The 133,176-nt window shown below is 46.5% G+C and overlaps 5 protein-coding genes across 10 annotated transcripts; all 5 read right to left on the bottom strand.

Annotated features, from left to right (window-relative positions):
* Window positions 1-13,094: 13,094 nt before the first annotated feature.
* Window positions 13,095-32,750, bottom strand: LOC144095215 (putative glutamate receptor). Its single transcript, XM_077629002.1, has 11 exons — window positions 32,738-32,750; window positions 32,635-32,648; window positions 31,089-31,244; window positions 29,530-29,639; window positions 26,733-26,820; window positions 24,035-24,193; window positions 23,127-23,262; window positions 21,264-21,493; window positions 19,265-19,524; window positions 16,364-16,554; window positions 13,095-13,492 (listed from the first exon to the last, which is right to left on the bottom strand). The coding sequence occupies exons 1-11, from the start codon at window positions 32,748-32,750 to the stop codon at window positions 13,095-13,097; spliced, it is 1,755 nt and encodes a 584-aa protein (XP_077485128.1).
* Window positions 32,751-44,933: 12,183 nt separating this feature from the next.
* Window positions 44,934-58,440, bottom strand: LOC144095214 (endothelin-converting enzyme 1-like). Its single transcript, XM_077629001.1, has 8 exons — window positions 58,339-58,440; window positions 57,048-57,279; window positions 55,596-55,656; window positions 53,837-54,311; window positions 51,629-51,902; window positions 50,361-50,565; window positions 46,646-46,855; window positions 44,934-45,990 (listed from the first exon to the last, which is right to left on the bottom strand). Exons 1-8 carry the CDS (start codon window positions 58,394-58,396, stop codon window positions 45,013-45,015), a joined length of 2,493 nt encoding a protein of 830 aa, XP_077485127.1. The 5' UTR covers window positions 58,397-58,440; the 3' UTR covers window positions 44,934-45,012.
* Window positions 58,441-64,891: 6,451 nt separating this feature from the next.
* On the bottom strand, window positions 64,892-76,697 carry LOC144136634 (dermonecrotic toxin LarSicTox-alphaIII1-like). Of its 5 annotated transcripts, none has more exons than XM_077669135.1 (8): window positions 74,711-74,790; window positions 74,556-74,593; window positions 71,937-72,077; window positions 69,757-69,997; window positions 68,639-68,770; window positions 67,264-67,386; window positions 66,450-66,681; window positions 64,892-65,148 (listed from the first exon to the last, which is right to left on the bottom strand). In XM_077669135.1, the coding sequence occupies exons 3-8, from the start codon at window positions 72,051-72,053 to the stop codon at window positions 64,932-64,934; spliced, it is 1,062 nt and encodes a 353-aa protein (XP_077525261.1). In that variant the 5' UTR covers window positions 72,054-72,077; window positions 74,556-74,593; window positions 74,711-74,790; the 3' UTR covers window positions 64,892-64,931. The 5 variants fall into 5 exon arrangements, with proteins under 5 accessions (XP_077525261.1, XP_077525262.1, XP_077525265.1 ...); XM_077669136.1 differs by having other exon boundaries at window positions 74,725-74,743; XM_077669139.1 differs by lacking the exons at window positions 74,556-74,593; window positions 74,711-74,790 and adding an exon at window positions 76,585-76,697.
* A 3,153-nt stretch (window positions 76,698-79,850) lies between these two features.
* On the bottom strand, window positions 79,851-83,498 carry LOC144095213 (dermonecrotic toxin LarSicTox-alphaI-1-like). The gene is made up of 2 exons (XM_077629000.1): window positions 83,296-83,498; window positions 79,851-80,103 (listed from the first exon to the last, which is right to left on the bottom strand). Exons 1-2 carry the CDS (start codon window positions 83,496-83,498, stop codon window positions 79,851-79,853), a joined length of 456 nt encoding a protein of 151 aa, XP_077485126.1.
* Window positions 83,499-87,338: 3,840 nt separating this feature from the next.
* LOC144136633 (dermonecrotic toxin SPH-like) lies at window positions 87,339-131,535 on the bottom strand. 2 transcript variants are annotated; one of them, XM_077669133.1, is made up of 7 exons: window positions 131,267-131,535; window positions 98,975-99,049; window positions 96,794-97,061; window positions 95,909-96,040; window positions 92,812-92,934; window positions 90,856-91,093; window positions 87,339-89,878 (listed from the first exon to the last, which is right to left on the bottom strand). In XM_077669133.1, the coding sequence occupies exons 2-7, from the start codon at window positions 99,032-99,034 to the stop codon at window positions 89,524-89,526; spliced, it is 1,176 nt and encodes a 391-aa protein (XP_077525259.1). In that variant the 5' UTR covers window positions 99,035-99,049; window positions 131,267-131,535; the 3' UTR covers window positions 87,339-89,523. The 2 variants fall into 2 exon arrangements, with proteins under 2 accessions (XP_077525259.1, XP_077525260.1); XM_077669134.1 differs by lacking the exon at window positions 131,267-131,535 and adding an exon at window positions 116,434-116,591.
* Window positions 131,536-133,176: the final 1,641 nt, after the last annotated feature.

The raw sequence follows: 133,176 nt of genomic DNA, 5'->3' as shown, positions 1-133,176 counted from the left end.
ATTGAGAAATTGCGCATAAACTTTCTTATGCATGTTTTGTTCCGCCTAAAGCTAGGTGGCATTTCGAAATAAACGCGCTAAAAACGTTATACTTCCGCTTTTTTTTTAAAGCCAAATTAACTTAGATCATGGAGTCTAGGGGGTTCACATATACAACTTACGCTGAACTTGGTTTACGCCTGCCGAAGCGGGCATTGAGAATAATGAATTGTATAGTCCCAAATACGTCCTCTCATACTTTCTGAGTAATCAAATAATGGCGGTACTGCAGCTTCGAGATTTCTGCGTTACGCTAACTCGTGCAAAGAATTCCGTCTTGCGTCTCTCCTTTACCTTCGCACACATTTCATACGGCCACAACTATAATGATCGCTAAGCCTCACAGGGATGATTGGTTGTCCTCACATCTGGCAATGACAATTTCAGTACGCAGGGGTAAAAATTTGAATTAAGATCCCCGACGTTTTTTCAATCAATACTTTTTTCCTGTAGGAAATAACTGAAGTAAAATGCCTATTGCTTGGAGCCTTTTTATTTTTATTCCCATCCTATATATTATCCATATTGAGTTTTGTTGCTAAAACTTATGAGTGACCGCTTCAGAGACATGTGCTTTTTTGTATAATGGATGCTGCTGTTGCTATAAGATCTTTGTTTAGTTTTGTTATTCGCCGTTTTGTGCTTATGTAATTGGTATTAATATGCTATTACTTCTATTTATGGATTTTTAATATAATTTTTATATTTGTATGGTTAATTGGAGAGAGATGGGAGAGGCCTTTGCCCTGCAGTGGGCGTAGTCAGGCTGATTATGATGATTAAGATTTTTAAGTTACTGTTCGGTAGGAAGCGCTTGCCCTGTGTTTCATCGATATTATTGCATGGATCTACGGCTGTCATTTGACTAAGGATTCAGACAGTGATATTCATGTAGTGTACCAAAGAGACTCACGTAATAAAGAGACTCTGAAAAAATTATTCTTACTGGTTTCCCAGAATTAAGTGCGAGAGTTTTTTTTTCACCCACGAGAAAACTGCTTAAAAAAACAGCGAAAGGTGCAGTTTTTACTTGTATTCGGGAGGTGATCGCTCATTGCATGCGAATGCTTCCTTCTCTTTCATGCTGGAGTGGGCTGTATATTTGTAGCGTGCGCAAGTGATTTCCGGTGGTCGCGGCTGGGGCACTTCGATGAACAAGAACGCGCTTGTGCACCGACAGCTGCACGTGGTCGCGCCGATCACGTTAGACCATTTCCCCCCGAGGCATTCTGTGTACGCGTCGGCGTTGCTTCGGGTTGTAAAAACCCCCCTAATTCAATTCATTCGTGTGCAAGGGGACGACATTTCCCCTGTTTTCCCATATAGGTCATACCGTTGCGGAACAGTTTGCATTGCGCAACGAATGCGAGAGGAGGGTCCGCGTTGCCGTCAGCCCAATCGCGCAGAATAAGCGTGGCAGCGTGCGGGACCGGGTGCAGTGCATACAGGGCTGGCGTATGTACGAAACGGACCTGATATGAGTTAACCTTGATTGAGGCGAGGCGATCGACAGCGCGTTCCGCTCGACGCTGGCGTCCACACTAATGCTTGCGCTGGACGCTGCTATCTTCCCCATTTTTTTTTCTGCCTGGTCAGTTAGAAGAGATCCGCCAAGTGTTAGAGACACGTCCTGATTCGTCCGCCCGATCACGCCGCTGCTGTGCTTCGGCATTAACATGGCCGGCGCACCGCCGCGAGCGACGTGCTCGGTTTAATATGTCGCTATCGGATTTTACGCTCGGCGTCCGTGGCGTACGCGTATGTCGGTCGTCTTCCTCGTTCGCCGCTATCCTGTGCGGCAATTAGTGAGCGCGTGTAGGCTGAACGAAGTGTGAAGCCATCAAGATACCGTCGGACGAGTGCTGATACCGCAACGAGATAGCGGTCGGCCGCCTCCGCCCACGCGGGTATGTGCGCGAGTTGTAGCAGTGGCTTTGCTAAAAAGTGAACCTAGGGGTGCGCACTGACTGTAAACTGACGGTTTTTCTCCTCCTAGATAATAAATTCACCTGTTAGCTCAACAAGAAGGCATCAACAACTTGGAATGCTATCACTCTGCCAACACTTAAAAGAATTATCCGCCGCGGTGGCTCAGTGCTTATGGCGCTCGGCTGCTGGCCCGAGAGACGCGGGTTCGATCCCGGCCGCGGCGGTCCGATTTCGATGGGGGCGAAATTCTAGAGGCCCGTGTGCTGTGCGATGTCAGTGCACGTTAGAGATCCCCAGGTGGTCGAAATTTCCGGAGCCCTTCACTACGGTGTCTCTCATAGCCTGAGTAGCTTTGGGACGTTAAACCCCCATAAACCAAACCAAACTTAATAGAATTAAGTAACTGTGTTTTTCTCATATTTTTTTGTAAATTCAGACATGCACCCAAAGTATCGCACGCCACATTTTGGCCCACTTTTGCGCACGCAATGCGCAGAGGTCCAAAATGACCTCGATAACTGTGAAGAAGACGCATGTTATTTCATGAGCGTACTCTGCGTACATTGTCGCCCATCCAGAAAGATGGGTTATCAGTGTTGTCCAGGCGGAGCTTAAAACAAGAGTAGGATGAAGAAGAAGTTACAGCCGACAAAGAAGGTTTGATTTAGTCTATGAGGGTTCAACGTCCCAAAGCGACTCAGGCTATGAGGGACGCCGTAGTGAAGGGCTCCGGAAATTTCGACCACTTGGGGTTCTTTAACGTACACTGACATCGTAAAGCATACGGGCCTCTAGAATTTCGCCTCTATCGAAATTCGACCGCCGCGGCCGGGATCGACCCGACGAAAGAGAGGATAGGATAACCTTTTAAATTACTCGGAAATTTCACCCAAGGCACAATCATTAGCTTGACACCAGTTTACCCTATTTTATGTGGTCTCCCCACTGAACCCTGGCCGATCCCCCTTCGTGGGTATGTGCCATGTGATCAAGACAACAATAATTTATGAGCAATTACAGAAAATGCATTTTCTGAGTCTCCCCGAGTGTATCTGAATTTTTTGTCATGTTGACGTCCTTGGGCAATTTTAAATTAATTGGCTGTAAGTAATGACGAGGATAATAACGCGCAAAATGTGTGGCGAGACTTATTACTAGTGCGGTGAAAAGTAATCTCAGATGGTCTGGCGAGGAAACACTTTACGGTAGGTACCGAAGTATTGTATGCAGAGAGGGTGTCCATCTCTGTAGTCCGAGCAGTGGCGACAGAGCCAGGCTATGAGAAATGAATAAAAGATATCAGCAGTAATATGACATGAGCTGGGGTGTGTCTGTAAGCATTTTAAAGAGATGAGCAAAAGTTTACTATTGCTCGTCAGAACATAAATGACATGACTGATGCATCCCATTGGTACTCACCTGTGCAGCGGAGAGTTGCAAGCTAAAGATTTTAAATCTCCGCGAGGAAAGCGTCGCAAGTGGTAGAAAAGAAACTTGGGGAAAAAAAGGAAGGCAGCTCGTACTAAGGAACGAACGCGAGTAGGTGATTCAGGTGAAATCTAAACGAAGAAATGGGCTTCGTAAAGGCATGCAATGTGTGCATCTAATCACCGGCGGTGCATTGAATAACCGGATGGATACGTTGGCGGTGACAGAGAAAAAGGAAGCTGGTGGAGCTGAATTCAATTGCGCGTAGTGCATGCCATGCATGCAAGAGCTTTATTTTTGTATGTGTGGCCCTTCGTACATTAGAGAAATATGCCAACCAGACTAATGTAGCATGCAAATGATTTAGCAAGTATTGAAATAGTCTTGCAAAGAACGAAAAGCAACATTTAGTGTGCGGAATAATTACACAAATTTCCGTCATGTTTCTCATCATGACCTATCAGAGGTCCATTCATGAGACTGCGTTTGTTCCACCCGACGCCTGGGAATAATTAAGCTCATACTGCGTCTCCTAAAACTTTTGTTAATAGTTCAGGCCACGAAACCGGGTTATTTCTTGGGCAATAAGGGCGAACCCAGTGTATGCATTTTCTTACGACTGTATGCGGCTTGTGAACTGAAGTATACTTTGAGATGAGAAGGTGTAACCCAAGGTTCGGCAGAATCACGTCTGGTGAGGGAAATTCATAACGATTTGACAAAAAACATGCACTCACCAAGAGTTGTAAGAAAAGAAAGACGATTGCCGTTTCGGCACCCGTACCCGTGTCTTGATCACGATGAAACGCAGGACGGGACAGTACATTATTTTTCTTACAACTTCTGGAGAGTGTACATGTTCCTTGTCAGATCGCTACCAACCGAGACGAGCAGATATAGCAACGTAATATCTCGGTTAAGAATTGCGGTCAAGCCATTCTACAATACGAACTGCGAGTATACTGTACGACGGCTGGAACTTGTCGCAGTTATAGCAGTTTTTTGTCGTACGACTGCGCGATGAAGCAAGCATTGTAGGTACTTCTGTCATGGCGATATGATCTCTGCCATGTTTCCCGGCGAGGGGTGACTGGACTCCGACTACGTCTATGCAGCAGCTTTGGCCGTTATATCTAATAGCCGGGTTAAATAGCTAATAGCCGGGTTAAATATTAATGTGTGCAACGATATGTGAGTAAATCAAGACACGATCTAACATGGTTGGTGGGCCGCCCTGAGTGGAGTGGAAAGTACCCATGGTTTATTTATCAGGGAGATAGAAACTTTTGACCTCTATTTAATGGTATCGAACATGGAAAAAAAAAAGTCAACTGCGCTGTAGTAAAGGATTAAAAAAAAATTCTGGAAAAGCGATTGACTCTCTGATAGCTGTTATATCTTGCATCTTTCAAACACTCATTGCCTTCAACAGCCGAGAAAACATCTCGTTTTCCCGATTTTACAGCACATTTACCGGAAGTGACGCAGACATTCCTGTTGTGATTAAGCCTTTTGCTCTCCGGATGAAAAACCAGTTAAGGCAAAGAATATCGAACATTTCTCAACACTATTTGTACTAAACAAGAAACAAAGCTCTCAGGCCAGTCTTATACCTAAGTTTATTTTCGGAATAAAAATACGCGTAAGGTATACTGAATTGACGCGGTCGGTAATACCTTCTTCAGCAGTAAGCTAACAGGGTATTGCACCCCAATTGGTACTACGATGAAGGCACACATTTATTTGTTTTTTTAATATAGTCTCAAGGCCGAGAGGCCTGAAAGAGGGGAGCGGTTACAAAAAATACACAGGGGGATAACACAATCATTATAGTGTGACAAATTATTTTCTATCCATAACGTGTTAGCTAATGCATGCCTGGACAAAAACTGTGCTCACTGATGAAGACTAGTTATGCACGAAGGCAATTCAACTGTTGAGCGATCCGGTTTATAAAGGACTGGAAGATGGTTTTTGTTCTGCAAAATATTTTTCCAACCTTGTGAGCGTATAGTCCATCCGAGGCGACACTTGCGGGATGTGGGATAAAGCATTTTGTAAAGTATGCAAGGAAGAAGTGTTCCGCGAGTAGGCGCGGGGGGGGTGGGGGGGGGGGGGTGAGTAGAGAGTGGGGGGGGGGGGGTAGATGAAGAGTAGCTTTGTCAATTATGCAATGCGTAAGCGCGCTCTTGACAGAAACGGTCAATTTAAAGATTAACTGAACGAAACTGAACTTAACTTGTGCACTTCCCTGAGAGTTGTCGTCCAGAATAGAAAACGCGCACGTAGATCCGGAGGGCTGTTATGCGTGAGGCCTTATTTCATTCGTTTTTCAGTAGCGTAGCCTTCGCCGTTCTTGAGCAAGCCGCCACGCACACACCTGAAATGGTTCTCTTCTCTCCCAAGGCGCAAGCGATTGCTTAAACGCCGGAAAAGGTGACGCCGCTTCTACTCTACTGGTTTTACGCCCGTAGAAGGTTTAAGAAAAAAAAATCGCAATCCCCAAGAGTTATACGCACAAACGACTTCTTGTCTCTTGTGTTCGTGCTGCACCGTTAAAAACACAAGTGCAACTGAGGCAGAAGACATTGCCATTGTTCTAGCAATAATACAAAACGGTACAAGGGTGATAGTGAGTGACTCTAAGGCAGGCATCAAGAATTATGATATGGGCAGAATCTCTGCTGCAGAGGCCAAAACTCTGAGAGAAGGGCAAGTACCATCAGAGCTAATCTCACTGATCTGGTCCCCGGCTCATCAGGGCCTGTGGGGGGAACGAGAAGGCGCACGTGACCTCCCCAGGGCTCACTTTTCGGTCGATCGCCGCTGACGCGCCGCCTCCACGCGAGGGACACCTCCCATCGGGTGACGAACTCACAACATTCCATGAAATAATTTCTCATTATAAGCTCGCTCGTAAGGCCTATCCAGCAGCTTATAAACAGCTCAGTAGGAAAGAGGAAATCATGTGGAGAAAATTGCAAACCGGGGTGTTTCCAAACCCTCAAGTGTATACAGTAAATGGCATCCAGAAGTCTTTAATCCTAGATGTACGCACTGCAATAGCGTTGCAGATCTAGTCCGCATAGTCTGGGCCTGCCCTTTCTATAACGACCCGAATGGAAATGTACAATCCTGGGAGACCTTATTGCTCAACCACGAAGCAGAAGAACAGCGCAAAGTCATCGGTCTCGCCCTGACCGCCACCGAGTCCCAAGGGATTCCGGACGACGGTTAGGGGTTTAGGCTATAGCCTTCTCCCCGTCATTTTTGACGGGTGCAAATTAAAGTTATTTCTTTCTCTCTCTCTTGTCTCTCCTCCGCCTGACTTTTGTTTCGAAACCGCGGTATGAGGGTAGAGGACACAAAAGCCAGCGCTTTATGGCTGCTACAACACGCGGTTTTGCAATTTGTTCTTTTTCGCACAGTTCTCCGAATCTCCGAACAGGCATTTCTCCCATTTCTGAAAACTGCTCCCCCCCCTTCCCCTTGCTGTCCTTCCTAAATTGAAGACTAATTTGCAGCCACTCTTAGAGTCTAAAGAGAGAGGATTTCACCCGCTATGAGGCGTGCTTGGTGTAAATCACCCCGAATTTATGCTGTCAGGAAGCTAGACACCCAGCAGCAGCCTGCCGCAACCGTACAGGAAGAAATGAGCGCGAACTCACTCCCCCTTTCTCTTTTTATCCGCGAGCATTATTTTTTTTTGTTCTTGATATTATGCTTCGCCGCTGATCTCGCCACTCAGCGGGGAGCCTGTGGTTGCGTCGTCGGGTCAGCGTGTGGCCGCATTGGCGACCACACGCAAGCAACTGTGACACCGCCATTAATTTGAGCGAACGCTTGAAAGCGCCCTTCCTCCTCGCTCTGTTTCTGCCTGCGCAAACATAGGACGCGCTACCTTGCGCACGATAGATGTACTACGTATGCACACGATGATCGCGCACGTGTGTGAGGTTGAAGATGCGTGAGGGCGGACACGCGCGCACGGACATGAGCATGGACATTCGCACATGCGCATGCACATGCATGCACATGCATGCACATGCACACCCGCGCTTGCTTGATAGCACAGACCTTGAGCAGCTTACGACGCTGCTTTAGTTATTGCTTGTACTGTACGCGTTTGTGGACTATAGTCCATGCGCAACGGGAAAAAAAAGCTAAAATAATAGCTGTGCTTAAATTTGTGCGGATAGTGCAGGGTGCATCCTATAACCTGCCTTTGCTGAATAGAGAGAGATAGAGAAACCCTTTAATGAACAAACAGAGAATACCTGAAACATTTTGGTGGCTCAAAACAGGCCTGCAAGGGCAGGACAGAATTACTGCTGCTCAATTAATACAGAACAGAACGCGATTCGGGGTAGTTGCGGGTTCGGTTCTATAGCACGTGGCATGCTGCTGCTTCTCTGTGTGTTTATTTATAGATCTGAAAAAAAAATTCAAATTTTGCTTATGAAGGTCTAATTCGCCAATGCTGTTTTTTGTTTAGGCGGCCGTTGCTCTCTTTCGCGTGCCTTAACTTGTCCCGAGCTTAGGATTTTCTTTTTCGCTCATTGCAAATGCACAGAGTGGGTACGCCAGTCTGCCGTTCTGCTGCCCACTTTCCAACAGTGACGTGAAGCCAGAGGCTATATTCTATCAATTTCAGAGCATCTATTTCCGTTTAGCAATGTGCAGCTCAGTTTTAGTGAGGGCGCCTTTGAGAACTTGTTGTATCGCTCTTCTCCTGAATGCGTTCGCTGTGGGAATACATCGAGAAAATTCGTACGTGATGCGGTAATTGACTGTGTCGATTTTTCTCTGCCAACAGAACATTTCGCCAGGAAAGGCTGGGATTCACATTACCCTTTGTCCGGATTGCACTTTCGGCACCCTTCTGGCAGAAGTTGAAGGTGGGACAGGCTGTGTTTGCTCCGCGTTAAGGATACTCTTGCTCTGGGTGATAGAAGATGTTTTTGCCTTGCTTTAAAAAAAAAAAAACGAAGCTCCGTCGGCTAGAGCTCCCACACGGGCCGAGGCACTTTTTTTCCCTAATTATTTTTCTTAGTTCCACCATAGTATTAGCCAAAAGGAAACGAAGATGAAGTTACGAACTTTCTGCGTCAGTTACACTAACAGTCACGTTGGTTAAAGTGCGAAAGAAAGTTGCGGAGTACCGCTGCTCCGCTGGAGGAAGCAGTATATTGTAGCAATGTGGTGCTGATAAAAGCAATGTTCTGAGTAGCTGAGAAAGGGGCAGGTTATTTCGGTGCCCCTTCAGGATGTACGCGTGGTACCATTCGCATTTCGCCTATCATTCATCCTTCTCAATGTCTCTTCTTCCTCCTCAATGTTGTCGATTTGTCCCTTTACGGAGACAGCAAGCATGTGTACAGTGTGACCACAGAAGTACGGTGCATGTGAAATATTGGCACAGAACTGAGCGCGCATTTCGACACAGCCACGTGCAGCATGAGTCAGGCCAACCTGGAAAGCAACGATTGTGCAGGAAAAAAAAAAAACTGTCGAGACGTTTGCGTGGACCCACACATAAGCCACACGCCCACATGTCGTCCGCATCCGGGGGAAATTGGTGCACCAAATTTCTGTGTGTCTGCTCGTATAGTTTTTTTTTTTCGAAAGCGATATCGTTGAAGGCCTCATTCCCCAGAAAATCTGGTGTCGGTGTTGTCTGCGTTGTGAGCGAAAATTCACGAGCAGGTGGTCCTCAGAGAGCAACCTAGGAGGCAGGTGGGAGGCACGTGATCTTGTGGCTTCGTCACGACCTGCCCACCGGATTGTGAGCAAACTGCCCACCGTGGCAGATGACAGTAAAAATAATGATTGGTCACTCGGGAGGAGCAACCTGGGTCGCACAAGGCCCACCACATGGAGCACCTGCCCATCGCAGGGCGGTGGCGCATCGCTTAACCGCTGCACCACAACGCCAGGAGGGGTATGAGGATTACCATGAATATATACGAATGTAGAGACTGACCTTCTGCATATATGGGAATTAATTACGCTGCTGTGTTATAGCTTTAAGGTGGAGCTTAGGTGTCCCCTTCATTTTTTTTTAAACGAAGCACTACTACTACATTCGGGAGCCACCAGGACCACGTGACTCCTTAAGATACATTCTCTAGGGCTTCACGACTTCTTCGACGTGCCCACCCGTCCACTCCCTCAGAGCACCCAGGGCGGAAAAAAAAAATCAGTGCAAAAAATTTTACTGACAAAAACCTGCGCATGGAATTTCGCGGGCCAAAATTTAGTGCGCAAGATTCTGTGGACGAGAACTTGCGTACAGAATTTTGTCGACAAAAACACAAAATCAGTGCACAAAAATTGCGCAAACAAGTCCAAACAACTGTTCCAAATAACTTGTAAAACCATTGGCGGCATATTTTGCTACAAAAAGGTGGAACTTTATAATCGTTACGAACAAAAAAAAAAAGAAAAAAAAGCACAGAAGACAGCTTTTCTGGCTACAGATAATTGATGGCGCGACATAGAGCAATAGAAGGAAAATTTGTCGTTATACTGTTCATCTTTCTCTCCGAGTTCAAATTACACAGTCTGGAGTGGAGATTATTTGCAACTTTCCTACGTTAAAAAGCCTTCATCTTTGCGCCCTGTTAAGCCGTGAACGATTAGACAGCTTCTGGAAATGCCGCTGTTGGTAAAGCATTTGAGCAACCACATTTGGAAGAAAAAAAATTATTCTAGTGCATGGTAGTTGCCGTCTAGGTGCGACTATTTTGCGGACTGTTCTTGCTTCACAAGTTTCAAAGAACCAACGCGGATCCAAAAGCAGACTTGCTTTGGCGATTCTGCAAACCTGCTCAGTTGAGCTTCCATTGTATGGGAGAGAGAGAGAGAGAGAGAGAGAGAGAGAGAGAGAGAGAGAGAGAGAGAGAGAGAAGGGTGGCTTTTAGGACTGTGCGTACTTTGGGACGTTATTTTTACACCGGGTTTTAGTTTATTGCAAAAAAATAACAGTAGTATTAAGCGAACAGTTTAATATGCAGCTATGTCTCCGATTTGTGGCAAAAACACCTTCAGCAACAAGGGCATCGCGTTGTTTTAGCCCAAGCAGAGAATCCGTTGCTCAGTCGATGCAAATTCGAGCGAGCTTAATATCGCCGATCATTCACTGCAGCGCAGTCTAATAGCCTACGTGACACTCCTTGCGAAGCCTTACTGCGTCGCTGCTTTCCCAACGCCTTTCTAGGTATACGGGGTGAGGGCGTCCAACCGTCGCGCGCGAACCCCAGGGAAAGAAAACATTTTCGCCGTCAAAACAAGCTCGTGCAGTCGCATCGTTTGAGCAGGGAAGCGCGGCGGGGCGACCTTCTCTGTGTTCCCAGTCATTGTGTTATAATGGATGGCCGCAGAGACTGACCAAGCGGCCCGTACACACGCCACGCGAGCGCACACATAGGTGCACGCGCGCGGGTGGCGACCTTGCAGGCGGATCTGCGCTGTACAGTGCAGTGGAGGTTGTTGCACGGCGCGGTGTGGCCGCTGAAAACAACTTTGAAATCGCCGGCAGAAGCAGTCTGGGAGGACCCATAACGTATCGCTGTGACACGGGCAGGTTGCGGCGTTGAGGAGCAACTTCTAAGGGAGGTTTACACGGCTCTTCCTGCAGCTGGTCGAGGTAGAAGTGAATCTTGGTGGCGGTATGGGTGCAGTTCAGTGGATGCACGAAAAGGAAAACAAGCATTTTTTTTGCCATAGTTACGTGAATACAATATGACCGGGGTTGTAAAAAGTTATGTTCCTATTGTGTTCTTTCTCGGCTTTCGTCACTGGCCGAAGTGCCCCGTTGTCGCCGCAATCTATCCCCTTGGATGGTAACATTGTAATATAGTCGAACGGAAAGAATTATGTTATGGCGATCTAATACCGCATAACACGTCCTATAAGCCGCATGACGTGCTCGGAAAGAATATGTTAAACGAGGAAGTCGATTTCTGAGTTGATTTATGCGAACCGTCGCAATAGCAGTCGGTGTAATTTTGCTTCCGATTCACAAAAGTAGAGTTGGAAGGTTGGCTACGCCAGTTTTAGATATGGATAACATTTCATTCGAATTTGTTCCCTTTTTTATTAAGTGAGGAACGTAAGAACCTCTTTGCAACATTCTTTTACGCGCCTTCATCCATGCCTTGATGCTGTACACTTCCCACTGCGGTACTCTGCCGTCGCGTTCATGTAAACGCGGGTTCCAATTTCCAGTCAGCGCAACGTGGGATGGTATTCGGCAGAATCAAGAGGTCATTAGTGGTTATGTGGACGGGGTTTCGAGAATTATTCCTCAGAGACTTATTGAGCTTAAGATCCAGTTTTCAAGGGCGAAATGACTTTTAATTTGGGAATCTTCCGAGACTCACGATGACGGAAAGGCAAGGGCATATGAGGACGGGTATTTCGGCATCTTTAACTGGTCGAAATAATGAGGCAGGAGGTAAACAACACAACGTTTATTTTTTATTTAATGCTACACTAATTACTGACTCAACACATGCAAAGGGCATTTGCTTAGGAAAATCAGGAGCTTGTACAATTATACGACAAGAAGCTCACAAATCTGGTGACACAGCGCTAAACAATAAACAGCTCCTTGAATCGATATGGATCGAATACTGCACATTGCTTCTTCCCATGCGAATTCAGTACCGATATTAAGGGCGTTTTCAGTACATTGAAAGTGAAGCAAAGCACGAGGTACACCCCGCCGTTGACTGCAAGCACTTTTACCGGAATCAGTCAATCAATCAATCAATCAGTCAGTCAATCAATCAATCAATCAATCAATCCATCGATCCATCAATTAATCAATCAATCAATCGATCCATCAATCAATCAATCAATCAATCGATCGATCAATCGATCAATTGATCAATTGATCAATCAATCAATCAATCCACTGTGGCTTCTTTTTCGTGCTGTTTTGGGCGCAATGAGTCATCAGCTCACCTGTCTATAAAAGAACACTATTTTTCGCGAAATTTCAGTCAGCGTCATGCCGCATGGGTGCAAGGAATATTAAGTACGTGAAATAAACGCGATTTTTGTACCACGTTAGCGTTAAAGGCCCCGTTACGCAGAAAATCCGGCGCTGGCGCTGTGAGCGATAAATATATATAGGGTAGCGTGGGGTGGCCCAGGCAGCCACCACCGGAGAAGCGACCCAGGTCACGTGACCTTGTGGGGCCATCACAACCTACCCACCGGATTGTGAGAAAACTAACCACACTGGCAGCTGGCAGTTAAATTAATGGTTGGTCGCGAGAGCTTGCTCGGGAAAATCTACTTGGATCGCACAAGCCCCACCGGTGGCGGTACCTGTCATCGCAGGGCAGTGGCGCGTCCCTTAACCGCTGCACCATTGCGCCAGGAGCGATATGAGGGCTCCCAGGGACATACGAATGTATAGTTGAGAGTGACCAATTCCGCATGCATGCGTATATGGGCATTAACTAATTAACTCTATCGCGTCATATGAGCTTTGGTGTCCCCTTCGATTTTTTTTTTTGATGACCGTGCGTTTTTCGCCCTTCAATATTGAATACAGTTGGGCGGACTCTGTAGTACCACTCATCGTTAATCACACCGTGCACAACATCCAGCGAGACAGCATCACGAATCAGCGAAGCCCCCCCCCCTTCCCCCCCCCCCCCCCCCCTCCCCAGTGCCTCCCCGCTCTAGGTGCTCACGGGTGCCAAGCGCGGTAGCACACGGCGCTCGTGTCTAGTTGCCACAGCGGCCGCCACCGGCTGCCCTCCGGAAGTGGTGCTCGGCACTCCTCTCTTGGGAAACGCGTGCGGGCCGAGATTTATGGAGACGCGCTTGAAACCCGACTGACCCACGACCCGCGTCTCCCACCGCCGAGGCCAGCTCACGGGAGGCAGCGAGGGCTGCGCGGGCGCCGACCGTTTGCTGCCTCGCCGCCGACGCTGCTGCTGCTGATGCTGCTGCGTCTGCGGCGGCTTCTTACTACGTCGCGGCCGCTCCACGGAGTAGTTTGTCGCTTTCAGAGTGTGGTCGACGAGACGGTGTTGGCCCTGGAGGTTTCCGTGCTTTGCGACAGCCCTTGCGACGTCTTTTGTCAGAAAAGGAAAGGGGGAGAGGTGTGGAGGGAAGGGAGAGAGGTAAGCGAAACAATTGAGTCACGATTCGGCGACGTCATATTTGACTTCTGTTCTTTGCGAATGCGACAAATCATGAAGGGCTGTAAATTTTCTCCTTCGCGGCGCGAAAATGAAGCGTCCGCAGCAATCCTTATGCACTAAGGCGTCTTTATGGCAGTCTAAGTCTAGGCAGGGTACAACTTTTAAGGTATCATGTAGTTAGGGCAGAGTACAGCTAACAAGGTGTCATAGAGTTGTGGTCAGGTACAACTGCTTAAGTACCATGGAGTTGTGGTAAGGTAGAACTTTGAGGTACCATAGAGTTTGCATGAGGTACAGCTGCTGATATTAAAGAAGAAAGTCGGGCTAGTTGGTGCTTTTGATTAACTGGCTGCGACATGGTAACTAGTGCTACCATGCAGTGCTACCAGGCACTGTTGAATCGGGGCAAGGTGCTGCTATCGAGGTACCATGGAGTTGGGGCGAAGTATATTTTCTGAGGTGCCGTGTAGTACGGGCAGGGTACAATTTACGAGGAAGTATGGAGTTGGGACGGGCGAGGTACAGCTTCCGAGGTAGTGGGGAGCTAAGGCGGGGTACAACGAGGTAGGCTTCTTTGCTTACGTGGAGAGTGAGAACACTAGATTTTTAATGAGATAGCATTAAGCTGTCGTCATGCAGTTTCCGGTTTCTCCGTAAGGAAATTTCGTGATTGGTCTGTTGGGGTCACATGACATGGGGTTACCATTGTCAAATTCAATACAGTTGCCACCTGTCCACCGTGGCTCTGCGCATGAAACTTACGGAAGCTCGAGAATAGCAACCTGGTTCTCACAAGCCACAGTGGTGGCGTTTGAAACAGCCTCCTGCTGGGTCAGTGGCGCGTCGCTTAACCTCTGAACCACTGCACCACTAGGGATATAAGGGCTGCCGCGATCTATGAGTGCGGTTGAGAGGGTCGTGACGCCATCAACACCCCGCGACTATCGGTGAACCAATCATTGTGCACGGTCAAAATTTAAAATGTGAAGACCTCCAAAGTTTGAAAGTTGGCTCGCCGCATAAAATGGATTAATATGGATTATTTAGTCAGATTAGTATAATCCCATATGATAACCCAATGAAAGGCACTCGAATGTTCTAGAGGGTGATGATTCATGCATACCATATATGGGCAGTGGAACCGATTCTAACCGGAGTTCTGGCGGGAAACGCAAGCACACGATTAGACGCTCATTGTAGACGCCACTGCAGGTAACCTAAATTCTATCGCATTTTCTTCTTCAAGAATGTGGTTAAGGAGACACCCAAAGTTTTTTTTTTTGTACCTCATGACAGAGAGAAAAAGTGATTCAGGATAGTAATGAACTAATACGCCTTGCATAGTATCCAAGGCGGTTGTAAGTGCTAGGTGTACTCAAGGCGCCGAATGAAAATAAAGAGAAGAAACAAGTCAATTATTCGGTCAGTTCCCTTGTGAGTCACGCAAAACACGACTGTGTAAAAGAGACCGCAGACACGGTTTGCAGTAAGCGTTTCGGAAACGCGTTTTCCTGTTAGTCATGAAGCTATCTTCAAGCGTCGGAACACTAATGCCCCCTCCATAAGTTATAGTAGACTTCATGGTCCTTCCGCAAGGGAAGGTGAATCAACAGTGGCTCATTGGCCGCGGCTGTCTCGACACCAGAGTGAACAGTCAGCGTCTTTTGTGCACACTTCAGCAGCGCAAAGCCCGCCTATTTTCATAGGGGGTTGTGGTGAGCCACTTGGCGCGATGACATTGTATACGTGTAACTGCGCTGCAACACTATGATGCGACGTCAAGAAAGAGTGGCGCGGGGCGTATCTGAAACAAGAATTATTTTTCTTTCAGCGACCGTCGCGCAGTTTCCTGTCCCGGTTGCCTATATCTCTCTCTCTCACATCGTCCCATCACAGCGTAGTCAAGCGGCGGATTTAAAGGACTTTAGGTACCGAATTTTTGCTTTTGTGGTTTCTTCTTTGAAGTGATGCTTTAGATATTTGTATGGATGTATCGCCCCGCGGTACTCCACCCAAGATCGCTAAAAAATAATTTAGAATGTAAGTTTGTCTTGACGCTGTTTCGGTTTGGGTTTCAATGACTGAACGATGGGCGTGACGTCAAAGGTGGCTTTAGGTCGCGTGAGGCATAAAAAAAAACTGCAATAAAACCGCTAATACATCGTTTGTTCTCAGTCCTGTTCTTGAAGCAGGCTGGCTTAAAGTTTGTAGTGAACCAAAATTAGGTATCGTCAATTATGTTGCAGTTTTTTTCTTGCATCACATGACCTAAAGCCACCTTTGACGTCATCGCCATCGTTCGGTTGATGAAACCGAAACCAAAACAGGATTAGAGAATAAATTAAGTTATAAGCTATTTAACGGCTGTAGGCGAATACCAAAGGGCGAACTGTGCATTATATTGTTTTATGCATCACTACAGAGAAGAAAACATGTAACTAAAATTAGGCCTGCACTCCGGGGAGGAGATGCGCAAATTACCATTTTTTTTTTCTCATAAAAAACGTTAGATAAATGCATGGTCTACACAAAAATTGGAAATCGCAATACATAGGCGTTTTCGCTTAGAAGGACTCAGAAGAAGATTGCCGCAGCCCTCGATCCGGCTCAGCAAGGATTTCGCCTCCGTGCTTCGTGTGCAAGCGCAACATAGGGAGTAGTAGCCGGCGCAGCCTCTACCGATGTTAGACATTCACGACTGAACCTTCTTTCTGTTGCAAACAGTAAGTACCGAAAAATACTCGGGTATAGAGGACACACAGGGATCCTGTCGTGCATTATGTCTCCGAAGTGTTACTCACATCGGGAATGCGCATATTCGCCAGCCAGGGCGAGGAGCGCCAGGCAGAAGCCCGCGATCAGAATTGTGCCATGGCTGTACACGTCCGACAGTTCAATGTCCTTGAAGTGGCTCTGCTTCAGCTTGGGTCGCACGGGCTGGTCTTCGCGCTCCCACTTGAGGAAGTGGCCAGACTCGACAAGCCGCTTGGATCTACAGTTGGAGACGAAACAGGTGACAGCAGTTTGGTACAGCAGCTTGAGATTACATTAGAACTAATTACGCTGTAGTTTGGAAAGACAGTGGCGCTCCTCATTTGTACTGAGAGTTGAGTTATACCATAACTCTTTGCTTCAACACTGTTAGCAGTTTATGGGCCAGTCTATACACCCTTTGCAAACACCCTTAAAGTCCCCATTCAAACACGCTACGTCATCCACACAGCAGATGGTGCAGAGTACGACTTCTGCGTACTGTCTCGTGCTGACGGATGTGATGTCGATGGAAGCAATGATATAATTAATACAGATTGAGAATGAAACATGGCCAGCCAAGGACGCTTTTTGGCAGCCCCTGGGCAGAGCCTCAGATGAGAAAAAGTGTTTTCTGTTAGAAAGATCAGCATGAACCTATTTTACGATCGTTAGTGGAACACTTCTGCATTAGAGTTTTAATATTAATTTGCTTGGGGAAACGCAGCCGAAAGCTTTACTGACGTCAAGGAATGTCATGTGTTTCTGCTCTTCCATAGCAAGTGAAAGCGCCACTTCATAAACGGGCAAGCTCATATGCAGTGATGGTCGAAAGTCTTTTCCGGTTCTCGTGCTGAAATGGGGCAATTTTTTTTTTCGAAAATGCGGCTGCGCACGTAGTTTCAAATTATATGTTCCGTAAGCTTACATGGAGTAGAATTTAATGAAATGGGTTGGCAGTGACCAACAATAAAGAGGTCACCTTTATTAAACACCGGCATTGTTCGAGCTATGTGCTACTCGTAATTCTCAATGATAGCCACATTTCGTTTTCCCTAGAATTCACTCCGTTGCTCTGAGAGACGATCCCTCGTCTGTTATTCACATTACACGCCCTGCGCAAGCCCTTTTCGACCTGATTTCAGTTAGAATACCATTGACACTAATTTGTCATCTCATCCACGCCGCCCTCTTCCTGTCTGTTAATGATACCCCTATTTTCTTTGTGTTTGTAATGTAACGTAATTTGAGGCGGTAAGCCCCGGTGTATCTACCTGAAGGCAGAAGGTACTACATTTATACGGTCCTTCGTTTCCAGGCTTACGTCTTTCGAGATTCAGATGGCGAAAATTGCTGGTTATATTTCGTGCTCAAATTCGGGTACAAACAGCGGTTTTCAGTTTTCAAGGAAGGATTCGTGACTCGAGTTTTTTTCGGTGGAGATAATTCACTACTAGCGCTCATTTTTTGTACGCTGCATCGAATGCTTTTTTTCTCATAATTTTTTTACACAATTTGGGAATGACAGGATGCATAACGAAACTTTTTGCGAAATCAAATGTTGCTTCTTATTAGCTTGTTGCGAACTGGTTACTAGCAGCTATTTAACAAACACCTGCTAGAACCACTTTCGTATTTAGCTATGCTTTCTTTTGTTAGCCCTCTGGGAGAAAAACTCATTCAAAATAATAGCGGCCGTTTTAAACTCACAGCGGCCTTGGAGAAGCTTCCTGTCTTTCCTCCTCTATTTCTCGGAACTTTGGAGCAAGACGTCGTTAGCATGTGTAACGGTCATGTATGGTGCACGCTAGTATGACGGCGGTATAGTATACTTCCGCTGACGTCCAGCGTACTTTTCGAACTCTTCCTCTGATTAAGCCAAGCCGTGGATAATAAGCGCTAAATAAACATTTAAAAAGAATGCCGCTCTAGGATAACTACGAGACCCACGCTGGCTCTAAAGTGGTGCCTTCAGCTTTGCGCTGTCGTAAATTGCATTTTCTTGAGGACAGATTTGCAGCTAGAAATTGGGCTTAACCCGATTTTTCAAAAATCTATTCGGAACGTGGGCATCGGGAGAAGCCGGATTTTTACCGAGAACGAGAGGCTCTGTTAGCACGGCGTCCTCATTAAACGGACGCCGAGGGCAACTTCCAACTTTCGTTTCTAGTAAAAATCGATTTCATAGTTTTTTATGGGTGTGCTCATGTTCGTCCGGTGGTAAATAAAGGCGCTTTAAATTCTAAGAAAATTTCATTTAAAGATATTTCCCGTCACTCGGTTCAAGCTCGTGACCTCGCGACATCTAAAAACGACTCTGTGATCACCAAATTCAAGTGAACGGCTGAGTAGCCTAGCCTCTGGGATCCGCTACTTATGTGTCGACACATGCAATTCACTTGTAAAACTGGCCGGTGATGGCGGCACCTGTCATTCATTTTTTTGCCTTTTCCATCTTGTAAAAGTTTCGTTTTCAGTGAAAGCGTGTTTGTCCTTAGAAGGGTAGGTATTTATACAAGACAACGTCAATTTCTCCTTAGTGTCTCTAAGATAATTCTCATGCCAACTGTTCATAAAACCGGTGAAAACGCAACCGTGAGGCATTGTTGGGTGCGCTATTTCTTATATGCGCTGTAATCTGGCCGTTAAAGGCGCAGGGGGTGGCTTTGCGGTCTATGTATTAGAAGTGGCGCCATACTGCATGCCCCTGGTTTTCAGGTGCTAATAGATTTAGTACAGCGCTTCACTGTGAACGTCAGCTCCAGCAATGTGTATGCATCCATAGCGACGACGAGCCGGCTTCAGGTCATCTACGTGCGAACCTGACGCCTCGTGGCCGTCAGCGCGTGCCTATTGGCGGGAGGCAGCCGCGATAAGCGGTCACGGAGGACGGCATACTCTATGTTAAAACTCACTAATAACTGTGTATAGACGCTCACTGTGGCACTTACACTGTGGAGAAGGCGTTCCTGTAGAAGCAGGTCTTGTGCGTAGCGAGAGACATGATGGTGGTGCCCACGTGGCCCGAAGAGACCTCGATGCTCTTGGCGTGCAGGTCGTGCAAGGCGGCGCGCAGTCCTCGCTTGGTGTCGATGTAGGCGTAATTCTCGCGCATAGCCATGGCCAGCCCCCTCTGCTTGTTCGGAACCAACAGGTCCGGACGGCCAAGCATGGAAGCGCGAACTGTTGCCGTCGGCCCCTCGCGAGCTTCCTGCAGTCCGGTCGTTGCCATTCAGTGCACTTTCTTGGCATCGCTAGAAAATCGTATATTTTACAGCGAGAGCTGTAATATGGCGCCATCCGCGCTGCTGGCCACCGCGGAGGAGAGGCGGCGGGCGGGACAGGAGGCGGAGCCAGGCACAAGGTGGCCAGGAGAATGGGTGCGCGCGGCGCCAGGGAGAAGAGCGCAGTTGGCGGAGATAAGCCACCGTTACTGCGCATGCGTTGGCCGCGCAGCTCGTCGCAGCGTCGGATTGAAGAGAGAGGCGCGTTGCAGTAGCCACGTTCGCTCAAGCGATTTCTGCAGCAACAGGCACCCCGGATACGGACGGATACCCCCAAATTCGGACTAAGGACCTGTTTGGATTGCACGTTCCTTGTTAAGGCCGCATCACCGTGTCCCTATAGGCGCTTAAGTGAAGCTACTTTGCTGCACTATACATTTTTCATGGTAAAATTGATGTGCCTGGTCTTGTAAAAAGCATGTAACTACGTGTTCCTTGCACGTTTGCGCGTCATTGTGACGTATTTAATCCGGAAAAGTGCCTTAAGGACTCGCCGATGCACAGAATTAAAGTACTAGGAGAAAAAGGAGCTAAAGGCCTAATGCCCGGAAATGTAGAGCAATCACCCCAAGAGCAAGGAAGATGACCCCTTTTCGGCTTCATCGGTCTTTCATGTGTACCAGAAAGGGGAACTTAATTCTAATCGTATGGAGGTATGATACCTCGTTTATTTATTTTTTGCTCGCCATGATGACCTCGTGTACATATGCCAAGAACAAGATATAATCAACCAATAAACATAATTATACAGACTTCTTTTAACCCGCTCGTAGCGTCGTTGACTTTTATTCATTAAATCAGGATCAATAATAAGTGGATTTAGATACATCTGAGGTCAGTGTGTTTGTTTAAAGAATAGCACAGTCTATCTGAATACAAAACACCAGGGCTTGTGCGTCAGATTTTCTGATTTCGGTTCTTTATAATTTTACAGCGCAGGACTCTACTGTGAGCCATGATCGCTCAGGGGATGTCTTCGGCCTCCTGGTGTCCTTTGCAAGCATCGAATTCCCAGTGTACCGCTGTTATCACAATACGGGGCAGTCGTAATTACCGCTGCTATCTCGGGCTTGGAAGCACAAAGCTGAGCCATTGCTGCTGGGCGTTCGACGATTTCAGATTTCCCTTGTGATTATAGTGCTCAGAATACGCCACATGTAGCGGCCACCGCGCACTTCATTTCTGTATGACCTTCTCAACCAAGTCTCTATAACCTCCTGCGAAACAATTTCCAACTACATTACCTCAATAGGGTTTCCTAATTTGTGTTTATTTTTTAGTGTTTGGATGCTTTTTAGTGCTACAGGATAAAAAGTATCATCGGAAAAAAAAATGTGTCGGTCATTAATTTCGCCCATTGGCTGGAGGCAAGTGACGTCACGATACCGGAGAATTCTCATTGGCTGGAATGAAGTGACGTCGCCAAACCGGATAATTCTCATTGGGTTGAGAGAAGTGACGTCACCAGATGGCGAGTGACGTCGGTGCTGGTAAACTTTCAACCTATGCAGCCTTTAGCCTGTGGCACATTGTGATCATATATGTGATCGGAAGGAAGCGCTTTGAATTTTCAGCTTTTCAAGTATCCAACCCGAAAGCGTTGACGAAAAACAGGAGAGGGCCGTGGAGGTCAGCAAAACAGTACTGCTCCGTTCGTCGCCTTTACCATGATGAGGGTGAACTGGGCGGTGCCGTTGGATGTGCCGGCAGTGTACCGCCCTTCCAGGATGGCCTCCTGCAGCTTCTCCGGCGTGTCGACGTGCGGCGAGAAAGCAGGCACGCTCATGAAGGACAGCAGCAGGCAGCTGTACGAGTTGGAGGCCACCAGGGCCAACAGCAGCCACGCAGTCAGCAGGCAGCGGAAGCTCAGAGTGCGGTACTCGCTGCTCCAGTCACCTTGGATGCCGTTGCAACGAGTAAAAAAAAAATTGCCTGTTGCTCAACTCGGCTGAGCCATCTTATACAGAGTGAAAGTTCCATTAAGCATGGTTAGACATGGTTTAGCTTTGGCGCAGGGCTGCGCGGCGCAGCAGCGGAACGAGCGGTAACAGCTGCGACAGATCCCGTGGCATGACGTCATAGCCACGCCTGCGGCGAGCCTACAGTTAGAGGTCAAATCCGAGCGTTATTTGACCTTGAGCCTTGCATGCGAGAAGTGGAGCTTTTCGCTCCAGAAATCAGTGTTATTGAAAGCGTTTTTCAGTGCTGCACTACGACGTGCGAGGTTCGATCCTCAGTGCCGCCGGGTACCCAGCTGTGATACTACAGTTACAAGCTTCCCCTGGCATAGTGCTCGGCTTATTCAGGGTGAAGTGCCTGGGAAATGGGTCTTTGACCTTACCTTGAGCAAAATAAAATACCTTGTGCCATGGCGCTCTTTGGCGCCAGATTCCCTTGAGCCAAAAAAATCACTACCATCATCAGCACTACTGGCGCAGTGGTGCAGCGGTTAAGCGATGCGTTCTGGCCCTCCGGCTAATAGGCGTTTGCCACCTGCCGTGATGGACAGGTTGTGATGACGTCACAAGGTTACGTCACCTGGTTGACAGGTGGGCCACCTACTTTTCCGCTAACAACAACGGCAACGCCGACGTCGTCGGATTTTCTGCACAACTGGAGCCGTTACTGATATGCACACACAGAATGAATGTAATTAACAGTGTGTCGCCTATCTACTGTCCTTCAGCCACGCCATGCAAACGCACACAACACACAGAATGCACTTGGTATCCCACTTTAACCACATAAAAATATCGGGATAATGAGTGCAAAATCAAGATAACAATGCAAAACAATGACCGCACAGTGCTAGCGCAGCTAATTCGCATTTGGCCCAACTACGCAAATCGACGGTCACTTTTTTCGCGACGCGGGCGGACGACGGCTTTTCCCTAGAACGGGGCCTCTAATGCTACCGCGTTCAAATACAATTAGGAAGGAAACGCAATGCGGGGGTAGTTATGGCGCTCGGCTGCTGACCCGAAAGATGCGGCTTCGATCTCGGCAGCGGTGGTCGAATTTCGGTAGAGTCGAAATTCTAGAAGCCCGTCTACTGCGCGATGTTAGTGCCCGTTAAAGAACCCCAGGTGGTCGAAATTATAGGGAGCGCTCCACTACGGCGCCCCTCATAGCCTGAGTCGCTTTGGGACGTTAAACCCCCATACACCAAACCATACCAAACCAAACCAGCAATCCAGGGGAAGATAACGGGCAGTCTATTCGGGTGATGATATTAGGAGATTTGCTGGGGCTGTCTAAATGAGGCTAGCGTAGGACAGGGCTGATTAGTGGGAAAAACCTTTGTCCATCATGTATTTAACCTGCCTGATGACTATGAAGCCTTCTTTTAACTTTCAATCCCGTGCATTACTCCCCCGCCCCCCTTCCTTTTTCAACTTATGCCTCATGGCACACTTCTCGAATAAAAATAAAAAAGAATGTGTGTTATGGCATCGTATACGTGTCTTAAATGACTGAATGTCCGAACAGAAGTTGGAAGCAGTGAGGCAACAAGAGAAAGGCGACCCACTCTGCCGAACGAGCGTTGCGAACAGCAGCCAGACGTCCGGCTCAGAGCCGACCAGTCTGTCCCGCGGTGTCCAGCGGCGCAGCAGGACCAGAGCAGACCACGCCACCAGAAGTGAGGCGAAGAGCGCCGTCCACACCTGCGCCATGGAGCGCGCTGCATCCCGGCATGGCAAACACGAGCGCTTTATAACACGAAAAAGCTTGTTTTCAAGCTAGAGGAGAGTTGTGCCCACGTCGCTCATTATGTTCTTTTTTACACAGGTCGCCCGTAGAGGTTTAGATTAACCGCGACTATGTACACCCGCTGTCACGAGTTTATAGAACGAAGCTTTAGCGTAGCAATTTAATTTATTTACATCTAGGGCGCGTTGTTCGACGTTTAGTGATGCAGTGTGTTTCGTTCAGTCACAATTCAACTGCGTGTATCCAATTCCCCCGCCACGGTGCTCAGTGGTTAGGGTGCTCGGCTACTGACCCGGAGTTCCCGGGTTCGAACCCGACCGCGGCGGCTGCGTTTCGATGGGGGCGAAACGCTAAGGCGCCCGTGTGCTGTGCGATGTCAGTGCGCGTTAAAGATCCTCAAGTGGTCGAAATTATTCCGCAGCCCTCCACTACGGCACCTCTTTCTTCCTTTCTTCTCTCAGTCCTTACTTTATCCCTTCCGTAACGGCGCGGTTCAGGTGTCCAACTATATATGGGGCAGATGCTGCGCCATTTCCTTTCCCCAAAAAACAAATTATTATTAATATGTATCCAATTCCTGTCTGCACGCAAAGACAAAGGTGTAATTAGGTTTCGCTTGTAGTGCATTTTATAAAATTTTGACTTCGTGCGTACGTCCGTTTAAGTTGATAAAAATTAAGAAAAAAGTTCTTCGGCAAAGAGGAGGCATTACGAACTCACTCTTACCTGCTTCTGAAAAGGGTACACGATAGCCTGTGTGAGAGGGATCCGAGTGGGTGCCTTGGAAACGAAGGCGAACACATCCGTTATGTACGGATAGACGAAGTCGATGAACAGGAATCGGAAGTAGAACACGCTCAGGCCGCCCAAGGCGAAGTCCACTTCCTGAGTGATCAAATTCAATGTTCAATAGTGATTATGACTGCGGCACCGGCATCGTGACTGAACTGATGCTGCACGAATAAATTCATTATTTGCAGCTCAGTCACACTGTCACAGTGTCAACCACGATATCAAAGGTATCGTGCGGAATGAAGGCGCATTTGGACTGCACTTTGATTACGTTTTGTTATTTTTGCCAGCGTTGTACACTTGTTCCCACTTGCAATTTCGTTAATGAAGCAACTTCATGCCTTCAGAAAAAACACTTTCGGCCAGATAAAATGTTAAACTAACTGTTCTGTTTTGTAACCATTGCTACTACGCCTTTACATGCGGTGTTATATTTACGGTTTTTAAGGCATTGCTTTTTTTGTTATGTCCACATAATGAACTTTAAGATTGCGTTCACATTTTTCTTGCCGCTGTTTCTAGCCTGTGGTGACCGCGCATTGTGCGAAGTGCTTTGAAATGAGAAACTAAGATAAAAGAGTGGAGGTAAAAGCGTGGTTTACTATTCCGTGTACATCATCATCATCACCATCATCAGCCTGACTACACCCACTGCATGGCAAAGGCCTCTCGCATGTATCCCCAATTAAACCTGTCCTTTGCCGGCTGCGGCCACTGTATCCCATCAAAGGTCTTGATTTCATCCGCCCACCTAACATTCTGCAGCCTCTTGCTACGCTTGCCTTCTCTTGGAATCCACTCCGTTACCCTTAAGGACCAGCGGTTATCTTGCCTTCGCATTACATGCCCTGCCCAAGCCCATTTCTTCCTCTTGATTTCGACTAGGATCTGATTAACCCGCGTTTGTTTCCTCACCCACTCCGCCCGCTTCCGGTCTCTTAAATATCCATAGCTCGCTGTGCTGCTCTTAGCTTGAGCTGAACCCTTTTCATTAGCCTTCGCGTTTCTGCCCATAGATGAGTAGGTACAAGTGTTGTATACTTTTATCTTGAGGGATGTTCGTAATATGCCATTCATTATCTGAAAGAACCTGCCAGATGCGTCCCACTCCATTCTTATTCCGTGTTCTCGCCTGAGCAAAAAAAAAAAGACGCTGCGTGCACGTTCACCAAATGTGGAGTCTTCTGGGTGACACTAGTTGTGAGTAATGATCGTTGCCGCCCTCTTTCTCATTTTATTTTTGTCCGATTCGGTTGTGCACTGTGCGTAAAGATGAACTACTGGCTGGCCAAAATTTTCACGCTTCAACAGGCTATTCATTATGTGCCCTTCCCTTTCAACTGGTCTGCTTTCTATGCAAGGCTCATCTATGCAATGCCTCTTTCTAGGTCGACCTGTAGAACGACGAACCAACAAAATCGCAAGGGTCTTTTCTTCCTATCGACAGACTGCTGGCAGCTTTTTGTGCTGATAGCACCTTGGGAGACGGGGCACAACGGCACAGCGTCCAGTTCCTGACCTTGACACGGTGGATGCAAGTTCCACAGTCCCACTGGCGCATATATTCGTTCGCGGCTCTGCAGTATTACATTAGAGTGGCCAGCGCGACTGCTTAATTGAGCCGTCGTACGAGCGAGACAAGCTCGGGCCTGAGGCTCAGCGGGAGGCTCGAACGGTCGTTTCTCATGCTGCCTGGGTGGCGCGCGTGCGCCTGAAAGCCAAGTAGCGGACTGAATGGGCGGTTAACTCTCATGGCGCGCATTAATAACCGCGCCTGGTGGTACCCGACAAGCGCTGCCAAGTTTACTTTTGTTGACGCGTATATTTTTTTGTTCCTTCGTTCCCAGTGCCCTGAAGGCTCGTTGAACCAGTCCTCAAATTTCAACACAGCTCTCCTGCGAGGTGAACGGGACCACGCAGTCGACGAGCGCCATTTGGCGAAGTTCCTTCTCGTAGTTCATTTTGTATTACCAATTGTGTCAGAACTCTACTTCTTTCCCGCCGCGGTGGCTCAGTGGCTTTGGTGTTCGGCTGCTGGTACCAAGGTCGCGGGTTCGATCGCGGCCGCAGCGGATGTATTTTGATCGAGGCGAAATATAAAAATGCCCGTGAGCTGTTCGATGTCAGGGCACCTTAAAAAAAAAAGAAACCTGCTCTTACAAAAATTTCTTTAGACAGTCTTCAGACTGTCCATAAACTTCTGTCTATAATGTCTCTAGACTCTCTGTAGACAAACCCCAAAGAACAGTCAATAGGCAATGCAAATCCTATAGACAGTCTATAGACAATCTATAGAGTTACGGCCATACTCTTTTAGTGGACTTTTGTCTATAGGCAGTCTATAGATTATGAACAGACAAAATAAATATCTATAGGAAGGCAATAGAGTCTATAAGAAGTCTATAGACTGTCTATAGACCATTTTAATGAGGGTGGTGTTCTAAATTAATCCGGAGAACTCCACTGCAGTGTCCCTAATAACCTGAGTCGCTTCGGGGCGTTAAAATCCCACAGTCCACAATAAAAGCAAAGAACTGCTTCGGGAACTCGACGAAAGGCTGGCCAGACAGAAGGCGATGTGTGGTATATAGCCATTATAGTTGACATGCGCTTGCAAAGAGTGCTGGCACACCTTACGGTGCACTTGGCCAATCATGCCGCTCCACTTATCTCCGTCCAGTCCACCGAACTTGCTCTCAGAGTCCGGAACTACGTCATACCTGCAAGAATACAGCCAATGTTATTTTTGCACAGCATCAGCATCGAGAGAGGCAGTGTTGATATTTTCATTCATTCATTCATTCATTCATTCATTCATTCATTCATTCATTCATTCATTCATTCATTCATTCATTCATTCATTCATTCATTCATTCATTTTATTTGAGACGACATCACATGGTATCCACAGGTAGTTGTTAAAAGACTTGGATGTCTACTGACGAGGTCTAACCACCGCGTTGCGCATCGGAACAGAGGGCACATATCAACGAGAACAGTGACACAGCAAACAAAGTGGGGCAGTAACCCAGCAACACTGATACACTAAGCAAGGCCTAAGCACCTGGCAGGCGGAAAAATACCAAATAAATAAAACAATAATCGCCAGCAACAGTAAGCAACAGTGGTGCAGAAAACAAGACCCCACTATCAGTAAGGCGGCAGAAGGAAACAACAAAAACAAAGAATACATGCAAAAAAACAAAAGGTTGTAGCACTTTTAACTCTTTGCAAGAACAATGCCGTCATAACAATGCCGTAAACACCGAACTTTCATGTAACAATTACATCCAGCAAGTTCCCTTTTCGTTGATGCTGTAAACAAAATAAAAAATGGCAACAGGAAGATAGGAGGACCGAATCGCGTCATTAATCATTGAAAAACACACAGCTCTGAAAAAGATCACCACCCTTATGAGGCTAATGAGGCGGAACAGCAACACTGTCAACCGGGAGATTCAGCTGCCCAGGCGGTGGCGTGCCGTTTCGTGTTGAGGGATACTTTTCGTCCTCACCGCATATTTTATGCACCGAGCTACCCATTATTTAAAGATGCATAGCGCAGAGCGGATTCGTTAAAAACCACTCCGGCGCGTCTGCACCGGGTGAAGTTACAAATGAGCAACAAGCAAGAGAATGAAAAACGCGCATATGTTCATACCAGCATGCGCATGAAATTACACCTCGGGAGTTCTGCGCCATTTATTTCCCTGAAGGCAAAGCTTCGCAGTCTCAGTGCGCAGCTTTATGCAACCTGAGACCACTTTGTCAAGAATCAAGAATTTATTCATCTCAGTCGAACTTGGGTGTGACGTAACCGCTGCGAGAAGCCCACTACGGCAGGTCACACACCACACGTCCAGGGAAATTGCATCATCTATGTACATTATTTCTTTGGTGACTCTAAAGGTTTCGAAAACTTCTTCGGTACCCACACCGGCTGGCCCTTTAAATAAATCATCGAGCCTTCCTTGACAAATGAAAGGAACTGCCCCTGCCTTGAGGCTGCTAACCCTCTAAATCCCTCATTCACGTCGCAGTGTTAATCTCCTGTGTGCACTCCTTGCAGACTGCATTTCATCGGGGTCAAGAAGCGCTCATTTTGTTTCTCTGCGTAACATACAGCTTTGCAGACTTTTTACTAAACGTTATGCAAAACTGCTCTTTCTAAGCTGGCGCCTGAACTAATGCCTATTTGCGCGCTCATGCAGATGGCTTCTTTAAATTCACGCTACTTTTGCGATTCGAGGCCTTATCGCTGATGTATCTTACACACCACAGAGACGTTTACAATCAACTACGGACACTTTTTCGGATATAGGTTTCTTTCACTGCAGAGAACTCTTTAACGGTTTCACGAAATGACGGTCAGACGGTCCTGAAATGCTTTCCTTCGTGGATCCGACATCTTGAGCTTGCACATTTACAGTCGCATCCAACTACTCAGCGCGCATTCAAAAGTGACGAATGGAGAGGAATTTCTCGCGTCAAGCAGCTGGAGTGATTCTTGATAAATGTGCACCACCACCACCACCACCACCACCACCACCACCACCACCACCACCACCATCATCATCATCATCATCATAGATTGCTCCGCACAGATAACCGATCAATTCGTTGGTAGACCGTCCGATTTGGAGATCGGCGTATCGATGTCGTGCAGCTGTTCTTTCTTATTTCGGCAGAAGCTGCAATAACTCGCGGAAGTGATGTAATGGCTGAAACTGAGACATAAAATTCCACCGCTGACTCCGCTGGTGAGTCCTACTGCAGGCACAAGCATTGCGTGTGTCACATATATTTCTTCCTGCGTGCCTTCCCAATTGCTGACATCAAATGATGAAGGACAATATGAACACTGTTTTCAATTCAATTCAATTCAATTTATTTCAACACTGCAATGTTGAGGACCGCGAAACAAAAAGCCTTTTGTGGCTTGACAAGGTCCGCAGCCCCTTTTAACAAGCAGTGACAGAGCATAGGGTTAGGTATTACATATTAAGCTAGAATTACCTAAGTCCCAATAACACGAGTGTCAGACATAATGTATATATATAATATATACGTACATATATGTGTAAACCTTGTACCTACTAACCTTGTACATGAGATCTTGCGCGTGAACAGTAGCCTGACTCCTCTATCTAATGTCTTATTGTCGTATCACTCAGTTCCTGGTCAGAGGGTCTTTTAACCATGGTATTCACAGTATTGTATTAAGTGTTCGTGTGTGGGCTGTGCTGGAAAATGTTTGCACGAGGTGTGTGCTCACATGTGTGCGTGTGGTTGAGAGAGAGAGAGAGAGAGGCGCAGATTTCCATAGCCGAAAAGTGGGCAAAAAAAAAAATGGAAAGATGGCTGGAGCAGGAAATACGTCCTCCTCTTTTCAACTCTGTTCAGGCGCACCCGCTTGCGCTCATACATACGTGAAGTTGAAGTAGCGAGATAGCATGATGACATAGGCCTGTTCTATTCCACCACGAGAGTCGATGCCGTAATGGTTGGGGATATCTCGGAGTCTCCAATGCGGAGTGTTCTGTTTTTATGAGAGGAACGAAAATCAATTAGCAAGTATTAAAGGCACATATCGATGTACACACACTGCTTGAGTGTAGGTGTTATTTTGGCTATTTTTAGATTACACAGACCGACATCATTGTGTGCTGCTTCAAGTATGATGGCCGTAATTGTATTTCTGCATTTGTAAAGAGATAACTGACTTACTGCTTATGTGCACATACGCACTGAACGCCCGAAAAAGCAATACATATTGAGAGCAAGCCAGCATTAAACGAGATACCCAGATTATGGATCTTCTTATGGTTGTGTGCAGTCAGGCGTGCAGGGGTCCGCAAACGCCACCTTGCACGAATGACATAAAACTCAACGCAAAGGCATCAACTGTCTTTAATTCTTGCGCATTGCCAACACATATTGTAGTTAGGGGTCCCTGTGGATATCTAAGTTCGCTGTGCTGGTTACTCTTTTTAATAAGTTATTAAACAATCCAATGGCTACGCCATGCGAAAAAAAAAAAGCCATCTCCTTCACAAAGACTATTTGCTTTTCTGCATGCCAGTCATGCATTGAGGCAAAGAAGCAATTAAAGTGCCACAGCAGAGAGGAGGAATCAGATGGCGTTGAAATTCACTTCCTCTCTACTTTGCTCGCTGGAGTCGCAGAGGGGTGGAAGTGCTAAGTTTTTGCTCCAACTAGTTATCACTGACGTATACGTATAAGTTTCGCACCGGTCGTCTCTTGGTATCCTGGAGAGGGTTTGACCAGCGCAACCTAACGGCATGGCGCGGAATTAATTTCGGTCGTACAGATCATAGCAGTTTCCGTGCCGTATAAGACTCTGAGAAAGCGCATGCCTTGAAAAAAAATTGTGCAACCAAACAGCATCGATCAACCTTGCTTAGAGGATGGACTTCGTTTTCCGGTAAAGCCACCATCTAACGTACTTTTCTCTACACTTTCAAGCTGCCAATGCCCAGTGATGTAAAACATTGTGTTTTAAAAAGAGACGACGAACAAGCTAAAATTTGAGCCCAAAAACTTAGTTTGAAAACTGCTAGTTTGTGCCTATGACCTGAAACGAGGACTATGCCCTTTGTTGCCACCTGCCGGTTACCTGTCGCAGACGCAGATGGGCTGCTAAAGGCCTACTACACTTTTCGGTAATTGTGGACTGGCATGGACACTTTCTGGCAATAACTTTATCCAGAAAAGGGCTGTAGCGCCGAAAAAAGACAACGCATAGCAAGCGATGTGTTGTCTTTTTTCAGCTCTACAACCCTTTTCTGGAAACATGCACCAACTAGCCCCCCAACAAGTATTGCTCAGTTAACTTGTAACATTAATTAGAACTCAAAGCTGGCGCTTGCGCATAGGTATAAGAGAAAGAAAAATTGGTGGCAACACTTTTGGCGGGAATACGCAGCACGCTCAAAGGGAGGACAGTGACGATAGTACTGGGACTCACGTGGACGGCTCCGACGTTCAGGTTCAGTCCACTCAGTCCTGTGTACCACTTGAGTCCACGGTTGTTCTGAATAATGCCACATTGGCCGCAGATGGACGGGTGGTTACCGAGCGCCCACAGTCGGAAGACGTAGTCGCTCGAATGGTGTTCCACAGCCTGTGCAAAAAAGAAACGAATGTTTCGTCTTGCTGCCGCTTCTTAGAGCCTCCGTCGCCATTATTATCATATTACCGATAGAGTATGTCGCAGATAAGAACCTGTCTACGCAGATAAGAACCTGTTGCGCACCGATAATTTAATTAACAGTCAACCGTCTAAATGGCAGAAGAGGATGCACGACAGCCGAAAACGGAACCCATGCTGAAGTCATATGCCGCATTTTAAAAGCGCAACTCCCCTACTTTTTGAGAATTCCGCGATATTCTAGGACTCAAATCTATAGAGGCTGTAGTTAAAGGATGCCAAATGTTTTTGCGTTAGCGTTAAAAATAGAAACGTAGCCGACGATTGAATACAGGCTTTTTCTCAGAGCACCGCAGAAATGCGGAGAAGCTCATTGTGACGTCACGAAAGGTAAGTTTCAAATTACATCTGCCGTCAACCAAACCCTGCCATACCTCTTTGGATAGTGCCAAACAGAACTCGGCGGACTTTGGCTTTGTTGGTGTTGTTTTTTTTTGGTTCAAAGCGAGCTTTTATGCGTTGGAAATTAACCGGTGCCTTCGATGACTTCATTTTGCCCCCCCCCCCCCCCCCCCCCCTCTCCCACTTGGCCCCATTCGCTGCGGAGAAGCTTGAAGACCGTCCCGACTTTACTTGGTGATTACGTCACCATTTCAAATGCTAGCCCAAAAGAACTTCGCTTGCTTTACCTGCAAGTTTCACACATTCGACTTCTTTAAGCTCGCCGATTTCTAAAGCCTGTGCAGTTGCTCTTTAAGAATTACGACGCACAGGGTAAATGAGGTTACTGTAGGAACGCACGTGCCTATCCACTCCTGGTAATGCCCTCCCCCTCGCATGGTCAAGCGCAACCAAACGGCGAGAGGTAGATGGCTTCTCTGGACAGCTGCGCCCCTTTCCTGAGGTGCTTTTTCTACTTATTCAAGGGAGCTTCCACAGAAGCATGGCACTGTCCTGTCAGAGCCACCGGTTAAGCAGCGCCACTTGGTGGCGAATAGATGGAATTTTATGAGGACGAAAAAAAGAAACACAATTAAGAGTCCTCATTCCCATCTTTCGATGGTGCAGATACCACGTGAGAGAAAAAAAAGTTATGGGGCGCAGTGGATTATTGCTAGCTTTTTGGACGCGTAAGACGGCAGTTCAAATCCCCTTGTTAAAAATAATTGTCTATTTTTTTTAACACCAATAATTGATAATGCGCATGTCACTTAGCGTGTCCTTTGAGTGCGTGTTACCTTTAGAATTGCATTTTCAGTCACTTCTGAGCCAAAAATTGCTGTTTAAAACCGCTTTCAGACAAGTCAGGAGGCGATACTGTAAGTTGGGGCACCTGTAGTGTAAACAGAACAGAACTGCGTACCAGGCCGCCCAGCTCTGCGCAGGCCCCGAGAGCCTGACATGACTCGTAAAGAGGGTCGTCGTAGCAGCTTCGACCAATAGAATCCTGAAATTGGGACTCCTACCTCGGGCGTACATATTGAATTTGGTCAATAAGCATTTTCAAAGACAATACTTAGAACTTCATATATTCCGTCGAGGTTGTTGTTATTGTTATCTTGGTGACGTATCATCATCAGCAGTTTATACTTCATTGTCTTCTTCCAGGCCCACCTAGATGAATTACCAGGTTTTTGTGTTCAGACAAAAAACCGCGGTCGTGACAGACGCCGAGGTGCGCTAATGTAAAGGTTAAGCGCTCTCCTGCGTTAAAAAAATGTTGGAAACAAATTATGTTATTTTATAGTTATTTTATAGGCTAGCGATATTAAAATCCTTCTTTAATGACTGCGCGAACCGTGTTTTCTCTGCGCCCATGTGTGGAAGTTTTCGTTTCCTTATGTCTTTGTTTGGTGATGCAAGTTTTATCTATACTTCTAACCTCCTTTGCTATTAGAGTCTGTTTTCTTTAGGAGCGTTCAGATGAACCAATTTTTGGCACAAGCAAGTAGATCCGTCTGAGTAAACAAAGCATGGACTAGTCACAGACGTGTGTGTGCTTAAGTTCAATCAAATCACGATTGTTGACAGCTGCCCTTTATACTTCACAGTATTTTTGCTCTCTAATTAACTAGGAAAATATTAAGGATTTGTACTTTTGCCTTTTAACCTTTCAAAATACGTTAAATGCTTAAGTCAGAAATACCTAAGCAGCCGTGAGCAAATCCCAGTGGCGTCATTTTTTTAACAGCAGTGTTCCTTAACACTTTCCTGCCCGCGGGAAAAGTGGTGCTGTTTGGGTGGTGTCATTAATATATTTTTCTATTTAACAAAACTTGCTTCATACAGGAGTGCATAGTATCAAATTATAGAGGATGAAATTGTCTTCGCAATGGTATAAGTTTCAATCAACCGGCTTATTAAGTATGTGATCAAAAAAAAATTATTATGAAAAAAATTTGCATTCACAAAGAGAAAACGCACAAAAACATCAAAGTTTCTTCACGCAAACAAAACATAAAAAAATTTCAGGATATAAGTTTTTTACAACAGGGACTGATGTAACACTGCAGCAAATTTCAGCTTTCCATGTACAGTATTCGCTGAGGTAGGCAAGGACACAGTAGCCCACCGACTATCGTGCCACCGCGCGATACAGTTCCTCGTTGCCGTGAAAGAGAGGTTTGCCACGCATGTCTCGCAAAGAACATTTTTCTTTTGTTCGACCTTTATTTCTTTGTAGCACAATTTGCAGTTTCGGTATTTTTCCATTTTTGGGGCTTGTGCTGCAGCACTTGAGGTTTGTCATCTCTTCTGGAGTGACCTCTCGCCAAGATCCATCTTCTTCGCTGTAGGACGATTTCTACAAGATATGCATCCACGCATACTTGTTCGTGTTCCTGCATATCTCACTGATGATTTTGTGGGGAAAAATAGGAGGAAGAAATCGACGGCTCTGAAGAAGCGCTGTGCAGCACTCCGGCGCGCAACGCCGAGGTCGACGCCTGGCTGTCTTCTAGCCGAAAACACGACTCTCTGCGCTGCCGGCGAAGAGCAATCCCGCCTGAAACACGGTGACACCCTGCAGATAAGAGTTGTGACCTTCAAAACAACCTGATCTCTTCCGACCAGCGCGCAGCAAAAGCGGAACTTACCAGGCATGGCTGTTGACGTTCCGGGTCGGTTTGACGGAATTTCACTGTCCGTGCTAAAGTCTTATGAACCAAAGTCGCCTTCTTAGTCATCACTGCTGCTGTTCCCGTGGCAAAAACGAGCTCACAGATGTATCACTTCCCGTGGAAACGCGCAGTTTCCGTGCAGCTGCGGCGCACGGCGTCGCCGCCATGATGTAAACAAGGAGCGCCAGTCACGTGACTCCGAAGGGGCTTTAAAAATAGTCGCGTGACGGAAAAAACAAAATGCAAAGCAAAACTGAACGGAAGGTTCTCTTTTTACCCACTGGATGGCGCTAGCTGTCCAAGAACACTTCCAAAGCGGGAAAATACGAATTTGAAACCATCGATAGCGGGCTGTCGATGGGAATAGGCGCGGGCAGGAAAGTGTTAAAGCACCGAAACACCCTAGTAGGCGTCGCATTCGACGATATCAGTGCTAGCGTGTGATCGAGATATCGGGTAATTCTCTGTCTACAGCACTTGGCTTGTGGCATGAAAACATAATTTAGTGTAGAACTGCAATCTTTTGTTTTGAAAATAGAACTAATTGATAATATTTTCCTTGACTCTCTACGAGTTTCTACTCCGTGGCACTGACGTCAGTCACTTTTAAAAGTCTATCTCTTTTCCTGCAATTTACGTCATTAATCGCTCCACGTATCTTAAGCGGCTTAAATTTAGTCAACCAGTGCTAAACTCGTGTACAACTTTTGGTAGCTATGCAGCAGCAGGAGCTGGAATAGCGAGGGGGCGCTCTCACAACCTTGTGGTTGGCTGGTAAGCGATTTAGTGAAAACCATAGCCTTGCGCTCGTTGCATCTATTGCACAGTCAAAGAAACTTACCTCCGAGGTTATTACTATAGAAGAATACGTTTCAATGAAGAATACGTGAGGGATATCATTCTCAAGAGTGGACAAGCCTTTGCTTAAACTGATTCGTGTTAGATGAAACACATTTTCAGAAACGCCATGGCCTTCACGGCTGGAAAATTTGGTGGCAATACTGACTCAGAGTCTTTTCGACCTTTAAAGCTCTTCACGTGTGTCAACTTTCTTAGTGTGCCCGTGTGTCAACTTTCTTAGTGTGCCCGTGTGTCAACTTTCACCGCATGCACGATAGCTTTACTGCACAGCTGTAAAGCGTGCGGTGAAGCGCTAAGTCAGTAGTCTTCGGGACACCATAGTCTACCGGGTGACTCTTTTTAACTTTACAGATTTTTATTTTAAAAGCCGCGAGACATACGTCGGTTTGTTTTGTGCAGAGGATTTCACAGCAATTCGGACATTATGCACGCGATAGAGTTAATTTGATAGACAAATAATTAACTAAAATAAAGTAATCAATGTTTTACTTTTGGTTTTGGAATGAAAACTTGTATTGTGAAGTTGATGGCTGTCAACATTGAAGGTGAGCCAAGTTTAAAATGTTTTTAATCTGCATTGTGGCTTGAAATTTCGTGCGCCAAAAATTGACTTGAGTTGGCTTTCTTGCGTAGCACGTCTTTATAGTGGTCTCGCTGAACATATTCTCGTCATCGAAACGACGTCATCTTCTACTACATCACAAAAGGTACAAACTGCGTCTGTACACGCTTAATAAGAAATGATAGCGACGACTTTTTGAGACATGCAAGGCGAGAAAGCCAACTCAACGAGCTTTCATAGGCGTACTTTTGACACTCGATATTTGGTACCACAATGCCGATTCAGAAAATTTAGAAACAGTGCTCGCCTTAATTTTTTACCGTCTTCAATTTCACAAATATAACCTTATTCCCTAAAGCTAAAAATCATAATCTCGATTCGTCAGTTTCGCAGTCATCTGTTAATTGATCTCATCACATATATTATGGCTGACTTGCTGTGCAATCCACCGCAAAGACTGCACCGACTTATCTCTCAGCATTTTAGAATAAAAATTTATATAGATTAAAAATTATCACCAGGTGTATGTACTATCGCTATCAAAAGTTGGCTTTTCAAAGCTCGTTGAGTTGGCTTTCTCGAGTGGGTAATGCTCGAATCCTTGATTTCAGGCTGTTTTTTTATGTAACACTACAGTCGTTAACATGCTAATAAATTAAGCAGAAACGTATGTTAGTGTAATACTGACCAAAATTACCTATTGATGTAAGTAAAAAGAAAATAGGTGAAAATTTACATTATATTCGCAGGCTGCACACTATACGTAAAGCGTGAATGTTGCACAGGAACGAATAAACGTAAAAGAAAAATGCGGTTTGGGAATAATCCGAACACCTTCACCACAACGTTCCTGAAACATCTTGTCCATGACTGATTTCTTTTAGTTCTACCATGTCTGAATACCCCCCCATTTCGAGGTGATTTTGCCCGTCCATTGCTATGGAAAAGAAAATGATAGGTGTGACGTTAAGAGACCGGAAGCGGTCAGAGTGGGTCTGGGAACAAACACGGGTTGATGACGTCCTAGTCGAAATAAAGAGGAAGAAATAGGCAAGCATAACAGGGCGCGATAGGAAGTCATGGGGGAGGACGATATTTGTAAGTTTGCAGGGATAAGGTGCCGCAGCTGGAACAGGTCAGAAATAATTAGAAGGATATGAGACAGGCCTTTTTCCTGCTGTGGACGTAGTTAGGCTGCTGATGATGCTCATGATTCAGCACGAGGTTCAGAAACATGCTGTTCATAACTGGTATCGTTAAGTACTTCCATATGTGAATACACACCATTTCGTGGCGATCTCGGACGACGTCCTGGTCGTCCAGTGCTAGCACGTTGCATCGGCTGAATTCCACCGGAGAATTAACTGGAACGTCGGTGAACTTCGTTGTTTTGAAACTCAGCTGGCAGACCATACTGATCTGCGAACTCAGCAGGCTCTGTGTTTGAACAAAACGAATCAAACAAATGCATAGTCAATATTTGTGTCTGGGGAGAGAAAAATATAAAAAGGAAAAGCTAAAGGTTGTTTACGTAATGTGGAATGGCTTTCAGCGTCAGCTGTCATGGGAATCGTGTTCCTTAAGCGGGTCATCATAATATATAAGGAGTGTAATGAGTTAATGGCCCATTATGTGACCAATGGGTCTCCCCACGATGGTTATGTAATCGATGACAATGGCTCATGTGAGGCTGCTATTTGATGACATCATTTCTTAAGGACGATGATCTTGAGATGTCAGTGGATTGTGGCTGTAGTACAGCTGATGATGTAAGAATGAATATTTTTTTAATGAACAAAAGAGAGTCTGTTGATTGGTAGCAGCGCCAGCGACTCTTTTTCACGTATTGGAAAAAACTTATAGTCCTGATGGCAGGCAACGTACAATACACACAACATAAGAAACTCAACGCATACGTAAAAAAAAGATATTAATTAAATGCCAAATAATCAATAAACACTATAAAAGAGCAATACGTAATAGGCAAGGACGTAGGAGCGAAAAAATAAGCAGGCATTGCAGTAAGCAAGGACTTAAGAACATAAAAATATGTAAGCACGTGCAGATGTAACAATAATGTCGTTATTTTGAAGAACGCGTCGTTCATCAAACCAAAGGAAGAAATATAAAATAAACTATATTAAGAAGAGCATGGATACTATATAGTTGAAAGCTTAAACTTAGGCTTATATTTACGCAAGATTTGAGGGGAGAAGTAGGTAAAGAACTTCTGGAGGATCCTTCATGGACGTTCTTGTCAAAACGGGCGAGCTGACACGACGAGGAACCGTGCCGCGGTACTTACGCTGATACAAAGTGATCGCTTTGAGGCTCAATAAGGAGTTGCGTGTTTGTCGTAGTTGCCATTATGCTATCTGTACGCAGTTCGTTGACATCGTCGATGCGTTTTAATGCGAAAGCATTATATGGCTAATCGGTAACGAAAACCGATGATGTGGTCGTTGGCCGCAAAAGTGGTTACCAAAAATCCCAGATGAAAAGTCCTGGCAAAGCACGACATTTCTCAAAAATGACAAACAGTACATAGCAACGAGGAAAAACGAAAAGAGCATGCAGAACACGATGTATTATCTTCCGCCGCGCTGGCTCAGCGGTTATGGCGCTCGGCTGCTGACCCGAAAGACGCGGGTTCGATCCCGGCCGCGGTGGTCGAATTTCGATGAAGGCGAAATTCTAGAGGCCCGCGTACTGTGCGATGTCAGTGCACGTTAAAGAACCCCAGGTGGTCGAAATTTTCGGAGCCCTCCACTACGGCGTCCCTCATAGCCCGAGTCGCTTTGGGACTCTGAATCCCCATAAACCGTAAACCGTAAGCAACGTATACGCGCTGCGGTGGCTCAGTGGTTAGGGCGCTCGACTACTGATCCGGAGTTCCAGGGTTCGAACCCGACCGCGGCGGCTGCGTTTTTATGCAGGAAAAACGCCAAGACGCCCGGGTGCTGTGCGATGTCAGTGCACGTTAAAGATCCCCAGGTGGTCGAAATTATTCCGGAGCCCTCCACTACGGCACCTCTTCTTCCTTTATACTTTCACTCCCTCCTTTATCCTTCCCCTTACGGCGCGGTTCAGGTGTCCAACGATATATGAGACAGATAATGCGCCATTTCCTTTCCCCAAAAACCAATTCTAATTCTAAGCCATGTATAATCTTTCGCCTTTCACCCATAGGTCACAGAACGGCGTTTCTTCTTGGCGAACAAAGGTATACCTAATATATGCGTTGCCTTACGACTGTGTGTTAATGAGTAGGTGCGTCATTAGAAAGGAAGAGAAAAATTTAAGATAAATAAAAATAAGAAAGAAATAAAAATAAAAAAGCAATGCTTCTGCATTCAAAGCATGCAAGTAGCCTCAAGTTCTCTTCGTAATTTCTTAATTACGACGTCACCACGCTCTGTGATTTTCTGAAAGCCGTTTCGGACGCTCAAAATGCAAATTAAAGCAATAAAAAACGCTTACCGTTTGCCCCAGCACATCCTTAAGTTTTTCAGTGCTTTCCCAGAGCAGGAGCAGTTTGTACCTCTTAACGGGATCGGGAAACAGGACCAGGTTCCAAGGCGGCCCTTCATGCCTCTCTCTCAGTTTGTCGATGCACGCGGATGCCATCAAACAGTCGGCAGATTGCAACATTTCGCCGAAGGTTGCTGAAAAAAAAATTAGACGAAGCTTACTGCAATTTAAGCGCGGGAAACACTGCGTAAAAAGATTACACGTGTCCTGCTGTTACGATACACTGGCTCACCTTGTGTTTTCGCGGCTAGCACGCTTATTAGTAAGTTACATTTAGCAGGCGATAGCTAGCTGTATTCGGTTGTCATCCGAAGCGTGGCACGGACGCAAGCGCCGAACACAGACACTGCCTGGTGCACAGAGATAATAAAAGCGCCACGTAAAATAGGCAAAAAAGCCGAACTTTTCAGTTTACTGACTCCGAACCAAGAATTACTGTGTTTATTCGTTTTTCATTACTAAGTCTGTCAGAGAAAAGCACTTATGCACTTCTGGCCTGAACAGAATATTCAGCGGGCCGCTGACCGGGACGTGCAAAATTTTAGTGCCGCCACTATTTAGGCATCTTTTTTTTTTTGTAAGCGAGATCAGTTCGGTGTCGTCTTGGCTTACCACTCGTCTCCTGCGAGGTGATAGGGCCTGGTATCACAGTTACTTCGTGATTCCGGCAAAAATCGTGTATGATTTCTCCCAGGTTCTCGTAAGTGGTTGGCTGCGTGGCCACCGGCATCTTTTGGCATGAGACAACTGCGGCAAAAATATACAAATAACCTCTCCGCTAAGCGGGACAAAACGCTGGAAAGGTATGAGAGATTGCGTTTTTGTCACAGAGACTGGAGACCTAACGAGAAGTCGACAGGTCGCGTCACTTACCGTTGTGTAGATTGCACGTGTTAAGCAATATGCGTACAAGGAGTAAGTGATGTTCACCGTACATTTAAGGAAACCTCTAGTCTCAGCTACGACGAATACAAAATAGAATACACCCGTGCGCCCTCTTTTTTATCGCTTGTTTCAATTGCGCCAACAGGCCCCGAAAGCATCATGCACCGGCCATCCCAGGGCACGCCCTCTTATGCACCGCGCATTTAAATGATGTTGAAGCAGCTGTCCACCTCCAGTGCTGTTTTAATCTGAGAAGCGATGAAATCTGGTGCAATTACCAAGCCTGTGATCGCAATAAAGTCCATCTCACATAATTTGTCGTGTACTGTGACAATTTCTTAATCTTAGCTCCTGTGTTTCGGTTTGACAGTTTCTAACGAATGGGGCTTTCGCCCATGATGGGGCATGCCGCTGTTGGTATAAACGAAATAAAACGAAGGTCACTTACAAAGCAAGGGGGCTACATTCCACATCAAAATTAGCAGCAACATGCGCTTAGAGTCTGAAAAGCAGCGCAGCGGGTGAGCGAACCGCGAGCGGTTTTCTCGTTGTCTTTGTCCTACTCGAAGGTAGAGCAACTTCTCAGGTACTCGACAGCTGGCGCAAGTACGCCAGACTGATGCTTCTAGATGAGGCAACAACAACAACGAAAAAAGAAAACAAGGGAGAGGTCAGAAAATTGCCGACCAGCTTACATCCAAGATGCGAGTTCAACTTTCGTTCCGAGCTTGAAAATAGCCGAGTCGCTCATTGGTAATCGATTGCGCCAGCATCTCCAGCACCACCAATCGGAAACGGCCGTGCTTCGGAAACGAAGCTTTCCTCGCCAGGTTCACTGAGTGATTGCACCAAATGAGCGGGTTTGCTCACGACTAGTGCCGAGTAATGGCGAAATGCACGCTCCGCAACGGAATTTTCGGGTCCTGTATGGCACCATGCAAAGAGTGCCGACCTGCTTGAAGTGCACAGAGGTGAAGCCCTATGCTTCGGGCGTACTTATCGCTCAGAGGAAACATGTTGCTATTCTGTTCGATGGTTGGCGCGGGCAACTGCTTTTAGCACGCCAGCCCGCGTGCACTGTGAGTTAGAGAAGAGGTGAAATTCTAGCGCCGCGTTGCTGATCGAAACAAAATTGCTCGTGCCTGCTTTGAAAAAGCCACTGAGAGTGCGTGAAATGGCGATGACCTTGGCTAGTAAGGAGGCGGCGACACATTGAGAACCAATTTTGGAGTGCATACAAAAGAAGAAATGATAAACTCATTCTGAACATAATCTGCCAACCCTCTGCAACGCTGCAGGTTTAAAGAACATTCTATTGTGTAGAGGTGCCTTAAATTTTAATGGCTGCCGATTTCAAGGTACAAAAGTAAAAGCGTTTCAGCAGAAAGGAGGCGATGCGTGGAGGTGCTCGTGTTTTGCGATATTACTGATTGTGGGAAGACAAAGCGATAGCACTCTGGTATTCTGACTTCCTTCCCCCAAACATTGACCCGCTTAACTGGTGTGATTTGGTTCCTTGATTTACCTCCGGGAGAGCTCTTTTGAGAGACTATTTTAATGGCCAGGCTAATAGGTGACGGCTAAAGCTTAAAAAGAAAGCACATGGCCCATAACATAGAAAAGCTGGGCCGTGCCACCACCGCTCTTTCAAGCCACATTGTGGCCATACTTGTACAAGATCACATCGAGCACAACGTCGGTTTAACACCGTAGAGTTTCTTAATTTAACTGGAAGGAAAGCTGGCGGCGAAAAAATTTCGGCAAGATGAGGCTTCTTACTTGGCTTGGATATTGTAGATAAAACGTGGATTCAGCCGTAACAACACGACTATTTGAGAGGCAAACCTCGAAGAAACGCTGTGAAAGTTTTCATAGCGGCCTAACACCAAACTTGCACTTGCGTTAAATCTATTGAGGAAGTGAAAGACACGGAATTGAGATAATTGAATCTACGCACAGAGGGGAGCCTCGCGGCGCAACTGCCAATTTCGAGGTAGAATCCACGTTTTCGGCCTAACAATAGCCAAGCCAAACACGAAACCTCCTCTCCCCGGCATTCCAGCGGCGGATGAAGCGTTCTTTAAGAAACTCGCATAGACGGTGGCGCTAGATTTTCCTCTACGTATATTAAGAAACTCAATATTCAGCGCCAACAACGCCATAAAAGATGGCCATCGGAAAGGCGCTGCAACCCCCCCCCCCCCCCCCCCCCCCCCCCCCCGAGCTGTGGCCCCGATACAACACAGCCGAGCCGTGTGATGCATAGCACTAAATCTTCCCAATTATGTCGATTTATTTCTTGCGGCATGGTCTGATACGTCATATTTGTTCTCCGGTTCCCGCAGCTCCCTTTGTCTTTTCTCTCGTCGTTGCCTCAATTAGTTTTCATTTCGTAATGGACTCCGCTTTTTTTTTTTAAATGTAATCTGAAGTGTTTTCGCTGTCAGGAAAGTTTACGCCCGATACGTATGTATACCGGTAAGATGCACAGGAACTTTGTTTCGGAGGTATATCGGCAACCTGCTGTTCTTAACTTGAGAGGGCCTGCCGCGTGCATTTTGACCAATTCTTATTCCCTATTACATGTATATTTTTAATGCCTCAGAGTTACCTCTACGCCTCGGCATAGACAGAGGCGGAATTTTATTGCTTGCAGTAGCTCCCTCCATCTTAAGATTGTTCCTAGCTTCACCATACTGCTCGAGGTAACTGGTGTTCTTCAAAAAACCTTTAAGCGCACGTTGTTTTGGTTAAGGTCGAAATCAGTGCAGAATTTTAGTACCGGTCAATATTGCTAATTGCATGTTAAGTTAAAAAAAAATTACCTTACTGTTACCTCAAGTCGCTGATCTACATAGCGCTTCATATGCAGGGTGTTTCAAATTATTCAATACAGATTTTTCTTTGAAAAGCCCGAAAGATATGTGCGTGCAGTCTGTGCTGCAGGTTTATTATACGGCATGGCGGGCATTATTTGCGTAATAAAGTGCAACGAAAATACAAGTGATTAACTAAAATGGAATGATCAACTTTTTATATATTGGATTTAGGTACAAAGTTATATTGTGAAATTAAAGGCTTTGGACATAGAAGACGAACCCAGTTTTAAAAATTTCAGAATCAGCATCGTGCACCGAGATATGTGGCGTAGAAAACACGCGTTTGGGAGCTCGTTAAGTTGCCTTTTTCTTGTTACATTTTCATAGTATGGCGTTGCTTCACGTGGTATCGCAACGGGAACCACGTCAACATTACCCGCTTCCTAAAATACGTAAACTGCATCTGCATTGCATTCAAAGAACGCCTATTTTATCAATATGAAATGTGGAAAAGCCCACTTGAGATCTCAACAGGGGTTTTTTCACGTTCCATATCTCGAAACGTGATGCCGATCCTGCAATTTCAAAATCTGTGCTCGCCTTTGATTTTGACGACTTTTAATTTCGCAATATAACCTTGCGCCCTAAAACAAAGTATTCAGTTAATATTAGTTAATTATTAGTCTTTTCATTGCACTCTATCACATAAATAATGTCCGCCTTCGCATGAAATCATACTGCACACACCAGACGGGAGTATCTTTGACGGCTTTTTAAAAGAAAAATCTGTATTGAATAACTTGAACCATACTGTATATACGAGGCGTTTCACCTAAGACCTTCCTCACGTTTTATAAATAGGTTTTTTTTGTTAGTTTGAAGAGCGTTTTTTTTTCTTTTCTGGCATAGTATCGTCAGCTGTGTAGCGAATTAGAATAGAGCTAAGACGTGCTAACAGTAGGTTGTTTAACAAATGTTGAATAGTTCACGTTTTAACTGCTACTGTTAGTCTTCTTCATATCAGCTTTTAGAACTTCGAAAACGCAGTAACGCTTGGCGCTATGGCCCAACGAATTTGGCTATTTCGACGACATACGCGCACAGGAGGGGTTGCTTTGACTGCAAGCTTTTCGAAAGCGCACGCATTTTGGCGCGACGTAAGCAAAATTTGTTGAGCAACAGCACCTAGGTTAACTGCGTTTTCGAAATTCTCGTAACTGACGTGAATATTGTTTTCCGTGGGCTGCATGCCTCTCGATAAATAAGGAGACTGACGCTAATATTTGAAAAGATAACTATTGGATATTAGTTAACCGTCCTTCTAGTTAACACAGCTGCTTTGTGATGCTCCACACCGCCGACTATGCTGTGTCGAAAAAAGCGCTCTTCTAATAAGGATTGCCTGGGTGTCGCCATAGTTCTCGCGGGGCTGTTGTGTGCACCTGTTGTAAGCACAGTGAAAGCGGCAGCAGAACGGGCTTGCAACAGCCCAGAGAAGAGGCGTACCGCCATCCTCCTGGCCCGGTGGATAGGTCTATATAACACGGTCATCACTCGACAGCCGGCGATATTACGTTTATCACTGCCACTGACCTTTTTTTTTGCGACCAGAAGTGAGTTTCCAAGTCTTAAATGCGCATTTTAGTTTGGTGCGGTAGATAGACCTCGGCTATGCTCCGCAAGGTACGTGGTAAGATACGTGAAGAGCAGCTTTGATAATTTATCACTCCAATGGGCCACTTGAAGAGAGTCTTCATGCGGCCAGCGCAACGTAGAAGCAGTGAACCTCAAAGGAAAAAAAAAATGAAGCAGTGTTAAGCCCGGCGAGAGTAAAGCATGGCGCCAAGGAAGTATGCACTGAACTCGTTTTATTGCATCTGCGACGGTTTGCTGGTTCTCAACAAAACTAAAATGTTCTATTTCACATTAAATCTGACAGAAGGCACGATCGATATGCACTGAGGTCACCAAAACGTGCACTTTCTGTCCGGGTTCATTCGCGAGGAAGGTTTGCACTTAAACGCGTCGGCGAAGGCCTTCAGGTGTCTCAGGGGGGCATTGCATCGCTCGGACGAGGGAACGGGCATTCGAGACGCGGCAGTCTGTTGGTCACTGTTCGGCTCAGATCCGTCTATGGTCGCTGGTTTCACGCAGAACTTGAAGCAAGACAGGGCGAAGAAGACCTGCGTCTCTGTCATGTTGCTGGTGGGCAGCGTCCGGCGTTGCTTCCGCGTAGCGAAAGTCTCGTAGGCGACGTGGAGGCCCACAAGGTCGGCAATGTCACCGAATCTTACCGTCCAATCTTCTCCGGCGTCGGCTTCGGAGCCAGCCGGAAAAGATGAACCGGAGCTGCTGTTTGACGACGCTTGCAAGCACTCGATGTGCGTCCTATACTGTGCCAGTAGTGAACTGCTTCTGCTGCCTGCCGCGAAGAGTCCGTAATGAAGCTTGTGGAGCATGGCGTGGGCTAGCATGTGCCCGAGACCAGCGTAGTTAGCCGACGTTAGGCCATCTATCGACAACAGCGGAAGCTGCAGAGTGGATGCTGGAAGCAAGATCTTGTTCGATGGTGTGAGGGACAGGGCGTTAGGCGGTATCAGGGCTTTGATGTGGAGCCCGATGGTTTTCCTCTGCGCTTCGGCTGCCAGGTCGCACGTTTTGAGCCAGTATCTGAGGAAGTTAGAATGTTCTCGCTCATACGGGTAAGCTGCGTAAAAGGCTTCCAGTTGTTGTGATGACTGGACGTCTGCGGTGAAGAAAAGGGGCCTCGCCTGGAGCTCTTGGAACTCGGACACCACGGACTTGTTCAAGGCACTCCAAAAGAAGGTCGGGTTGTTGAACAGTTTGTTATAAGTGTTGCGCAGCAGTGCTGTCATGCTGGAGGCCACCTCCGTCGTCTTTGGAACGAGGCTGTCTTGTAGGTAAGCAGCCACAGCAGTTGCCTTGAAATAGAATTATGAGTAGAATAGTCAGTGCAGAGCTTCCTGCTTCTGGACCTTCTTATGTGGTGCGGAACAGAACTGAATTTTTTTTTGCTGTCTCAGGACATGCTAGAGTTACTTCATTACGTTCATTTTTGTCTACTGCATCCACACAGGCGTCTTTCACGTCTTACTTGAAAAAAAAAAACTGATGATCAAGCAATGTTTGCTGCACTTCAGGATTGCTCACCACCTAAATATCAAAGAACTTTAGCTGCACAATAGCTGATCTTAGGTTTTCAGTGTCGCCAAGTTCACAGAATGCTACAAGATTGTGTTAGCGACGTCAGTAAATCCGTTAGTAGGGATTTCGTAAAATGACAAGGGTTTGTTGCCTTAAGCCAGATAAGATGGGGTATCCAATCTCGGAAACTGTGTAGGAGAGCAAGATATTAGTTAGGCGAATTCTCTGCCGTATCCCACTGGGGTCAAATGAAACTGCTTAGCATGTCGAATCCTACCCGGAGATTGTTGAATACGACTCATTATGGAGCCAAGGATTGAACTGCGAAGAATGACGTTATGACGTACACACGTAGAACGCAGCGTACTCGGACCTAAATCAAAGCGATGCTCATTCTACAAAAAACCGGAATTGTGAATTTTTGCCTCTGACCTTGATGCTGTGTTCGATGGCCCTCCAGCACCGGGTGTACGGGGTGCCCCCCTCCCCGGGCACCGTGGCGACGGAAATGAGAGGCGCCATGGTGCGCACCACGTCCCACGACACCAGCAGGTGCAGCTCTTCTGCCTTGAGCGTGGTTTTCAAGCTGGACACGAGGCTCTTCACAGACGCGTTTCCGTAGTAACGGAGGTCCTTGTCTTCCTGTTAAAAGACAGCAGAAACTATACGAGTCGGAGGTGACGTAAAGCAAGCGCTGTTTTGTTTCTCGGAAGCCATAAAGTCGACAGAAAACTGGTAACAGTACCCGGTGCGAAGACGTGGAGCTAAATTCATAAAGCTAAGCGCACTCATTTTTGTGTGCCGAGATCGGTTGCTACTTGGCTAGAGTCGCAGCGGCCATGTCGATAGCAACCGTGACGTCTCAACGCCACGGCCAATCACGATACCTTGTTCAGCTATTGTCTAGTTGGCTGTCGTGATTGGACGGCGCATAGATATATCAACCAGCCCATAAATAGTCTCAGGTCGTACGCGCAGGAGCGCCAACTCTACAAAAAGCACTCAGGCGAGGATTGAACGAGGCGCATTAGGAAAGTAACGACACGGCTGTGGAAAACATTTACTCCGCAAAACACAGAAGTAATCATTTTGCATTGCTCACTATGGAGTTCGCTGACCTCTCCGCGAACTCGTTGGTCTTGTGTTCGCAAGGAAGGCCGCTCCAGGGGGGTCGGAAGTCGCCAACAAAGGGACCCGTCCCCGTCTCGGCCTCCCCTGCTTGCGGCGGACGTCCTCGTTTACACCGCGCCGTCACGGGCATAGCCCGCCTTAAGAAGCCTAACTATGTACAGCTATCGACGTGTGTTCGTTGTTAAGGGGTTGACGAGGTTTCCGGGGCGCACGAGATACGGCTGAGTATTAGCCGAGTGACCGGAAGCCCACTATTCCCGTAACGACTGTATTCATCTCTTGCGGTATGTTCTGTAAACACTTCAGGGATCGTTTCGTCGGCATATGTTTGTCGCGTGTGCGACAGAGAGAGGAAAGTGGTAACGGCTGGGCCGTGGGCGAGGGCGGTCGCGTTTGTGCTGTTTGCGTATTTGATTTCGACCTCTCCTTTCCCAAATGTTTAATCAGTACTCTTTCCCCTATCTGTGATTAATTGGCGAAACCTTATTTTCCTTTCCCTGACCACTGATTGGTGAGTCGAGTCGCTTGTAATCTTATAGGTTGTTGTCCCCGTTAAGGGCGGAGACAGAGGGTTTAAAACAAGCGCTCTGGGTTGAACGGGGGCTGAATTCGTCTGATCAACGGTTTAGTCATGTTGTAAATAGTTTTCTCCTTGCTTTGTTTCTTCTTGTTTTATTTAGGCTGTTAATAAATAGTTAACCTTCTCATTTCTTCGAGTTACGTGAATTTTTGCGAGTTAGAACCACCGGGTCATCAAGAAACCCCGATTTCATCATCAACAAGGTGTTTCATCTCATTGCCACCTGAAGGAGGAACTCAACTCTCATGTTTGCTCATATTTTTCGCCATTACGCAAACAATTGTTTCGCTTGGGAATCACCTTCTGGATTCCGTGGTCGTAAAAATCTAAAAGCCTGCCTTGTAATCTACGCCACGACACTTCTTGTAAACTATAGTTGTCGGGGAATATTTTTCCAACGAGATGTTTGTTTCGATGAAGAAACGAGTGAGCGTACCACTCGGCGCCAAGTTCGGGCTATGCGGGGCATCCTACAAAATCTTCCACTTGAATCTTGCCAGAAGCGAGGCGGTGGCGTGCGTGATATAGATCCGGGCGCTCTCATGGAAGCAGGCGTATACGCCACTTGTCACCAGACCCTGTCGTTTGCTTAAATTAATTGCCGTAACTGTTTCAACGTTTCTTAATATGCAGCCGAAGCAAGTATTGCGCCTGTAGGCATCACGTTCCAGTTCATGAGATATGCATTGTCGTTACCCGCGTATTCGAACGAATTCCGTCTTCGAGTTTGCAAAGGTCGTCAGTGACATCGATTCTTAACATTATAATAGCAGCGCAGGTCAGAGTCTGAATAGCCGCTGGCGGTAAAAAAGCTCATCACGGGTTATATCCTGTAATAAGAGGGAGTTTGAATCAGCGCAGGTATTTATTAAAGTGTGCCATTCGGTCAAACAAACAAGAACAAAGAGGTAAAATTAGGGTTCAGAGTATATGACAGTGTTACCACCTCTCGACTAGCTTTTAACGCACTGGATGGCACGCAGTGTATTCTTACTTCCCGGACACGCATCGTATATGGTATCACTAATAATGACCGGTCAGGAGCTACCTTGATAAGTTCATCCTCCCCTAGTAGATAAGCAAGCAGTCTGCGTGACACCGCAAACGTCGTAGTAGTGCGCGACTCGTTACTAACAGGCTGCTATTTGAGACGGGTGGATGGCACAGCCGCGCGGGTTTCCAGTACTGAGTTGAGCACGCTTGTATATATAGAGCGCTCGAGCATTGCTCTGATAACGAGAGGAAGCGAAAATTTATAGTAAGTACTGAGTTTGACAGAGAATATTTGTGCTCAAATACAACCGGATAGACGCGCAAATAGTGCGCGCAGAGGCACCTTGCTCCGAGCAAAGCAGCTGCATTAAGATTTCACTTCATTTTCTGCGCAGCACACCACTCGAGTGCTCTAGACAAGTGTGCTCACCTCGGTACTTGGAGGTGACCTAGATCGTGGATGAGGTGATATAGCTGAGACGTGTAGTTAACCTAACAGACACTTTCTCGCAGCGTGCTCATAGGATAACATTCTTAGCAGTGGCTGCATTTATTGGAAACATTTCCTTTGCTTTTCTTACGCAAAGGCTGCAGAATGTAAGAAGGGAGCTTTTTAAAATTTTCCTGGGCATATGCTTTGGACGTAAATTAGTTTTTAAAATTAATTTTGCTTTTGGTATAGGCGCTAGCAGTTTGAAGAAAATTTACAGCCAACGAAGCACTGCTACACGCATGGCGATTGGGCAGTTCTGGTATCACGTTTTTCTTTCTTCTACAGAAAACTGTACGCAGCCAGTTCTTGCTGTACGACACTTTGTTTGGACATGTCATATAAGTGCACTCGATAGCAGAAGACTGGGCAGCCGTCGCCATAGCTCAGTTGGTGGAGCACCGTACGCGACATCGGAGGTCGTGGGTTTTGATCCTACTGGTGGCAAGTGGCTGTTTCTTGCTATAGTTTCTGATCAACTATCTTTCAGGTAAATTCTTCATAGATCAACATCATAAATACCTGATCATAAAACATCATAAATAGCTCCATCATAGAAACATAAGCCAACCTCACCTAGTGCTCAGTGTTCCTTAAAAAAGGAATTCATTTATTTCAATATACCATCGGTGTCCGAGGGCGTTACAAAGCAGAGTGGAATGCATATAAAGTGGTTAAGAGCAAACAACATGCATAGAAATGAAACTCCCGAAAATTCCACTAAGTCACGCCAACAATTTAATACCTACAAAGAGTGAAAAAAAAAGCCCAAAACGTAAACAAATACCACAGACAAGCCAAATGTACCAAGTAACGGCAAGCCAAATATACCAGGTAACAGTCTAAGGTGCAAAAATGACAACGTGGAAAGAAATAAAACTATCCCGCGAATTTACCGACGATTATTTCCACTAAGGGCGCCACGCCTCATGCATACAAACGCGAGGTCGTACCGCAATGAGCTGCGCATTCGAAAGACCCGGGGCATTCATGCTCTTGACCAGAGCGAGGACAGCACTCTCAGTGCGGCGCACACGCTGGACGATGTCCTCGTCGTACTTCACGTCGCCATAGACGCCCAGCAAAACCCGGTAGCCAAAGTCCACGTTGCCGGGTAGATTAGTCAGCCAGCTGACGTAGCGCTCGTTCACGGTGGCCCTGAGGGTAAGTGCATATATAAGGGTTGCATTTTATTCTTCCACGAAAGTAGTGCAGAAGCAGGGATACCAAACTCAAGAGCGAAACTGAAGAGGTAGCAAAAAAGCAAGGTGACAGATATGCGTAGATCTGCCCAGAGAGATGCTTCCTGGTAGCATTGCATTCTGTACTCCCATAAGTTTCATCATACAACACGAGTATGAGCACTGTTCAGAAGTGTGAGTGATATCTAAGTTCTTTTATGGTTTTCATCACAACTGTATTGCCAGACATAATTTCACCAGCGAGAGTAAGAGACACCAGGAGAAGAAGAACACAGGACAACGCCGGACTAACAGCTGAGGTTTAATCGAGAAACAGCCAACCTAGGTCACCAGAACACGCATGCGTATCATACTCACTAAAAAACAACACATATGTGACGATTCACCAAGGAGTGGATACAAGCTCAATATCTGGCCAGGACAGGTTCATCGCAAAAAATTTGGGCCATAATTTTGCCTTCATCTTATGTGCGGTAGACAAGATTGTTGCGACTGTCTCTCGACGTCATTACTAAATAGCATTCCAATATGATGTTCTGTTACGAGATATCATACTATAACTTCAACGAAATTCACATTTTCTCTGGTTTCGTGCAGATCGCGTAAGGTAAAAATTTACAGTTGTGACTGCATACAGGCTATATATCTTCTAATAGACCTGTCGAACAGAAAAATTCTCGAGTAGAAGGTCGTCAGTAAGAGAATATGGGCTCGGAAGAGTGGCGATATTTTCTCGAAAATTTTTGACATAATTTACCACATTATTCTGATTTATATACGCACTAAGCGACTGACGCCTATATTGCTTAGAGCAACGTTAGTCACTGCAGGTTTCATTAGGACCTACCATCGCAGATCACACAGCGCACTCAGCAAGCAGTCAGACCTCACGACTGGTGATATATCACATGCAGTAACTTTATAATAATACCGATAGGAGCAAGATCAGGCAATATTCAGTGCTAAGTCCATAAGTCAGCTATGATAGAAATTAAGACGTGTGTTTTGGCTCACCGTACCTAAATAGCAGCACCTTCTGCGGCTGCGAGTTCGCGACGAGGAAGCTTGCGCTGAGCACCGACTGTACGTCATAAAGGTACGAAAGCCGCAACATGATCACCACAGCGTCAGTGGACGTTGCACTTCCAGGAAACCCCAGACCGTGGCTGTCAAGGAAAGTCTTCAGAGTGGTCTTGGAGTCACTGACTGGAGGCCGGAGGCAGGCCACGTACAGTGCTTGGAACTTTTGCAGGACGGAGGGTTTGGAGGGCGGTACGACAGCTGTCTGGGGGGCTGGAACGCGTGCGCATTACAACTTCCCATTAGTCGCGGGCCATATTAAGGAGCTACTGCGGACAACTCGATCTAATTTCTGTTCTTAGTAAAAGTAATTTCTATGGCTCTTTCATTTTAAAACGCATTTATTGCAGAGAAAGTTGTATTTAAGATTTCTCCGTGACTTGCTTCGCACTCTTGACGTCAGTACCAAAAGGGAGTGCATGATCACAGTTTTGAACTGAACAGGTGTGCAGCCTGGCCTCAGAGATCCGCGCTGTAAAATTTCTCACGCTGCGAAAACGTCCGATAGTGGAAACGCCTGGCATCTTGCTGGTTTATAAAAGCTCCGTTCTTGGTGAGACCATTTTCTAATCAGAACACCAAAATCTAGCGATAGAGGCGAACTTCAATTTTTCTTTGCGTCTCCTTGTTATTTTCAGCACGCCAGGTACCGATATTACCGTTGTAGTTAGGAATAAATGCTTACTCATTTGTGTTCATACTACTAGAGTGTTTGCGTTGGAGCCGTGTAGTCTGACACTTAAGCTCCCCCCCTCCCCCATCACCACACACATAGTGGCGAGGCATCAGTGAAAGACTGTACTGGCTCGGGTGAGAATATTGCAGCTGTCGAAGCGTTAACAAGAAAAAATAGTCGAGTGTCTATGGTTCAGTAGCCACAACTCTGGACTAGGGTCATTAATCAGCATAATACATTAAGAATGATGTGCTCCAGTTTCCGAAAATGTCAGCGAGGTAATTACCATGGCAGCTGACAACCGAGCTTGCCGCCCGGTTTGAGATAACTGAAGAAGGTTGACTGGTTGCACTTTCAACGAAAGCAACACTGCTCCCAAAAAAACTCGCGCACTTTAAAGGTGTTAGAGGACTTGCTTTCAGTTTGTGAAGGTTGCGAAGAAAGATGATGCAGATGAGCTTCTAATTGACTCAATAAATTATTTTCTAATGCATTTTTATAGGTATCCATTTGACTGATTCCAGTATGTTGTCGGTCGGTAGACATATGCCATGACGTTACAACCATTTCAGTATCGGCAGGAAGTAAGAGGAACAGTGTGAAAATCGCAATGGTTGCATGGAATTTTTGTTACTGCAGGCTCACAAATTCTCGCTGTCACGGATACGCGGCTGAGTAGTACGCATAAGCCTTGCTGTATTGCCTCAAACTGATCTATTGCGGCTATATGCAAGTCGGTAGAATTTATACTATTCACTAGCTTCAATCGCTGCATGTTTGTAGTCGTGCCGAGTAGGATTGGCGGTGGTGAAGTTAGGAAGCGATTATTAAGTTGTTTTTTTTCTTATCTATAGTCTTGATGAAGCTACACTAGTTAAACAGAGAGCAGGAAAATATGGACGACACAAGGTACACAAAAGAGGTGACTTTCTTGCCTGTTCTACCCTCGTTTGTTTTATACGCTATGTTTTACAAGCAATATATCGACTCGCTGTGCTTTCAGTTGTTCCAAGCTATACTAGCTGACCTTGTTTTTTTTAGTCGCATGTTTTTGGCTGTTCATACTTGCCGCAATGACAACCTCTAATGAACTTGAGAGACACTCTTAATACAACGTGTCTTCACCTACTCAGGCTAGGGCTCTTGCTAGTTTAGGTTTGCGAAACCAGAACAGAAAGAGGTTAGAGTACAGCATCCAGTTTAAGCCTGCCGTAGAGCACCGATGGCACCCTCAAACCATGCAGTATACTGCGATGTTCATGTAACATTCTTGACTAAATTAACCAGACGGCAGCATTTGTTTCTTAGCTGCATGGTGGAGCACTTACGGCAAGGTAAGAAGAACCACTGTCCTCACCAGTCGAGAGCTTTTGGTCTTTCGGGAGTGCCGTAAAGGCCCCACTGTACGGCTGAGCAGCAAGCCCCGCTTACTGGTCACTTTTGGAAAATACAGTACATGCACGGTCAGTACCTGTGGCGATCACGTCTTTGACTCTTCTCCAGAGCTCGACCTGCATATCGCCGAAGACGGTTCCAGTTGACTGCACGCCCGTGTATTGTCCACAGACAAACGCGTAGAAGTCATCGCAAGGATCGGACGTGGGGTCTAGGCTGGAGACCAGCGCCCCAGCCAGTTGGTCGCAGGTCTCGCTGGTGCACAAGGTCTCGCGGTCGCTGTCCAGGCTGGTCAGCTTGCGATGCTTGAGAGCAACCACGAGGACGACAAAGAACAGAGCTGCGGCAACGGCTATGGCCAAGAACTCAACGACAGCTGCTCTGAAGGTTTTCTCTTTGACAACCGGCTCTATCCCCGACGTCGGGGCAGTAGCAGCCAGGGGCTCAGACTTGGACACAGCCTGGGGTACAGCCTGGACCGTAGCCTGGACGAGGGGCTCTGCCACGGGCACAGTCTGAGACTCAGCCTGGGGCTCAGCCTGGGCAGGGCTCTAGGAAGCAGTGGTTCAATTCAACGTGAAAATTTGACGATGTCGAGGCGAAGACTTCGTGTGCACTCTTCTGTGCTCAAAATGGCCCATCAACAAGGTTGAATTTGTAATTCAGTCTATTTTTTAAAGCCCTAGTTAAACTAATCTCACTTTGGGGTCAGGTTATTTTATGGATATGGTTCTATAGTTATGAAGCAGGCCTACTGATACTTGACTGAATGCTAACAGCGCTAGTAGAACGAGACACAGGAACTAAAGGCTGAAAAGAGAGGCGATGACCAACAACTGATACTATGATTATGCAGTGACTGCTCAGAATAAGCTAACAGGATCAGGCATGCGAAACCATAAATCGACCTGGGGGGCAGCGCCTGCAAGATGGTAAGAAAGGAACAGTCGTACACAGTGGGAAAAACACACGAGAAATGGAGTTTCTTGTTTATTTACAGCGTGTGTTTGTGGGTCGCCAAAGATATAAGGCATATTGCAACGAGGTTTTACGGCTGTTTTATGCCTGTTTCTTTTACGATAGCTGTAGCGCGATATTTTTACGGCATTTGTGGCTTTGCTGACATAGCCCGCCGAATTGTCTGTGACGTCATATCCTGATTAGTGTCACTTCCCGATTAGTGACAGTGAGTTTCCCTCCCGCCGGTCAGCGCCTCGATTTGCGCCAACCCAACTGGAATTGTTTTGGGGACCTCGATTTTAATACACGCACGAAGATATAAACACAGGTAGGGACCCGTCTTCACTACGTCCTTTGGAATTCTGGCTACCACTTTTAGGTATCGAACCTGTAGCTTTGTGCTCAGGAGTGCCTTCGCACTGTCGTTGAGCCGGCACCGCGGGAAGCATTACATGCTCAATAACTTCAGAACACTAGTGTCGTTTAAATCAAGACTGCATATAGTTTGCCCAAGAAATAATTTTTTGCCGTCAAACGACAAGCCGACTTTTTTTTCACATCGACACCCGATTCCTGCGCGCGACTTGTACGCGACATTGCCCCAACTTGACAAACTTGGGCAGTCTTCTTTGCGTTCTTGCTATAGCTGACGTCGGAATCAGAGAAATTTCTCTCATGTTGTGCTGTGCTAAAAATGAAAAAAAAGGGGGGAGGGGGTAGGAGGCTGTAAAGGAAGCAAACCGAGGCATCCCAGCAATTAAAAGCCTTGAGACGGGAGGATTGACATCCCGTCTGCCACTTCGTTACGGACGTGGGTACTGCTTAAATTCACTGCGCGTTCAGCCCTCGTGAGCTATCAAGAGCTCGCTACTCACACTTGACTCGGCCATAACTGACAAATCGTGGTGCAGAGCGGCGTAGGGTTGGTTGGTTGGCCTCAAATAAAAATGGCACAGGACCTGTAAGACAGACAGCTCTTTTTCTTCCTTTAGGGCATGAACTCGGTGCCCCGTGCGCGGGGCGAGCATGTGCGCTGGATGCGGTTGAAAATACCTACGAGGGCTGATTAGCAAGAGTTTGATTCAATCTATAACGAAAAATAATCTTTTCTGTGCCGCCTACAAACGCGGCATGCTGCTGTTATCGACGTATTGTGTTATGTTTTCATATTTACTTAATACACTTCGCAGCTTGTCCTGTGATCTGGTAATGGCGTTGCGAGGCGAGAAGGAAGAGAAAACGCAGAAAAGAGAAAAAAAATAAAGTTTAACGAGAGCAACGTCGTGCTGGATTTACGCTTTGGTGGGTGGACTGGCATAAAGAAAAACATCAAGTAAAGACACAAATAAACGCGAACACAACAATGTCGGAAAACCGCCGAGGTGGTTCACTGGTTGCGGTGCTCGGTCGCTGAACCGAAAGACGCGGGTTCGATTCCGGCCGCAGGAGTTGCAATTATATGGAGGCGAAATGCAAGAGACCAGTGTACTTTGCGACGTCAGTGCACGTTAAATAACCGCAGTTTCCGGCATCGAACCCGACCGCGGCGGCTGCGTTTTTATGGAGGAAAAACGCTAAGGCGCCCGTGCGCTGTGCGATGTCAGTGCACGTTAAAGATCCCCAGGTGGTCGAAATTATTCCGGAGCCCTCCACTACGGCACCTCTTTCTTCCTTTCTTCTTTCACTCCCTCCTTTATTCTTTCCCTTACGGCGTGGTTCAGGTGTCCGCCGATATATGAGACAGATACTGCGCCATTTCCTTCCCCCAAAACCTATTAATATTATTATTATTATTATTATTATTATTATTATTATTATTATTATTATTATTATTATTATTATTATTATTATTATTATTATTATTATTATTATTTGAGGAAAGGTACGGCGCTGCGCAGCGGTGGAACACCTGTGGCTCGGTGCTACTAGTGGCGCATGCGCAGTTGTGACTAGGGAGCCAGAGAGAGAGAAATGCGCCGTGTGTCGTCACTGCTCCTCGCGCATGCGCAGCACGGCTCTCCAGGAATCGCGCGAAACTGCTCAACCTGCGGCCAGTAAAGCTTCCGCTTTAAAAAAAAAATGGAAACATTCTCTTATGAAGCATATTTGAAGCGTTTCATTGACTGTTGGCTTCCTTCATGTGTGCCATAACGGACCTCTAATTTCTCTTCCCCTATTATGCTTATCCAAAAGTGACGCACATGCAAGGATAAGAGTAGACTTTTTCCGTTGGCATTACTTAATCACTGCCTGGTATCGGGGCGGGAAAAAGTGTCACCACGTGGCTGGGTGTTGTATCGCATACTGTTACAACGAGTTTGGCTGACCTTATGCTCTTCGCTATTGCAAGCGGCAGATCGATGGTCCAGTGGTACACCTTGTTCATGTAGCCGGTCTTGGTGTCACGCATCTTAATGGCCGCAATCAACCTGTCGACGGGCACCAAGAATCGCACGCAGTTGGAGAGGCCATCACCCTGCCACCGATGGCGAATGATTCCCCATGTTTTGTACATGTGACCGATCAGCTCCAGCGGGTCATTCATACCCACGTCGAAACCTGCGTCGGAGGGGGAAGAGTAAGGGAGGGGGGAGGCATTTCTAAATTTAGGGATGCCACAGTTCCGGCAGCAGCTTCGATGGATCAGTCGTTAAAGTTTCTGACTCGTTTCTCACAGGCTCACAGATTTCTCTCCGCGTTGCCTTTTTCTGGTAACGTCAGAATTACGTCCTTGGCACGATGCTCACCAAGATAACGAGCAAAGAGCCCAAGTAAGAATGTAGGCAGAGCTTGTCGCGATTCACTACGTGGAAACCTTTTCAATGAAATCAGCACACTTTTTGCGAAAGCCTAATGAAATTGGCACTGTGACTTATATTAACTGGAACTTTATATCCAGAACATACTTGAATAAAATACAAATAAAACAAAAGTAAAATGTATTTTAACATCACCCGAAAACGTTCTAAATGTTTAGCAATTACATGGCTGTCGAGAGGTGCGCCTGTAAAGGAAGCAGCATATTGTGGGCATTAAGTTATAGTGATGCTATTAGCATCGGTCGTACCGCGTATACTCCGGTTTTAATATTTTAATTTTCTCGCAAAACAAATACATGGCGCTGACGGTGTTTCCATACAGTGGTGGTTTTTAGCAGTGGATACGGCATCACAGGACGGGAGCTTCATGATTGGACAAACAGGAAATATACTGCAAATTGTGTTAATACATACAGATATGTTTTTCATGTTTTGTGTCTTATATTACATCAACAAAGCCAACTTTTTTGGCTTTGATAAAAGCGCTGTAAAGCAAGAAAAACAAAAATACACCACCAGAGAGTCTGGCTACATTTTACATCGAAGGACTTCCTACGACCTAACAGACAACACTTATGGCTATATTCTCTCTATGTATCTGAGAACGGCTTTGCGGAATCGATCTAATCGAGCCATTGCACTCTACAAGCGTTCGTTTCGTTTCCAAGGAAGGATGAAAAGAAAAAAAAAGCGATTTGTTTCACATTTAGCAGTGCGCATCGTCAGTTTGTGGAGTATCACCGGGCGGCGGCGCCAGATGGCGCCACGTTCCCGTCAACAGCGCGTTCACCTTGCTCACCGTGATCAGTCAGCGCGCTCTTAGCGACGGTCCATGGTAGGCGGTAGGTAGTAGCCATGGAGGAAAGAAAAAAAGACTGAGGAGGGAGCGTCCGGCGAGAGGCTCGAAGCCTAGTCGTAAAAAGTAAAAATGCATTAAAAAGAAGAGAGTATGAAGACCTTTGTGCCACATTATATGGCGAATGACCCATCGATGTACTGTGTCTGTATGAACAGAAGTGCGCCGTTTGTGAGCTGTATAGTGATCTTGCACTGTGCAAATAGATTGAGTACACTATTACACAACATCCATTCAGAACACGATATCATCTTCGAAACTTCCGTCGACATCGCACTATACTCCGTCTCACAAGATGTTTGCAGCACTACGAAAGGTACAGCTCTCTCGTCCAATCAGGATGGCGCGCACTACATTAGTGTGTTCCTACGCGCCTGTGGCTCGATCCACCTGATGTCCAGGTGGCTTCTTTCTACCTCTATTTATAGTAGCACCGAGCCACAGGCGTTCCACCGCGCAGCGCCGCGCCTTTCCTCAAAATCCAACTATCAATTTTCAGTTTTCTCTCGCTTCTTTCCCTCCTTTATCTCTTCCTTTACGATGCGGTTCGGGTGTCCACCGAGATATTGTCTTTCTTCTTTCCCTCCCTCCTTTATCCCTTCCTTTACTGCGCGGTTCGGGTGTCCACCGATATATGTGAGACAACCAGGGTACTGTTCTCATCAGTTCCTCTGTTGTCGCGTCGCAGTAAATTTCAGTAATCGTGTCATGTGCATATAAATTTATTTACTCCAGCGTGCCGAGGCAGCCGAGTGTCGATGGTGGCGAAATGCAAAACAAGCCCATGTGCTGCGCGAGAGGCAACGCACGTTAAACGGGTTCGATCATCTCATCGTCCCCATAACAACTGAATTCAGCACTGCTGGTTGTGTCGTCCTCCAGGTTGACAACAATGGCCGGTCCCTGGTCAACAACATCGTCGATGATGTGGTCCAGTTTTCTCATCACATCTTCCTAACTTATAATATGCTGCACGTAATTCTTCCATTTCTCAACAGTCACTTGCGTGATGCCTTGCCAAACCAGAGGCTCGACGTCTTGGAGCTTAAACATCTTGTTTTGGCTGGCCACGAAACCCTTGACGTCGCTCCAGACAAGCTCTATCGGGTTCAGTTGGCAGTGGTACGGTAGCAGGCGCACAACGAGATGGCCAGCAGCTTTAGCAATGCAGTCGACACGGTATTGCTCCCCACCTGTGTTCACATTGCTGACAAGCTGCATGAGCTCGGCCTTCACCATGCCGCTGCTCCACGCGACACCTTTTCCGGACAGCCAAGCCTGTATGTCCTTTTTGAGGCTACTCATCCGCGGCACTTTATCCTGCTTCACAGAATGATATGGCGCGTTGTCCATCACTATAACGCTGCCGGGTGGTAGTAGTGGGAGACGTCTCCTGGAGAACCAGTTTTCGTAGTGTTCCCCGTTCATTTCCTCGTGGTAATCGCCCGAGTTTTTCTTCGCTCGGAAAACTTCCGCGGCGCCTTCGACAAAACCTTGCTCACTACCGCAATGCGTCACAATAAGCCTGCCACCTTTGCCACTGGGGTTTTGTAGACCAGTCGACAGTCCGGATCGATGCGCTTGGTGTGCAGATTGGATGGTGCAGTCAGTCCACACTCGACTTCGCGTGTGGCCGGCGTTAACCCACGTTTCGTCGGTGAAGAAAATAGGCCTACCCTGGCGTCGCAGCTCCGCTATCTGGCGCAGGTACCGGCGGCGACACTGCACAATGTGCGTCGCTTCGATTAACATCGCATTCCGAGAGCGCTTCTTAAATCGGAAGCCAAGTTTCTTCAACATCCTCTGCATTGTCGCTGCGGACACGGTCGGTAGCGTTTCGTCCTCTTCGAAATGCGCAACCACCTTCGCGATAGTTGGAATTTCCCCTCTCTGGAAAAAGGTGTGTACCACCCTTCGCAACACGCTCAGGTCAAAATCGTCCAGCTTCTTCGTCTGCTCGCGGCCTCTTCCGCCAGCACGCTTCTTCGGTGACAACACTCGGCCCGCGTTCAACGTCTCCGTTGTCCACTTGTAAAGCGTTCGCTCGCTCACCTGCGTGAGTTTTGCCGTCCTCTTGATGAGCGCATTTGTACTCCAACTGCCCCCGCACTCGACGCGAAGCGCTTCAAGAACATTTAAAGCCACCTGCTTCGCCTGCTTGGGGAAACAGCGCACTGTCGGTGTAGAGCACACAGGAGACACAACAGACTCGTCCGACGCCATGTTGGAAAGTGGCGACGCATCACTACCTCGCAGCAGGCCTCCGCAGAGCTGTGTCCGTACGGGCTTTGTCTGGTAATTTCACCAGTGATTGAAGCGCTCCCTACCATTTAAATATACCTGTCCAAATCATGTTTTTAGTTGCAATGCTTATTGTTTTGATTAATAGTCATACACTCCTCAAATATTCGAGGGACTATTTTCTGCGTTTCTGCAGCCCTGATTGGACGAGAGAGCTCTACCTTCCGTAGTGCTGCAAACATCTTGTGAGACGAAGTATAGTTCTCGTACTTCAAAAAACTTTTTTTTCGTAAAGGAATTTTCCTCGCTTTTTTTCCTTATGACAAGTTGTGCATGTACTTTTAGAGTCGTTACAAGCGTGAGGACTGTTTTCCATAATGGTATCGTGTAGTGTCATGCCCAGCAGATGCGCATTCATGTCACTTTTTCGTTGATAACATTCTCAACGCAGTCTCCAATGAACCAACAAAACAGGAAAAAGAGCAGTGTATAGTATCACTCACCATAACCTGTGTGAGTTATCGAATAAGACAGATCTACTTTCTCGTTTCTATGAAATAAACAAAAAAATGTCGTCGAGTTACTGTAACAAAAGAGAAACATATCACTTACCTCAAGCAGGGTTACCTGTCGAGCACGCAGATAGTTGTTTTGCTTGCACCATTCTTTGTCTGGCGAGCCAGGTTTACTCCAGCACCGTCGACATGACTGCAGACCTGACAGCTTCAAATTTTTTTCTTTGTTCTTCCTGCGTAGTTGTTTTCTGCAAGCTTTTCTGCAACTTGCCTGCGGGGCCCATGTGCGAGCAGAAAGGCGAGAGCTCTTCTTTGCACAGAGAGAACAAAGCCGAGTCTCTTCTAAGTTCGTGCAGCCAGTGACAGCATTGTTTCAAAGACAGCAAGGCTGTTGTGTTCTTCTGGAGTAACGCGCATTAGTATTTATAGAGGCACGAGCCGAATACTCTGTAGCCCTCACCTGTTGAAAGATTTGGACTATTCAGTCGATCTCCTGTGATCTCTATACGAGTAAAGTTGAATAGCTGGTCAAAGGACCACATTATGGCTTAATACGGGTGCGACAGGCAAGTTTAGTGACACTTCCAGCGGATGATCTTCATCTTGTGAGGTGTCGCTTTGGCGGTATGATGCTGCCCATGGGAAGAAAAGTGTCATTTAGAATGGACCCTTTCCGGCAACATGCTGCACATGTACAGTCTTTGTGAAAAGTATATAGCCCAAAGGATCTGCTTCTGAGCCCTGCAGCGCGGCTCCTCCTGCATACTCAGGGTCCTTAACTACACGAAGGCGGGAAGAACTTAAGTCCTCAACCCTCCCAAGTTTAGGGTTGTCAGATGTGCTAGAGAGCCTCGCTACAGGGCTTGGAAGCAAACCACTTGGGCTATATATTTTTGACAAAGACTGTACTTTCCTTCCTCGCCGCCGTTCTTTCAAGGTGAATTCGCCGCACCTGCTCGTCCTCAACATTCATTTCCTCAGAGAATGAAACGAAGAACTGCGGGGTGGTTTATTAGGTTCATTGCTATAGGCCGACAGAAATCGATAACGCAGGGGCAAATGCCTCTTAAACACGGCCCTCCCGCCACTGGCGTCGCATTTAATCTATTTGTACCTGTCGGCCCTCCGCGCTGTCACCCTGACAGGTGCAGACGGATTAATCGTGACGTCATGACAGTCTTTCGACAGACAGCGTTAAGTACTGTCAGCAATAAACGAAACTAGAAGACAATTGAAACACGAACAGCAAATTGGGGAGATCGTAACGGGGGGGGGGGGGGGGTGCTCAATACTAGCGCAGGTAAATTTCACTTCGAAGGCTCCAAGGCTGCTGTTTAGAGGCGTTAATGAACCTCGCTGGTATTCCAAAAATATTTTGTGTTTTAGCGCGCTAATACTTAAGGTGGCCATTCACCGCATTTGGGGATTGTGTGTTTGTCGGTTTGTCTGTATGTTTCTGACTGTTTGTCTGAAGCCGGCTGTGTGGCAGGCGCTCACCTGCCCACCGTGTAGTGGGCTACCTGCTCACCATGACAGACAGCAGCCCATTTAATCGTGAGAGGCTGCTCGCGAAGAGCAACCCAAGCTCCACCGATTGCAACACCTGCCATAGCAACTGCCTTGTGCCACTGCGCTACTGCTAACCTGCCCACCGGGTGGCCTAATTGCCAAGGTGTTGCCGGAGGGGAGGTTAGCAGTGGCGCAAGGCAGGTGCTATGGCAGGTGTTGCCATGTCCTTCTCTCACTTTTGCATGAAAGAACACACACGACAACAGCCACATTTACCTAAGACAGCAGCGCAGCACCGAAGCACATCATGCTAGCGCACGTATCCGCATTTGGCCTAATTACCCAAATCGACTGACATTGTTTTTGTGTCGGCATTTCAATTCTCTTGTTCGCGTTTGAGTTTTTGGTGATAGTACGTTTAAGTTGAGCGTAGCGAGTTCGGCACGAGTGCGTTTTTCAACGAATGTCACTTAAGTTCATTGTGTGCTACTGCGCGAATGACCCTAAAGGAGAGTGTCATTCACTGAAAGTGACACGAAACTTGCCTGTGTGACAGGGATAAGAAGGTATCTAAAAGTAAAATGTCTTTAAAAGCATGTAAAAGAAAATAACGGGAACATCATAAAATATGTAAATGGCTGCCTGAGCACGTAATGGAGTGTCATTAAGCAAGCGCATTGACGAGCTTTCTGGTGATAGATACGCAGTTGTTTAATACGGGGCTGCATTGTTGTGTATGCCTAAAATGTTGATAGTGTCATTTGTCGGTTTAAAATATCGAAAAGCGCACTAATACGCATATTGCCATGCTGTTCATTTTGGAAGACTGTGGTACATTGAAGTCTTACAGCTTTATTTGAATGACAAAGCAATTTAACTGTCCCTTAAAAACCGAAAAAGCATTATGCGACAGTGAATCGTGTGAAGTGCAGTCACTTCGAGATCACATATGCGGGCTGCTTTCTTTGTTTTGATGTCGCGTTCGCTTAGGTTGGAAAAAGCCAGCAGCTCATGGAATGACAGGGTCGTTAACGAAAAATATAAGTGGTTGCAAGCAGCGGCAGGGATATAACTGACGTCGCAGCTATCTTAAGCTTTCCTTAAATGCACCTTCGTCTTTTCACTTATTTGCATTTCCGGTCTGAAAGAAGACGGTTATTGCAGAATACGGCGAGCACTACCACCAAAAACCCTAAAGAAAGCGCTACTGCCGGACAAGTCTATGGGAGACAAACTTGGGTGAAAGGGCTGCAGAAATTGCCGTCATTTATCTAGAGCGTTCCCATGAACATGATTGAGCCTTCCGGTGTTGCTCCATTGAAAGCGTCGTGGTTGGCAAGGGTTACTGCGGTTAATACTTAAAACCTTCTAGTTTGCATTTTCCTAGAAGTCATGATGGAATTTTCGCTGGTTAAAGGAGACATATCACCCACCGCTTGGCTGTGGAATGCGCCAAGAGTACTGCTGACGAACATAGGTGTACGAATACATCACGAAAAAAATGTCGTTCAAACATTTAATACAAATATGTAGTCTGGTCGTCAGATGAGGTGCACACTGCTGCTCTCCTGCCAGACGGCGTGTGGGATAGCGAGTAGCAGATGACAGCGAGTGGCACTTGTGCCGTGCTCTGTGCGTTCTGTCGCCGCTGTGTAATCGTGAACCTCGGCATAAAGTTTACGAGAAGCAATAAATTACGACGCTAACGCTGCGAATTCTTCGTTGGAGAAAAAGTAAAAAAAATGAAGTGCGAGATTAGTGTCCCAATACGACCGTCGTAGAGACGATAGCGTATAACACTGCCTATTTTGTGTTCTTCACGCGAATTGTGCAGATTATTTTGTGCTGTGTTAAAGAACCGCACTTTCACACGGCTAAGCGCTCTAACTTATGAATAGGCACATTCTGAACATCCCTCTATGAAGCGCTCTCATTTACGAATACACTTTTTGGCCGGGGGCCGCGCACAAAATGACACAGTGGCACCGCCCCGCCCAGCCCTAGCCGCAGCGCATGCGCACTAAGTTCGCAGCCGACGCGATTCGTTGTCAACGTGTCAGCTGAAGCAAAACATGGGGCCCGGACTTGCTATCCCCTCCATCTTGTGAGGCCTGCCTGATGCTGTACGTAGTATTCGTGCCTGCATGGTATTCTACACTGCGTTTTAAATGCCGAAAGAGTGTCCATTGCATCTTAACCAGATAACCAAAGTGATGTCACCGCTAAACCTGAGCGTCACAGTTAGCTTTAGTGTTAACCCTGTAAAAGTTGCTAGGAATTAGCAGAAGGCAGCAGTTTTTCCTCTCCTCCACCCAGGACTTCCGATTCTCTGTCTCTGTCCATCCTCCTTTCCTGTGGGTATAGGCTGAACCGCGTCCAGGGGCTGTCGGTTATGTCAGCGACCTTCAGTTTCTTCCGGTAGGGTGCACTGGTCACCACTCGAAGTACGTTGTCTGGCCGGTTCGTGATGATGCCGTCCACGCCGTGGCTGCGTAAGCGTGCGAAAAAGAAAGTTCCATGAACTGCCCTTCGGACTGAGAATCTGACCGCGGCGGCAGCATTTCAATGGAGGCGAAACGCTAAGGCGCCCGTGTGCTGTGCGATGTCAGTGCACGTTAAAGATCCCCACGTGGTCGACATTCCCGGAGCCCTCCAGTACGGCACCTCTTTCTTCCTTTCTTCTCTCAGTCCTTCCTTTATCCCTTCCCTAACGGCGGGGTTCAGGTGTCCAACGATATATGAGACAGATTCTGCGCCATTTCCTTTCCTTAAAAACCAATTTTTTACTGAGGTTCTTGTAGATGGCGTCAACAAGGAGCCGCTTTCTATAGTTAATTAATTAATTGGTTTTGGGGGAAAGGAAATGGCGCAGTATCTGTCTCATATATCGTTGGACACCTGAACCGCGCCGTAAGGGAAGGGATAAGGGAGGGAGTGAAAGAAGAAAAGAAGCAAGGTGCCGTAGTGGAGGGCTCCGGAATAATTTCGACCACCTGGGGATCTTTAACGTGCACTGACATCGCACAGCACACGGGCGCCTTAGCGTTTTTCCTCCATAAAAACGCAGCCGCCGCGGTCGGGTTCGAACCCGGGAACTCCGGATCGGTAGTCGAGCGCCCTAACCACTGAGCCACCGCGGCGGGGCCGCTTTCTATCGTGATTCATTTTCCGGTTCATCTTCTTAATCCTGTTGTTTTTTTTTTTGTTCCACATTTAAAGCTCCCGCCGTAAAAAGAAAAAGAAAAACGAAACCACCGCTGCCCGTTGCGGCCAGTGTGTTGCTCTTAGCTGCTTGTCCGCATCCTGTAGTCATTTTTACGATATACTGCTTCTGGCAACTTCAGGCATTAATTCATTACCGTCATGTCTGAAGCAGTACGAAGGTGGGCTATAATTCATTACTAAATCCTCGTTTTTAAGACCTTGCACAGTTCGCCGACATTTTGATTAAGGCAAGCGCAGACTGATCGTTTATCACCATCACGATTTCTATAATCCGCGACACCTTCTTAATATTCGATAAGCGACCATGGGTAAACAATTCATGATAGCGATAGCCTCAGCATGTATTATTCTTACTTCTATGTGTTACATTTTCTTCGTTTCGCCCGCTCTGTCTTTCTCCCTTTGTATTCGTTTCATCCTGCTGTGCAGCCTCCTTGTAACCATCTTTCCTTCATCGCCTTATCTTCCCCTCCTTTTTCTTTGTCCTCTGTCTCTTGCCAGCTGTTCGAGTGGTGGCCACTACCTTTTACGTCTTTCAACGAAGTTCCAGCCAGGGTGACTTACTTAATGCTCTTCTTTATGAAGAGCGGCAGGTCGACAGTCCAGTGGTAAACCTTGTCCATGAAGCCTTTTTTGTTGTCGCGGGCCTTGACGGCCGCCACCAGCCTGTCGATTGGCACCAGGAAGCGTACGCAGTTGGATAGGCCGTCGCCCTGCCAGCGATGGCGTCTGATACCCAGCTGCTTGTACATTAGCCCAATCCGTTTCAGTGGGTCGTTCATGCCCACGTCGAAACCTGAAAGAGCGATAGTATTGCACATGCATGCTTCATTAGCAAGGTGCAGGCGCGGTCTCCAAGACGGGCTAGCGATTAATAACAGGTGCGCATGAAATATATATTATTTACTCGCCATGAAGCTACAAGCGAGCTCATTAGGAGTGAAACTCCTTTGTGCGGAATTTTTCTAACTGACCGCAGACGGTTACCGCGCGAGGGAAAGTACTTAGGAATCCTTTTTTTTTTTTCAGGGACTTTTTGCCAGATGCATTGATATAGTAGTGTTTTACGAAAAAAAAAGACAGACAAAAATAGTTCCTACCGTCAGGACACACATATATACAAGTAGGTCTGTTTTTTTTTTATTCAGTCCCAAAACAATCTACGCCGATGCTCAAACTTAAGAAATTGCGCCCACTATCATTTTCCATCACCTTGGGGGATAATTCAGTAAGCTCAGCCAGTTGGCTTAACTGGTTGCATTATTACTGAACGCTAGATTAGTTTAGATACTTCGAGAAAGCAATGTTATATTCGAATAGATAATTGTTTTTGCGTTATCGGTTGGCTGATAAGTTTTATAGCAAAATCTTGACTCACCAATATTGTCCAAAATGTGCTCCTTTTCTTTATGCTTGAAGTATGCCAAAGCACCTCTGATAACGTCCTTATCTTTGACGTAGCCGATGGAAAGCACAACGTTCACCCTGTATTTAGGAGGCACTGGGCCGCAGTGGATGGACACGATAAAAAGTAATTAGAACCAAGGGCGTTTTCATAACACTTCTTACATTAGTTCTAGTCATTGATAACTGATGCTTGATGAACAATTTAGATGCTAAAAATTTCCCGAGAACTCGAGTAATACAAGTGGACCTACAGCATGAGCTCCTCGCTCCCTGACATATAGAGGAGGCAACGGCTGTACTAATCGGAACATAAATGGAATAAAATAAATGTACCGAAGGGCTGAACCAAAGCGACATTTACAAAGAGCAACAATAAAATACAAGTACGAACTTAAACACAACGAAGCACAGCCAGTGAGCGCGTGAAATAATACCATAGACAAAAGAGGAGGCAAGGAAAGCTGCGTTTACTAATCATTGCTGAAGAAATCAGAACAAGGAAGCGTTGCTCGTTGCTCCTTTTAGAGCACAGTTGCTAAAGATGTCTTATAACTTATTAACTGACAGTTTCAGAATGTGGGTAAAGTATTTACATCCTGAATTCACTGCAGATTAAACTCACGGGGCATTGAAAGTTCAATCTGTTTTCCGCATCTATACACAGCAGGGTATGGGGGCATTGCTTTGGCTTCTGATATGAGCGCAGCCCCAAAACATAAATTTTGCGATCGTTCCTTTTCATTTAATGATGATGTTGCGTTATTTGCCTCACTGTGAAGGCATAGGCAAAGTAGTTTCCAGTGAAATTCTCTTAGAAGCGGTAATGTGGCGTTGTTCCTTAGCTCTGTCATTTTATTTGTTTTCTGCCACTACATGATATTCTGTTGGGAATTTCTGTTTGGTGATGATTTGCTATTGATGATATTTTTTTCCTTGCTGCTGCTGCTGTCGATGTACGTTTGTTCTATGGTACGTGGGGTCTGTCAAGCCACAAAACCGTGGCTTTTTTTCTCGCCTTCCTTATCACAGTTTGCTGTACAGCGTTTTTCTCGTATGTTTTTATCATGTTAAATTTTGGCTCTTGCAGTATAAAGAAACTCAAACTCAAAGTTTCACCGATTATGCTTATGGTCTTCTAATACAAGTTTGCAGCAGTTTTTTTTTTTTGCACCACATCAGATTAGGTAGTTACGACGGTGACGACTGCGCGGGATTTTGTACACAACGGGAGCCTTAACGCTGTCGCGTGAAATGTGTGACTGGATAGAATGGAGTTAAGGCTTTTGTGCGGACGGCTGTTGCGTTGACAGTCTAGAAATGTGTACCCCAGATCAAGCATTACCTACCACCTTCCCAGAGGTACTTCCAAAGGTTTTTTGCTAGGGTGACTCCGGCTTTCGCTTTGGCAGATTGCGGAAGCTTGGCTGTTTTCAAGTCCAGCAGAAGCAGGCTCACTTTTCCTCTGAACTTTGAATCAGCTGAAAGAAGGAACAAGTGCCACACATGTCTCTCATAAGTTGCTTTACGTTGTACAGTGGTGTAAGAAAAACACGGAAACAGAATCTCGTGACCATACCATAGTAGATGCATAGAAGATTTGTGTATATTTTAAAGCACTGAACGGGTTACAAGTCTTTATTTTTCAGCAGTTCTGCTTCTGCAAACTGTCTTTACACGTTTCAGAATGCAGGTGAAATGCAAGGTGTCTTAAGATTAGGGTTTGTTTTGGACGTCCCGCGCTAGGCTACGCCTAATATCTATATTGCGTTGGGTGCGTCAATGGCGGCCTCCTTCGCTCAGGGTGAGGACACATGCGCCATCTTGTGTCATGGATCAACGCTGCGCCACCACAATATTATTCCGTAAGGCAACATGTTCGGCCTTTTGTACCAAGAAACTTTCAAGTATTGCTTTCAGGTATCGAAGGTTTATTTCATGTAGGTATTTAGAAAACTTCTTGGGCATACTGGAGGTTTACACAGTCTTTGGGCTCAAATATGGCACCTCTCGACCACACTTTACAGTGGCGCAGGTACCCAGGCATCAAGAGATGGCGCTGCTGACTGAATCTCAGCGCGCGTGCTGACGGTTTACTGCACCACATGGATTTCTTGCGCTCCGTTCAAGGTCCGTAAAAAGAAAGAAAAACATAAACAGAGAAATTTATTTCTTTTTCAAAATGCTCGATTTTCCACATTGCAGATTGTACATTTTTGGTCCCTTCAGAGACGGTAAGGTTCAATTTAATATAGTGAGCTGTTAGATAATGAAGAAATAGGCACTGTAGTGCTTGCGATAGGAGACCGCGATCCACAAAGCTTTGGCCACGCCTTTCCTAATTTTCACATATTCCACTTTTTTTAATCTTTGACGGAGTTGCGTGGGACAGTATGCCGATAGACAGTGACAGTAACAACAAAGTTTAGCTGAACTGCGAACTCTGTGCATTGTGAATCAAACTCACGGCTGCTGGTGACATCCCTAACGTGCTCCAGGAAGTCCAGAATCGTCTCTCGCTTGAAACAGCCGCGGAAGCAGTCGCACGGAGTTCCGTGAAACGTGCCCAGCACGGTGCCGTCATCTGCAAACTCGATGTCTGCCTCGAGAGCATTGGATCCCTTCTCCAGGAAGTCGTCCACCTCTTCGAGCGAGTTAACCATGTGGCCTATGATGTAGAAAGGCCGCCTGTGCCGGCCCTTGCTGGCCTGTGCAGATGCACGAAGGAAGAAAGAGTAAGAGTTACGACATTCATGGTTTGACAAAATTCCCTGTTGAACATACTTTTCCGTTATGTTTAATTCGTTTAAGACTGGCAAAGCACTGTTGGTCGAAAATTCCCCTCAACTTTGTTTCACAGAGAGATCTGCTAATGCCTCGTTTCCATTATCGGTACGTGGTGGTGGTTGTTGCTATGAAAGGGGGGGGGGGGGGGGATACTGGTCCCGACGTATGCTGGCCCTTTAGGCATCACTCTTGGGGACCAGGGGAGGGGGGTAGGGGATGTAGGGAGGGGACCGTAGTCTTTCGTCTACAGAGAAAGGGACTGAGAGTAGGAGAGGGAAAAGGAAGGCGCGCGATGGTTGAGGTAGGGAGAGGGAGAGAGAGGTGGGGGAGTGGCGAGGAAGTGGTGGCGAAAATGGCGCCTCCCATTGGTCGCCGACAGGCGACTTCATAGCCGAGGGCTGAAGCAGGCGTCATTAAAAGCCTGATCTTGATGGAGGAAGTGAAGTAGCGAGGGCTGAATAGAGCGTACGCCGTGGCGTGATGTGTGGCGTGGATTGTCCATCTACACTAGAATTACTGTATAAATAGCTAGAGTTGCGCGCAGGTCCATCACATTGCTCCCCCAAGCATTTAAGTCATGAGGGAAAGCCGCAACTCTTGCATGCAGGGGCGGTCTTGGTGCAGTGGTTAGAGCGAGTGCAGGCTCAAGCCGCTTGAGTCTGGCTGCTAAACTTGCTTTATTCTAGGCAAATTATTGTTGCATTCAATGGCACAGCTTCCTAGAAATGCGTCAGCTGCATCAAGGCCTATTTGAATGAGTTACGAACAAAATACTCGCCATGCGGCGGACGGGTGGCGCCATCTGTTGTAAACGCCCCAAATCGAAAACGTTTTCTCTGTAGCAGTCTGCGAACACTTGTGAGGATATTGCGTGTCATTGATAAGAAAACATCGTTTTCAGTGAACACATGCACTCGGGCAAAATGCCGCAAAGCACGAGAACGGTAGGTGTACGAATGGACGACATGTCAGCAGCGGTCTGGCGCTAAACGACGGAAAGGAGTTGGCTTCTGCGCAGTGCATGAATGCTTATCAACCGCTGTTCTGATCGCGTTCAGCCAATACAGGCATGAGCGGCGCAAGGAAAAGAAACGCGCAACTCTAGGTACTTTCACAGTAACTCTAATCTACACCAGTGTGCTTTGCGCAGTACATGTACCCGTGATTGGGACGTAGCAGCTAAGCGAGACGCGCAGTTTCTGAAACAGGCTGCGCATCAAGCTTAAGAGTTTTATTGGACAACATTATCGTTTAACCGCATTTTGGACAAAAAGCTTGCACTGACGTTCGCAGCAACATTTGGATGAGGGTTTGGATGAACTAATGTCTGATCTAGGCGGCCATGGATGCGGCCTATAGGAAACGTGCGGCTCGAAATCTTGCACGTAAGTGATAATAAGCTTGAGCACGCAAACGTGTGACGGGTGAATAAAGGAAAAACGCGCTCGGAACATGGCCGCAAAATGTGCTCTATTAGAAGATACCGCAGTTTCCAAAAACCAAGCGTACGTGTCGCCTCCGAGATCGTCGAAAAACGGCGTGGCGCGAAGGTCCAGCACTGCGTCCCGCCGAAGCTGTCGCGGGTATTGGCGCTATAGCTAGTAACCTTCCTGTGACTTTTTTTCTTCGTATTATTCACTAAGAAGACTATTCCGCGGGTTTTGCAGTAAATGGTTGCTCTGTGAGTGCGCACCGGATTTCTGCATATTTTGCTTAGATAGCCGGAGAGGTGAGAGGTACACAGTGAAGAAGTTTAATAAGTGACATAGCGGCAAGAATAGGCGGCACCTCACACAACAGATAAAATTTCCAAGGGGTGCTTTCGCTGATATAAAGCGCATTTCCCTTTTCGTCACTTACCGATTTCGAGCTGATGTGTGCGATGTTGGGGTGCATTGGTTCCTTTGTGAAGTCGCTTAGCACCGCATAAAACATATTTGTTAAGAGGAAATAAGCGGCAAGTAGATATCCGGACATCGTGGCGTCTTGACGGCTGAAAAACTACGAATATAAAGAAACAGGCTGTTCGGCATGGCTGAAACCATTCTTGTCACTTAAGCTTTTGAGCACTATTTCGTGACTACAATGTAACATTTCTTCAAGAGCACAAGAACTTAACGCACCATTCTGGATTCTATGACGTGGCACAACCGTTTACCATCAAAAGAGCAGTATGGTCTAGGCTTCGACAAAAATTTGTCTGGTCAGGCAGGATATTGAACAAGTTGAAGGTCACTGACCATGTGAAGTTACAATTAGAAGTTTCGGAACCCGTAACGTCGCAATTCACCAGCGTAACAGTGGATCTGGCTGTTCCATCGTGCGAACAAGTCCTGCAGAAAGATAACTTTCTAAACCGCACATCTTTTCACGCCTCACAACAGTGTGACCCACTTCGGTTTTGTCTCCGCAACACATACTTTTCAAGCCGCCGCGGTGGCTGAGTGGTTATGGCGCTCGGCTGCTGGCCCGAAAGACACGGGTTCGATCCCGGCCGCGGCGGTCGAAATTCGATGGAGGTGAAATTCTAGAGGCCCGTGTACTGTGCGATGTCAGTGCACGTTAAAGAACCCCAGGTGGTCGAAATTTCCGGAGCCCTTCACTACGGCGTCCCTCATAGCCTGAGTCGCTTTGGGACGTTAAACCCTCATAAACTAAACTAACTAAACATACTTCGCAACACATATTTCTCGTGTAGCGGCAACTTCTACAAGCAGACGCATGGTACAGCCCCAGGGGCTTCAATCTCTTTCACAACAGCCAACTTTGTGTTGGAATCCCTGGAAGCTAAACTACTTCGAACATTCCAACCGGAACCAAAAGTCTTTTACCGGTATGTAGATGATTGCTTTTGCGTCATCAAAAAGCACAACGTGCAGCGATTCTTGAATAGCATCAATTCCGAAATCCGGCACATACAGTTCACAGTTGAAATGGAGAAGGATGGTTGTTTGCCTTTCTTGGACGTACTGGCTCGTCGACCTACGAACTGTCTCAGCTTCATAGTCTACCGGAATCCTACTCACACCGGCCGTTATCTGGATTTTAATTCTAACCATCCCATAGCCCACAAGTTGTTGGTTGCGTCGTGCCTGATGACACGTGCCACGCGTGTATGCACTGATGGACATGGTGCAGAGAACGAGCCAAGAACGGCTTGTCGTGAGCTTGCCGGCAATGGCTATACAGAGCGTTTTCTGGCACGAGTCGAGAAGTGTGTTCGAGCCCCAAAAGTACAGAAGCGTGAATTCAAAACCGGAGCAACAATTCCATACGTTCCCAGAGTGAGCGAAGCCCTAGTGCGCGTTTTCTCAAAGTATGTTCCACCTGTCGCGCATATCCTTCAAGCACGCTTCGGAGCAAGTTGATAAAAATGAAGGATCGCGTGCCGGACGACATGCATCCTGGAGTGATATGAAGAATTCCATGCGCTGATTGCAACGATGTTTACATCGGCGAAGTCAGCAAGTTTCCAAGACGGCTACAAGAACACAAATGGGACGTGGCGAATGGCAATCAAACATCGAACGCGGTCGCTGAACACGCTCAAACACATCATCGACTGGGACAACACCACCGTTTTAGGTAAAGAGAAAAGCGTGTCATCAAGGCTGCTGCTGGAATCATTAATCATTCACGCAACAGCTAACACTAGGAATAGGAAAAATAGAAACCTGCCGGCGAGCTACTTACGCTGATTGCGTCACGTGCAACATACTTAAAGGACGACAGAACCTTGGCCACCTCACCGAACAAGGAACCCGTGCGGGTTCCGAAACGTCGAATTGTAACTTGACATGGTTAGTGACCTTGGTAAAATGTTTTATGGAAATGTTTTTAGGGGAAGTTACCTTCAACTTACTGAGAGGAGTGTAAACGCGGCTTAGGTTACGGACGTAACGCGGGGTAATTTAGGGCTGCTATAATTTCTTTTTTTTTTAGAAAACCATTTTGAAAATCCGAAAATTACGTAAGAAGCAGAGGAAATTTGTAAGCAACAGAACAGTACTTGAGAGTATACGCGATCATAAAGGGAGCACACGCCAAATGCGCGATGAGCATTGCAGAAGCTTTGTCAATTTTTTGTTACTTTTTGCAAATGTAGGCTAATAATAACGTAATGACTAAATCTTACCAGCAGAACGTAAACTGCCAAATTCGAGTGGTTTGTCTGTCTGTCCGTGCAGTTATATTCTATCTTCACGGCTAAAACGGTTAAATTCATCACTACGAATAGACTCGCACTTCACGGATTTGGATTCTCGAGAAAGCCCATTTTAAAGGTAATTATCTAGTCTTCTACTAAAAAGGGAAAATAAGGAAGCCGATAGCCGTTGCTGTAATAAGTGTATGCCATATCAGTTCTGTTGCTATGTTGTTTAGATATTTGTTGTTGTTGTTGTTGTTGTTGTTGTTGTTGTTGTTGTTGTTAGTGGCTATTTATTAACAAAAAACAATGGAAGGAAAAGATGCTGCTACCTGCGATATCTGCCATCAAAACCTGAAGCACCTGAGCACTGTCGGCGAAAAAAAAGCAGAAGGAAAATTCATTCATGTCAGTGTTTCAGAACGCAGAGGTGAAAAATTTTCGTGCGCCGCTCTAACACCCGCGTAAGTGACAGGATAGAACATACGAATACGGTCGTACTCTACTTGCTTGCGATGATATTCAGCAGACGGGTGTTCGCGGTTCACCTTCCATATCCCAACAGTGTCCACGTGAAATACGTAGTTCTGTACAGGGGACCTAATGCGCAGGTTTCCGTTCTTTTTCTTTTTTACGGGTCTCTTTGTTCTACGCCTTATACTCTTGTTGAAGAGAAATGATGAACTAGTTTTCGAAAAAAGAACAACAGAGGGTCGACACTTTTTCGCAAGCAATCTGATGTATAGCTGCGCTGGCGATCAAAGCAAGGACATTGTTTGCGTCGTTCCCGAAGCTGCTTTCGTGCGGTGACGACAACCTGTACTTGAAAAAACGACGTTTGGGAGTAACTGCGACCTATGTGTAAGCGTAGTGTGTAGACCCCACCTCGACGGATTGGAAGGGTCGGCCACACAATTTATGGTACACGTGACGATACACGCTCCACGCTCACGCTTGCTCTAGACGACGAGACAGGCTTCAAATTTTTACGCTCAGTTGTCTATAGATCAATATATTTTTTGCTGAATGGCGAAGGTAGACACTGCTTGACTAAATTTTCGTATACAGGCACTAATCGAAAGGGTCCTCAGTGGCACCAAGTTGAACACGGGAATGGTGGCAAGCCTCAGTTCTCTGACCAAGATTTCGACATGAGGACTCGTCTTTGTCAAGAACCTTACGAAGACAAGTTCTTTTATCGAAACTTCGGTCAAATGAGAGAGGCTACCCTCCCTTGGTGCGTTCAACTTTGTGCTTCACGAGAACTATTCTCGCTAAACATGAAAAACTGCCGGGTAAATCTTGAATGTTTGGTACACTCGAGTAGTTTTTTTTTTCTATGGCCATCGTGACTAGTCGGTTCCAGCGTGGAAACCATATGCAACTCAGATTTTGCAGCTCAGAGGAGGAGCAGGCCATCACTGTCAACATGGCCGCGCTGTATCTCATCGCACATTACAGTTTTCTCTAAATTACAAGCGAAAATAACCAAATGACGCAAGTCGGTGATGTCTACAAGGTTAATGACCCACAACAAAGGCGCAGACAAATTATCATTATCATCGTCACCAGAAAAGCTGGGATTGTCCAGTTACTGTGTTGGAATGAGAAGAAATATTGCGCTTGTCTCTTTCCCGCTTTGAATCTTTCAGTTCTTGTTCGCACATCCATGAGCTGACATTAAATAATATTGGTATACACAGAATCGTCATTGTCGCCACCAGCCTAACTACGTCCACTGCAAGACAAAGGTCTCTAAACTCATATCTCTCCTGTTTACCCTCTCCTGTTCCAGCTGTCCCCACCTTATCATCCCAAACTTTTTCATCTAATCCGACCACCTAAGTTTCTGTCGACCCCAGATGCGCTTGCCTTCTCTTGAAATCTACTACGCTACCCTTAAAGACCATTGGTCATTTACCTCCCCACTTCATTCCCTGTCCATGCACATGCCCATTTCTTTTTCTTGTTTTGATGAAATCGTGTTTGCTCTCTGACCAACTCTGCTATTTTCGCTTCTCTTAATGTTACTCCTATTATTTTTGCTTTCCATAGCTCGCTGCGCTGTCCTAAATATAAGTTCAACACTATTTGTTAGTCTCATCGCTCTTACTCCACAGGTTACTACAGGTAAAATGCAGCTGTGATACGACTTCGTATTAAAGCTTTGATATACTTTGTTTCTTATTATGAAACCACCTATATACCGCAAAATTACGGCACACAGATTGTAGATAGCGTCTTCCGATATGAGTTAACGTACGATTCCTTCAATCAAAAATACGGCTCGGAGAAGGAACGGACATTTTCAGAGCAGGCATATTCAGATAAACCGGGAGAGCCTGTCTCGAGCAACCTTACCTTGTTCATGTCATCAGTGCTTGTGGAGTCTGACAGTTGTGCCTTCACAACAGCTCTTCCTATTGTGATCCATACAAGGTTAAACTTAGAGCTGGCATTGTCTTCACTGTCTTGCGTGGAACACAGGCAAATGTCCGCAGACGCAGACGAGTGCGGAATGCAGATTTGCAGAAACGGGGGGAAGACGGAGGGCACAGGTCCGGACGCGCGCATTTTCAAAGTGGAATTCTATGTGCATGCTCAACTGTACTGTTATGTAGTACATAAACGCAACACAACTTTTATTTCTGTGAAATTGCCTGCGAACATGTGTGTTGCGGTATCATGATGACGATGATGATTGTGCAATGATGCATTTCGTTTTCATTTCATTTGGTGGTGACACCATTCGCATCTAGTCCGGCCGAGTCTCAGTGATTGTGATCCGTCAATTCTTCACACAGCGACTGCGCAGTTTTTATTCCGAGGCAGGATAAGCGCCGATAAAGCTCGTCAGGCGTGTCAGACGTGGCGTGGTGCTCCTTAATTGGCGGTCCACCAGTAGGGCATGGGAGTGGGACGCATTTATTCTGGTAAGTGACATCATGGGTGTGTCTCTGTTCTCTCTCGAAGCCACCCGTCTTTGTTCACTGGCCTCCTTAATGTTCTTCGTGGCTCCCTCTTTTCTTTCCAGCGGTTTGCCACTTTCACCTGTTTTATTTTCGTGCAGATGAGCTGTTTCAATAAAAAAAAATTAGTTAGGGAGGCTGCATTACTTCTGTCGCCTTTGATCTCGAATCAGTCGTTCGGCGCTCAAGACGTCGCTCTTAACCCTACTTATCTCCCATATTACAGCGCGCTTAAAGTGGGAAGCGTGGATTTTGTCGAAGTTTCATAACCTACCATGGCGTTACCAAGGTAATACACTTTACAGGCTGAGAAAGCATTCCCATATACAACAGTGCACTGGAAAGTGTGCTTACGAGGAGCTGAAAGCTGATGGAGGCTTTCATTATATTTTCTTGGTCGCTGGTCGATTAGTTAGTCGGTTCTATTGGCCATATTGTCGAATTTGATACAAACAAAAATTGGAGGGGACACCTAAGCTCTGCCTTAAGAGTATGAGGCGATAGTGTAATGGATTAATTCCTACATATGCAAAAGGTCATTCTCAACTTTACTTTCATAGATCCCTGGTAGTGCACCCTTCTATAGCAGTAGTGCAGCAGTTAAGCGATGCGCCGCTGCCCTACGATGGCAGGTGCTCCCAGCGGTGGGCCTTGTGCGGCGCAGGTTGCTCTTCCGGAGAGACCAATCATTAACTTCCACCTGCCACGGTTGGCAGTTTGCTCACAATCCGGAGGGCAGGTTATGATGGCGCCGCAAGGTCACGTGACCTATGTGACCCACCTGCCTCCTAGGTTGCTCTATAGGGACCACCTGCAAGAGCCATACTCGTGATTTTTCGCTCACAACGCAGACAACGCCGACGCCAGATTTTCTGGGTAGCGGGGCCTTTAACGCTGTCACGTTAATATGGCGCTGGTCCAGCAAGCAACGCCAGCGACATGCCCGTCGTCGGAGCCAAACTTAGCTTTCCGCAACCAAACGCGCCGCCTTTTTTATTTGGAAGAAAAATATAAGGACGCGTTAACATTCCGTATGCTCAGTTTGCTATCGCCAAAAACTTAGTGAGAACAACAGCGTGACCCAAACAGCATGTCGACGTCACGAACTAACTCGGAAAGCTTTCATTGGCTTTTTTCTTTGTTATTTCATTGTCGAAGGCTCCACTAGCCCTTCAGACATGGTATAGAAAGGCGATCTGACCGTTAACGCGATGTAATTGTCCCCTAAGGCTGCGAGCTGTAACCAAGCTTAAATGTCGAAGCTTGCGCGGTCAGTTTACGACCACCCCTGTGCACAGCTTTGAAATGATCAACGACGTACAGGCCTATCCTGCCCTGCTGTGCTGGATGGATATATAAGTGTTAAGAGTACAGCTAAGATGGTCGGTAACGACCGTGCGGTGACATTCTGTGTAGGTCTGTAATAGGGGAAGTATATTTCACTCTTCTTTCTTGTATGCGTCTCGTGTTAGACCGTCAGGATCAGGTTTCGTGAATAATGTTTTCGAAACCAGACTTCCCAATTGTTGCCGCAGTGATAGAACGTCAGCAGGGCTCGCTGGACATTTTAAAGGCCAATTCTTTATAGCGTGGTGCCTGAAATATCTCGAAATTCTTCATAAAACCTTCGAATCGTTAACTTTTTAATTTACCGCTGATGTCGTCGGGAAAGATAATCAATGTCAGACTGCAGTAAGGTAATCTAATCTATGCTAGAGGGTACGCGAAGATTTCAACCATTTTATTGTCTGCTGGAAAAGCTTTTTGCGCAAGCATAAGCTTGATCATATATTACCCGCCAAGGCATGCGCGCCAGCATTCTTGTCTTGTTCATTGCGAGTTTCATTTCCTTCTGGTGTTTGTGCAGTATTTCGTGAACTTTCTAGTTTGCATTTTCCGGGAAACTACATTGAAATGTGCGAAAATTTGTGTTCCCAAGCTAGCGCTTCAAACGCTACGGTGAACGCATGGTTCAAAAAGCGGATACAAACACATGTTGTAACAAACATCCCTCAGACATTTAACATGAACATTCAATTTGCTTTTAAGTGCACTTCACGCTGATGTTTCTTTGCGAGACAGCCTAGCGGAATGTGAGCGGTAGATGATAAAGCGTGTTGTTTGTGTCCTGCACTGGCAGTCGCCGCTGTGTACACTGAAAGGTTGAGATAAGAAGAGATGCGTTTTAGCACTTCCGCATATTGGTGACTGTACGGTTAAAATTATCTGGAAAACCTTTTATATTCTAACTCATGACAGCTCATAACAATCCATTGTTTTCAATCGAACAGTTAAAAGAACCTGGTCTTTTGATGCTGAATTGGATTTACAAGCAGACAAACTCTCTGATAGGTGACATAGCAGTCCTCAGCCAAAGACCGGGCGTCACGTGACCTTGTGGCACCGCCATGCCCCGCATGCATCTCGTTCGGAGTAAGTTTGCTTCTGACGCGATTGGATGCCGCCCGGTCACGTGACGTGCGGTCTGCGACCCAGACTTGCTCTTCCCTCCTTCATGTGCAGGTCCACCTGACGCTCTGTTCCTCACGCCGGCGTGGCATTCTACAGAGTGATTTTAACGCCGATAATATAGCCTATGGCATTTTGGCCAGTCCATTAATGGAGTATAAGTTCTAGACTTAGGCATCACAGTTCCCTTTAGCATTTCCTCTGTGAAAACTTTTGGGAATGAGCTGTCCACGTGAGGACAGGAGACGGGATCTCCTCTCCTCCGCCCAAGGCTTCCAACTCTCTGTCCGTGTCTTCCTTCAGTTCCGCAGCGTCCGGCCTGAACCGTGTCCAGGGACTGTCATTCGTGTCAGCAATCCTGAGCTGGCTTCGGTACGGTTGACTCTTGACCACACGCAACACGTTGTCTGGCCGATTCGTGACGATTCCGTCAACACTATGCCTGCACAAGCGCGTGAAAAGCAAAACGCGCGAACTGCGGTCTGGGCTGAAGTTCTTACAGGCGGACACTGCAGAGCGAATTCCCACACCCCTATTCCTCCAATTAATCTTGCCCTTCAACATCTGTGGCTACTCTAATGGCTACTCTAATGTGGCTACTCTAAGCGTTATCATAAATTTATTTCCACAATTCCAATAATTAACGACAATAGCTCACCTATCAACGCAGCTTAGCTGGTTCAAAACCTGACACTGCATGCTGACACTTTTGTTAAAGTAGGCACACCGTGATCGCCCATCAGCATCGCCGCTTAGGAACGCCGTTTGAAAACACGAGGCGGCTATTTTAAGGGTACTCTGGACACAACTTATTAAGATGGCAAGTTGTGTAGTTCAAGTCACGAGACTAAAATGATAAAGAAAGGCAAGTGGTTTGAAATGACGAGGAACACGAGACTTCAGTGAGGTCCTGTATGACTGGGTTCTTTGCCTTGTCACACTCAGATCTCCTCCTGTCTTGCGGTACAGGTAGGCTGCACCGACACCATGCATATAGTGGCCGCCTTGTTAGTGACAAGGAACAAGAAGGAGACCTATCCGTTTATCTTACGTGCTTATCGTAACCTACTCCAAGGTGCGATGTGGAAGCTACGCGTTTACCGCCGTCGTGATTCCCCTGGCGTGACCTGCAATGCATCTATAGGCTTTCCTTCTCTCAATGTCTTTTTTACAAGCTTAATTGGCGGGACTTTATTTCGAATGCCAGCTTCTGGACGTAGGCACTAACACACATCGTTAACAAGACTAACGGAGAACTGCTGTCTCAATGCAGTCTCAGAGGTTGTCTCAATGCTGTCATTTGCCCAGCATTGCGACCAACCGGAATCCGAGATCTGGCAGCAACGGGTCTCTCGCAGCGTTCTAAACAGCTCTGACACAGTTATCCAATCACTGATATCTTCTGGACTTAAGTATGTAAGAAATCCTTCTCTCATTCATGTAATTGCACTCTTTGTGCCTTAAGACAATAAACTATTTTTGCTTTGAAGTACTGACAAAGGCACACCAACTGTGAATGCACCCCCCACATCCCACTCCCTGGCTTGTTATGGAGAAAATCCACTCTCAGAGACCGGCTTCCAGCGAGTCGCCAGGCGCACGTGTGTGAGACGTTATCACAGCTGCGCTCGCACGCGCCCCGTGCTGCCACCTCAGCGGTGCATGATAAGACTGCCTGTGTCGAGCAGGGTGCTTCTTCTCCTGTGATAGGCTTCTCCATTTGCTGTGGCTGAAATTTTCTTGCCAGACTGATATCTGCTTTCCGAAGTCTCAATACAGATACTGGAACATGCTTCGCGCCTGCCGCAGCCTTGCAGCACTATCGTGTGTGAAAGAGAATAATGACAACTTATGTTTCCAACCCCCCCCCCCCCCCCTACCGTCTGCTTTCGAACGATAACAAGGGTAGAAAATCGCAGTCAATAGTCAGTACAACGGCCTCCTACATAGGGGGCTGAGGGGCTGCGGCTACGTTACAAGAAAAGATAGCGCCGACGAGCCTTATTACGCGCTGATACCGATTAAGAGACGTTAATGGTCGTGTAGGTGACAAGGACCACGACAAAAATGTACGATAGCCATCCAGAACCAATTATTTAACTTGTTTTGTTTATGTGTGTGTGTGCGTTTCTGGAATTGATGCTGCGGAACATAGTTGTATTCGTTAATTTGCGCGAAAAGTTACGCGCTATCTTGATGGCGGACGCTGCATTTTACGCAGAAATATGCCCCACGCCTTATGGTCTGATCATTTTTATTTCTTCTTAGAGATGAAATAGAGATACAAAATGCAAAGGGTGTATTGCGGCAAGACATGTTGAAGTGTTGGACTTGCAACTAAACCTCTTGTGAGGCTGGTCACAGAGCGGGCTATATAGAAGTAAAGTAACAAAGCAAAAAAATCAGTACATGTAAACACCAATGGAATGTGAAACAAAATCACCAAAACCAACAAAAGCTAAATCGACGTAGCCATCATCATCATCGTCATCATCATCATCAGCCTGACTACGCCCACTGCAGGCAAAGGCCTCTCCCATGTTTCTATAATTAACCATGTCCTTTGCCATCTGCGCCTACCGTATCCCTGCAAATTTCGTAATGTCATCCGCCCACCTAACTCTCTGCCGCCCTTTGCATAGCCAAGCATTAGTACAAATTTTACAAATAAGCATAGGCCTCAGAATCACATAAAAACCTTTTCGATAAACAGAATTATATATAAATGTTCAATGGGAGCAAGAAAGGACCACCTTTTCTATCTTGCGCAAAAGAGTACTAAGGCAGGCAATCAACACAGCCCGTTATACTCTGATCCCTCCACGTTCACTTCATCCGCTTAAAGGGCAACTGCATATGTTTTAGAAATCAACCAGCTTAAAGGGGTCGAATGTGTGAAACTTGTAAGCAAAGCATGCGAAATCCTTTTGTGCTATCATTGGAAATGTTGACGTAATCGTCGATTAAAATCGCGACGGTCTTCAAGCTTCTCCGCAGCGCACAGCGCCAAGTGGGGGACGCATCATGACGTCACAGAAGGTACTGGTACATTTACAACTCATAAATGCTTGCTTTGGAGGAAAAAAATCAACGCCACGGAAGGCGAAGCCCGCCGATCGTTGTATGGCAGCCCCCAATAAAGGTGTGGTTGACGACAGCAGTAATTTGAAATCTTACGTTCCGCGATGTCACATCGAGCTTCCCCGCACTCCTTTGGTGCTTTGAGAAAAAGGCCTAAAATTCCATTCCATCGTCGATTACGTCGCTATTTTAAACGCTATAGAAAAAAAACACTTCGCATGCTTTAACTACAGCCGCTATGGATTTGAATCCTAGAATATCGCGGATTTCTCAAAAAGTGGTGTAGTTGCCTTTCAAAGATGGCTGTACGGCAAGGTAAGCTTCTGGAACTATGCAGTCACCGTGCCTTCTCGGATCATTCCTTCAAGCAGTCCCGTGCAGTATTTGAGAACAACCTTGAACAATTGCTTGTGGGCATAGACTGCTGTCTTTTTGTTTTTTTTCATTGTGCAAAATTTTCGAGCAGCCGGTCTTCCAAGCCTCGCAGTCGTGATCACTCTTTCCTGCATTGCTTATCTCTCTCCTCGACTGCTGGTGTGGCGGGGTGTCTTACCCAATGCTCTTTATGAAGTGTGGGTAGTCTACGGTCCAATGGTACACCTGCTCCATGTAACCGTTACTGCCGTCGCGGGCCTTGACGGCTGCCACGAGCCTGTTTATGGGCACAAGGAAGCGCACACAGTTGGAGAGGCCGTCGCCCTGCCACCAGTGCTGCCTGATGCCCAGCCGCTGGTACATGCGCCCAATCCACTTCATGGCATCGTTCAGGCGCACGTCGAAAGCTGAAAGAGTAGGACTAGTGTTCTGGAGTGCATCATTAATTAGCACGTATGTGTTTCAGCCTTACACCTTTATACTTTGTGTACTAGCTCTGTCAGCTTGCTAATCTTGAATGGGCTGTTTTTGGAGTTGAAGTAAGTGTTAAATCAGGAGGATCGCTCTATAATAAAGCGGCGGTAAGCGTTTGAAACAATTTGACCAAACTATGCTTCTAAATAAAAGCTACATGCCAGATCAGATGTGAGCCGCTTGTTTGTACTAACTGCAGCTTTTCACAAATTAAACCAGTCAATATGAGCGGACCGCACACATCCCATTTGTACGCCCGTAATCTTCAGTATACGAAAACGACTTCTCTCCAAACTCGACCTCGTTAGGCAGTGGCCATACGCCACGAGTTCAGCCTACTGCGACCGCACGGATGATTTCTTAGCATGAGAGAAGCGTTTGAAACGGGAGAGCAGCTAGAGCCCTCACGTGGGTGTGAATTTACGCTCGGATAATTAATGCTCCAAAGGGTTGCTTATTTAAGAGGTACCATTATAACGCCGATTCAATGCTTCTACGCTCAAAACAAAGATGCTTCTGAACAGTTTATTACTTCAAATAAGCGCCTACCAAACTACGGTGAGCTAACAGCCGTATAAATCAGTGTGGTCATAATTCGACCTTCATCATCATCATCATTTTATTTTATAAAACCAATACATCAAAACATAATTGGACCCATAGCCACCTCGGCTAGTGAAAGGTCCAAATACATAATATTCACTACGAATGCGGCCGTCCCAAATTACGGCGTCCAAACGCGGTATTTTTCAGCAATTGCAGCATTTCCTTTGCGTCACGAAACGTCATCTTGACTTCTGACTTATGCTTGCGTAGCACGTGATTCACATGACATTCCTCCAGCCAATCACATTCTAGGAAGCAACCCTTCACAGTACGAAGTCTTTTTTTATAAAAATTGCTAAAACGAGCCAAGTGCTTTCTTCCCTGCCAGCTGTAGCTTCGTTTCTCCTCCACAGGCACTAAAATTTACCAACCCGGCACCAAGTATAACTGTGCTAAAAATCAGTCTTCAAGGACACGTCATTTTGACGTCACAGCAGAAAGCGATTTCGAAGCCTGATGGTTTCGCGCCGCATATTTGAAACTCGTGACTTGCATGTGATCGCCCTATGAGCCAATCAGAGAGACAATATGGCGCCCAACGGCGGCCATGCGTGCCGAGAATAGGCACCCAGGTGTTGCAGAACACTTTGGCTTCCAAGTATTCGCGCCGAAGGCGTACGCAGCTGACTTAAGGTTGGATTGTTCTGTTCACTTCACGCCTTACCCCCCAATAGACAGGGCGCACTTCTTTAAGGGGTGCAATTAAAAAAAAATTCATAAGAAGAGTGGTAGACGGCCGACCTCCTTTGGCGACCTCGCTACACCAAGTGTGCTATCTTAAGTTTTCAAAACCAAAGACATTGTTTGGGCCGAGGCTGCCCGAAGCTTCTTTTGTTGCGACGGAGGGAGGGGGGGGGGGGCGATGACATACACCTGCTAGTACCTGACACTATGTGTACAACGCCTCACAGTGAACGGATGGCAACAGGAACAGCCTGCTTGGTTTCGTCGTTTTAGCTTAAAGTATCTATTTCGTTGCAATTATTCGGTTGACCAAGGGGTTAACTAACGAAATTATTAACCCAGGTGAAAATTAAACGCGTCCCGAAGACATTCCAAAGAAATTATAACGTTTCAGGAACTCACCGCGGCTGCTCCGTGACTATGGCGTTCATCAAATGAGGACGAGTTTAGGGGCTTTTGCTTGCACTTTTTGTGGCGATAGCTACATCACGCTAGCACTTCGAGCCTTCAGCGTGGCGGTGCCGCGGCACGTGGTCACGAGGTTGGTCACGTGGGGTGGAGCAGCTGCCGGCGGCGCGCGGCGAGACCGAGCGGGGGGGGGGGAGTGGGTAGGCGGAGAGGGGGGAGAGAGCGAATCACGTCCAGGGACGAAGATGAAGGAACGCCCAGCTAAACGGAGCGGCGAAAGACTGACTTTGGAATTCGACTGAGCGAGTTTCATTTTGCCAGATGTAGCTATCGCGTCACTCCAGGTTTAACCAGAGCTAAACCACAGGCATTTTTTTTAAAAGGAGAAAAGCAAAGGCGGTCTTTGCAGAAATATTGATTCACGTTAAAGCTCTTTAGGTAGATGTTAATGAATCGTAAAAGCCCTCCACTTCGGCTTGCTTCAGAGCCTCTGTGCTGCTTTGGCCCGTAAAACTGAAAGCATTTATCCAATCAAAGATTTAAGAAGGTGGTTTTTAAAATCGTATTTTTGCCGCTACCTACGGCGGATTTGGCGCGAATACGGAGCAGCCGTATCCAAAGGGACCAGAAGAGACAGTTTGTCTTGAGTAACGTCAGCATAGTTTGTGGCTGCAGGGCTTCTGCAAACTGACAGCGGTGTTGTCACGCGAATGTTTCCCATTGTTATCGAGATAGGGATAAACTTGGAGCAGGCATTGTTTTCTGAGCTAAGACAAGATCGCACGCACATGTTCGGAGACGCACACAAGAAAGGAAAGCAGCTGTGCGTAGGTGCTGGTGTAGGCGAGGGGGGAGGGGGGAAGGGGTGTACCGTTAGAATGCGTTCGCAACATGGAATTCTGCGCGCGTTGAGTCGCACTGTAACGACATCGACGTCTGCAGCAGAGCTTTCACAAGTGTGTTATTTCCCGAAAAAAGTTTGTTGTGGTTATGGCTTAATCCTTCAATCACTCTAAAGTATCTATTTTAACGCGACACCGTTGAAGGCCCCGTTGTCCAGAAAATTCGGTGGCGGCATTGTCGGCGTCGGCGCTGTGAGCGAAAAAAAATGCCGCCACCGTCTGGAACACGTTGGAGTAACGAGCGTCAGCTGTTTGGTAGCGCCATCTATCGTCATCGGTTAATTATAAGCAATTAAATTTAAGCCTAACCTTAACTAAATATTATCTTCATTACTTAATATTGGTCTCTAACGTGTTATACTCATCTAGAGGATTCCAAATATCTAATTCGTTTTATGATGACTTCATTAAATACTGAGTTATAAGCGATTGAACAGTCACGCGACCAGTTAATTTTGACGTCACAAAATCACTGACCTCACCAATTACCAATTGGGTTGCTATATCGATTTACTGGGGGGGGGGGGGGGGCGCCATCTTGAATTCCTAGGACTTGAAAAATTCCACTCCTAAGGGAGGTGGTAGCAGACCCCAAGAAATCGAGAAACGTGATGAATAAGAGCTAACGCTCTTATAATTACGGGCATCGGTCTGGCAATCGGTCCCCAGAGAGCAGCCTAGGAGACAGGTGGGCCACCTAGGTCACGTGACCTTGCGGCGTCATCATAACCTGCCCTCTGGATTGTGAGAAAACTGCCTACCGTGGCAGATGACAGTAAAAATAATGATTGGTCGCTCGAGAAGAGAAACCTACGCCACACAAGGCCCACCGCTGGGAGCACCTGCCATCGCAGGGCAGTGGCACACCACTTACCTGCTGCACTACTGCTATAGAAGGGGTGTGTGCACTCCCAGGGATCTATGAATGCAAAGTTGAGAATGACCTTTTGCATATGTGGGAATTAATCCATTACACTATCGCCTCATACTCTTAAGGTGGAGCTTAAGTATCCCCTCCATATTTTCTTAAGTTAACTCATCGGCTGCTTTTGGAAAAAAATAGACCTATAGTGTGGCAAAATGTGAGTGTGCATTGGTAGACAAATCTTGCATATTTAATGCTACAAGAACAAAGGACGCAAGGAGTGAGTACAAAGACAGCGAACAATGTTTATTTACAGTTCAAACCATGCACATGTTTGGAGGTCGCATAACGATCTCACAGGGCTACAGGTGCAGCAACCGCCCACTTGTTAAGTCCAAAGGTGGGAGTCGGAGAGTGCGTCAGCGCACACAATAGGCGTCTTGAAAGCCACACGGTGGTCGTATGTCTCGCGACTTGGAGAGAGTCGGTTAAAACATCGCATGATTCACAAGACACGAAATAATTTAAATAAATAACTGTACAACGTTGTAGATGACGCGACATGAAATTCCGGTCGTCTCGCGGCCTCATCACAAAAGAACCACTCGGGAGCCACTGTCGCCAAAAAGCTGCCTTCGCAATAAATCCTTGCAGGGCTTCATGCATTTAAGCTAACTACAACTCTAACACAAATCCTACTCACTTTTCCTTCTTCATTTAAGTTAGCACGTTAACAAGTAGGCTTAGCTGACGGAGTCGTCGAGAAAATTAGGTTCACTAAAGGCACTTAAAAATCATGCCAATAAACCACGCATGTCACATTTACGTGCTGAACTACTAAGCTCAACGGTTGTAACTCTGCTTCTTCTCATCGCTCTTACAAGAAAAGAAACATCGCTTTCTGATAGTGAAAATGCATTTGTCCTTGACTGCAGAAAAAGTGGAATATGGTCTCGATTTTTCTCAGGCAATTGTGAAAAACGTGAGACGGTGTGATGAAAACGTGTTCCGCTGTGTTGTTCTGTGCTCCAGGGAGCTTGTAAAGTTAATAGTGCTCAATTGAAGACAAGTTTAAATTTCACGGGGCAAGGAACTCCAAGTGCGTCGGTTGCTGTATACAAGATATGACAGCCCTACGCTGCAACACAAGCCGCGGTGGCCAAACTTCTGCAAATGCAATAAAAAACGACCTCGCCACATTGTACTGGCAACCATTCTAGAGGGTTGCTTTCAAACAAAAAGAATGTGATTCTTCCTGAAAAAACAATAAGATGAATGAACAAAAACGTGTACGCCTCTTGAAAGCAGGTACTAGCTCCAAATTTACGCGTTGATTTCTTGAATTACAGGGTCAGCGGTTCAGCTAAGGCAGTATATCATTATTTTGGACGACAAATAGAATTATGTTATGAACCGGTAGCCAGAAAACACGAAAAGGCAGTCAACCTTCGGGGCAAAAACATCATCTGTTAGTTTGTTTGTTTTTTCATGGTGAATAAAACAAAATGTTATTCCACGCTTCAGGCCACTCCTCCAAAAATCACGCAAATGCTATGTTGAAAACCTACAGGGCGGACTCAACAAGTGTGTTATACAAAAATTTCTGCTTGTAATGTAATTCACGCATATGACATTCGAGCAAATGATGTGAGAAAAAGTATGATTATCAATGTATGCGACACTGTGTTCATGCACGCGATGGGAGGGTCAGTTCTACAGCCACAAATTATATGCACGGTTTAAAGTTGACAAGACTTTTCAAGTTCCTTGACACGTCAAGTGCACGTGTTATTGTCATGGCTAGCCTAGCGCAGCTCACACAAATATGTCTGCTTTCTATACAGCAATTGCACGAGGTACCGCATGAACCGAAGGAAGTCTTTGATTTAGAAAGGTTTAGACGCGCATGAGATTGGATTATGATCAACGCGGAGTGGGAGGGATGAGTGAGCCTTGAATCAAACAGCCAGCTTACTAAAGGGAGTGGTCAAACGGCGCACACTTCTTTTTTCAGCTTCCCTAGGGTGATTTAGCAGCGCTCTCAATACTTATGTTCGGCTTAATGATTCGAATAAAATAGTTTAAAATGGCCAATTTTTCAGTAATTCCAACACTCGAGCTTAATTCGTGGCCCTAACAGAATTAATCTGTCGCAGGTTTTTCTTTAGATGCCGCTCACTACCGTATGCCGAAAACATTGGAGAATGATCGCTTCTCTGAACAATTATTGAGCCTCCAGCCACTGAAAACGCGGCACTAAACTGAAGGATATTTTTGATCGCCTTCCTGTCCGGGCTCTTGTGTGTGCGTGCAGTGAGATGGCCGGACAATCAGGGGCCAGTAGAGTCGGATGGGCCGTTGACAGGCAACGCAGGCAACGCCGGCAACGTAGGTAGCGCAGGCAGCGTCAGCATCCCACCAGGAAGGTCCGTCCGCGAAGCCACTTCGCCTAGTATCATCACTTGGCTCAGGCAAAATTTTTGTGGAGCCACCGATAGTATCGTTGTTCAGCGAGCTCTCGAGGGCTCATGGGCGGATCCACTGCGATGGCGTCATACTCTCGAGAGCTGCGCCGGCGGAATATGTGTCCCGACAGCCGTGTCACTAAGTAGGCCCAGAATTGCTGGAGCACCTCAGACACGTCGCCCAGCACAGCTGTGAAGGGGCTGCCTCCGCCGCCGGGCATGAGGAGCTCGACGTTGGCCTTCTTCCACGGTGTGTCCTGCGGACTGGCCAGCTTGACGGCTCGCTTGAACGGGTCTTCCATGATGACAGTAGACACTCGCTCCGGGTAGTTGGTGATGATTCCATCCACGCCGAGTCTGCGTGTTCAAGAAATGATGGGAAACTGTTCTGAGCGTTTCGACTTTATAGAGAATGTATGCGCTAGGTTTGCTGAAATAACTGAGAACGCTATTATTAAAAACAAAAACTATGAATGTGGGGATCCATAGCCCACGACAAAAGGCGTAGAGGTGAGGGGCAAGGCAAATAAACCGCTGAACTAGGGATACAAAGCCCCATCGTGTTAACGGGAACGGCAGCTGAACTAAATGTGTTATAAGACAACGCTGGAAGCAAACAGATATTGCCTTACACAGGCAGAATCAGGCATGTTATTACTTAGCAAGAAAGGTTATGTGAAATGAAACGAAACGGCGTTTTGCAGTGAAACTGATGTATGTTCCACCGGCATCACCATATTTCGGTACACATAGCCTAGCTCTGAACGAATTGCGGTTTTGCTCGTAAATATCGTTCGTTTCATTTAATGCATTTTATTAGCATTTACGTTCCCTTCTGGCCGCGCTCCGATATGAACAGTGTTTATGTTGAAAAGTGGCCCTGCCTTCGGTTGACGAGTAGAGCGGTGAAAAAGCGGCAGCCCCCTTGGCATGACAGAGCACATCAGTGCCTTTGCACGCACGCCAAAGCCAGATTTAAGGAAAAATGGTGGTTGTCCTCCCATCCTAAAGGCGAAATTTCCAACTGAGGAAACGAATTATGAGAGAGAGAGAGAGAGATAAAGGTTTAATGCCAAGAAATGTGGAGAGGTCGGCCGCAGGAACAGGTATCTGGCCTGCAAATCTCTGCAGCAATTTCAGAAACCGCATTGTCCACGCGAGATCTATGTGGTTCTTTATCACCGCACGAATTATTTAGTTAGCGCGTCTCGTTATACGTCTTGGTTTTACAACGTTAGCGAAAGTGAGTGTTACCAGAAGTTTTCAGAGGCGTTTTGCACTTTAGTGCAAGATGTGATTACCCGTTTGCACGTATGATCGTGCAATAATCGTACCGTATGGAGGTGCGGATGGCGGAGCTGAGGTCGATGGTCCAATGGTAGACTTTGTCGGCGTAGCTACGGTCAGTGCGCGAGTCCCGGTAGCGCAGCGCCTGCTTGAGGCGGTTGGCTGGCCGGAACAGGCTCAGGCAGTTAGACACGCCGTCGCCCTGCCACCGGTTGTGGTCGATGCCCAGCTCACTGTACATCTTGGAGATGTCCTCCAGAGGGTCGTTGAGGCCCACGTCGAAGCCTGCGCAGAATGACGAGAGGACATGTTCCAAATGGGTATTCCTGTAGCTAAACCTACAGTACGCAGCTAGAAAGTCTCGCCCTACGACGATCATCTGGAATGCAGTGCAGTGATATATAGTCCATTGATGCAGGACATAAGTGAAAGATGAGCCTTACGTTTGTGTACTGCATGAATTAGTTTAATTGTTAGACATACTATAACTAAAAGAATGATGGTTTAAACTCGATGTAAAATTACCTGTGTGTGTGCTGGGGCTGTATTAACGCCGCGTAACCAATTGTTCTCACTGAGAAAGTACAGGACTTCTATCTGTGCTATACACACGTTACTAAGCACGTCCAGAGCAGTGCCGTTCACAGTACACAGTACACTGAGTAAAGCTGAGATTTGGGCGAGTTGGTAAGCATTCATGGTGGGTGAACAGCGCAAAAAAGGTGGGACAAAGGCAGCGCTTGTCTTGCCTTTGTCCCGCCTTTGTTGCGCTGTTCACCCACCATGAACACAGTACACTTTTGGCCTGCACGACAAGAAGTACTACTCGCAACAGATAAAAAAATGCATCACCTCAATACTGTTGGTGTCCCTGAGAGCACTGCTCAACAATAAAACTTATCAGATCTGTCTGTGCAAAAGACAGTGCCGCTCCCATGATCTTGCCTGAGAAAACATTACGACTTCTAAAAATGACAGGCAACGCAAGCAGTTACAAGCGCTCCGTGCACAGTAACCTAATGGTATTGAAAACTAACTGCACTAACAGAAAATGCATACACAGGAGACGAGGGAGAGTGACATAGATTGGTCCTCGTCTCCCGTGTCTCTATTTTGTGTTAGCGCAATTTGTTGTCACTTTGAAACCGTGAAGGAACTCGCGCAGCAAGAAGTACTTCTAAAATACTAGTCATAACTCCCCAGCATTAATCTCAAAGCAAGAAAAGCGCCATGCATGAGATAAAGTCTAATACAAGCCTTAGCCATATAGGGAAATGGGCTCTTCAAGCATGAATTACACAGCGGAAGCTGTGTACGTAATCAAGATCTTATTCTAGTTTTTATGCTCTCCTTGTTTTATGCTCATTGCATGCGCTCCCACAGAAAACCTAGACCTCCCATCAGCGTGCAGCGGTTATCCACTATTATTCACACAAGTAATCTTTGGTATCAAATAGAAAACTAAAGCCTGCGGGTAAGCTACTGGCGATACATTTTTGCTGTTCACACTGAAGGTTGCAAGCTTCTTTGCGCATGTATCGTTCTTCACACAGTGAACTGTCGAAGCACGCCGTGTCGTACGCTGTGTCTTAGCTGAAACATAACGTCAAACTTTTTATTTCCGTAGTTAGTGCACATATCAACCAAGGGCGGAAGTTGCGTTTGCTTTCCTTGATTTGTGTCGCAAAACGAAACCTTTTTACTGCATAGAATAATCGGTGCCGGAGTTTGGCACTAAAAATTATTGGAATGAAAACACACATGTAACAAAAGACAAGGCACACACTACCGTGATTTTTTTTCGCAAAACATAGTGGTGAAATATGAGGTTCTAGTACATCTTTTATCGTATCCCTCTTGAGGTGCTGGTCCGACTTATACACCATATCAAAAAGATAGCGAAATCGGTACCCGACAGTCAGAACTGCTTCCCTCACAGAATTTCCAATGTTTAAACCCACTGTTTACAAGATTCTGTGAACAGCTGCAGGTCAGCTACTCACCAACCCTTTCTGCAATCGCCGGATCACCATTCTTCATCAAGGTCTCGATGACTCCTTTGAAAACATCTTTGTCAGTGACGTGTCCGATAGACAAAAGCACGTTCACAGTGTTGTTGACGTCGACTGTGAAAGAAAAAATAAGAATGTTATACGGCGGCAAGATTGTGACTGCCGCCTTTATGCATCACGCTAAAAATATGTACACGTAGCTAAGATATGAAAGGGGATACAATGTGGTCATTAAAGCAGTTATTACTCCATGACTAACAACCAAATGTTTTCTTGTTTTTTAAAGAAGTTTTTCTTCAGGACACATCACAGCCATCAGATATTTTAAATTTTACCGCAAAAATAACAGAATTCGTTCTTGTGTGCAAGCTGGTCGTTCCTTTCACATTGGAGACATCCGTAATACGCATTTCCATCAAGAAATTTCTTACGCAAAGGCTGCGTTTAGTTTTTAGATGGTTGTAGCAGGGTTGTTTCCAACATGCTTGAGTTGGTTTTCCTGTGCGATTTATAACTAAACCGTTCTGTGCTGTGGAAGGAAAAGCACAGATCAGCTAATAAGAGGCCGAGTTCCGCAACTGGGTAATGGTTGGAAAATGGCTGTATTGCTATTGGCCTTCTCACTGACGCCGGCGAGTCACGTACCTACTGATTCCAGTTTTACCTTCTCATATCCTGCATGGTGTTAGTGAAATGCGATACAATTGCCACATATCACAAACATGAAAGTATTAGTGACTTCACTGCGAAACAGATATACAAAGCAGCAAAGCCAGTTTAGCAATATGTCAAGGAATTTTTTCAGAGCGTGTTAGGAAATATTGTAACTATCTCCACTCCATGCGCCTAAGAGGTTATGAATGTTCCCGCACCTTTATAAGCACAGGAAGGTCATCGCTGGGCGGAAAATGAGGATCGAAAGAAGCAAAAGGAACCAGAGTGAACTTTTAAGTGTGCGCACAAAAGAAACGAAGTGAAAGTGAAAAATGGTATTTATTTGCGGCAATACCAGACAGTTTATAGCATTATATCATGTTTTCATTGAACACCTAACGGCTCACATGCCAACCGTGTTAATGCCTGACATATTCATCAAATCCGTTTAGATAAAGCTTGCTGCTTAGCAGCACACGTCTGTCATGTGGCAGAACGCTCTTTCAGTTAAGTTTACGCGAGGAATGCGCAGCACTGTTGAAAACGAGAAAAAAAAAACGAAGATTTTACATGTGTATGGCTTTTGCAGCATGGTGTTGCCAGTGTTGGCAGACGCCAGGAAACCGGTGAATTATCTTAACTAATAAGTTGGTTAACTGATTTCCAACAATTAACTTTATAACTACTAGAGTTAGGCATGTAGTTGCAATTAGAGATTTGTAGCCGATCGTTAGTAACCGCCATATCAGTTTTTGGAATTTTGAAAACGCGATTATCCTTGGCACTGTGGCTCGACAAAATTTGGCGTTTTCGACTAGTTACGCGCACTGGAAGGGTTGCTTTGCCTGCATGCTTTCGAAAGCGTATGCATTTCGCACGATGCTGCCAGATTTTGTCGAGCCATAGCGATAAGGGTAATCACGTTATCGAAATTCCAAAAACTGATATGGCGGTTTCTAACGGCCGGCTACAAATCTCTAATTGCAACTAGACGCCTAACCCTAATAGGTAAAAAGTTAACTATTTGAAATTATTTCCCCATCTTACTAGTTAAGATTATTCACCGGTTTTCTGGCGTCCACCAACCCTGACAATACCACGGCGCAAAAGTCTTATTTTTGCCTCAAAATCCCATTTTTGAAAATTACTTCCTTCTTTGTAACAACCGGTATACCTATTGTTTAGGTTCTGGTGGTGTCGAACCCTTATTTATGCTAATATTATTATTTTCGATTTCATCAATATTACACTTTTGATCTACAGTATTTATGATCGAATAAATCTTCTTCCGCACTTGCAGTTTTCAAGCCTTTTTTTTCTCGTGCATAAACTTAAATGTGACACAGAGAGAAGTAATAAATATTATCTTTATTAGGCCACTGTGTAGTAGGTATTCATCGGCCTAGTATCTCTTGCTTATCGAAGAGTACAGTGCATGTCTTTATCTCCCAGGTATCATGTAGCAGCTCTGGTGACAGTTTATCAACAGTTACGAACTTCAGAGGATTGAATTTATCCATTGCAAGGAGTTTAAGGCGTTTTGCGATAATATGCATTTCAGTCATGCACCTGGGCCAACATTCACAAAGCTACTGGTTTTTCATCATACGTAAGGTCAGATCGTGAATGGCCACCACCAGAGCAATGATGAATCACAATATTCAAGCATGTTAATTAAGGCTAAACCAGACACAAATAATCTTCCATGTGACAGCACTCGAATAAATTTGCGAAAATGAGCACCGCTACACGCTTCCTGTTGTGAAGGGCGTGACTCTTGCAAACAGGTTGCTGATATCTCGCTGGCCAACCCATCCATGAGATGGCGTATCGCCCACAGTGCAAGATAGTAATAGAAGGCTGAAGTGGTGCGCTATGCACCTTTCGTACGTATTTCACAAATGTCATGCCCTAGTTTTCACCTATGTTTCATAGAACTTTGCTCTTTTTCGGTCCTTCAAGTGCGTTTTGCGCGTCTGTTGTCGTGGTCGAACAAGATGTGTATTTCTCCCACTAGTAAACTAAAAGCTCATTAGTAAAAATATAGCGATGGCAAAAGATGCCGCTCTTAATAAGGAGTGATGGGACAACACATTCAAGTCGAAGTGCCTTTACACTTGTTGATACAGTTGGTCAGTATTTTCTCTTACTGTTCTATATGCAAGGAGACAGAAGCCTATGATGGACTGCATGCAATATTTTATGACTGCCGTTAATCCTGTCAAAAGAGTTCGCAAAGACGCCCAGCAGTGGTTCAGATGACACTGAGTAAAGTAACAAAGTATCATTGTTTGTAAGAACGCTGTTCCCGGAATTGTCCTTTGCGTAATGTAACTAATGCGTTTAATTCTTTTTTACCTTTTAGAAAGGTGTTACCAGCAACTTTTTAGATAGCGTCTTAAAATTTTAGCTCTACATTGCAGCTGCTACTCACCGTTGTACCAAAGGTGCTCCAGCAGCTTCTTGGCGATGTCTTTGCCTGCTTTAAGCTTGCTTGGAGCAGGGAGGTCGCTCACCTTCAAGTCCAAGAACAGCAGGGCGACTCGATTCTTGTACTTGGCATCCGCTTTGAAAACGGAAGTGCAGGAAAGAAGTCAGGAGCCATGTCTTTACTGCTTCGCCATGCCAATTTTCTCTGGACGCGTACATCATTAAAAATAGCCCATATTGACTCGTACTACACGCTTACTTCGTATAGCCTTCATTAGAAACTGCTCCTCATAGTTGGTGAATTTGGGCAGCACGAAATTTAAGTCACTAGAGTGCAGAATGAAAATAAGTATAGATAGATAGATAAAGAGGAGGAGGGTAAGGCAGGGATGTTAACCAGAAAGGTGTTCCGGTTGGCTACCCTGCACTGGGGAAGAGGTATTACGGGACTAAAAGGAGGAAGAGAGAAGGGGAAAAAGGCATAACACACACACACGCGCACAACGCTGTCACAATTTGTCACTCAATCCAGTCGCTCTCAAGTAGGCAAAGAGTGCCTTGTATGCCTTGAGGGCAGTCGACTGCTGTAAAATAAGTATAAAACTACAACGTGTAAAATTGGTACAAAACAAGACAATTGTGGACATCAGAGTTGTTCAGACTAAGCTGGTGATGGGTAAAGCCCAACCACATGGCTCACAGATCATGTGACATAATCGACAGAGAAGGCTCAAACATTTTCAGGCAATGGCTAATGCAATAGCTTTGAATAACCGGTTGTTTTCGACAAGCGTTCAAATAGTGGTGCCGAGAAGCGTTCTGTCAGGCCTGTCCGCATCTTGGAAAGTCTGTACTGCGCACGGTGTCCCCTGAACGGACGCGGACTTGCCTGTGCCAGTGACCTTGCGGATGTACTCGAGGTAGTCGACGAGGTTCTCGCGCATGTAGCAGTTGCGGAAGCAGTCGCAGGGGCTCCCGTGGAAGGTCTGCTTGGCGGTGCCGTCGCTCTGGAAGGTGACGTCGGCCTCGATGGCGTTGGCGCCCAGCCGCAAATACTGGTCCACCTCCTTGATGGAGTTCACCATGTGAGCGATGTTGAAGAAGGGCCGCTCCAGTTCGTCCAGCCTGTTGGAAGACGAGGGCCCTGCCGCCGACCTCTGCGATGCGCGATTACGGCAGTTGACGATTCGAACGGTTGCAACGCAGCATCTATTGACGGTGTAGTTAGTGGAGCCTGTACTATGACTTGTCTCATGGAGTATTTCTCAACAACTTTCTTTTTGCCGTTTTCAGAAACGCTGCAGAGAAAGCGCTGCACGGACACGAGTGTTCTTCCTATTCTGTCGCTCTCTCTGTGACTTTGTATTTTGCAACGCTTCCGAAAATGATGGGTTATGGTTTATGGAGGTTTAACGTCCTAGAGCGACTATAAGAGACGCCGTAGGGAACGGCTCCGAAAATTTCGACCACCTGGGGTTCCTTAACGTGCACTGACATCGCGCAGTACACGGGTCTCTAGGATTTCGCCTCCATTGAAATGCAACCGCCGTGGCGGGGGTGGAACTTGCGTCTTTCGGGTCAGCATATGCACTAACCTGATCCGTCACCTTCCTGAACTTTTTTTGTCATTGAACTGCTTCTATTCATCACTGTATAATTGTTGAGCCGTATAACCGTAAACAAGCCCAGCCTTATTGGACACCACCTTTAATTGTGAGGCAACTGTGGAATATCGTGAGATACTGTTACGAACATATTGATGGGAATGGTTCAATCTTCCAATGCGTAGCGAAATCTTGCTTTGCAAATGTGTCCTGCGCTTGCACCGAGTAGTTAAGACTGCCACAAAAAACTAACGGGGTGCTTTTTTTTAAATGAATAGTAAACTGAAAGCTTCCTGAGGGAGATCTGCGGTTATATTGATCATTATGGTGCCGTCTTACGACATGCGAAAAATTGCTTTCGTAAACAACTTCCCGCCGAAAAAGGCACTTGTTCATAATTTCTGCCTCGGAGTTGTGTTTGTCGCATCTGTATTCTACAAATGCGTATTGTACATATTCCAAGCCACTGTATGGCCTCCAAACGTTAAGGAGATGTGTTCATTGCGTTGTTATGCTTCCAAAAAGCTGCTTTTACTGCGGGCATCCTGCCATTATCTAGTACAGTGTGTGGGATAATAAGCCTTAATATTATTTCATCGCTCTACATCACGTCAGAGCTAAGTTGCTTGGTGTCCTGTTAAACACTTCTCTCTCTCTCTCTCTCTCTCTCTCTCTACACCGTCTCTATATTCAGTTTTAGCGCATTTCACATTAACAGGAAACCAACAAAAAGCAGAAACACGCAGAAAATTAAAACTAAATTTTTTGCAATTGTAGGCGTGCAGTCTGTAATTGCAGGGGCGAGCAATAAAGCACACTCTTCTTCTAAAATCGACGGTAAGGCCGCGAGAAAGCTTTGATTGTTCGTAACTCGAAAACTTGCGCGTAACTAAGCATCAAAGAGAATGTTCGGAAAGAGAAGAGTGCCCCGTGGCCTCATATTAGGGATTTCATTAAAGCACTTGCAACAAGGGTGGCACGAACATACACATCGAGAAGTAAAAAGATTGCTCAAGCGGATTGGACAACCTGCCATAAGCGCAGTTATAATAGCTTCATTATATAAATGCTATAATCAAACTCATGACAAGCAAAATTGTGAAATCAGAAAGAAACCATTTTGAAATAAAGTTCTCGGTGCTGCGCGCAGGAGGACTGACGGATAACTTCTGACGCTCGCCTAGTGTACACGCGCGCATAATTACTTATTATTAATCTCACTTTACACTAGACGAGCAATATGATTTGTAGCAAGCTTCACCAGAGGGGATTACAAGCGATTGCGCTCAACATGTAGTCAATGGGTAGTTTGAGGTACTTTCAAAATTTGCTGAAGGTTTGCTAGGCATCGTTTTCTTCAGGTCATTGCTGACTGTTCATTGCCAACGTGCCGGTTTTACGGTCCATCAATGTGATAGTTGCAATATAATATCCAGTCCTTACATCCAGACGCCAGGCAAACTTACCTCAGCGATCCAGCACAGCAACACAGCTACAACGGTCCGACTTATGCTGGCCGGTGCCATAGCTGGCTCTGGGCCCTGCGGAGGAGGAAGGGAGGCGCTGTTACAAAAATTTGGATCCAATGCGAACAGCGCAGGTTTTCAGACCCTACTGAAACGTTCGAGACGAATCGCTCGTATGGAATTATGGGAATATGGAGCGCATATGATATGGAAATATATATGAACATCCATACGTTCTCTGTACGGCGACCACGCTAAATGCCTGCAATATATCGTTAATGTATTTATAAAAAAAAAAAGCTGCCAGCTTAACTTTTGCAAAGGCTGGCTGGTTCCAACAACGCAACAATTCCAACATCTCGTATTCGTGCTGTGAGACAAGTGGGTTGAGCATTGCGAAAGTGTCGAACAGAACGATGAAAGTAAAATTTTCCTCCGTATTGTTCGCCTTATTCAAAAGCTTCAAAACTCCTGCGTGGTGTAAACACTATCCGTGGTTATGCACACATTGTTGCACAGCAAAAAAAAAGTTAAGGTGGGCACTTAAGGCCCTTACGTGCTGTCAATAGCCTTTGACCTAAAGACTTTTACACTAAAGGCATTCACCCTAAAGTCCTTTGACCTAAAGGCATTTAATCTAACGGCCTTTACCACAAAGGCCTTAAACCTAAAGGCCGTTAACAGGAAGGTAATCGTCCTGAAAGCCTTCACCCTTAAGACGTTTAACATAAGACCTTTATCCTAAAGGCTCTTACCATAAAGACATTTACACTGAAGGCGTTTACCTTAAAGCCCTTCATCCTAAAGGCCGTTCACATAAAGGTTTTCAGCCTAAAGGCGTTTATCGTTGTCATTGTTATTGGTGCATAGACATCGCCAAACATTCAATCTCGTTTATCTCCCGCAATTTCCCACATCACGTGACTAACTTCAGAGACTTCATCACACACCGGCATTTTTCATTTTAGGAGGCCAATAGTCCTTTAGCATAAAAAGAGACATATTGCAGCTTAACCTGTAGTCAGAAGCGTAAATAAGCATGAAATGTTCACAGGCCTATTACTGTTATCTGCTACATGCCAACGATCACCATCATCATAATCATCATCATCATCATTCTAGGCGCAGCGAAGCTTCACAGTTCCCTGTGTCCATAAGCAAACACCGCACTCTCTACTTACAGAATTAGTTCCTTAGTGTGCATGTCGGTGGTGATAGGCTGCATGTGCCCTTGCATGGTGGCAAGACATTCTGATGCTGATGCGTTCTCAGTTTGGGAGCGCTCCCTTGAGACCCTTTGTAATTTCGCTGAGGTACAAAGGGTTCGGCAAAATGAGCTATGCTGGATCCTCTGATCTGACTGTTTATCATATGTGAAAAGGTGTTTCAAACGTCTGATAGTCAAACAGAAGTTTGATTAACTGTCCGTTATACATCTTTCACGATTTGTGTACGCTGGTCAGTTTGTGTGAGCACATGAAAAGCATAGGCTAATCCTTCATAGAAAGGAGCTGGTCACAACACGAATAGGAAATGTACGCTATTTGAAAGAATGACTGGTAACGTTTTCCCCTAGCCCACACGCGCAATCCACAAATGTTACTTTACTAAGATAAATACTACTATTAAAAAAAACTGTCATGGCTTGTAGTAGACAGTCAGACTATTGGTTCGGGTTCTTCTTGAGAAACAGCGCAAAGGACCGGACCTGTCGCCTTTTTTGTGTCCCGTCATTTGCGCTCTTTCTCAAGATGCCATGGCCTAATGGCTATGACGTTAGTTTTGCAGTCGCAGGGCTTTTTGTTCCCAGCGTACCTGCCGAGTAAAGCGCGTTCTTCCTCGAACATTATTCGTGACGTGCGGAAATTGGAATATTTTTTGTTGGAAATATGTAGAGAACATATTTGCATAAAAAAATAAGCTACAGATGATTGACTCAACTAAGGTCCTATCTTGGAGCAGTGGTCATCACTTGTTCCTCTGCAAACGAAAAATTATGGCTAAAAAGCCGCAAAAGTTACCAAACTTCCAGTAGATTATATTTGTTCCAAACACCTACAGACCCCACTGCTTCTTATTTCAGTTCTAAAAAGCATGAAAATCGCAGAAAATTTCTAAATATGGCTGATCCAAGAACGTTCTCTGTATTGAGCACTATATATTCCTTTAACAAAAGCCATTGCCTTGACCTGAGGTGTTGCTCTATTTTCGACTGGATGACAACAAGCAAACTACAGTACTCTGCAGGGATTTATATATCGATAACAAGACCACACAGCTGTTCAAGGAAGAACACACAAAGGTAAATAATTAAATACAGGATTAAAATTAGTATCTGTGGATTATGGATAAAATAGTGGCTGTTACTTGTGCAGTGATCTCGCAGTTAAATGCTGTATTGGGTAAGTGTGATAAATGATATGTAAAGATAATTTACAACCACAATAGCAGAATTGTTGTAAAAATGTCCTATACCATCAACATGCTCTTTTTCATCCCCACTGCCATATTTTTGCCTTCTGCAGAGCAAAGGCCTCTTACAGCAATATCCATTTGCCGCTGTCCAGTGCCAGCCGCGGTCACCTTTTATCAACTAATTTTCTGACCGCGTCCCTTTACGTCTATCGATTTGCCGCATATTTATTCAATCAGCCGGCAGCGACGGCATGATTCAGTAGCATGCAGCCGAAATAAAACGAGCAAACCATTCCTCGTGGAAACAATTTATGAGGAGGCATTTCCCAAACTTTCGGCGTGGCGACCTGGCTTTATACAGAAGCCTCGGGCACATAACGATTAAAACGCGCAAATGCTTTGAAGGAAGGGCTCGTTAAGTGCTTAAGTGGCGAGCAGAGTTAGCGAATATTTGTGCATCGTGAAACAAAAGTTTCTGTCACGTCCAAAGCGCTCCACGGGAAGGCATTCAGGCTGTTTTCGCCTATCGTGGCGTTCAGAACGGCACGTCATGTTGCGTTCATGGAAATTGAGTGGCGCGCATTCTTGCACCTGCCATGTTTTTCTCAAACCAACGAGAGCAACAGACAGATGATGTGCGCTCAGATCATTTCACCTCCTCTCCCGTCGACCACGATCGTCACCGACACCATGAGCACGCGTCTACAGCTGCTCTCCTGAGTACAACGCTCACGATCTGGTTTACATCAGCCCACTTCAAAGAACTAAACAGCATTTCGCTCCGCGCTCATATCTGCATAGGCCGCCATATAAGAGAGCCGTGAGGCGCGACGAGTTCTTCGTACCTCCGTGATGCAAAGCCTTGCCACGCGTGCTGTTTATATGACCCAGCGATGAAACGCTAACCAACAGCTGAAGGTTGCTTCTCAGTACGCATGATACATCGAATACAAAGTATACCATGAGGACCACTTTTTTCGCCCCACGTCTGAGGAATAAATAGCACTAAAGCAGCGGTCTTAGCCTGGTTACCCGCGGATCCATCATAATAGGTGGAGTCAGATATCAAACCCAATGTTATCGTTTTATGTAAATGCTTCGTATAACCGTTTAAAACTGCGTATATACAGCCGACACAAATTCCAGGACGGACTTTCAGGTTTCGTTACAGAGCTTCAGCGTTGCGCAGTAACCGGTCTGTAAATGGTCTAGATAAGAAACGTCGATATGCTTTGTCCTAGCACAGAAAACACTTAAAGCGGTTTCCTCTGCAGTAAAAAAAAGATAGCCAGCCCTGGCTTATCTGTATAGCCTGTATACTGACTGCAACAAAGGTATCACGTGGTTATCCGTGCGTTATTACCGCTGAAAGCGGAGGTATCTCTATCGGTAACCCTTTCCAGGCCGGCATTCGGCTCGCAAGTTTGCCTAAGACAGAAACTGCGCTCCTGACGCACATACCGTGTCACGCCAATGGGTGAAAGAGATACCGGGTTAAAACGTCACGTCATTCGGAAGCATGCGGTGCTGTTTTTCTAAACTTATCTATAAGATATGTCTTACAACAGCGTACAAGACGAGGAACTGAGATGAAGAAATAGATACAGCTAGAGCACCAGTTATAACTTTGAACTAAACGATTCATTACAGGCAACGTCGAGTATATGCAGCTTAGTGATTAATATATGCGAATGATAAAACTATAGGACAAAAACCAACAGAGAAAACGTAAAAGAAAAAAATTCATTGGAACGCTCTGCGCGTCTCTAGATAGGCCAGTTGCTTATTGGGTAGCGCGAACTTAGGGTTATGTGGAAAACTTTCGTCAGATATTGGCGACGGTGAAAGCTTTTGGGATGAGTGGCAAGAAAGCTTTCGAAGTTTAGAATCATTAAAAATTACTTATTTCTTCGCGGTGTAACCATAGCAGTATACGTGCAAACAGGCACGTCGTACAGCTTCGTAGTAAAGAAGCACATTTTACAAGCCTTTCAAACTGTCGGTTATCTGCTTAAGCGCTCAATCAGCTTAGCGTGAAGGTACAATAATATAGCTACATCTCGCAAAAGTTGTTAATTTTCAAGATGATACGGGAAAAAGAAAACAGATTAATGGCTATTTCGCGAGTACTTTACATGACCCAACTAAGACGTTGAACTGCCTACTTAGAACACCGTCCACAGAAAAAAAAAAAGGCTGCAAGCAAACAGACGCTCATTTTAAAGTCAGCTAAATCACCAGTTATTTCTTTGAAAACTCATACCTGTCCAATATTCAGAAGTAAAATCCTTGAATGAGCTGACCCAAGAGAAGTCGAAAAGAGCGTTCGAAGCTCACTTCGTCTTTCAAACTGTGGACAGTAGTTCCAGGTGGTCGCATGCGGGTGCCTGCTCGTAATAGAACCTGTTCCTGAGACTCGCCTACGAAGGAATAAAGCCCAAGTTTTCGAAGAGGGCTGGCAGACGCATCGGCATCACCGGAAAGCAGCGCTGGCCGCACAGCGAACCTTGAAAAAGTTGTGGCCACCGACGCTCGCGCCTCTGCTGGAGCCGACTGCACCGCCTCCGCAGCGGGAGCAGTTCGACTGAACAGACCTCGGTCGTTTACACCCCATTCCCCCACTCTAACTTGCTCCCCCTCGCCTCTACTCGCGCTTCGCAGAAAAGGGACGGGCAACCGTTCCCACTCACAACATGACGCGTCTCGCGCGGCACTCCCCGCGTGCTCTTCTTACTCGCGTTCGGACGGGGGAGTCTTTTTTTTTTTTTTATTCGAGAAGTGTGCCATGAGGCATAAGTTGAAAAAGGAAAGGGGGGAAGGAATGCACGGGATTGAAAGTTAAAAGAAGGAGTGAAGAACCGTTGCGCTGAGGTAGTCGCAGAGGTTGTTAATGAAACGGTTGTCCATTGTCCACTTCACGAAGTCACTTTCGCGGTTCCACCGCAGGCCAACCTCCCTGAGGAGCCGTTTTCTGATAGCAGCCGTCGCTGGGCACGTCCACAACAAGTGCCGCACATCACATATGTCCGGTGCAGCGCCACAGTGAGGGCACCTGTCAGGTAGTGGCAGATCTTTGGCACGCCACCGTTGACGGACAGATGGTGTCAGAGCCGCCCCTGCCCGAATCCGGCGCACGGATACCTCCTCCTGCCGAGTAAGACTACGGGGGAGAGGGTGCGAACACGGAGGAATTAGAGCGCGTGTTCGCTGGCGCAGAACTTCAAAAAAGGCGCTGACCTGTTCGTCCGCGGAGAGCGAAGTTTGTGGCCTGCCCCGGACGGAGGTCGAGATGGCTCCGCGAACCGAAGAGCGAGAAGCCGGGGAAGAGGGTAACAGAGGCGTCAGGAACGAAGCAACAGACGATGGCCCTGTCGAGCCCGCGACTTTGTCTTCTTCTGCGCTTTGCTTTCTACCACTGAAATGCGTGACAGCGTAATTAAGCGAATGCTCTGAGAAGTTAAAGACCCCATTTTTCATTGGTTTTTCGTCCTCTCTAAAAGCAATGAACTGAAGCCGACCGCCGCAAAAGCAGAATACCCGGAACAGTAAGTAAGTGCGGCGTCGTAGGTTTTTTGCTCTGCTGCTGCCGTGACCCGTGTTTGTTCGATAACTGATTAAACAGCTCCCGTGAAAAATCGCTTAAGGTATAGGTATAGCACGGAGAGGCCGCAGATCAATGTCTGAGGTATGAAATGCTTGCATGATGTTCCCTGTAGTCACGTTAAGATATCTGCGCTTCAGTCAGTGGAAAATCAACAAGCATTTCATCGCGCGCCAGTAGATACGGCCAGTGATTGTAAAGCAGAGGACGATGGGATAGCTTCTTGCGTAACCAAATAAGATGGCTCTTTTTCCACTGCTCAGACTGTCGTTTCAATTATCTTTCTTATGGCTGGTAGCTGTGTGTGATGATTTGTTAATTTTCTGTCCACTCATTTGTTAAAATACTCCGCCGTTACAAGGTGTTTGTCATTTAAATTAAGCGGGGCATTGCCACTTTTTATGACGTCTCCTCATAGCGTTGTCGCTGTAGCGGTGAAGTGGCCTAGTGGCTTTGTGATGCTCTCAGTTAATCGTTTTCCCCTCAAGTCCTACCATTTTTGCTGCTTCGCATCTATGAGCTGACGCATCTTATTTCACTCATAAGCTTTCCTTGTAAGCACACGCAGTGTTACAGTGGCACGAGCGTACCGATCTGCATGCTGCACGTATGCGCGGCTGCGGCATTTTTGCGAAACATGGCTTCCTGGCAGATTACGTAGTAGGTGTACGTGCTGGCCACTCAAGAACTGACTCTGCTTTTTTCACAGATGCGCTAACGTTTATGAGATATGAGAGAAGTCACAGTAGCCTGAACAAGACGCACTGCGCTAATATTTAGGTGATCAGTTGACGGACAGGACAGGACCGGCTTCATTCCCGTCCTGCTTGCGCTGCGTTCGCTTAAATAGCACCACCAGCCTTGTTAAAGCCAAAAAGGTCAACTTGTCGAATAGCACATCCTGCTGAAGTCTTAGTGGGCTTAGTGCTTCCCGCTTGCAAGTACTTTAAAGACTCAGTTTTCTGTACTTCCTGGTATTGTTGCTATCATCCGTTGCCTTCGCTCTTATCACGACCTTTCGTTTTTCAGCAGGTGCATCACATGCAGGTATACATAAACGAAGTTATGTTCGACGTTCATATATCGACTTTCCAAACATTGGCGACCTGTGGGCCTAACTCGTGTTGCCACATTGAAGAATTTGTGTTCATTAGATTACTTTCTAGTTGCAGCTTTATCGACAGGGGTATCCTGACCCTCTTGTGCGCTCCCAAAAGATTCTGATTTACAGACTTTCTAGCTGCCTTCTGTTGCAGCTTTAATGACTACACATCCTGGTTGTTTTTTGAACAGGCTGCATTTTAAATGATGCAGCTCATTCACATTTCTGCACTTCATGCCCCTGATAGAACACCTTCGGCTTGGTACATTTAGCTGACATTTTGCTGGGCATTCTTCAGAACGTGTCAGTAATATTAATCTTTAGACCATCGTATGATTCCTTAAATCGGTCATAAAAATTATGGCGGAAGCGCAAGGCCGCGTTTGGGATGCGTGTTCCTTGTCGGGCCTTCATCAAAGAAACGGGGGAACTTAAGAGCGGCTACTGACGACACATGACCCAGTCGAGCAGCACGACAAAGAAGGGTCCTTCCTGGAAACAAAGGAGGTCATACGAAAAGATGCTGTTCAGCGACGAGTGAAGTGGAGGCGAATAAAAAGAATACGAATGACTCCTTAGCCCCCGCATTCTTTGTTACTCCTTGTTTTAGAAAAAAAGAAGGGCAGCAAGGATCACATAAAGAAAGCAAAAGAATGCGATTCACCATCGCAAAATCCTTGATTGCTTTAGCTGCGAGAATTTTTTTTTATATTTGCTTGCCCTTCGGACCGTCCTGCGCTGCTACAAAAACAGCGCGAAAAGCAGACAAAGTCCGTCGTTTCAGTGCATCACCTCGAATGGTATTCAGCGACCGGTCTGTAATGCGCTGTCCCCGCATTCTTCCTGAACGCTGACGAGCTGAGCGCGGAGGACAGAAGCCTTGGCGCAAGCAAAAAAGCAAACCGACCGTAACAGCACGCCTTGTTCCAGTACACGTATGCCCGCTGGCTGCAGCTTTTTATGCGTGCACTTTTCTATTTTTTTTCATTACAACAACATTTGATGCAAACGAAAAACGAAGCAAAGTGTGAGGGCTTGCGCATACGACGCCCATTTTCATACATTTCTTTCTTTGGCCTTTACGACCCAGGAATCTCACAGGCCTCGCGCATTTCAATGCCCTCCGGTCCCCTGCGCGCACTTTGGGCACAATACTGTCGCAAAATGCGGCGGCGGCTTTGCTGCTGTCATGCAGCCTCCGTAGCGTAGCGCGCTTGAGTTGGGTGATGAAGCGCGGGCTGCCTTCGTCCATTTTTCCTTCTCCACCCATCAGTGCATTCGGTCAGGAAGTTGCCGCTTCCTAGTTGCCGAAAGTATGAAGGGGAAGGGGGCTGTTGGAATTCAAACTTTTCTTCAGATCATTACAAGCGCCGTACTACCGTGAATTTTGGAAGGGCGCTATTATGGCCATTTTCAGCAACTCCTCGCGACAAGCGTAATCTTAAATGAAAAAGATAAATCATGAACTTAGTGCGCTTAGAATCCATACAAGTGCTACCTTTCACCCTATATTCTTTCTTTCTTCAGTGGTCTGTCGTTTGGAAAAAAAAAACTGCGCTAAAGCTCCTGTTGCTGCAATCCAATTCAACAACTCTGCGTCTAACGGCAGTGTTAAGTAGAGCACTTGAGCTTCTTCGGTTACACCATGATGAGACCGATATGTCCGATATTAAAGTTCTCTTTTCCCAACTGAGATCTTGATTTCGAATACTCCGCCATTCAACGCTAAAGGCGGAACTGCAGCTAGCACCTGAAGACGTCGAAATGAATGGAAGAAAAGTCTGGACTTCATTCTGTTACCCGTCCGCGTCTTTATCCTTCCCTCACCCTCTTTCATCTGCGTACGCGATGTTTGAGGCGACCGGGCAACGGAGCGAAGCGCTGCAGCACCCAGCGACGTCGCTGAACCACGAATGTCACCCTCCTGCACTGCCTGGACCTTGACCGTCCATCCTCGCTCAGCGGTCAGAGGAGCAACCCACGTGGATGGTTCGCTGCCTACGAGAGCATCCTCCTTTTCTTTTTTCTTTAATTCCTCCCTAAACGAACAACACAGCGCCATGCGACCCAGAACCGAATCTCTTTTCTCATCGTTCCTTCCGCTTTTTTTCTTCTTCTTCCTTCCTACTCTCCTCAGTCCACTTCCGCCGCGGCAGCCTCACCCCCTCACCCTTTTCCTTCGCGTGCCTCGCAGATGGCCCACAGCGATTTCTCGTGAACACCTCGAAGTGCGCTTTATTATCCTTTGCCCTCGTGTGTGCCGCGGACGGTTAAGGCCGCTTAATGACGTGACTGCGGCCGATTGCGAGCCTTCCCGGCAACCGGTCCGGGCGGATCTGTGCGGGTTCTACACAGGCGATCCGGCCGCCGCACTGCATCTCAGGCCGTCCGAATCAATTTGCGACTGTAGAGATAGGCCGCTGCCACCGTGTGCATGTCGGCTCTGCCGCGCCCGAGCTCCGCTCTTTTCTTTCCCTTAGTTTCGAGATAAACTGCGCAGCACAAGGCGGCCGCGTTAGGCCTTTTCTTATGGTTTTCTTTAGAACTGCTGTAAGAACTCCCAAATAGCTCAGGATCTACGACTCGATAAATAACCAGGCACATCAGAGACTAGGTTTCGTGAATCGTTCCGTCTTTCATAATGGTCTGTTTCTGAGGACGCGACGCAAACGCTGACCAGAAATAGGGCTAGGCATGCAAAGAAGAAAGCAGATGATTCGTGGCAATAGTGCCACAGAGCGCAGCGCGAACTTGAGGGGGGGGGGGGGGGGGGCAGCGCCTTTAAGCACAGGCAGAAGAGAAGATGATGATGATGATGATGAATATGAATTTTTATGGCGCAAGGACAGCTTTGGCCAATTAGCGCCATGACACAAGGTGGTTTTCATTTCACAAGGTGGGGTCAAAGACCCATTTCCCAGGGATTTAACCCTAAGAAGCCGAGCAACAGGCAGGGGAAAGCTTGTGCCCATTGTATCACCGGTGAATACCCGGCGGCACTGGGGATCGAATTCCGCACCTCCCGCATGCGAGGCGGATGCTCAAACCACTAGGCCACCGCTGCGGTTGGGAGAAGAGAAGAGACTACGCGAGGTTGTGCCGTCTTGCTAGCATGACTATGGCACAGCCATACTAGTAGCTTTTTCGGTAAGCTTTGGGAAGCTCGTTATTAAGGTAGCAATAGAAGCCCCATGCAGAGAAAATGCGGAGCAATCTGAGGGAAAGTACAGGTGCAATTTTGAGTGGGAAATCGGAAGAGGGCGTACTCAAGAACGTGTGCTGGCATGTTGAAAATTGCGATAAGCAATTCTAAGAAGGCACGTTCAGGTTTCGCACTTGTCAGCTATGTGACGGCAGTCACTTAATCATAAAAAGAGAAATCTGTCTGTCTCTGTTTCTTCCGTCCGTCCATCTGTCCGTCCGTCCGCCCGCCCACCTGGCTGGCTGGCTGGCTGCCTGCGCAGTCTGCCTTTATAAATTCATGATTCTATCTATATAACGGGCGTTTTTTTTTTCAAACATTTTCATTAATACCCTTTTTGGGGTAAAAATATGGCTTTTGCGGCATAGTACTACCAATGTTGGTGGACACCAGTAAACCGGTGAACCGTCTTAAGTAGTCAGCTAGTTAACAAATTTTTCATAAACCTTTTAATTAGAGTTAGGCGCCTTGTTTCAATTAGAGCTTCGTAGCCGGTCTTTAGCAATAGCCATATCAGTTTTTAGAATTTCGAAAAAGCGATTACCCTTGGCGCTGTGTTCCGATAAAACTTGGCTTTTTCGACTAGTTACGTGCACTGGAGGGGTTGCTTTGCCTGCAAGCTTTGGAAAGCGCGTGCGTTTTCGCACGATGCAGCCTGATTTTGTCGAGCCACAGCGCCAACAGTAATCGCGTTTTCTAAATTCTAAAAACTAATATAGCTATTACTAACGACCGGCTACAAATCTCTAATTGCTACTAGGCGCCTAACTCTACTAGTTAAAAAGTTAATCATTAAAAATTAGTTAACCAGTTTACTATTTAACACGATTCACTGATTTTCTGGTGTCCGCCAACACTGGTAGTGCTATGCCGCAAAAGCCATATTTTTACCCCAAAAAGCCTATTAATGAATAATTGGTTTTTTGGGGGAAAGGAAATGGCGCAGTATCTGTCTCATATATCGCTGGACACCTGAACCGCGCCGTAAGGGAAGGGTAAAGGAGGGAGTGAAAGAAGAAAGGAAGAGAGAGGTGCCGTAGTGGAGGGCTCCGGAATAATTTCGACCACCTGGGGATCTTTAACGTGCACTGACATCGCACCTTAAAGATCCCCAGGTGGTCGAAATTATTCCGGAGCCCTCCACTACGGCACCTCTCTAATGAAAATTTTCGAAAGTGTTCGCTGAAACACCCGGTATTAAATATTTACTTGCGTGGCATGGCGTAATATATATAGGCGGGGATACAGTGTCCAGCGCCGTTGACAGATAAAGTCCTCTGGTTTCCCTCGGCGCCCCGAGAAGACTCCTCTCCAAGCGGCCCATTTGCTCGAGTTATTTTAACCTGTTACGCGGCTAAGAACCGGCGCTTTGATGGCAAAGCAGGAACTCTCGCCTGGTGTTCTCTCGTTCATTGGTTTGGTCACTCGACCATTGGCTCTTTCGTTCCTTGACGCGCCTTGCGCCCGTCACTACGCACCCGGTCCAGCGCCCACGCAAAAAAAAAAATGCCGCCACCGTCTGGAAGACGAAGTAACGAGCGCTAGCTGTTTGTTTGGTAGCGCAATCTAACGTCACCGGCTAATTATAAGCAATTAAATTTAAGCCCAACCATAAATAAATATTAACCTCATTACTTAATATTGGTGTCGAACGTGTTCAATACTCATCTAGAGGATTCCAAATATCTAATTCGTTTTATAATGACCTCATTAGCTACTGCGTTATAAGCGATTAAACATAGTCTTGTGACAAGTTAATTATAACGCCACAAAATCACTGACCTCACTAATCACCAATTGGGTTGCTATATCGATTTACTTTCACGCCGAAGGGAGGTGGCAGCAGACCCCAAGAAATCGAGAAACGTGATAAGAGCTAACGCTCTTAAAAATGAATTTAAGAAATGGTTACCGCACATATATGGCGTGGTTACGTTCAAGGGTGGCTGGCTAACCAAGCGCCATAAACAAGCGCCGCGCAATATCACCCGGTTTCTATGGCAACGAGATACTTCATGTAGGTCTTTCTGTCGGTGAAGATTCACCGACCGGACTATAGAAGACGCAGCGATCACAGACCCGGTTTAGAGGTGTGTTAGTGTTACTTATATTGCTGCTGGAGCACAGTGTGCTTCGCGCCGAGTCTCCTCACCCATATAACACGATGCGGTGCGGTCACGATATACAGGTGTGACTGATCTACGCGACCCTCCCTGTGGACGCTGCCATGCTAACGCAGGGGCTGTGCGGCCTCAAGAATTTTGGCGCTTCAGCTCTGCCGCTTTCTAGCTCTAGGGGAGACTGGAAAGCATGAAAGACCTATTTTAATGCGTAAGCATTATAACTCCCCTGTCAGGAAAAAGTCCGTCGTCGTCGTTTCCTGAAGCCTATGAGAAAGTGTGAGCAGAGAAACAAACACACGTAGCCTAGAGCGGGGTTGGGACCCGTGGTGGCGCGAACAGATTGGCTGCGCTTGCCACTTCGGCCCGCCGCGGTGGCTCAGTGGTTAGGACGCTCAGCTACTGATCCGGAGTTCCCGGGTTCGAACCCGACCGCGGCGGCCGCGTTTTTATGGAGGAAAAACGCTAAGACGCCCTTGTACTGTGCGATGTCAGTGCACGTTAAAGATCCCCACGTGGTCGAAATTATTCCGGAGCCCTCCACTACGGCACCTCGTTCTTCTTTTCTTCTTTCACTCCCTCCTTTATCCCTTCGCTTACGGCGCGGTTATGGTGTCCAACGATATATGAGACAGATACTGCGCCATTTTCTTTTTATTATTATTATTATTATTATTATTATTATTATTATTATTATTATTATTATTATTATTATTATTATTATTATTATTATTATTATTATTATTATTATTATTATTATTATTATTATTATTATTATTATTATTATTGCCGCTTCTTTAGACCACTCGCCCACCGCAGCGGCCTTTCGCCCCGCGTGTTACACTGTTGCTGTTGTTACCCTCACACAATGGCACATGAAAGCGCGGTGTTCAACTGCCAGCCTCTCGCGCCGTGCTTAGGTTACCGTCGTCTTCATCAGCTTGCACCCGCTTCCAAACGCAAGAGCACGCAGGCACTTGGACCCAAAATGAAAGACGCAAGGAAGCGCCATCTGACAGGAATGGAGCAAGTAACACGGAACGGCGCGGGATTTGAGCCACCACAGCAGGGCAATAAAGAACTTAAACTGTGATCGGTGCAAATGAATTCAGATCGTCAACCCAAAACAATCACGAAATTGAAGCCCACATGCTAACGCATTGCCCTCCGCATCAGTCGCATCGATGGGCCGTGAATTTTCTTCATGTGGATATTGGTCAAATTATAGATCTGTCTGTTTAAAAATCATGAACCCATTACGAACACGCGCAGTGATCATAGCTCTATAAATGCCTTTCAGAGGAAAAGAACCTTTGTGCTTCGGCGTAAATTTACAATGATAGATGCTATTACGATAGTTGAAGAATGAGCTGTGCATGCGGGACACTAAAGGTCAACGCCAGAGAGAGAAAGACGGAAAGGCAGGGAGGTTAACTAGGCAGCGCCCGGTATGCTACCCTACACGTGGGAAGATAGAAAGGGGAGAGAACAAAGAGAGATGATCACTTTTGCACATGTCCGTTGGCCGTTACTTGCAGGATACACAGGGCACACACGGATAGTTCACAATCTTGCACTCAGTCCTGAGTCCTTTAAGAACTTGAAAAGTGCCTTCAAGGCGGTCCTTTGCGATGAAGGCTTACTCCAAGGACCCAGAATCTCGGCTTCACTAAGGGGCCGAGGATCTAAACGGCGGAGTGTTGCAGCCAGAAGTTCACGCTCACGCTGCAACCGAGGGCAGTTACAAAGAAGGTGTTCTATAGTTTCATCGCACCCACACATCTCACACGCAGAAGAGTCTGCCATTGCGATTAAGTGGGAGTAGGCATTTGTGAACGCCACTCCCAGCCACAGGCGACACAACAGCGTAGCATTGCAGCGAGAGAGGCCGGACGGAGGACTGAGTCGGAGTAAGGGGTCTAGGCGGTGCAGACAGCATGTGGAGTTGCTACTAGAGGACCATGACGCTAAAAGCTCTCTTCGGCCAAGCATTTGCAGATGTCTTGCTTCGTCGGCTCTTGTCAACGGTATCTGGACAATGTTGGCACTGCCGTGAGCCGCTCGAGCAGCAGCGTCAGCTGCGTCGTTCCCAACAATGCCAGAGTGTCCCGGTACCCACTGGAAGACGATGTCATGACCCTCTTACATGAACACTGAACTGTGCCATAAACGGCAACTTTTCTTATCTATATGCAAGTTCCGCTACCGAGGAGCGATTGGCGACAGCAGTCTTGAGGCCATGGTCCCACCAGTCCTAAAATACACCTCAACCTCTGAAATTGCAGTGTATCACCAAAGCAAGTACATTAACAGATTTAGATTGTGTATTTGCTACTGAAGAATATAAGCTACAAGATGGGTATGAAATGAACAATGGAGTGGTGATACTGCTAGAGCGACGTTTCAGTACGCCATATCAAATGAATGCTGAGCACAATTAACCTTTGACCTCATAGAAGTAGTCCGACATAATCATAAGGCGAGGCTATGAGGTATATTGTTCTTTTTAACACCGTTGTTGTCGATACATCCGCATAGGAAAAGAGCAACTTGCCTGAATGAAGCAGTCGCAGTCCAGAGAGCACCACCGACCAAGGCTATGAGCGGCACGATAACTTGACCAGGTGTGCACACAACTCGGGACAAAGCTATACTGCTGACAGGCGAGGCTAGCTTGAAGTCGGATGCAAGACAACTAATCTCAAAGCAATTTAGAGCACGTGTTGCACCATGAGGGACTCAAGCGAGCGGTGCCCGCAAGCGGAGCGCGATTGGCGAGAGGCTGACGCCGACACGTGCAGCGAGGCGTCGCGGTTCTGAAGCCGCAAATCTGCAAAAGCGGGCGATAAGAAGGGAGAAAAAAAAAAGTGAGGAAAGAGGCGTCGCCTTGAATCCCATGTCGCGACGGAATGGACGCCCGCGAAAGCGCGGTGTCTTCTTGGCAGCCGAAAAATTTCGCGTGTTATGCGCGGAAGCCGACACCAGATGGATTCCTCGAAGTTCCCAGAAAAAAAAAAGTCTCCCCCCCCCCCCCCCCCCCCAAAAAAAAAAAATTCATCAAAGCGCTTCAACGCATAGCCTTTAATTTTTGTGATAAAGTAGAATGGCTCTTTTTAGGAAAACCAAGGGCGTTGGTTACCTGGCGCTCATATCATAGATGAAATAAGTGATGACTAGGGTCGTGGCTTGGGGTTTTTCCTTACAAAAAAAATTTACAGTCCATAGACTCTCCATAAACTTCTGTCTATAAAGTCTATAGACCATCTATAAACAAACCCTAGAGAGCCATCTATAGGCAATAGAAATCCCATAGACACTCTATAGACAATCTATAGATTTATGGCCATGCACTTTTACTAGACTTTTGTCTATAGACAATATATAGACTATGAATAGACAAAAAGAAATATATATAGCAAGGAAATAGAGTCTATAAGAAGTCTATAGACTGCTTATAGACCACTTTTGTAAGGGTTTGGTAAACTACAATAACGGCTACACGCCGTTACACGAACGTGACAAGCGAACAGGTGCGCGGTGACGTTCGATTCGGGAATATCACTTTTTTTTTTTGCGGAAAACTGAAAGAGGAAATCTGGCGGAGAGGGATTGTCCGCTGAGTTGCAGAGAATTTCAAGAACCGAAATTGTTTCACTTTTCTTTTTTTTTTGAAAAGTGACGGAGTTTTCGAGCTGCTGGAAGGAAATGGCGCCTGAAATAGACAATTTCGGGTCTAACTAATAGAACTTCCTGTTACGGTATAGAAAAATCACCTCAGGCACGCAAGACAGGTGCTTATCCCGTGTTCTTGTTCGCTTGTGATGTTCTACACTCTGTGAGCACCCCTTAAAACGATGAGTTTGCCAACAGAACTGTGCTACATCTTGTTCCACAATAATTAAAGATAACTACAAGCAGCCGCGTACACTTACAAACGATGACAACATTAGATTACCTTCTAAAGGCTAGCGATTAATGTACCTCACCCGTGGTGAAAAGAAAACAATGGCACTCCGCTGTATTTATAGACTTTTTTTACAGCCCCCGCAAAACCGTTTTTTTTTTGTACTTTGAGGAGAGCGTGGGGGAGCGTTATCCCCAACTTTTCCTGTACTACAAGCACAGGTCAGTGTCCAATATGGCTGCACTCCTCTGCCTCTTTATGAAGATGTCTCTAGTGATTAAGACGGGTTTTCGAGTATTCAAAGCGTATTCAATAGCAAGGTTCCTTTTAAAGCGACTTTTATTGTGTGTGTGAGAGTGCAGCCCAAGAATAAAATAATGCCTTTTTGAGGCTGAGTATCTATTCCATTCCGTTGATGGATGCGAGGTCGTGAGTTCGATACACGGCCATGAAAGCCGCATTCCAATCGCGGCGAAATCGAAGCTTCTCCGCGTTCTCTCGCGGTTTCTGTTCATGTCAATGGTCCAAGGCTAGCTTGAGTTCAGAACCCGAAGCCCTTCGTTCAGCGGCGCTTCACACAGTTCACGATACCATATTGTTAAAGCACCGAACGACTATGACGATACCAAACGCGAACATAAGCGTACGCCAAAAGAAAAAAAAATTGGCAGACGATTACGATAGTCGGTAATGCGAAATTCAAGCGCAGCTCTTCACATGCCACCTGTCACCGCTGGCAGGTGGCGTGATACGCTCTTAGCCACCCTCCGGGATCTTCCCGTGGAAGTCACTTTAAGGTTTTCCATTCCTCCGCTTTCACCGTGGCAGGTGACGTTCCGCTCGGCTCCTACCTGCCATGGTTGTCAGGTGGCGTGTTACGCCACCTATATACGGCGAATACGGCGCGGAATCCACTAACGGGAAAACAAAAGCTGCGCTCTGAAAAGCAAACCTACAAAGATCCATCCCGAGAACCGACTGAGCGCTCTCATCTCGCAGTTCAGCTCCTGAAACTATTAAAACATACTTTCCCTTTTTTTTTGCGATAAGCTCGTGTCGACCTCCCAAGCAATTAATCAGCGCCTAATATATAAAGGAACCCTTACCTAACCTACCTTATGTGATGCGCTTGTTTCTTATTGCGCCGTTTGGGGTTCTCCAAAAGCAGCTTGAAATGGAGAAGTGCTGTCGGAACTGACGATAGCTGTGCTGAGCTCAGTGTCCCTGATATAACTGAAGACACCTCTGGCGTTCTCGAAGGCAGTTTCCCGACAAATGGTGGCAGTGGTTGTGACTTTTACCGCGTGTCTTGCGAGGAGCCGCGGGAAGCAAGTGGACAAAGATAAGAGCGTGTAAACAAGCTGCCTATCTGGAGAAACTCAAGGGCGCAAAAAGTGAGATTGTGGTTACGGTCCAGGCGCAGCACACATCTGTGACTTACTAGTGCCGTAGACCTACGAAAGAACCACGTAGAAAGGAAAATAATAATAATAATAATAATAATAATAATAATAATAATAATAATAATAATAATAATAATAATAATAATAATAATAATAATAATAATAATAATAATAATAATAATAATAATAATAATAATAATAATAATTGGTTTTGGGGGAGAGGGAATGGCGCAGTATCTGTCTCATATATCGTTGGACACCTGAACCGCGCCGTAAGGGAAGGGATAAAGCAGGGAGTGAAAGAAGAAAGGAAGAAAGAGGTGCCGTAGTGGAGGGCTCCGGAATAGTTTCGACCACCTGGGGATCTTTAACGTGCACTGACATCGCACAGCACACGGGCGCCTTAGCGTTCTGACTCCATAAAAACGCAGCCGCCGCGGTCGGGTTCGAACTCGGGAACTCCGGATCAGTAGCCGAGCGCCCTAACCACTGAGCCACCGCGGCGGGTAAAGGAAAAACAGCGAATAAAGAAGAGAGCCGAGTATTAGCCTATGCTCAAGTAATACTGTTTCTTGGACTAGTTGGTTCATTCTTGAAGGCGTGTTCGTTCGTGTTCTACTGTTGTCCTCGTTCGCCGCGCCATTAGCATATGTATCGCACTTTTCTCTGGCACTGCATCAAAAAATAATCTCAACTGCTATGGCAGACTTTCGAAAGGCGCGCAGGTGAAGCCAGTGTCGAAGCTGCCGCGTTGGCTCGGTGGTTATGGCGCTCGGCTGCCGACCCGGAAGACTCGGGTTCGACCCCAGCCGCGGCGGTCGCATTTCGATGGAGGCGAAATGCTAGAGGCCCGTGTACTGTGCGATGTTAGTGCACGTTAAAGAACCCCAGGTGGTGAAAATTTCCGGAGCCCTTCACTACGGCGTACCTCAGAGCAAGAGTTGCTTTGGCACGTTAAACCCCCATAAACCAAACCAAACCAAGCCAGTGTCGTTAGGAACATCGCCGGATGAAATTCCAGTTATGCATACTCTCAGAGGAAGGAGATGAAGCAGAATCCTGTTCCAGCGTCTTGATGTTTAGGTATTAAGGCGCTATTTACGCAGGTATCACTCCTTCGGCATGCACATAAAACCTATCTTTCGCCATCAATGCAAATTTCACGAACTTTTGGTGGACGTAATTACGCAGTTCAAATCTGCAGGCTTTTCTTGCGAAAATGCAATGCAGTCATATAAAGCTGAAATCTTTGTCGGCTTACCACAGCACCTGTTTTCTGATCTGCGCCAGCTCTGGCATTAATATATGCCGCAAAAGCATTCTTTATATCTCCAAAGCCCTTTTTTAATTATTGGTGGGCTTCGCTGAAATACTCGGTATTCCTGATACCGTACCGGACCGTCCTGGGGTATTTCCCCTTTTCTTTTTGCATAGACCGACGTCGGTAGGAAGCCCACCTGCACCAAAGTTATCGCCGAGAATACAAGCACTGCACGTGGCAAGGGATCCTTTGTAAGTACCACGAGCAAAGACACGGTAGAAACTCTTACCGAATCGCATGCTAATTATAAAAAATAATACGCTGTCTGCTTGCACTGTTTGACTACTTTACGCGTGTTGTTTGGAAGGCGATATGCACTTCTTATGAACGTGTTGTTTAAGCGACAGTTTCAAATCGAAAGAGATCTTTAAGAGGCCTTGCAAAATTGCTCACCTGTGACATAGCTCTGTTTCAGTCTCCCTCCCTGCACTGAGCACCTCTAGCGTGAATGACACTATAGCGGGAGGTGTCACAATGAGCGTGAAATTTCACTCTTCAGTCATAGGTATAAGAACATGCTCCGGTTTCGCAATTTGTTTTTCTTGAAGACACGGCTAAGAACGTTCAATCCTACTCATTAGCAAGAGAAAACTACCCAGTTATGGCGTTTTATTTTTTTTTACACGCGAATGTCGTACCGATGCCAACGTATGCACCCGCCGCTGTGGCTCAGTGGTTAGGGCGCTCGACTACTGATCCGGAGTTCCCGGGTTCGAACCCGACCGCGGTGGCTGCGTTTTTATGGAGGAAAAACGCTAAGGCGCCCGTGTGCTGTGCGATGTCAGTGCACGTTAAAGATCCCCAGGTGGTCGAAATTATTCCGGAGCCCTCCACTACGGCACCTATTTCTTCCTTTCTTATTTCACTCCCTCCCTTATCCCTTCACATACGGCGCGGTTCAGGTGTCCAACGATATATAAGACAGATACTGCGCCATTTCCTTTCCCCCAAAACCAATTATTATTATTATGCCAACGTATGTCACAAAGGCCCAAGGTATGCCACGTGACATGTCGAACAAATTCAATGAGAGGGTTGCCGTCTAATCGAGCACTAAATGGCGACAATTCGGAAGCAATACTGTCAGAGCTGCCTATGCCACCACAATTTCTTTCTGCGAATCTAAATACATCGTCGGATCATTTCTTTGTTATAAAACCACCGTCACGGTCGGGTTTGATCCGGAATTCCCGGGTTCAAACCCAACCGCGGCGGTTGCGTTTTTATGGAGGAAAAACTCTAAGGCGCCCGTGTGCTATGCGATGTCAGTGCACGTTAAAGATCCCCAGGTGGTCGAAATTATTCCGGAGCCCTCCACTACGGCACCTCTTCTTTCACTCCCTCCTCTATCGCTTCCCTTACGGCGCGGTTCAGGTGTCCAACGATATATGAGACATATATTGCGCGATTTCCTTTCACCAAAAACCAATTAAAAAAAACCACCGTAGCACGGGCGCGGCGGTCGAATTTCAGTGAAGGCGAAATTCTAGAGGACAGTGTACTGTGCGATGTCAGTGTACGTTAAAGAAGCCCAAGTGGTCGAAATTTCGGGAGCCCTTCACTAAAGCGTACCTCATAGCCTGAGTCGCCTTGGGTCGTTAAACCCCCATAAACCCATAAGCCATAAAACCACCGTAGGACACCGCTTCAACACGCGAATGGAATGCTGGAACTGGGAAGATAGTCAGTGGAATGCGCGCGAGCGCAGAATGCGAAAACTGCACGGAGTTTACTTGGAGCTAGGCAGAGGAACGATAAGCGCGGCCTGGCGGGACTAAACGTTTCCTTTAAGGTGCGTTCAGACGAGCGTACGGGATCGCGGACGATCCGCACGGACCACCTACTACGTCACGCAAACATTCATCTGAGAGACCGTAAACGTCCGACGCAGTGTCCGAATGGGCGCAGCACGCTCAAGGTCACTCAGAAGTGTGACGTTTGAGTCACGTGGCAGGCGGTCCGCGCTGATCGTCCGCGATGCGGTACGCTCGTCTGAACGCACCTTTAAGTAGTAGCAACAGAAACAGGCTGGCACACGCACGGGAACGTTTCAGCCTAATTTGGCTAGCAGCACCCCCCCCCCCCACCCCCCCAAGCACGTATCAGTGTTTGCGGGTCGCCTGTAGGGCACACGTGTCAGGCCTGTTGGTCGTTTCCACGTCACATGCGAAGACGTTATCACTTCCCAAGTCAAGATTTCGATGCCAACTGGTTCTATCAACGCACTGACTTTAATGCCGCGAATCGCCTCGGGCAGCACGAAAGAACGCGTCGGGCACGTGTTGCGAATTCCAGGTCGGAGTAAGTTACGTGCCTGTTTATTTTTTACTTGACAGTTCTTTTTTCAAGCAAAGTTTGTGCGGTGTTCTCTTCGGTTAGAAACGCAACTTATCTCAAAACCTCGATGGAACAATTGTCTTGGTGCTAGAAGGGTAACTAACATTAAGTTAATCCAGTTTACACTGGCCTTTATGCAATCAGTTTTCAAGGTACTGCTACGGCAACACCTTGACTAATCCTAACACCGCATGTGTGCAACTGCGTCTAAAACGCTAATATGCATATGCGGTGTCACGCTTGCAGAGCTGGAAACCCATAAAATCGCACGCATATTGCTCCTCCATTGAGCAAGTTGGTATAATTTTTCCCCCCTTTTGCTTCCTGAACTACTTAGGAGGCTAGCTTTTAAGAAATTCATAGATTCCGTGCGGAATTTATGGGGCACGCAACGTGCACGCGGAGGCGTACAGCATGTTGCCAGTCTGTTTCTCAATGGAGAAAACTTTTTTAGATGTTACAACTGCTTTTAGAAGCACCGTTATTGTATGCGAAGAACACTGAACGACATCCTGTCTAAATAAAGAATGTACCTTTACGTTGTACTTGTGCTTGGGGCATGATGGCCTTAGCTGCCTTTGTGCCCTTAATTAAACCCAACACAAACACAAGCAAACATTGTCCTCGCATTTCTCTGAAAGGGAAGTGCGTCTAGTAATGAAATATTTTATACTATTATTTTAACTCAACATATTTTCAGTTCCATAGCTTCATGAAAATGTTACGGCCCAGAAGGCATAACCGCTCGATCACACTGCATGCTTTCCTTCAGATGGCGTCGTACTTGAGCGTTCGAGCAAAAAATCGCTGCCACGCGCCTTCCTGCATGCTTTATCATTCTGTGTCGCTTTGCACACCGAATAGTCACGTGCGTGCCTGCCCCTTCCTTGAACATTTACAGCGCTAGCAGTTGTTAGTTATTTCCTCAGAAACGCAGCGTTGGTCCAGTGGTTTGAGCATCTGCCGCGCATGCGGGAGGTGCGGGGTTCAATCTGGCACAGTGGCACCAGAACAGTGATACAATGGGCACATGCTTTCTCCTGGCTGGTGCTCGTCTTATCTAGGTCGAAATGCTCGGAGAATGGGTCATTGACCCCACATTGTGTAAACGCAGATACCTTGTGCCATGGCGCAATTCAGCCAAAACTGCCCTTCTGCCATAAAAATTCACCATCATCATCAGTTCTTCCCTCGGGGGATGCCGTTTACGGCATCCGCAAGCCCAACGTCGGGCACCCAGTGGCAAAAATGTGCTTCCTACTTTCGGGCCCAGCAAATATCACCCCACACCCTCCGCACTTTCCAGCACCTGCCACCTCCGGGCATTCACCAGTAAATTGCACCTCTCACTTACAAGTTCAGCACCTTCCACCTAGCTCCTGCCACATGTGAGGCACATTCGTAACAACTAGGCCAACGCAGCGGTGCCTTAGTGGTCAGCGTATCCAGTTTAATCTATCGACCCTAATATGTCTTCATTCCCATCTACGAACCCAGCTCCACCTGCGTACGAGGCGGATGTTCTAACATATCAACTTTAATATGTCGCCGTTTTTTCGCTATTACAAGCGAGCTATTGTGGACTACCCGAGTTGCAAACCCGTAACCACCCTGTGAGTTTCATCACTGCTGCACGGAACTTCTACAAGAGGGAATAATATATCTCGTTCTTTGGACAAAAAGAGCGCAACACAAGCTCTCTAATCTACGACCTGTTAATTACTTCTTAATTGCAAACAGTCACGATACGCTCAAGGTGAACGTTGAATCTTGGCGGAACAGTCAGAAGAACTGCGGATAAATAGAAGGATTTAAAGGTGGTTCGACTCTTGAAACAGCGCAAAAAAAAAAAGAAAAATTGAGCACTAGTGAGCGGGGGAAAATACAGGGAGAACAATTTATGACCAAGACAGGTGTACTACAAAGCTCGCACAAAGACCTGGCCGTCATAAAGTATAGCACTCAGAGTTGTTTGCGTAAAGTGCTGATAAATGAACAGGTCGTGCCATTATCTCTCTTTACGACAGGCACCCGCGTAATTGCGCGCATGTGGAGCAATCTGCTGCAGCTCCCGTTTATATACGGGGCTAGAGGGCGAGGGGGAGGGGAGAGGAGCATCTCTTGGCTGCTTCCGGGTAGCAGCCGAGCTTCGGACGCATGATACGGCCTCGCCTGGCAGCCGGTTTACGCGGGAAGCCAGCAACGGGGGAGGGGAGACATTCAATCATAATCGTGGAATCGTCCCGTTGATTGCATAGCGGGCTGCATTTAAAGCTTGCCCCATGCCTAAGTGGAGTTCGCAAACCCCGAGGATCTCCCGCTGCTTGCCCGTACCGTGGCAGTATATGTCGCCGCTTTCTGGGGATGAGCTCACCTTTACACCGATATGAACTCGTTTTCGACAACTTAATCGAGAAAAAGCGTGAAATAGTTCGTCGTTGGCCGAGATATTGCTTATCGTCTCTGTCGCTGTCCTCGCTGATGAAAGCACAGGAAATATCGATTCTAAAGAATCCTTGGAGACCCTGCTGCGTAATTCGGACCCTGAGCCCCAGCTCCGGCTCATCCGACTGGCTGAAGAGGCCGCCGGGACACAGGACCTCCCGGCCAGCATCTATCAAAGCGGTGCCTCCTGCCTCCCCGGCTTAGTGCTGAGGGGGGTGGGGGAAGGCCATTTCTGTTGGACAATAAGAATTCTTTCCTCCTTCTCCTGTAGGATGAGCCTCAGGACATCAAATGTGGCTTAGAATACCGTTAGCAATAATTCCGCAGCAACTACCAAGTAATGACGGTTCAAAAGGACAGTTGTGTTGTGAAAGCGCGAAGTGGGGTTACGGCAATCGTTGGCCGGCGCATCATGCCTGTGATTCCTGAAGTCTTCTCCAAAATCACTCCTTCATATATAATCGAGATGAAGGCACCATGGTTAAAATTCGAGAGTTCTTTAACTTAACAGTAAGAACGCAAAGAACGTTGTCTCCAATCTCGAGGCGTAGTTTCTCGCCAACAGCACGCCTTATCTGAAAGACAAGCGTCTTGAATCTGTCAGATACTTGTGGAGAAATAAGTGTAGAAGCGCGATTGTAGCAGCCCTTGAGACTTTTCTTGTATTACTCCGAAACCGATTTTTCTTACGTGGATGAACAGACCTGAGGGTGAACATAGAATGAATTTAATTTGTGCAGGAGCGAACTGCCCATAGTATTTTTTGGAACAAAAGTTTTATTTAGACGCACAGCTAAGAGGCAGCGAATCGCGTTATACGAATTATGCCATACCACATGAGCTTGCTTTGACTTCGAGAAGAATTAATCATTTTTTTCCACTACTGTATCACATATGTTTGGTATGGATCTTGTACGCGCATAGTTAATCGCACGCACAATGTATCCTATATGGAAAATGATAAGCGTGTTCAACAGACGTATTTTGTGAGTGTCGTTTTCTCCATAATTGTTTTGCATGCATGCAAGTGGTCAGCACTTCATTGGATACATCCGTGACGAACAACATCACTTGCTGGCTATCATTCATGACGTCATGACTAGCAGCTGCCAATTGCAAAATGGAAAGTCAATCATTCGGAAAATAAATTGTTGCAAAGTACTACCCGCGGGAGACTCCACGAGAGGATACGAGAGGGCAGGGATTCACTCGCCTAATTTCGACCCGGCTAGATTTGGTTACGAACGCAAATATATAGGTTCTTCGACTAATTTCAATTTTTTTTTCATAGAACAGTGGACCCGATAGCCAGGAATCTAACCTGGGATCCCCTTCTCTGCAGCGGAACTCCTTAACATTGAGCCGTTGCGCAAGGTTTTCTTTAAATCGTATGTAACCTATATAACCTCGCATAGGTTATGCGTACCGTCCCAAGAACGAGTGAAAATTCCTGCCCTAACTAGCATGCAATGTTTTGATAGTACTTAAGTTTTGTTGAAGCTTGTTTTGCCGGGGACGTTAGAGCAGCAGCGTCTTACTTATCCTTGATAGTGATGACGATTTCATCTTAATAGCGAAAGGGCAGATCTATTGAAGAGCGCCATGGCTAATGTGTTTGGTCTGCGTTGAAGTGGGGTCAGATACCCACTTTTTTCAAGGATTTTACACGAGAGAGAAACCGAGCAGCAGAGGTCACTCTTATTTGCAAAGGCAAGCGGATGATTTCGGAAGCTTAGAAACAGGCTATTTGAATAAGGAATAGAAATTATTTGCACAAACTCGCAACATGCGGCGGAGACAAAAATGCAAACAGCAGAACTTGTGCGCCGAAGCCCCTTACAGCTCAGGGTATCCAGGAATAAAATTTTGCATATATACATAAGGAAGACCAAAACATTCGCGGTAACTGCCGAACAGGCAAGCAGCCGCTCTACACGCGCAATAGTAGTTAGCAAATTGCCTGGGAACTTTCTAAGCTTTAACACGCTGCATTGGGCGGGCAGTTCACAAAAAGTTGCGCCGAGGCCAAAGCGTATTTGTAAAGTCGTTGCTCCAAGGCTGCTAATTGAATATAAAAAGATATTAATACTACATGGTCAATTTAGTAAGGGAAATTCCATAACCAACGTTCGAGCTCACATAATCGCTTTGCATACTGCCAGCTCTCCGAAAACGAAAACAATATTAAGATGAAATATTCTTTACAAAAGCTATTTTAGAAATTAGCTTTCTAGTGAAGCTGCTTTGCGATATCCATTTGACAGGAAAACTAACCATTGCCTAAAAGGAAGTCAATTCAGTTACCTTCAGTCACTTATTAACTCGTGATAATGATTGCCGACCTTATGGCTCCAAGGTTGGTCACAGTGTAAAAGCTTTTACTCCATCCGAACATGCAAAACAGCCGAAGAAAATTCAGCTATTTCGCCGTAGGATAAAATTCGTCGCCTATCTTGGCTTTGTCCAGTGAACGGCCTTCTTTTTGCTGCATTAATGCGGGAGAGGTTTGGAACGACCATGACGCACGACGGTCGCGTCTAAAGCCTGTTTAGCGATAAGAGCACGTAAAGGTGTTCTCCCTAAATCTTCCGAGGTGCTTTTACCTCTAAGTATGCTTCTTGTAGCATACAATCTACCGCACGTGACGAGAAAATCGGTGCGTGCCGATAAGCAGAAGGTATGAGCGTTTAAAATTTATCTCTGCTGAAATATGTGCCTCGTGTATATGCAACCGACGTGCTAAGCAAACAGAATGCATCGGAACGTGTTTTTGTTTGCTTGCCTTCTTATCAACGTTTCCTTGTTTGCCGTTTCGAGTCGGTTTCTCAAAGACGGACGGAAGCATACCGTTTGTTTGGGCAGCACTCCAACTCTAAGCGCGTGTATCAGCGCCCATCTACCTCTCTCTGTTAGAGGCCGCCGTTGAAAGTACGGAATTTGCATTTTCAAAAGGCCACTTTCAGCAATCACTTTCGCTGTGGGCTAGCTTGAGACGTCATTCCCGGTCAGCGCGCGATTTCGCAGATAACTTGACGTAAATACATTTTGCGGGTGCCTGCTAAATGAAAGCCTGCGTGTTTCTTAGAAATTATGGAGATTTGCATAGGACCACTGTAATTCAAGAAAATCGCGTTGATGAAAGAAATGATTTACAGCTCGTTAATAACCCTAGCTTAGAATCACGGCTGCAAAGTTTCTTCTGACAACTTTTTTTTTTTCCGCTATTGAGTTTGCGGCGGCTGCGTTTTTGTGTAAGAAAAACGCTAAGGCGCCCGTGTGCTGTGCGGTGTCAGTGCACGTTAAAGATCCCCAGGTGGTCGAAATTATTCCGGAGCCTCCACTACGGCACCTCTTTCTTCCTTTCTTCTTTCACTCCCTCCTTTATCCCTTCCCTTACGGCGCGGTTCAGGTGTCCAAAGATATATGAGACAGATACTACGCCATTTCCTTTCCCCCAAAACCAATTATTATTATTATTATTATTGAGTTTAGTTACATCGTAAACGGTAGGAATCTTCTCTCAGCTCAGTTACAGTACGCTTGTACTTGCTACGGAAAACCTTTGCCAGAAACCAGAGAATAAATGCAGCGAAGAAAACCGAGCGCACTCTTCTGACTTCCACTGCTTCTGCACCTTGGCTATCAGCATTACAAAACAACAGTGAGTTGTTTTTTTTACATAAACCAAAACAAATAAAATGCGACGCTACCAAGCACAATGATTGCGATTGCTTGCCTCCACAGCTCATCTTCCTCTTTACGCACTGAAGATGGAAAAAAAAAAATCTCGGCAAACACTACTGTACCCGGAAATTTGTGCAGGCAAAGAATGTCGAGACGACGTAATTCGTAGGCTACGAATGGGCGGCGATCCACAGAAACCGGACCGCGCAAAAGTCAGAGAATGAAAATGAAAGCTGACAAAGTCTCTTTCATTTTAGCGTTTTTATGGAGGCAAAACGCTAAGGCGCCCGTGTGCTGTGCGATGCCAGTGCATGTTAAAGATCCCCAGGTGGTCGAAATTATTCCGGAGACCTCCACAACGGCCCCTCTACCTCTTTCTTCATTTATTCTTTCACTCCCTCCTTTATTCCTTCCCTTACGGCACGGTTCAGGTGTGCAACGATATATGACACAGATACTGCGCCATTTCCTTTCCCCAAAAAGCTATTATTATTATTATTATTATTATTATTATTATTATTATTATTATTATTATTATTATTATTATTATTATTATTATTATTATTATTATTATTAAGTCTCCCATTACTCATTTATGTCGTTTTTCTTTCTTGCTGTTAGTCGGGTCTTGAAACGAAGAGTTTGACGAAAACCGCGCTGGTGAGGATGGCTGAAGACACTAACTGAAAGAGACGCGACCACATAAAAAAATAACTTTACGTTCCGGCTCCCACATATGATGTCCGTCTTTCCTACTGCTACTATCGATCACTTCCTGTCTGCCTTGCGTCGCCATTACTATAGTAGCGGTTTCGGCTAGTTGCGGATGAAACATATTAAGTATCATACCGCGCGGGAGGAAGAAGACCTAAGTGACGGGCGCGGGGCGGGCGCTGACTGCCCACTGCACGTTTATTTCGCAGGTAGCGAAGCCCCTTCAGCGGGTTCTTTTCCTGCCTCTCCACTCGTGTCCATTCTTGCGTACTGTTCCAGCCGCATTGTGTAGCCCTTACTGTGTGTCTGCCGTTGCCTCGATGTCTCGCGTGTTGTATGGGCAGGTCCCTTCCAAAAAGCACAATGAAAAAAGGTGCACATAGCTTCCATACCTTATTGCTGTTGACTTTCCGTGCGTGTGCGGCTTCTCTTTTACGCGTGTACACGCAGGCCAGCACGAAGTTTCTTTTTGTATTCTCAGCTACCTGTTCTTTGACTCTACCGCATCCCAGTGTCCTTTGCCTTCACCTGCGTTTGGTTCCGTAAGGCCTCCAGGAAGCGAGCTGGAGGCCGAGCAGTGCGCGCGCATTACAAATGCCATAAAGTCCGTAATCCTTCCCGGTCAGCGTTCCCCTGCATTCGGAACGAACGGTGGCCGTGGCCCGCAGTCGGTGCGGTCGCGTTCTCGCCGGTGGTCTCGTTCAGCGCGGTTGCGGAGGTCGGCCTCCGGCGGTGGAAGTTGCTCTTCCTGCTGCTGCTGTTGCTGCACGAGGCGGCGACGCGTCCCTGTCCCGGGATCACGCCGCCGGCGCGCGCCAAAAGTAGACCACGCGCTACCGGCTTCGAACAATGCTGCTTCGTGAGGAGCGGGCGTGCCAAAGTGTGTCTCCTATGTCATACACGCCCGCGGTCTCTCGTTAGAGGCGTATACAATCCGATTTGCTACGGTGAAGGCGTCCTAGCGTTGGCGGGGTTGACGGAACATGCGCCAGACACACATAGGTGTAAGGGCGAGATATTGAAGAGCAACCGTTGTGCGCGATTTTTACGAACGCTTTTACGAACACCACAACAATCAATCTTTTTTTTTTTTTTTCAGAGGTGTGTCTGAAAGCACGCGACTGCCTCGGTAACGTGCAGTGAACCGTGATCTGCAACGAAGGTAGAGTTGTGAAGCATCAGCCTCGTATGCGGTACGAATGGTGCAAGGTTCGAATGCCTATTCTACTGAGAATCCATCGGTTTCTGTAATGAGAGCATGCGTTTTCTGCCTTAGTGCTTGGCTTATCGAGTGTTTGCTAACGAACCCTGCGGCACCCTAGGAGCGCTGAGAAAGGCCATGCTTATGCTTCCGGGAGCATAAGAGTTTCGTTAGTACGCGAAAGCGTTCCGACAGCACCGGCACAGAGGCTAAAAGACTCCGCTATATTTTATTTTATTTGCTCCCCTTAAAACACAGGAAAGCAGGAGTGCAGAAATAAATGAGGGGCTGGAATAGAAGAACTGCAACAAAAAAACTACTGCTATTGTTTTTTTACACCAGCATATAGGATGCTGCTTAAAAGCGCTGACCTGTGGGGTGTAGATGATTTATGCGTGTTCTAGAAAAATCCATGAGTTTTAAAAGCACGCGTTTTCGAAACTGTCAAAAATGCGGAAGTGGGGCTCGCAACGCGCCTGCCAACTGAGTTTAAGAGTATTTCCTGGCGATATGTGCTGGAAATAACACCCTTGGGCTCTTGATATGTCAGCTGCAGTTCATATCCATCTTGCGAGGTTACAAACCAGTAACCTGTTATGCAGCTTTAAGGTTGCCATATATACCTCATATCACCTTCGCATCCTGCTTACCGCAAGGCATTTTTCACTTGCGCTTTTCTCTTTTATTTTGCATGTAAGTATGTGCCGCTGAAGTGATTCACATTATTGAAACCACCCGCCCAGAGGCATCATAAATCCGCAATTACTACAAGTAACAGCCACTGCACCCTCCTGTGACAATCAACGTCAACGCTCATAGCGCTGTTTTATCTCCACTGACATTCAAAAAGCCTTCCATTCGTAAGGCTTACTTTCTCTTACACAGTTGTGTTTCTTTTTACATTACTTTCAGTGGCACTCACAATAGAGGTAGAAGCAAAGAGTGCCGGAAGACTAAATCTCCAAAGGGAAACGCAATTTGGCAGAATAGAGTATCTTCTAATTATCAGTACCGTTTCGATGACATTTCATTTTCATGCATCCATACCTTCAAGGCATGACGCATTACAAGCAAAAAAGGGGTCCTCAAAGACGTTGTATATTGTATATATTACCGAGCTCCGTCAAATGTCTAATTTCACTGCGACTGTCCTCGACGTTAACGCGTCGATTAACCGCTGTACTTTCAGGTTAACTCTGCGCTGAGGTGCCATGGCAGCTCTCCTACCATCAAACATTCATCCGCTAACTACAAGCTCTGAAGCACTTGCATACGGACAGTTGCATTCCCCCCACACTTCATTAACTTTACATTCTCTACGTTACGCGTGGTGACCTTCCAAGTTTGTAGCTGTAATATTGGCCATCTACGTCATGAGTTTGACATGGCCACCATAGTGCCAGCTAAGTGCAACATAGCTTGCGGACGGAGCATAGCGAGAGACACTCGCTTTAATAGTATTTGTATTAAACTACGTCAGCTGATAATCTAGAACAAACGAGAAATAAATCCTAAGATGAAATCATGGAGGAAAAACGCGTTGCTAGAGCTGCGTTTTCAAGTCGATAATTATATTTGTGCCCGCACAACTTTCATATATTTTTAAAGCAGTTAGGGCAGGTATAATCCCTTGGCGACGTTCACGAAGTAACCAGGAAACATAAGCAAGAGCAGTACAAGAACACCCGCACAGTGTGTTTCTGTACGCACAGTAAAACGATACGTGTTGCCTCGCTGCGTCTGAGTTCATCTAGTTAGGTTCCGAATACACAACTTCTGACTCCTGACGCCTCTAGAGATGAAACTTGCAAAGGCGGAGGCCTGTGCGAGCTGGTGGTCCATCATTTCTTCGGAGGCTAATCTGTTCACTTCTCGCTAAAGACGCAAATACTTTTCAGTCACCTTGACCGCCGAGTTGAGAGTCGTGACTTGTGTACCAGGACGGAGCGCCGCCGCACACGGCAATCTGTTTCCGGCGTACATCAAGAAGCGTGAGTAGGCCGTGACCTCAGTGCAGCATCAGCGTGCGACCGCCCAAGGCATTTCCCCATAGTAAACCATTCACCTAGCAACGCACCATCACAGCAGGTTCATCGGCACCCTGCCCGGGCCTCTCGGAAAAGGATTACGCGGCCTAGGTCGGGCCCGCCGCGTAAAAATAAAGTGAGCGAAAGATGAACGCGTGTAAAACCGGCGAGTGGACATGAACCCGACCGCGGTGGCCGCTGCGACGCGGTAGCGAGGTGAGGACGAGCACGAACGCAGGCTATAGTTGGCTGCCCTCACTGGACCCTTTTCAGACGGTGCGGAAAATTAGAAGCCCTTAACAGTGCCGGCGGCGCGCGCACTGGTGTGCACCCGCGGCGTTGGTGCTTTGTCCCGCATCTCAAACTTTCCAGCGACTGCCGACGTATATAGCTCTCGTTTGAAATTCTGCAGGAATCATCGCTGAATTGCAGTGTAATCCTTTTCCGGACGGTATAACGCTCAGGATTCCTGCAGGCACGTTAACAATACCTGGTCCCGAGACAGTTCGTGCAATAGTTCTCTTCGCTTTTGCACATTTTGCGCAAAAAAGAAAAGAGAGGCAAACTCTCTACAATTCCTGGCTTCCATAATGATCTTATTTTAAGGGTTAGCATATATAATCAAGAGAGGCACACGCCTTCTTAATCTCACGCGGGCTTCAAATGCCTAGCGGACCGTCACGATCAGGCGTCGTATCAGATGATGCCTCATCTCCGGCGCAAACAGCAGACAGCGACCGGCGCAGACATCCCCCTCATCACCAAAATCGACGCAGAATACGCCGCGGAAGCGAAGTGCAAATGTCTCTTACGTACGTTCACACCTGCCCGGCGAGTAGGGGGTCGTGACGCGTCGGAACCAGTAGCGGTTGCGGTAGCAGCAGAACAAGAAGCACTAAAAGGAGCCCACTCCCGGCGCCCCCGAGTTCCGGGAGGAGGGTCAACGTCGAGCGACGGCACTGCGACGGCAATGACGGCGGCGATGACCGGACGCCAGCGCGCTGCGGCCGATTCAATGCGGACCGCCGTGGCAGGTCCCTTGCCCCGAGCGAGATATCCTCCGTGTTGTTGGCCGATGGCAATGCTCTTCTGCCGGGGCAGACGAGCGGCACGCCGGCCAAGGCCGCCGCCACCGCCGTGGCCGCGCATCCTCCTCTCGCCTCAGCTCCTGCGGCCGGGCCTTCCTCCTCTCCGTCGCCGACAAACAACGGCTTCATCGGTTGCCCTCCCCCCTTGATCGTCCTTCCTTCCTTCCTGACTTGCTCCGCTGCCGCGGTGATGGTGGAAGCCCCTCCGGCTTGTGCACCCCTTGTATTTTCGACGAACCTGTCCCAGGAGTGCAGCGGCGCCTTTTCGGCAATTTCGGAGGGCTAACTAGCTCGTTTTCGACGGGGCCAGTGGGATTCGTCGGGCGCGTCGTCGGGTCTGTTAGCCGAGGCTACTCAAGTGACGCAGCGTGGAGATTCAGAAGAGCGGTCATGCCTTGCGCGGATATTTCCGTGGTTCACCCACGGGTTAACGCTCGAAATACCTCTCAAGTGAGCCGTAGAAGCAATTGTTTTGCTTGACGAGGAGTGGCAGGGCTTAATCGTTGCTGACCACCGGATGGAGAGGGAGGAATAACCGCAGCGTGCAAAGTCACCTGAAGGAAACGCGATCTTGTCGAAGAAGTCGTTCGCTTGTCGCAGGATGCAACTCTTGTGGTTCCATAAGAGTGCACAAGTCGGAAAACGCGCGCGATTCATCACTGGAGGGCAGCAGGGCGCACACAAGGTCCAGCTCATAAATTCCTGGCAAATCAGTACTCGTCTTTGTCCTAATGGCGCAATCACACTCGTCGTACGGAAAGGTGCAGACATGAACCCGGTTTCTGGGTTGATAACGTGGACGACAAGCCATATGCAATAAAGACTGGTCAGCAATCAAGTATATTGCTTCGGACGTCGAGATACTGGGTGAGATAAGCAATACGCGTAGTGTGAAAAGGTCCTATTGTTTTTTGGTGCTCATGTACGGTGATTTTCGTACTCAAATGTTCACTCGCTAAATTTGTGCGGAAAAATTAATTTGACCCTAAGGAGCCGTTACGATCTAGCACTGAGAGCAAGAAAGTAAATCAAATGAAAAAAGAAGAAAGCAGACCTCCTGACAAGATACGAAGGGTTTTCGCGAACTGTTTATTTTTACTGTTTGATTGACCTAGCTGCAACTTTCACGACCATGGTGCATAAGTCTAAAACAGAGCCTTCCCCTGCCGTGAAGCAGAAAACGATGAACTTTTGTGCACAGCACGCGTATGTCTTTGAGAAATGCTTCTACGGAATTTTTGTTGTTTATTTAACTACCACTTATTACCAGTTTTTTCCAAGGCTCAGGCAGCAGTGGAGGCAGTATATGCACACTGAAAAAAATGCGAAGTGAAGCGAATGAAAACAATTTCACAACTAAGATGTGTACCTTAGGTGCTACACTAATGATCATAACGCAAAAAACAAAAACGCATTTCGAGATGCTGCCTATACCATGCTATAGCGGGAAGGTGATTCCATTCGTGCGCGATCAACGAAAGCACGAAAGCGAGCAACGATTCGTGCGAGAAAATAATATATGAATAAATTTTTAGCGACATTGATGTCTCTGACACGCCGAGTGTTTAGTTGGTGTTACACGTGTAGTGAACTCTTGATATAGCATTATTTCTCAATCTGAAACATTTTATTCATAAT

The sequence above is a fragment of the Amblyomma americanum genome, chromosome 6 (assembly GCF_052857255.1).
Source record: "Amblyomma americanum isolate KBUSLIRL-KWMA chromosome 6, ASM5285725v1, whole genome shotgun sequence".
Classification (NCBI taxonomy): domain Eukaryota; kingdom Metazoa; phylum Arthropoda; class Arachnida; order Ixodida; family Ixodidae; genus Amblyomma; species Amblyomma americanum.
This window is presented reverse-complemented; position numbering and strand designations above follow the sequence as displayed.

What these genes read in the sequence shown, in the direction of transcription:
- LOC144095215 (XM_077629002.1), bottom strand. An exon ending in CCCAGTTCACCCTCATCATG is followed by an intron (nt 19,525 to 21,263) that starts GTAAAGGCGACG and finishes ACCGGACTGCAG; the next exon opens with GAAGCTCGCGAGGGGCCGAC. An exon ending in CGAATATGCGCATTCCCGAT is followed by an intron (nt 13,493 to 16,363) that starts GTGAGTAACACT and finishes TTCTGACAAAAG; the next exon opens with ACGTCGCAAGGGCTGTCGCA.
- LOC144095214 (XM_077629001.1), bottom strand. Translation starts at nt 58,396, where the DNA reads ATGGCTACTACCTACCGCCTACCATGGACCGTCGCTAAGAGCGCGCTG. An exon ending in GAGCGCGCTGACTGATCACG is followed by an intron (nt 57,280 to 58,338) that starts GTGAGCAAGGTG and finishes CCTCCGACGCAG; the next exon opens with GTTTCGACGTGGGTATGAAT. An exon ending in CAGAAGGTGCTGCTATTTAG is followed by an intron (nt 50,566 to 51,628) that starts GTACGGTGAGCC and finishes ACTTACCCTCAG; the next exon opens with GGCCACCGTGAACGAGCGCT.
- LOC144136634 (XM_077669139.1), bottom strand. An exon ending in GCACATTTTGGACAATATTG is followed by an intron (nt 66,682 to 67,263) that starts GTGAGTCAAGAT and finishes TCGCTCTTTCAG; the next exon opens with GTTTCGACGTGGGCATGAAC. An exon ending in TTCATAAAGAAGAGCATTAA is followed by an intron (nt 65,149 to 66,449) that starts GTAAGTCACCCT and finishes ACGCTTACGCAG; the next exon opens with CCACGGCGTGGACGGCATCA.
- LOC144095213 (XM_077629000.1), bottom strand. Translation starts at nt 83,498, where the DNA reads ATGAAGTGGATTGGGCGCATGTACCAGCGGCTGGGCATCAGGCAGCAC. An exon ending in CACTTCATAAAGAGCATTGG is followed by an intron (nt 80,104 to 83,295) that starts GTAAGACACCCC and finishes GCGCTTGTGCAG; the next exon opens with GCATAGTGTTGACGGAATCG.
- LOC144136633 (XM_077669133.1), bottom strand. Translation starts at nt 99,034, where the DNA reads ATGGCACCGGCCAGCATAAGTCGGACCGTTGTAGCTGTGTTGCTGTGC. An exon ending in CCGCAAGGTCACTGGCACAG is followed by an intron (nt 96,041 to 96,793) that starts GCAAGTCCGCGT and finishes CCGTTTTCAAAG; the next exon opens with CGGATGCCAAGTACAAGAAT. An exon ending in GCCATCCGCACCTCCATACG is followed by an intron (nt 89,879 to 90,855) that starts GTACGATTATTG and finishes TTGAACACGCAG; the next exon opens with ACTCGGCGTGGATGGAATCA.